The sequence below is a fragment of the Lactuca sativa genome, chromosome 2 (genome assembly GCF_002870075.4).
Source record: "Lactuca sativa cultivar Salinas chromosome 2, Lsat_Salinas_v11, whole genome shotgun sequence".
NCBI lineage: Eukaryota > Viridiplantae > Streptophyta > Magnoliopsida > Asterales > Asteraceae > Lactuca > Lactuca sativa.
This window is the reverse complement of record NC_056624.2, coordinates 21,529,628-21,673,806: the sequence shown is the minus strand read 5'-3', so window position 1 is coordinate 21,673,806 and position 144,179 is coordinate 21,529,628. Positions and strand designations below refer to the sequence as shown.

Sequence of the window (144,179 nt, the reverse complement as noted above, 5' to 3'; positions counted from 1 at the left end):
AGCAATAGGTCATTCAGTCATTCTCACTCACCCCCTTCAAATTCTTTCAAACCTGCACATCACAAATATGTTTGCCATTTTAAAAAGGCATAAAAGCTAATTTTTATAAAATACATTGCTTTAAATTATATAACTACAAAATTGTAAAATGGTCAAAAGCTATTAAATTATATAACATGTAATCAGATTTCTCAAAAGTATATATAAAATCAATGAAATCAAGCAGAAATTAGTCTGTCTTACTGCAACTGTTATTGGAAATCACTATTAAAAAAGATAATAAAAAGAAATTTGTTACAGACTTCCTGCCTGCAAATCTAGAACAATTAAGAAAAACTGTTTATTAATCAAAAATCAAGAATGAAGATAACTTGTTCTTGTTTTCGTTTATTCATGGTGAAACAGAGTAAGGGTAAATTGGGAAATGAGAATCATAATCATACCCAGAAAGGAATCATTGCTGGGAAATTGAAGGGGCATATACCAGCACAAACACCAATAGCCTCTCTGATCCATTAAAGGCCAGCCAAATCCTTGTTCTGGTTCAGGTTTTCAATGTTGGTTGTACCAGGCATGGGACCCACATCGCCAACAGTCAAATATTATAGGAAAATATGGAGAAGTTTAATATCAATACTTTAATAAGAAATATTAAAAGATAGGAGAGTTGATAATAAAAGTATGAATACCTTTTTCAAAATTTGTAGGTGTTGAATATTGATAATAGAGTTGACCTTTTTGTAATTCGTGCAACATAGAGCAATAGTGATCATTTCAGTTGTTGCAGCTACTCCTGTCCTAATTCCAATCCATCTGGTCTCCTTTTTTACATAATGCTTTCCATTTAGGCTTTACTCATTTAAGAGTTGAGTTTTATCAACAAAAATTAGTGAAATAAAATCTAACATTAAAATTAGATTATTGGTCTCAAAAGCACAGATCCATGGAGATAGAACTAACATGATCCATTCAAAATTCATTAAGTCAAACAAAATTCAGGTCAAATTAAATTAAATGAGAAATAAAAGAAGACTTGATCATAAACTAAGATTGTGTAAGCTCTCTTCTGCCCTGTTCTGCAGCTACTTCAAGTAGAAATCAAGTTCTTTCTGTCCTAAGACATCATAAAACCAAACATTAAAACCACTTACAAAAGGGTAAAATAGTCAACTATCGTTCAAAATTTATATCCATCAGGACGACCGACAGTCCGTAGCTGGAATATAACATCTTTGGAAATCAAGAAATCCAGCTGAAAAGGTAAAAGCGAGAAGGCACATGTGGTTATGTTCATATGTTTGTGAAAGCTTACAAACACAACCATATGTACCTTCGAATATGAAATCAGTAAATCACCTTAAAGTCGTTTCTCTATTGAGGATATTTTATCTGAAATGACGTGGATAAACCCTAAAAGATCACAATTAGACATATGAATCAGCACCTTCCTACGTTTGTATTGTTGTCGATGCGGTGTGAGGGCAAAGAAAGAGCGGTGGTGCACTGGTCCTTCGATGGCGGTTGGGGAGAAGCATAAGTGAGAACAGTAGGGTCTGATCGTTTCCCTGAAATCACCATTCTCTCCAAACGTAGGGGAATTCGAGTATGAGAGGAGTTTAGAGGCAGAGGGGTTTGGTATGTGAGATGGAAGCGTCGATCGATTTTCTACAGTAGGGAGAGGGAAGAATAGAAACGATGGAACTTGGAAGTCCTTCTGATTAGGTTAGATACAGAAAAAAAAAATGGGCATATAATAGCGGGTTGGCCCAAAACAATTGGTTATTTAGCCATGCGGTGGAGCACATTGACGGATGATTTACAGAATTAAAACGAAAAGGATAAGAATCGCATTGAAGGGACGCAGAAGGAAAATGAAGCGGTGGAAGCTCTACGAAACAATGGCGGTGGGAAGAGATAGAATTGAGGGTGAGTAAGCAAGGATATGCAGAAGAGAAGAAGAGAAAAGAGAAGAAGCCACGTATCTGTTGTGTCAGAAGCTTGGCGGTGGTGGAATACACAGTTTCCAGAAACACGAATAAATGAATTAGAAGGAGCAAATTGTAATTCGAACAAAGAAATGGGTATGCGGTGGACCTACAAAACGGCAAAAAATGCCCCTAAAAGAAAGCAGACATAACTGCAATCCCATTCATAATCAGAGGATCAAAACTGTCAAATCTTTAGCAGTTTGCTTTAGCTAAGAATGGAAAACTTTAATATATTGTATAATAATAATTAATTATATAAATCTTTATCAATAGGCAAACATTAAAAATATTTTTTTAATTTTATATATAGTCACGAAAAACATCTTCAAAATAAACAAAATTTAAAAATTGTCGCTATAGTTCAATTTAAATCAACCTAAAATACATTATTACTAAATACATTAAATCCTAAATCATATCACATATCTTTAATCTTTAAAATATATATATATATATATATATATATATATATATATATATATATATATATATATATATATATATATATATATATATATATATATATATATATATATATATATATATAGTAAAATAACAACTCGGTTCGCCAATAATATCCGGGATAAAACGTAAACAAAACAAAACAAAATGAAAAAGTTTCACCCATTACGATATGACTTTACCAATACAAACAAACTTTATATTCAGCATACATTTGTTGACAGTGAATTTCTATAAATCCCCCCAATGTTTTACTCTTTGACCAAATGATCACCCTAACTTTTAAATTTTATTGTCGGAACATGAAAAATCGAAAAACTTTTTTTAACAGAATAAGTGAAGGCTAAATTTTACCCATGGGCTTTTTTTACCGCTAATTCCACAACGAACATGTAAAAGGTAAATTATAACATCACAAAAATCTTATAGACTCTGTTTATATTTGAATTTAACCTTATTTCTGGATTCTCATATATTTCACAATCGATAAAAATATGATGAACATATAAGAAGCAAACAAAGAAAAAAAAGCCGAAGTTTCATTTATTTACACACCCTTTATTTAGCTAGTTTTTTGGAATCAATTGAAAAAAAAAAAAAAAACTAATACATGAAAATAAGCGATTTTGATTGTATCATAGCTAAAAAGATATTAAATAACTTATGGGTGGTTGCTTAAAATTATTATCGAGCTCCAATGATGATGATTATGTGGATGGATATTTGGATTGATGCTCATGATTTACCGGTTCAAATGTGTGTGGAAATAGTTTAGGTAAAATGTAAATTAAGAAAATGGTGAAAAGGGGTTAATGGGTATTATGTGTTTTTGTGTAAATAAAATTAAGTTTGAGATTTTTTATAAACCGAATCAAAATATTCGTATTTTATTGAAGATTTTTTAATTTTTTTAATAAACGGGGATTTTATTAAAAACTAACAAAAAACTAGAAAAAACACATTACAACAATTTAGAAGCTAAAGCAGGATTATTGAGTCAAACCAATCAAGTTTAGGTTTACAACACATATTAGAAATTCAAAAGAAAACCATCACCACAACCTCATCAAAGATAAGGGATTTTCTAGGAAGAACCATTCCAAAAATAGTGGAGTTTCGAAAATTCCAAATACACCAAAAAGTCGATAAGACCAACGCGTCAAAAGCCTTTCGTTGACCACCTCTTAAGGGCACCAAATGAGACCACGTGATTAATTTAGAAATGGTAAACTGATCAGGTAGGCGAACGTCCCACCAAATAACAATTCTTCTCCAAATGTCAATCAACTCCCTGCATCTTACGAAAAGATGGTCAATAGTCTCCACTTCACTAAGACAAACCAGACACATAATCGTATGCAACTTTATTCCTCAGTAAGAAAGTCTCTCCTTAGTAGGGATACTCTCAAGCCGAATCCTCCAAATGAGAATATTGATTTTGATAGGAACCCAATTATTCCACCTGGTCTTCATACCACTAATAGCTAGCATACTAGAATCGATGATAGAACGAGCTGAAGAGACAGAGATGAAATCAGACACATCACTAAGCCAAGCCAATTTATTAGGTTTATCCTACAACCAAAAATTATGCACCAATTCCATGGAATCATTCCATTGGCTTTACTCAATTCCATCCTAGGAAGCCGACGAAAGTTACCTAGGTCCCAAGCTACATTAAGGCGGTCTCTGAAAGAATCCAGTATGTGCTTATCTAACACGTAGATCTTGTGAAAAGAAACTACAAGAGATACATTAGTCAACCATTTGTCATGCCAAAAATTAGTAGAAGCTCCATCTCCGACCCTAATCATACATAAAGTAAGAAGGTCAATCCTACGATCTTAAAGATTGGCAAGCAAGCAAATAAAACTCCTTTAAGGCCCTAACAATAAACCACAAGACAATAAAGAAGAAAGACCACCATCAGACTCATACATAACTTTGACTACCCTCACCCATAATAACTCAGGATCATGATAAAATCTCCATCTCCACCGAAACATCATCACTCTGTTGAAAGCAAAAAAAACTCCCCACTCTTAAACCTACAACATGTTTGGAGGCCATATGTAACGCTCGCAAATCCGGGCTAGTCAAATTAGAGGCAATAAGGGTCGAAAACGCCTTTTCAACAATAGATTATTTAGAATAAATAATCTTAACCAAGTTGTAGAGTACGTTCCCGCCTTCGCGTGGATATAAAGAACGTCGAAAACGGAGCTCGTATGCGAAAGTTACGAATTTTTAAAGTTTGTAGTCAAATTTGCGAAGCCTGTTGCTCTATTGATGACGTGGCAAAATCCTGACCGTTGCTTGCTGATCACGCCTCACATCCGATGATCGCCACGAAGTCTCGCTTACGCCCCGCGTCCGAAGCTGGGTACGCCCAGCATACTTGATCTTGTCCGGGTCCGAGAAGGGGTGCGAGCCAGCTGGTGTGAAGCTGGCATTCTTATCCGAGGACTACGCCCAGCGTAATGACCGAAGCCTGGCACTATAAATAGAGGTGCGAAGTGCTCCGGATTTCACACACATTTCTCATATCTTTCTCTCACTAGTTTCTCTCTCTAGCTCATCTAAACCCCCCTAAGCCCTAGTTAAACCCCTTAGCTCCCGAGGGAAGCCCCGAGGCTCCCGGAGTCCCGAGAAAAAGAGCCTTTCGGTTTCGAAACGTTGCTCCAATTAAGTTCCGGTTTTCGATAAAATTCGTTGTAAGTGTGCTACGCTTACGCAATTTTTAATATAGCTTTCAAATAATTATAGGAATGTTATTAGGTCCTTAAAATAATTAATTGGGCTATTATTATGAGTTATATTGAGTGTTATTAACGCTTATATAATAATAATAATAATAATAATAATAATAATAATAATAATAATAATAATAATAATAATAGTCAGACTAATTAATTTGTCGCGGTTATCGTTAGACTAAACCCTAGTGGTATTGGTACTAGGTTTTATCGAAGGAAATCGTTTTGAGAGTATCGAAGCGCTGTCCGAGTGCTGAGTCATCACCTTTCAGGTGAGTGCATAGTCCCTTTCATCTTACACATAGATATGAAGTATTTTATATAAACTACGTGCTATGTGTGCATATTATCTGAATACTTGCTGTCTATGTTGGATGAACGTTTTATACATGTTTTAAAGGATTTAAATTGTATACGTATTTTATATATACAAATATGTTGGGTATGAGATGGGTAGATGAATGATGAGATATAGAAGATGATGTGAGTATACATTGGCAGCTATAGACTTAGTGCCTATGGGACGAACACCGGTAGCTATGGACTTAGTACCTATTAGACGTTGGTAGCTATGGATTTAGTACCTGTTAGGAATTGGTAGCTATGGACTTAGTACCTATTAGCTAGACGATGGTAGCTATGGATTTAGTACCTATTAGGAATTGGTAGCTATGGATTTAGTACCTATTAAACACTGGTAGCTATGGATTTAGTACCCGATGAGTAGGATATAGCAGCTATAGATTTAGTGCTTTACGAACGAACATCGACAGCTATGGATTTAGTGCCAGTCCTATAACCCTGGAAGTAAGGGACTTCGGAATAAACGAATGCAGGATAGATGACTCTTAGGTTAAATCCTTAAGAGTAAAGAAGATAATGGGGATGAGTAATTGGGTTAATTGTTTGATGATTGAACATAATAATTATATTATTGTGGGTTGAAAACCCTATGTACTCACCAGGTTTCCCAACCTGACCCACTCCAGTTTATTTATATCACAGGTGTTGATATGAAGTCACATTACACTGAGAGATTAAAGATATGTAGATCACTAGTGTAAATAAATGTAAGTTCTGTTTATGCTTATGTTTCTGTATTGACAATGACATCCCAAATGTTTTAAAATGAATAAAATATGTTTCTTCGAAAATGTTTTAATAACGTATTTATCATGTTTTTTCTGGGAACAAATTCCGCAACATTTTTATGAAAAGAAGTACTCTGATTTTTATAAAGCATAAACAAAATCAGTCTTTTCTGGCCGTGAAAATGGGGATGTCACACCATAATTTTGTTCCAGTGTAACCAATGCATCTGCCTCTCATTCAAATCAGTTCCCAAGAAAAATCTAGCCCTCAACGTGTAACATCCCTACTCCCAGGTGTTATATTTAATTGATTTTCTTGCTTATTGACTGAGCAACTCGATGAGTTGGAGGCACAACTCGTCGAGTAGAGATGGATTTCGGTCGCATGGGTTTAGTGATCAACTCGGCGAGTTGAAGGACCAACTCGTCGAGTTGAGTCTGTGTTGAGAAAACCCTAATTTTAGGGCTTGCATCCTATTTAAAGGAACTTAAGCCCTCATTTCTGCCTCCCTGATCATTTAGACACTATGAGAGAAACCCTAGACGTGATGAAGTCGTTGTGAGAAAGAGAAAGGCTAAAGATCTTGTGTTCTAGTGCATTCTTGGAAGGAGATAGAAGAGCAAAAGGTTTTGAGCGATAAAGAAGCCTTGGATCCAGTGTTCCTTCAGTGCTAGCTGCTAATTGGAGGTAAAAAGCTATCATTGTGATCATTATTCGGATAGATCCCTTTTTAGGGAAGTTTAGGGCCTTTTCCCATTTTCTTTGAATACTTGAGTTGTTGAGCTTGCTATGGAGTTGAGACTCCAGATCTGGATCGTATGAGGTCCCTTGAGCCCAAAGGTCCAAGCTTTATCAAGCTAGAGGAAATCTTTTATGCATTAAACCCGATATAGAACTTGTTTTGGCATTTCAAGCCCTTGGTGCCATGCATGGACGTAAAGCTTGCAGCTTTACATGGTATTTTAGCCTTGGGAGGTTAGATCTAGACGTTGGGGTGTTAGTTCTGCCTTAAATCGTCTGAATAAGAAAATGGACTTAAGGGACTCGGTGAGTTGGTGAGGCAACTTGACAAGTTGAGAGGGTTTTACCCGTCTTTGGATTTAGAGTGAACTCGGTGAGTTGATGGAACAACTCGACGAGTTGTTAGGGTTTTCCTAGTCTTATGGACGCTGCATGGACTCAGCAAGTTGGCTAGCAACTCAGCGAGTTGACTCGGGTTTTTACGATGTACTGAGTTCTGAGAGACACGACGAGTTCATGAGTTGTACTCGACAAGTTGAGTCAACATGGACTGTTGACTTGAGTATTGACTTCCATTGGCTTTTGGAGTTGGGTCAGCTTTGACTATTGACTTCCGTTGACTTTAGGGTTTTGATCAATTATGGATTTTGGAGGCCATGGAGGGGCGGAGGTTAGACCATCATCTTGAGTGTGTGATACATTGGTTACTCTGCGAGGTGAGTCTTCTCACTATAGTTACATGAGTGGTAATTTTTGTGTGACCGGAGGGTCTTTACTAAGACACATGACCAGAGGGTCTAACCTGAGTTGTGGACCGGAGGGTCATCACTATTGACCAGAAGGTCTTATTACTGTAACACCCAAAAATTTACGTCCAATTTAAACTTTTAATACTAACAAAAGAGTCAAATAGTAATTGTTTTTACAAAATATTTCCAATCCGTTTATCATCAGAGTGTCCCAAAAATAGATCATGAGGATGAGTAGCGGTACAGTCACGCCTTCGCCTTCCATCGCTCTCCTAAAGTACCTGAAACAATAAACTGAAACTGTAAGCCCGAGGGCTTAGTGAGCTACCCCCGAAATACCATTACCATACTGACTAAAGCCACAACCAAAACGATCAATCAAACAACGTACATATTGGGCCATTGGCCGAACTGGTCCGCCCTACTGGGCCTACAGTCTATCTGAATCTATCCCGAGCCTTCGGTATGACTGGTCCGCCGCGTGGCCTACAGTCTCCCTGGTCCGCTCAGAGGGTGTGTTGGCCTTCAGCACAAAGCAGGACTGCCTCAACCCAACCAACAAGCAACTAACCATGTACGCATACAATCATATACTGGCATTTATACATAGCAACATATCTATCTCATCGACCATCAATCATAGAGTTTCATTCGTAACTAGAGTATCGACCTAACAGGTCACTAACATACCGATCCTTATGGATCATAAAGCATACCCTACTATCTATCCTGATTCCGGTCTAACAGATCTGAATCATATGTAGCATACCATAACAATCGATCTAACCGATCTCTAGTATAGCAACCATCCTAAACAGGATGAATTCTAACAAAGCAATAATATAACACCCATCCTAAACCAGGATGAAATCTAGCATGGCAATAACAAGCAACCATCCTACACCCGGATGTAATCATAAAGGGTCGGCCTTGGTATCGTAGACCCTATCAATATAGTGAGGATAACTCACCTCTCAGATGTCGATTGAAATGCGAACTCCAACTATCGGATCACTTGACACCGGCACCACCACCTATAACCATGGCACAATATACTCATAAGTTCTTATTCTTATGAGACATCCCAAAACCTCTTAGAAATCCCTGAACAATATCAGAGTCCTCAGTCAAGGTCAACAATCCATGTTGACCTCAACTCGCCGAGTGCACTCGGCCACTCGCCGAGTCTGTGGAGCACATTCTAACTCGCCGAGTCATCGAAGAGACTCGTCGAGTTCCTTCGAATCCCAATAAATCCTTAAGGTCCACCCGTCGAGTTTCCTCCTTGCAACTCGACGGGTACACACGCATGCCTATCCAAGGGAAAAGCCATCCGACTCGCCGATTTGTTCTTCAACTCGTCGAGTTTTATGGTGATCTTCATCGGACTCGCCGAGTTGTTCATCCAACTCGCCGAGTTCAATTACCATCTTCATGTGACTCGCCGAGTCATCCTTGAGACTCGCCGAGTCCATCCAGTCCTCTATCCATACAGACCTGTTTTGAGCCATGCAACGGCTCCAAATCACAGATCCAAGCTTCTAGAGCATACTTACCAAGTAAAGTCGCAAACTTTACGTGCATGCATGGTTATAAAGGCTCCAAATGTCTATTTTAAGTTCTTAATGGAGCTTCTAGTCCAAGAGGGACTCCAACCACAACCAATACAACAACTTTATGACTCTAGCATCCAAGGAGGGTCCATATCTGAAGTTACAACTTAAGATCTAGCCCATAGCTCAACATCCCAACTTGAAAGTCCATAAAAATCCCTAGAATCAACCAAAGGGAAGAAAAGAGAAGTAGGAATGGTACTTTGATACCTTTAAACGTTGCTAGCTGAGGCAAAACCCGCTTACCACTCCTTTCTCGCTTCAATTTCCTTTGCACTCTTAGCTTCCTTCCTCCAAGATCCCCTTTTCCAAGCTTCAAACCCACACCAAGGCACACACACACACACACACGAATTAGGGTTTCAAGGGCTCTCAAAGACTGTAAGGAGGCTAAGGCTCCTTTAAATAGGGGTGCAAACCCCGGGATTTAGGGTTTCCACTGCCAACTCCTACTCGCCGAGTCCCAATAGTGGACTCACCGAGTAGGTCACTAACCACGCGTTCTCACCCCGCTGCTACTCGACGAGTAGGTCGACCAACTCGTCGAGTAGAGCTTTATCCATAAATTCTTAATTAATTAATACCTAAGGATCAGGGTGTTACAATTAAATTATCGACGGAGGGTCCTATTTGTTTATACTGTGATATGTGCTATCATGCATACTGTCTTTGTGACTTATGCTGCTATATTATCATGTGTATGCGTATTCTTATGAGCTTATACTGAGATATGTGCTATTATGCATTCCGTCTTTATGACTTATTCTATCATCTTATTTTGTGTATATATTGGGTTATGACCAGAGGGTCCTATGTGCTTTTATTGAATTATGTAATATTGTCCAGGTTGGCTGTAACTGATGGGTTTTGAGCATTCTAACACTTCCTAAGTGTACATGCAACCCTAATAAACCTTGGATCTATGTTTGTCTAAGATACATGCAAATAATTATTTTTCCAAGGCTTATATCCTAACTAGCATGGCATGGGGAACTTGAATCAAATAAAGCTAGTAGAAACACTTACCTTGTAGTTGAAGTTGATTGCTTGGAGTTTTAGAGCCTAGCACCAATAGTGTGGATGCCTCAAGTGGAAATCACAAATCACCACAAACTTGGAACTTTGAGAGAATAGTTGCTACTATCTTGAAATCGCCATCACCTCAACAAGTGTCAACTAGTATGATTTCAAGAACCAAATCCTCCTTTATATAGTGTGGTGGATTAGGGTTACATCCATGTAAACCCTAATACCCATGTCTCTTCATTTCCATGAGATCCATGGGTCAAAGCTCCATGGAGTATCCATGGACTTCTCCATGCAAGTCTAGCCCATTCCAAATAAGCATAAGCCCACACTATATAAATATAGAAGCCCATATTTAATTAGTAATATCTTTGATCACTAAATTAATCCTAGATTAATTATAGATCACTACTAATTAAATAATATGATCTTATATTAATATATTAGCACTTATAATATATTAATAAATCATAACCTGTACTATTCTCAAATATTATCCAATAATTGTTCGGGTGAAGTGCAACCCAAATGGACCATGCCGGGTCGGGTCAAGTACATACCAAATATAGTTATGAACTTAGACACTATATCCAACAGTCTCCCACTTGGATAAGTCTAATAACTATAGTTGCAAGTATGACTTCAGGAACCGATCAGCAATCGTAGCTCTTTAAACTCTGTTGAACTAGAACGTGCCATTTAGATAAGTGATCATATAATCCTCTGTTCTAGATATCAGCCGGACAAATACATGGAACATGGTCTTGCTTATTGTCCAACATTTGTTTCCCGATTTCCGATTTGTTTGACATAGAACTCAACTGAACACATCAATTTAGTTATGACCGGGCCCGGTACATAGGTCAAAACAAAATCATCGAGGGGCCCAGATATCAGCTTCTAATCCAAGAAGGAACAGATAAACTTCGACTCATATGTTTGTTCTACCACTCATTGAATTACACACAAAAGCACGTTTTATAACATCGAGTTACCAATGCGTTTTCGTACAATCAATGCATAACCAACTCGTAAGTAACAAATCATATCTCTAGGTTTGAAGACTTATATGATATTACCGTCTCACGATCACTCGAGATAAAATTCCATGAAGTGATTCCAGTGAGCGTGGGTTGAGTCCAATGCTCATAACTTATGAGCACTCATGATTGTTGTAGCCATGTCCAACACCTTAGACCTCTGCAACCAATCATGACAGTCTTGATTCATACCTACTTCCGACATATGACCGACTGTGGAGGTTTGAATAATATGATATACCAAACATAAATATTCTGGAAGTCAAAACATGCAAAAGAAATATAGTAAACGATTGACAAGAGATAGCAACACTTTACTCATAAATAAAACACCTTTTATTCATCATCAAATGTCAATTACACTTTACAAATTTCATAATTTATCTAACTACTAAAACTTATATCATCCTTTAGCCCTATGCTCTGAGCATGCTGGAGATGTTTAACCCTACTCAGTCCCTTCGTGAGGGGATCTGCTGGGTTCTCATCTGATGATACCCTCTTCGCCACGAGGATCCCTTCTTCTATTCGATGTCTGATGAAGTGATATTTTCTGTCAATGTGTCTGGATCTCCCATGATATCTTGGTTCCTTGGCTAAGGCAACCGCACTATTGCTATCACAGAAAATCTCCATTGGCTCTTTTATAGTTGGTACAACTCCAAGGTCTCCGATGAAGTTCTTTAGCCATATAGCCTCCTTTGCTGCCTCGCTTGCCGCTATATACTCTGATTCACAAGTAGAATCAGCCACTGTCTCCTGCTTGGAACTCTTCCAAGTGATTGCTCCTCCGTTTAAGGTAAAGACCCAGCCCGACTGAGAGTGGAAATTATCCCTATCAGTCTGGAAGCTAGCATCACTATACCCTACAGCTCTCAAGTCATCACTCCCACCGAAGGTAAGGACCCAGTCCTTAGTCCTTCACAGGTACTTGAGGATATTCTTTACCGCAGTCCAGTGTTCCTTGCCAGGGTTTGCCTGATACCTGCTAACCATGCTCAAAGCAAAGGCTACATCAGGTCGAGTACACGTCATAGCATACATGATCGATCCTACAGCTGAAGCATAAGGAAGTCGACTCATTTCTGCTATCTCAGCCTCAGTACTAGGGCTTTGTGTCTTACTCAATCTGGCGTTACACCGAATGGGTAACTCACCTTTCTTGGAGTTATGCATGTTGAATCTTTTCAACACTTTGTCCAAGTAGGTACTTTGACTAAGTCCAATTAGTCTGTTACTCCTGTTTCTAAAAATCTTTATCCCTAGGATATAGGCAGCTTCACCAAGGTCTTTCATAGTGAAACACTTCCCAAGCCAGGACTTTACTTCCTGCAGAGCTGGGATGTCATTACCTATGAGTAGTATGTCATCCACATACAATACCAAAAAACTGACTATGCTCCCACTAGCCTTGATATAGACGCAAGATTCCACCTGCGAGGTGCTTGCTTCAATCCATAAATGGATTTCTCAAGCTTACACACTCTATTAGGGTACTCGTTGCTGACAAAACCCTCTGGCTGACTCATGTAAACATCTTCAGCCAACTTTCCATTAAGGAAAGTGGTTTTGACATCCATTTTCCATATTTCATAGTCATGAAATGCAGCTATGGCCAACAGAATCCGAATAGACTTAATCTTGGCTACTGGAGAAAAGGTCTCATCATAGTCCACTCCAGGAATTTTAGAGAAGCCCTTTGCAACCAGTCTAGCCTTATAAGTGTGTACATTACCATCCATGTCGGTCTTCTTCTTGAAGACCCATTTGCACCCTACAGTCTTACGACCAGGTACATTCTCAACCAAGTTCCAAACTTGATTGTCATACATGGATTGTATCTCGCTGTCCATAGCCTCTTTCCATTTAGCAGCCTCAGGGCTGGCCATGGCTTCCGTGTAGCTGTTAGGTTCATCCAGACCTACTAGTGTCTCATCACTAATAAGTGTCTCACCTTCCGCAGTAATATGGAAACCATAATAATGCTCAGGTGCATTCCTAACTCTCGTGGAACGCCTCAAAGGTACAGGCACATCAACTGGCTCAACAGGAGTTTCCTCTTCAAGTTGAAGGCTAGGGTTTGAAGTTCCTTCACCACTTGACTCTTGAATTTCTTCAAGATCAATTTGCCTCCCACTGTTTCCTTGGCTTATAAATTCTCTCTCTCGAAAAACTCCTCTTCTTGCTACAAAGACCACATTATCACTAGGTCTGTAGAAGAGGTAACCAAAGGATTGTTGTGGGTAGCCGATGAAAATACACCTCTCGCTTCGAGGTTCGAGCTTATCATGAGTCTCGCGTCTCACGAAAGCCTCGCAACCCCAAATCTTGATGTGGTCTAGTTTAGGTACTTTACCAGTCCACATCTCGTGAGGAGTTTTGGCAACTTTCTTTGTAGGGACCAGATTAAGAATATGGGCGACAGTCTCCAAGGCATACCCCCAGAATGAGATTGGTAGCGTAGCTCGACTCATCATGGAACGAACCATATCTAACAAGGTTCGATTACGCCTCTCAGCCACACCATTCAACTGTGGTGTCCTGGGAGGTGTCAATTGTGAGACAATCCCATATTCCCTAAGATAGTCGAGGAACTCTGAACTAAGATACTCACCTCCTCGATCGGATCGAAGCATCTTAATATTCCTGCCCAATTGATTCTCGACTTCCTGTTTAAATTTCTTACACCTCTCGAAAGTCTCTGACTTATGCTTGATTAAGTAGACATATCCATATCTATTGTAATCATCAGTAAAAGTCAAATAATAACGATTAGCATCCCTTGTGGCATGTTTGAATGGTCCACACACATCCGTGTGTACAAGGTCCAACAGACCTTCACCCCTTTCACACGAGCCTGTGAAGGGTGACTTTGTCATTTTTCCAAGTAAGCATGATTCACAACTATCATCTGACTTTAGGTCAAATGACTCCAAGACTCCATCCTTTTGGAGTTGGCCTATGCGTTTCTTGCTTATATGTCCAAGACGACAATGCCATAATGATGCTTTATCCAAGTTATTATTATGAATAGAATCAATACACAAAACATTATTTCCTAATTTATCTACAACATATACAGCTTCATACACACCATCACAAGGTAATGCTTTAAAATAAACAACATTATTAAAGAAAGCATCAATAGAACCAACTTCATTATTAAACGAAAAGGTAAACCCTTGTCTGTACAAAGCATGAAAGGAAATAATATTTCTTGCCATTCATGGCGAATAACAACATTTATTCAAATATAAATTAAACCCACTACTTAGCGATAAAGTATAAACTCCAATCTTGGTGACAGGTGAAGCTTTCCTATTCCCCATGATCAAGTTTATTCTTCCTTGCTCCACATTCTCACTTCTTCTTAGTCCCTGCAAGTCACAACAAATATGAATACCACAACCGGTATCAAGGACCCGAGATTTAGAATGGGGTGAGTTATTAGATAAGATAGTGTAAATACCTGCATGGTTGGGTTTGACTTTCCCATCCTTCACATCCTGCTGGTACTTTGGGCAGTTCTGCTTCCAATGAGCCTTTTCATGGCAATAGAAGCATTCAGCCTCTTTTGGGTCAGAAGAAGGAGTGACGAAACCTTTCTTGGTTCCACTTGAAGAAGAGCCATCAAGGGTCCGAGCCTTGGTACCCTTCGAGGATCTCTTTCTTTTCCTCCCTCGACTTTTCCCAATTGCCAAAACCGGAGTTGAGTTTGGAGTAGGAGTGATAGCAACCGACTTCCCCTTAAGACCTGATTCTGCGGTCTTGAGAAGTCCCTGAAGTTTGCTGAGGGTGACTTCTTCCTTATTCATGTGATATGTCATGCGGAATTGATCATAGCACGATGGTAAGGAGTGCAAAATGATATCTATTGCAAGATCCTCAGGGAAGTTCACATTAAGCTTCAGCAAACGATCCACATACCTTTGCATTTTCTGCATGTGGATCGTGACGGATTCTCCGTCCTTCATCATGGTTGTTATCATAGAGCAGATGATTTCATACCTCTCTTGCCTTGCACTTTGATGGTATCTTTCCATCAAATCTTGGTGAATTTCATAAGGGTAGAAATCCTCATAATACTTTTGGAGTTCCGCTGTCATCGTGGCCATCATGATGCAAGCCACTTTCGTAGCATCCCTTTCATGTGCCCGAAAGTCAGCGATCTCCTGAGGAGTTGCAGTGGTCTCATCAATCTCCTTAAGCTCCTTGTCAAGGACATATTCTTTGTCCTCGTAGCAGGTAATCATCCTGATGTTTCTGATCCACTCATTGAAGTTGGATCCATCAAAAGTGACTTTCCCACACAAGTTCATAAGGGTAAAGAAGCCATTAGGATTAGAGCCAGAAGCAGCATTGTTTGAAGACATCTGAAAAAAAGAGAACAAGATTAGTTTAGATATAAGAGTATCCTTAATAAAACACCCAAATGTAATATTAAGGCTAGGATCCAATCACAATATAATATAACTTAGAAGAGGTATGTCGTAATCTAAGCTATTCCATATTTGAAAGGTAGGTGAATGACGATTCACCAATTTCCACCACGAAAACCGAAACATTAAAATATTAGATTTTTGATTGGTTCTTAGAAATTCCTAGATTCTTTGAGATTCAATGAACTTTTCAAAGGCATGTTTCAATCTCGAGTGTGCCCTCCAAGTTTTGTGACTGGGATGCCAAGGATCACAAAACGAGGTGTGAAGTAACCATGCAAACCACTTGGTACCCTTAAGGTTTATCACTCAATCGATGTGCCGGTAAACCACACACGCTCCATCGATACTATAATAAACCCTAAGTCACCCTTTACCTACCTTGTTAAGTCCAAGTTAGTGTGCCGGTCAACCACACACGCTCCACCAACGACTTAAACAAAGTGTAAAGTGTGATTTCATGGATTAGCACCTTATTCACATTTTTCCTAAAGTAACTAAGATTGGGAATTTAATAAAACATTTAGTTACTTTATAATATTCATCATACTTTTAATGAGAATTTATAAGTCCTTGTCTTACCCGTTCGGCTAACGACCCTCCACCAGTCAAGCAAGCGGTGGGTGAGAGTGGACACCCATTAAGTTGCCATTTTATAGGCAACAACCTTATACCTACCTTATAGACCGGCTTCGTGAATGAGGCGTACTAGCGGTAAGACGACTTTGTTCTTATACATATATATATATATATATATATATATATATATATATATATATATATATATATAATTATTAAATCATAATAATATAAGTATAAGGGTTGAATTTTAACTTTTAAAATTCTAAGGGTTGGAACTAAAGTTTTAACTTGACTTTACTTGTTCCAAAACTTGAGGGCAAGTTTTGTAAACTTCCAAAACTTTTAATTTCTTGTAACTTATGAGTTTAATAGAGTAATAAAATGAAGACTCTTCATTTTTCTAACTCTTGTGTTCTTTTAATGGTTTTTAAGTCAAGTGACTTTTGGTTTTCCATAACTTGAGGACAAGTTATGGACTCCATTAAATCACATTATGATCAAGAATTAATCTACCACATAGGTTAAAAATTAATTCCTATGATCATCTAAACATCATAAGAACAAGAACATCAATATGAACACTTTCATGAATCAAAATCACATTTAAAACTTTGTAATTTTGATAACTAGTTGTTGTAAATGAATTAGCAAGACATTACACCAACTAAAACAAGTTTTCAAGTACCAAAACAGTTTAGGGTAATGTTTCTAATCCATTTCCAGCAACTTAAGTCGAAAATCTGGACTCTGTAGCCCCTACTCGCCGAGTGCATGAACCTACTCGGCGAGTAGGTTGAAGATACAAGTGAACTTGGCGAGTCCCCCCATGGACTCGGCGAGTTCAGCAGTCAGACAGCAGGTTTTCGACTTTTTCAAGCATATTGCAACAAGTATCAAACAAACAAGCCTAGGCTCTGATACCACTGATGGGTTTTGAGCATTCTAACACTTCCTAAGTGTACATGCAACCCTAATAAACCTTGGATCTATGTTTGTCTAAGATACATGCAAATAATTATTTTTCCAAGGCTTATATCCTAACTAGCATGGCATGGGGAACTTGAATCAAATAAAGCTAGTAGAAACACTTACCTTGAAGTTGAAGTTGATTGCTTGGAGTTTTAGAGCCTAGCACCAATAGTGTGGATGCCTCAAGTGGAAATAACAAATCACCACAAACTTGGAACTTTGAGAGAATAGTTGCTACTATCTTGAAATCGCCCTCACCTCAACAAGTGTCAACTAGTATGATTTCAAGAACCAAAGCCTCCTTTATATAGTGTGGTGGATTAGGGTTACATCCATGTAAACCCTAATACCCATGTCTCTTCATTTCTATGAGATCCATGGGTCAAAGCTCCATGGAGTATCCATGGACTTCTCCATGCAAGTCTAGCCCATTCCAAATAAGCATAAGCCCACACTATATAAATATAGAAGCCCATATTTAATTAGTAATATCTTTGATCACTAAATTAATCCTAGATTAATTATAGATCACTACTAATTAAATAATATGATCTTATATTAATATATTAGAACTTATAATATATTAATAAATCATAACATGTACTATTCTCAAATATTATCCAATAATTGTTCGGGTGAAGTGCAACCCAAATGGACCATGCCGGGTCGGGTCAAGTACATACCAAATATAGTTATGAACTTAGACACTATATCCAACGGTAACATCCCAAAATCCAAGGCCAATTTTTTTTTATTGTTTTCAGGTAAAGATTTTTACGAGTTACGTTCATCACGAATACAAACTCGAAATACACATGGAACTGGTTGCACCTTGGCATCATGTATAGTTGCTGATCTGGCAAAGGGTTCTTCAATGTTATCAGTTGTTAAGGTAATTTTATTTATTACTCTTTTTGCATTACTTTCAAGATTTTTTTTAATATTAAAAAAATGAAAGTATGTTGGTATTTAATTATGAAGGTGGCAAAAAGATATGTTGAGAGTGTATTTGAGTATAGCAAAAGCATTAATATTGGGAATGGAGCTCAAGGTCCTTTTGATCATGGGTTAAAGCTAAAGAGAAGTGTGTGTAATTCAAGTAGGATGCAAGTGTTTGAGCCAAGTGGCCTCTTTTTATACGTTGTCACGGATTCTGGGATGAATAAAAAATGGGGTCGTTCCATTACTGTCACACCTCCGAACCAGACGGCGGAAACGTCCGAGGGATCGTGTGACTTAAATTGAATATCATCACAATGAATATACATGAATCATAACATAAACATCACCATGCATCAATATATTACAATTGACATTGTTCACATAAAGTGCATTGTTTTAACATTACAATCATACATAAATTGTTTGATAGTTTTCAAAATCAAAACACACTAACATACTTGGTACTTATTCCTCAGCTTACCTGTTACCTGAGAATACAAGTTATTTTGAAAAATGGTCAACATATGGAATGTTGGTGAGTTCATAAGCAGGTTTGATATGAAAATGTTTTGTGTACTTTGAACGAAAACAACCCAGAAAATATGATATTTTTTGAAAATACCATTATTTATAAAAAGGTGTGAAGATCCGTAAATATATGCATGATGATTTCAAAACATGTATAATTGAAAAACTTTGTATTACACGTACAAGTGAAAATGCTGAACTTCCCCGGAAAACCCGATGTTTTCCAAAATAAAATTATCATAGTCACACCCCCGAACCAGACGGCGGGAACGTCGGGGGCTTGTGCGTGACTTCATCTTGAAATATCATTACAGTGAATATAATTGAAACATAACATCATCATCATCACACATGTAATATAACAACATTCATTGTTTACATTGGGTATTGTATTTGAATATTACATGCCAAAATAGTAAGAGTATGATGAAACAAAATATAACACAATATCCATTAGTTTGTTTCGTTCATCCTGCTTCAACGGTTTCATGAGAATACAAGTTATTTTGAAAACGGTCAACATAAAAATGTTGGTGAATTCATAAGCATGATTGTGAAAATGATTTGTATAACTTTGAAAACCACCAGAAAATCCGATATTTTCTGAAAACTGTTTAGTGTGTTTGTGTTAGATCTTGTATTAATGCATGTATGTTATTGTTTATTTGACTAAAAGGTAAAAAGAATGTAGAGAGAATGTAAGAGCATGTAAAGAGAATGTTCCCAGACAACCCGACGTTGCCTGTAAAAAATTGGTCTTTTGTAAGCTTCACAATGTTAATTCCTTTAAGCGAGCCGTCATAACCATACTAAATAATGACAATTTTACCTGTCTTGGCGTCGTTGGACGCCGGTTTTGACTTTGATTATAAGGTTTTCGTCACCCTAGACTGAGACAGTCTAACTGTAGCAAACAACTTAGGTGTGGGGTGTCATCCCCGTATAGATCTATACATAAATCCCCGTTCTCCATCCAAGAGACTCTGGTTATAACTACAGGCTACGATCGTACACTTAATAGATGCCAACCGACAAAAACGCACTAGATCCTTAACCGAATTTACGCGAAGAAAAATGTATAAACTCCTTATAGGCCCAATGATCCATGTAAGTGAACCACTAAGGCATCGCTAAACATGTAAATCATTCAAGACCCAATTGGAATGAGATTATATAACATGGGCCCGAAATATATATGAAAGGACAACTAAGGCCCATTTCACATGTAAAGTATTTACAAGCCCAAATAGCACACAAATAGTATCCAAGGTCCGTCGCACATGTTAATGGGTCAATGAGGCCCAATAAAACATATACAGGACCTCTCACACATAAAAATGGCCACTAAGGCCCAATAACTGAGAAAATGATCAAATTAAATCCATTTGTTGGTTTATCATTGGTTTTGGATCAAGTATTCACTAAAATAGCATAAAAAGAAGAACGCATATAAAACTCATTCCTAGGCCCAATAAGCATGTAAGTGGACCACTAAGGCCCACTATACATGTCTATTATTTCCAGGCTCAAAAGGAATGTGAATGTCTATCCTAAGCCCAATATACATGTAAAAGGACACTAAGGCCCACTAAACATGTATATTATTTCCAGGCCCAATAAGGATATGAATATCGTTTTTAACCTGTTTGTTATTGTTTTGTTTATTTTAGCTTGATTATTTACATAATTTTTCTCATAATTTTTAATGGCTTCTAACAAGTGTGAAATTGCCCACCTTCACAGGTTGGTCCGAAATTACTTCAAATTTGATAGGCACTTTTGTAAAATTTACCAAAAATTGTAGAAAAATCGTATGAAAACGTGAGAGTAGTCATTTTAAAGGTATAAATCTGAACTTTATCCATGTAAAACAGTTTTGAAAAATACTTCCATTAAGAGGGTCAAATCAGTCCGAGATTGGACCAAAACTTTTATGTCGAGGGCTGTTTTATGAGTTTAATTTATAGATCTTAGAACACAACACTCATTTTTGCTATTCAAAGTGTATAAATCCCAGATATACTAGTTTATATGTAATATATGTGATAAAATATACTTTTCTCAAAGTTCTTGTGAAGATCCAAGTGACAAACTTCAAGTTCTTAACATATTTTTAGATTAATGAAGTAACCAACAAATAATCACCAAATAATTCATGGAAAACACACATAGTCATGCATATACACATAGATCTACACAAAGCAACTTGTATTCTCCCCCAAAAACAAGTAAAAATCAAAAAAAAGGGAGCATGAACTCACCTTGGGGTGATGGATCGGTTTTGATGAAGAAGTGGAAGAAGATTTTTGATCCTAGCAACTCTCTTGAATAGATCTTGAACTTAGATGGTTCTAAGAACATGATACACAAAATATAGGTGTAAGAGGAGATTTTTGAAGAGATCAAGAAGTTAATCCATGGATCTAAGAAAGACTTACCCAAGATTAATGGTCTTTAGTGAAGATCTTCTTGAAACACCTAGAGATCTTGAAAATCTGGATGGAAGGAAGGAGGATCTTCTTGAGTGTTTTGAGAGAGTTTTCTTGAAAGATTTTTGACAGAATGAGGGTGGTGTGAGGTGTTTTAGCCGTGAATAAGAAGAAGGGAGGAGAGAGAGGGAGTATGGTGATGTGCATGGAGATCCACCATGCAATAAAGAGGTGGCAAGTGCACAATTTATCTTGTTTTCCTTTTTTTGTCTAATAAGCATAATGGGCCTAAAATTTGAGCTTAAGAGAAAGGAATTGAGGGAATTTGGGCCTTCTCTTAACTTGATCAAATTTATGAAGCCTAATAATAGATTTTCGGCCCATTGGGCCTTTAAGAAGGTTCACAACCCAAAATGGTAAGAAAAGGAATGGATTTATGGCCCATTAAGGTTAATTAAATCATTTGTGACACATCATGGTCCATTGGAGGTAGAATGAATCATTCTAGGCCCAAATGGCCCAAAATGTTATAGATTGATGAATTGATGATTTATTGGTCCCTTAGGCCCAATAAGAGAATCCTAGTCCATAATGAACTTGAGCCGAGATTTCTAGGGTTTCCAACCCTTATTTGAACATATGTGATGTATTTGAATGAGAATAGAGTATGGTATTCACTTAGAGTACAAGTTATTACACTAGGCGAATGATTGCATGAGAGTAGAATTTCCTAGCAAAATGCCAGTTGTGACAATCATATAACGGTTTGAATGGTTATCCCATCATGTGAATGATTTTGAATTACCTTGATTACTTGATTTATATTGGATTTATTTATGTGAGTCGTTATAACCATGCATGATAATGACTAGTTCGTCTGTCTTGGCACTCTGGTGAACGCCGTAATTGATTTTAAGATTTTGTCACCCTAGACTGGCCGAGTCTAACTGTAGCAAACAGCTGAGGTGTGGGGGAGTCACCCCCGTATAGATCTATACACAAACTCTCGCTCTCCATCCAGGAGACTTTGATTATAACTACAGACTACGGCCGACACACGTTGGTGTCACCCGTTATTACTCACTAAATCCCATTTGACTTGATTACTATTGATTATCGACCTGTATTTGTTTACTTGGACCTTACTAGTAGTACTAATGGGCCACTAAGGCCCAATAGCACTTAAAAGTCATTGAGGGTCCCTTAAATATGAAATCGGGTCGTAGGAGGCCCAATAACATTTATTATTATTCCTTAGGCCCAAAATCATGTTAATGGGTCACAGAGGACCAACAAGCATGATTGGATTTTCAAGCCCAAAGTTTGGATTGTTTACTTGTTTTTAGGAATTGTATAATTGTTGGAAGGTTTGATTGGACGATTGTTATTTTGGATTGGCACGAGGCCGCTTGGTTGTTGTTAACGATTTTTTGAATTATACATATATTCATCTTCAAGATTTGTAGTTTTGTATTTTTGACTCAAACATCTTGATAGTAAAAGAATTGATTCAAAATATTGGTTTGACCCATTTCAGCCCTTCTTTAATAAAGATGACAATTTTAGTCCCTTTTATAAAAAAAAGACATTTTAAGCCCTTAAATCATTTTCTTGACACATTTGACCTATAGACATACTCAATTAATATTTTTAGCCCCAAATTTATTCTTTGGCAGTTTCAGCCCTTCCAGAAAAGTGATTTTCGGTTAAATCCTAAACTTTTGCAACTTTTACAATTTTGGCCCAAAATCCAAAAACTTTACATTTTTTATCCTTTTTGGTAAAGAAAAGCATTTTAACCCCTGAAATAATTTTGTTTACCTTTTATCCCATGTTTTGAGGAATTTATCATTTTAGCCCTTTGAAAATCATGTTTTTCGCAACTTTGGGCTTAATGGGACGAAAAGCCCAAAAATTGGCCCATTAAGCTAATATTTACATTTCAAGTCCTTTGAAGAGCATAGTTTTCATAAAAACATTTATTTTAACTGTTTTGACTCTTTTGACCCTAACGAAAACCATGAATGGCAACTTTTCACCCAACTTTTGTTTGTTTTACAATTTAAGCCCCAAAAATTTGTTTTATGTTACAATATGTTTATTTTAATCTTAGAGGGTATTTTTCTTGACTTGTTTAGTGTAGTATACCTTAGATCATGTTTGTTTTCCTTCTTATGTCATAGATCTCGAGATTTCTTCTCTTTTTGTTGCATATTTACCACATAAACACTTACAATCACACATACATGCATAAAATCATACATAGCACACACATACACATAGATCTACACATTTTACTTGTATTCTCCCCCATAAAAATTGTAAAAACCGAAAAGAGAGGGGTATGAATTCACCTTGAGTTTGTGGGTTTGGTTTTGAAGAAGAATGGAAGAAGTTTGATGCTATTCTCGGCCTAGCAAGCTTCTTGGAGGATCTTTGGCTTAGATGTGATCTAGGATGCAAGATCACGAGTTTGAATAGATTAGGAGGAGATTTTTGATGAAATGAAGTAGTTAGATCATGGGTTTAAGCACCAACTCATCTTGAATGATTATTTTTGTGGAAGAAACTCCTTGAAAAGCTCTAAATCTAGAAAATTTGATGAGGAGGACTGAAGGTATTCTTGAGAGAGTTTGTTTTAAAAGTTGGATGTAATGTGTGTGTGGGTGTGTGTCTTCGGTCGAGGATAGAAAGGAGAGGGATAAAGAGATATAAGTAAAGTGATGGTGTGCATGGAAGTATGTGATGGTGCATGGAAGATCAAAGTATAATAAGGAGGTGGCTAACCCTCCTTATTTCATCAATTTTCATTTTTTTGTTTTCTTATTGGGCCGAGAAAGAGAAAATAGAGAAGAAGAATTGGGCCTTGTATGCTTAAGCCCATATTATGATCCAATTAGATGATTTTTGGCCCAATTGGTCTTTGGAGAGGGTTCACGACCAAAAATAAATCAAGTATAAGTTTTTATGGCCCATTAGGGCTAATTAGGTTAGTTATGGCCCAATAAGGTCCATTAAGGTATTTTATTTCATTCTAGGCCCAATATGGCCCAAAATATTAAAATAAATGGAAGTGGGTCCAATTAAAGCCCATTTAAGAGTTCTAAGCCCAAGATAGTCAAATTGGAAGCTTATTGGCCCATTAGGCCCTATAAGGAAGTCCTAGTCCAAAATGGACTTAAACCGGGATTTCTATGGTTTCCAATTCTTTGTTGAATATTTGCAGTGCTTGTATAAAGTGTTTGATGGAAGTTTTGTTGTTATTGAATAAGCATCATACATGCTTTCACATTTTTGGTTCACATTTGTTATCATTGTTGTTGTTACAAAGCATCAAAATTCCTAGTTATGACAATTACCGATGCTGTTAAAGCTGCCATTGAAGGCGGTGCCACCATTTTTCAGCTCAGGTTTACTGTTATCTGTTGTTATCATTTATCTGTTATCTGTTATCTGATATTTGTTATTTGTGTAGGGAAAAAGAAGGGGAAACGAGAGAGTTTCTGGAATCAACAATACAACCTAACCAAGACCTAACAGGCCTATGATCTACAAAGATAGGGAATTAGACCAAAGTTTTACATAACTAGGTTATATCCAAAAGAGAGAAGTTGATGAAAATCTATCGGCAACGAGAACTACCAGAGTGAGTTCTTGATCCCGACAGAAGACGTTCCATGTCCCTCATGCGCCTATCAGCTCTTGCTTGCTAAGCTCGAAGTTCTCTGACTTCAGCTCGGGTTTCAGTGAGTTCCCTCTGAAGAGTTGCATTATGAACCAGGGCCCTTTCATGAGCAGACTCTAGTTGGCAAATGCGGACAGTGTTGACACCAGAGTTGGCATCAATTTCCATGATTCGATCGATGGCTGATCGACCCTGCTCAACATTACGAGCTATTATGCGAATCATGACGGGCAGAGCTCGACCAGCAGAGCCACCTTCGTTGAGGTTGTAAAAGCTTCGGTCCCCAAAGTAATGTAAGGGTTGTCCCTGTTCGTCGCTCCAACGGTTCAGGTTGGTTGCCCATAAGGGTGTGGGTCTTGGAAATGTTGGGCGAGGGTTGTTGTTAGGGGCTTGACCTACTGGTGGTAGGTTGTTGACTTCTGGCTCTGAGTCAGAACCATCAAAAAAGCCTTCAGCTTCATGATCATCCAAAGGAATTGGGTGATCATCTTCTGGTTCATTTTCTAGCCATCCTGCATTGCCGTGGTTGGGATAGTACGGGTCTCCAGGAATGTGGAATCCAGCCATTAAATCTACGCGAGAAGGGAGGTATAAGAATCTATCACATAAGTAATTTATAGTAATGCAAAATACTCCTATAGTATTTTAAGTTTAGGTTCTATTGTTCTTATTGTGGTATTGTAGGTAAGTTTTTAGACTTTTGCAACCTCACAACCACACTTAGGCACATGCTAGTCAACCCTCGGATAATATAGTTGATCAGGCTATATCTTCCCAGTTTTGACTATATGTCTCTAAGTCTACTTGTGTTGCCCAACAATCGTAATACTTTTGTACTGTCTTAGTGACATTGATTTTAGTATGAATGCAAGCACGTATACTTAATTAAATATTTTAATATTTAAAGTATAAACTCTTGGTCAGAGTATTTTAATCCCGATGTATTTATAGTTAGTATATCTTTTATGGGTTGATATACTTCACTATAAACAATGCTCTGATACCAATCTGTCACACCCCAAAACCATGAATGGCGGAAACATTCTGGGGTGGAGGACGTCATGTACAGTATCACAAACAATGAATAGTAGTAAACAAGCAACAACATCATCCATTGCATTAATAATATAATTTCATACATGTGTGTTCTGTCAAGTTATGTAGACACCAAAATATACATATCAAAATAAAAGATGAGTCTTGAACGAACTCCATCTTCTCAAAAGCCTGGCACATGTACCTGTCTAGTGGTGACCTGAGAATACAAGTTATTTTGAAAGTGAGTATCAGCTTAATGCTGGTGAGATCATAAGTATATTAATGTCTGTCTTTGTATGAAAGCATTTGTAAGATGTTTTGTACAATGTTTTGTAAAATGTTTGAACTCTCCTAGAAAACCCTATGTTTCCTACTAAGTGTAGCCTTCTACCAAGGCATCTAGTGTCTGTGCGTATGTCTCTTGTTAGAGTGTGTGTTTTCCCAATTCTGACTATCATTAACCAAAATATAGTTACTACATTACCGTGTATCGTGTGAATATTCACGAAGTGAATGAAATGGGAAAATATCAAAGTATCGTAGTATTTGTAATAAGTGACTACCGTTGTACTAACTACCTTAAAACAAAAGGTGTTCAATGTAACATGTGATCGACCTGTATCCTGCTACCGACTTTAGTAAAACGATGATGTAAGACGCCGTAAGAAATGACATTTGGCACACGTAGACTTGCAAGTCCCACTGTAGCAAGCAGCAAGGTGTAGGATAGTCAATCCAGTATAGATCTATAGCAAACTCATACGCTCCCCAATTAAGGAGATTCGGGATACAAAAACGGTCATGGCAGGAAGTGCCATGCCCCGCTTAATGGTTCACATAACTGCATAAATGTACATGTAATGAATGTGCTAACTGAAAGGTGTACTCTTTCTCTGTCTAGCCTGTATGTACTGAAATGTTCTGTGTGTGCTAGTTGTAATGTATGTTCTCTCTATCTAGCATGTATAGTAATGTACTGAAATGTTCTGTGTGTGCTAGCTGTAATGTATGTTCTCTCTATCTAGCATGTATAGTAATGTACTGTGCGTACTAGCTGTAATGTATTGTATGTATTACTCGTACTGACTCATGAATGAACTAACTCATTGTATGTTTCATTGTTCTAGTAATAGTAATAGTATCCTCATGTGCTACCCCTATGGTAACTTACTAGTGATGTAATTGGTACGTATGAACATGGAAGTATACCCTTGCTACCCAAAGGTATTGAATGAACTGGAAGAACCTTTATGACTATATATGTACACATGATATATAACTAATATTTAAACGACCTTCGGACGGATACCCGATACCCCACCAGACCACATCTCAACGACGAAAAGGAAATAAGGCGGGCAGGCCTTCCTAAGCTTTTTAAACATTGCTTATATAACTATACATACATATACATGCACTTGATAATAAGTATAACAGAGCTTAGGTAAATGTATTTGATAAGTATAAGAATTTGTAAAACAGTTTGAAGCAAAACAGTTTGATTAACAGTTTGAACAGTAAGAAAATCACTGGTTTTGTAGTTAATCACATGTGATTGATGTAATAACTATAAGTATTTGACTTGTATTCCCCCGCCCCCATAAAAGCATTTAAAAACATTTAAACCATTGATTAAGGGGTATGAACTCACCTGTAATGAGTGGTACGGATGTACTGAAGATGTAGGATTGCTAGGTGTCAAGTGAAGTCTTGAACACACTCTATGATCCTAGTTAACATATAATCACACATATATGTACCCAATTAGCTTTAAACTACTAATTGAAAATGTTTAGACCTCCTAGAACATGTTAAACACCTATAATAAGTGTTATTAGCCCTAAGGTGTAACAACTCAAATTTTTCAAACAAATTTTCATTTTAAAAACATAATTGTTTCCATTTTAAACAAGGCATAAATAGTTTAATTATTCTGTCAAATACAATTATTCAAAATCCCAAGATCATAAAGACAATCTTCAGTGTGTATCGATCATACCGGCGCCTTCCCACGGTCCTCGCTAGTACCTGAAATACATGCACAACAACTGTAAGCATAAATGCTTAGTGAGTTCCCCAATATACACTTACGCACATACGCCTTTCCAGGCCCTGACCTTCCGGTACTCATTACAACGCCTTCCGGCCCATAACATAATCGCCTTCCGGCCCACATAACATACATAGCACATATAACAAATAACTTACCACACATAGCATACATATCACATAACATATCCGACCTTCCGGTCACACAGTCAAACCCTTCCGGGTACAGTATAGTGAGAAGACTCACCTCGTAAATGCTGAAAGCTAGCAGCTCCTGAAATCACTCGTGCACAATCCGACGAGCTACAACCCTCCTATAACATCACATATCTCATTAACACTTATATCTTCTAAGGGTGACTATCCCTAAGAAGTCAGACTTAGGTCAACTCTAGTCAACGGTCAACGGTCAGCTCGACCGGACTCGGCGAGTACCATGGCGACTCGGCGAGTCTAGACGTCCTCCAACTTTCTGAGATTCCTTAACTACTCGTCGAGTACCCTCCTCGACCCGACGAGTTACCCTTGAAAGAATCGCGGGGCCACCCCGACTCCACTCGCCGAGTCTGAAGAACAACTCGGCGAGTCCCAGTAAATCTTCAAGCTACTCGCCGAGTCTGAAGAACAACTCGGCGAGTCCATGCCATGCAGACGAGCAACTGCTTCCTGAATTACGTATGGTCTCGAGATATACAACCATGGGACTTTCTGGACTTCTAAACATCTCATTACTGGGGTATAAACGTTTGGGTAATAACATAATAACCCCTCTAATCACTAAATGGGTTTCATAAACCCTAACTTCATAAACACATCAAATAACAGAAGGGAATCCGAAATATTACCTGGAATATGCCCTCTCTGTGTATCCAAACCGCAGAACTCGAATCCTTTGCTGTTCCTTTAGCCAAAACCCTTCTACTCTTTGCCCCACAACCTCTTCAAGCCCTAATGTCCTCCAATCTTGCTCTAGATGCCCACAGCCGTTTAGGGTTCCTCTCAATCGACTAAGACGGACAATGACGGCATATAAGAGCGTTATATACGATCCAAAACCGAATGGTTAGGGTTTCTGCTGAACAGCGTCGACTCGCCGAGTCCATATCTGGACTCGTCGAGTCCAGTCGCGGACCCGCGACCAGGTCTGCGATCCTACTCGGCGAGTCTAGGCTCCAACTCGCCGAGTCCCCTCTCAACTCACCCCAAAACATAATTAAACAATACCTGAGATTTCGGGCTGTTACAACTCTCCCCCACTTGGATTAGACTTCGCCCTCGAAGTCTCACTCCGCAAATAGTTCCGGATGCTGCTCCCGCATCTCGCGTTCCGGTTCCCAAGTCATTTCCGATCCCTTACGGTGTTGCCATTGAACCAACACCAGGGGTACCTCCTTGTTCCTCAGAACCTTGATCTTCCGATCTCTGATAGCCACTGGTCTCTCCGCGTAATTCAGGCTCGCATCCACCTGAATATCCTCCAATGGAACCACTGCTGACTCATCGGCTATGCACTTCCTCAACTGCGACACATGAAAAGTGTCATGGATCTGACTCAACTCCGCTGGTAACTCCAACCGATAGGCTACCCGGCCTATCCTCGCAATTACACGAAATGGTCCAATATACCGGGGCCCCAACTTGCCCCCCTTCCTGAATCGAATCACTCCCTTCCAAGGAGAGACCTTCAGGAGAACGAAGTCGCCGACCTGAAATTCAAGCTCGGATCGGCGCCTGTCCGCATAACTCTTCTGTCGGCTCTGGGCAGTCAATAACCTTTGTCTCACTTGCTGAATCTGCTCTGTCGTCTGGAGCACGATCTCCGTGCTGCCCATCACTCTCTGTCCCACCTCTCCCCAGCAAATGGGGGTCCGACACCTCCTACCATACAACAGCTCGAAAGGTGGCATACCAATGCTCGAATGGTGACTGTTGTTGTAGGAAAACTCTGCCAATGGCAAATACGCATCCCAACTACCCCCGAAGTCTAACACACACGCCCGGAGCATGTCCTCCAGCGTCTGAATTGTCCGCTCGCTCTGACCGTCTGTCTGGGGATGGTATGCGGTACTAAGATGCAATTTAGTACCCAGCTCCTCATGGAATTTCTTCCAGAACCTGGAAGTGAAGCGCACATCGCGGTCTGACACAATCGAGATCGGCACCCCGTGCCGAGACACCACCTCTTTCACGTATATCTCCGCCAACTTTTCCGCTGAAGAACTCTCACTGATAGCAAGGAAGTGTGCACTCTTCGTCAACCTATCCACAATCACCCAAATTGCGTCAACTCCCCTAGCAGTCCTCGGCAATTTGGTGATAAAATCCATAGTGATTTGTTCCCACTTCCACTCGGGGATCTCCAACGGCTGCAACTTGCCATGTGGTCTCTGGTGTTCGGCCTTAACCCTACGGCAGGTCAAGCACCTCTCAACGAACCATGCTACGTCCCTCTTCATACAGGGCCACCAATATTCCTTCCTTAAATCCAAATACATCTTTGTAGCACCGGGATGGATCGAGAATTTCGATCTATGGGCCTCTTCCATCAACGTAATACGCGTACCGCCCACGAACGGTACCCAAATCCGACCCTGAAACGTCATAAGGCCTCGACTATCCTTGACAAACTCTGAGATTAACCCCACAACCCGCTCTTTCTTCTGCATTTCTGGTCGCACAGCCTCTGCCTGGGCCCCACGAATAGCGTCCAATACTGGAGTCATCACCGTCAGTCTCAAACATACATCTCGCAATGGAGTGCTCTCCGCCCTGCGGCTCAATGCATCGGCTACCACATTAGCCTTGCCTGGATGGTACAGGATCTCACAATCATAATCCTTGACCACATCCAACCATCTCCTCTGACGCATATTTAGGTTGGGTTGATCCATCAAATACTTCAAACTCTTATGGTCCGTGTATATCGTACATCGAACCCCATACAAGTAGTGACGCCAAATTTTGAGAGCGAACACTACTGCCCCCAACTCCAAATCATGCGTGGGATATCTCGCCTCATGAGGCTTCAGCTGCCTCGACGCATAAGCTATCACATGACCCCTCTGCATCAACACTACACCCAGTCCCGAAATCGACGCGTCGCAATATACCACAAAGTCTTCCATCCCTTCTGGGAGGGCTAATATCGGGGCTTCGCACAATCTCTGGCGAAGTGTCTCAAAGGAGGTCTGCTGCTCGGGCCCCCATGAGAATGCAACACCCTTCCGGGTCAATCTGGTGAGTGGCACTGCGATCTTGGAGAAATCCCTGATAAATCTCCGATAATACCCTGCCAACCCAAGGAAACTCCTGATCTCAGAGGGTGACTTCGGCACCTCCCAACTCATCACCGCCTCAACCTTGGCCGGATCGACTAATATCCCTTTCTGATTAACCACATGTCCTAGAAACTGGACCTCCCGCAACCAGAAGTCACATTTGGAGAATTTTGCATAAAGCTTCTCCGACCTCAATACCTCAAGGACCTCCCTCAAATGCTCCTCATGCTGCTCTCTAGTTCTCGAATACACCAGAATGTCGTCGATGAATACAATCACTGACCGATCCAACATCGGCCTGCATACCCTGTTCATGAGATCCATGAACACAGCCGGGGCATTCGTGAGTCCAAAAGGCATCACCACAAACTCATAATGCCCATATCGCGTCCTAAACGCTGTCTTCTGGACGTCCTCTTCCCGTACCCTCACCTGATGGTATCCTGATCTCATATCGATCTTGGAAAACCAAGATGCTCCTTGCAACTGATCGAATAAATCATCGATCCTCGGCAACGGGTAACGGTTCTTGACCGTTAGCTTGTTCAACTCCCGGTAATCAATGCACATCCGGTGTGAACCATCCTTCTTCTTGACGAACAGAATAGGTGCTCCCCATGGCGAGCTGCTCGGCCGAATGAATCCCTTTCTCAGCAACTCCTGGAGTTGCGAGGACAACTCTTGCATCTCTGGAGGTGCAAGACGATAGGGCACTTTAGCAATAGGCGCGGCCCCCGGAACCAGATCGATACCAAACTCTACTTGCCTCACAGGAGGTACTCCCGGCAGTTCCTCGGGAAAAACATCTGAAAACTCACGCACCACAGGGACCTCCTTAACTGACTTCGGTCTCTCGGGAACCTCCCGCGTATCCATCACATACGCCACAAAACCCTCACAGCCTTGCTGTAGACACTGCCTCGCCCTAGCGGCCGAACAAAAAGCTGATTCTGAACGGGTACCCTCACCGTACACCGAAAGAACTCCCCCACTATGATCTCGTATGGTCACCAACTGACGCTCGCAGTCGATGACAGCGCCGAATCGGCTCAACCAGTCCATGCCCACGATAACACAGACATCCCCCATCGCAATAGGAATCAGGTCAATCGGGAATTCAACCCCGAAAATCTCTAGTACACATCCTCGAAGAACCTCCGTAGCACGAATCACTTTCTCGTCAGCTATAGAAACTCTCAAAGGTCGACTCAACGACTCACGACTAACGCCGATCTGCTGACTAAAGGCTAAGGACACAAAGGACCTACTCGCACCCGAGTCAAATAACACTAAGGCAGGCACAGAGTTCACAAGGAAAGTACCTACGCGCATAATAACATAAGCATAACATATCGACATTAAAATAATTACACGAATTACAACATACCTGCCACAACATCGGGCGCAGCGCGGACCTCCTCCGCAGTCAGCTGAAAGGCTCTCCCACGAGCCCTCGGGGCCTCGACCTTCACCGGTCGAGTCTCGGTAGTCCTGGCAACAGGTGCAGATCCCTGACGAAGCTGCGGACACTCGGCCTTCCGATGGCCGGTCTGGTTGCAATGAAAGCAAACCATAAACCCCTTGGGGCACTCCCTAGCAATGTGCCCCTCCTTGCCGCACTTGTAGCAGGCACCGGCTCGACACGCCCCATCGTGACCCTTGCCGCACTTTACGCAAGTGCGGTTCTTCGAACCTCCCGTCCTCGAATCGGCGGACTTGATCCGCTTGGCTGCCGGCTGAGACTGAGCCGGCCGCCGGTCTGCCTGCTGAGACTCGGCCTCCTCCCTGGCCTGAGTCTCTAACTCGATCTCACGCTTCCTGGCATTCGCCTGAAGCTCAGTAAAAGTATGGTAAGTGGAGTTTGACACAAACTCCCGGATCTCCCTCCTCAGAACACCCAAGTACCGGCTCATCCGAGCCTGCTCTGTGGCCACCAGCTCGGGGCAAAACATCGCCCTCTCATGGAACTTCCGCGTGATCGCCGCCACCGAATCAGTACCCTGCTTGAGGGTTAAGAACTCCTGAACCAATCGTTCCCGTTCCACCAGGGGAACGTACTCATCCCTGAACATGGTAGTGAACCGCTCCCATGTCACTGCCGCAGTCTCTGCCAAAGTGAAGTTCGCCGTCACGAACTTCCACCAGTCCTTTGCTCCCAGACGGAGCTGGTTCAAAGCGAACCGTACCCTCAGGTGCTCCGGGCATGAACAAGTGTAGAAGCACCCCTCTATATCTGCGATCCACCTCATCGCAGCAATCGGATCCTGCGTCCCATCGAACTCTGGTGGCTTCGTGTTGCTGAACTCTCGGAACAGCAATGAATCACCCCCCTGTGGCCTAGCAGCGGCCACAGCTGCGGTAGCTGCAGCGGTTGCAGCCTCAGTCAATGCGGCGTACCGCTCGTCGAACGTCTCCATCAGGGTGGTCTTGATAGACCCAAACATCTCCGGGATCTCAGCCCGGATCGCCGCCGCCACCTCCTCGTGGATCATCTGACGAATATCCTCGTCACTCACACCGCTCGTACTTGCTCCGTGACGCGGTCTAACCATGATATCTCTGAAATACAACATAAAACTATCAGAGATTCTACCGAGTATAATCGTACTCGATACGCAACCCTACTCAGTCCCAGATATCCAGGGATTCTTACTTGGGCCTCCCACTGACCCGGTGTCCTCGGTAGTACGGGCCCAATACTACCGACCACACCGCATCAATGTTCATCCCAAGTCCTCCTCCCCAAACTCCGGATAGTGAGTACTCTACTTCTGATACGCTCTATCTACCCGCATACTAGCAAGGCATCTCATATAGGCAACTTCCCTAGACTAAGGCATCACAAATCAGGCCACTCCAGTCCTATCATGAATACCTAGTCTTCTAGCATGCATAACAATTCATATCATATAATATTGTAAGGTATTTTGGGGATCTTTACCGTTCGGGCGCTGACTGATCGTACACACTGCTTCTTTCTTGCTTACCACAAAACCATTTACAAAAGTTTATGCCTTAATTTGAAAAGCTTCCTCCAATCCTCGGTTTGAGTTCAGTTACCCCTTAAGGTGCACCCGAATCCCTCAAACCAAGGCTCTGATACCAATTGTAACAACTCAAATTTTTCAAACAAATTTTCATTTTAAAAACATAATTGTTTCCATTTTAAACAAGGCATAAATAGTTTAATTATTCTGTCAAATACAATTATTCAAAATCCCAAGATCATAAAGACAATCTTCAGTGTGTATCGATCATGCCGGCGCCTTCCCACGGTCCTCGCTAGTACCTGAAATACATGCACAACAACTGTAAGCATAAATGCTTAGTGAGTTCCCCAATATACACTTACGCACATACGCCTTTCCAGGCCCTGACCTTCCGGTCCTCATTACAACGCCTTCCGGCCCATAACATAATCGCCTTCCGGCCCACATAACATACATAGCACATATAACAAATAACTTACCACACATAGCATACATATCACATAACATATCCGACCTTCCGTTCACACAGTCAAACCCTTCCGGGTACAGTATAGTGAGAAGACTCACCTCGTAAATGCTGAAAGCTAGCAGCTCCTGAAATCACTCGTGCACAATCCGACGAGCTACAACCCTCCTATAACATCACATATCTCATTAACACTTATATCTTCTAAGGGTGACTATCCCTAAGAAGTCAGACTTAGGTCAACTCTAGTCAACGGTCAACGGTCAGCTCGACCGGACTCGGCGAGTACCATGGCGACTCGGCGAGTCTAGACGTCCTCCAACTTTCTGAGATTCCTTAACTACTCGTCGAGTACCCTCCTCGACCCGACGAGTTACCCTTGAAAGAATCGCGGGGCCACCCCGACTCCACTCGCCGAGTCTGAAGAACAACTCGGCGAGTCCCAGTAAATCTTCAAGCTACTCGCCGAGTCTGAAGAACAACTCGGCGAGTCCATGCCATGCAGACGAGCAACTGCTTCCTGAATTACGTATGGTCCCGAGATATACAACCATGGGACTTTCTGGACTTCTAAACATCTCATTACTGGGGTATAAACGTTTGGGTAATAACATAATAACCCCTCTAATCACTAAATGGGTTTCATAAACCCTAACTTCATAAACACATCAAATAACAGAAGGGAATCCGAAATATTACCTGGAATATGCCCTCTCTGTGTATCCAAACCGCAGAACTCGAATCCTTTGCTGTTCCTTTAGCCAAAACCCTTCTCCTCTTTACCCCACAACCTCTTCAAGCCCTAATGTCCTCCAATTTTGCTCTAGATGCCCACAGCCGTTTAGGGTTCCTCTCAATCGACTAAGACGGACAATGACGGCATATAAGAGCGTTATATACGATCCAAAACCGAACGGTTAGGGTTTCTGCTGAACAGCGTCGACTCGCCGAGTCCATATCTGGACTCGTCGAGTCCAGTCGCGGACCCGCGACCAGGTCTGCGATCCTACTCGGCGAGTCTAGGCTCCAACTCGCCGAGTCCCCTCTCAACTCACCCCAAAACATAATTAAACAATACCTGAGATTTCGGGCTGTTACATAAGGATTGCATCTAAGTTGCTATAGGACACGGCTAACGAGTTTAGGGTTCCAAAGGACCCATTCTTGAGTTTACTCTCCAAGAATCATCACATAGGGAGTTTACGGTCGTAAACCATTGATTTTACTGCCGTAAGCTCCTAAGCCTTAGGTTATTTGGTGTTTTGAAGTTCTAAATGTTCCCTAGAAGCATTCCGACTTGGTGGTTTAGTCCGTGGAAGAGATTAGGGCACCTTTCAACTCCTTTGAGGAGTTCACGACCCTGGGACCAATTCCCTTAGAGATTACGGATGTAATCTCTCATGGGGATGGGTTTTTGGTGATTCCAAGACCCTAAATTTGATGGGTTTTAGCCAAAATACATCCTATGTGCTCATGCAAACCCTAATGCTTGGATCTAGGTTTCTCTATTGTACATGCTTTTAATCCAAGACTTAAAACCCTAGATCTAATCAATATAACATATGAATTAGGGTTTAGATCATACCTTGATTGTTATGTAGCAATAACAATCTCAAATCCTTCTTGTATAGACTTTAGAAAGCTTAGAGTCACAAATGTCACTCCTCTAATGGCTCACAAACACCAAGAGCAAGAGGATGAAGAGGAGAAGAGAAGGAGGCTGCCCAAAACGTGTGGAAACCCTAGAGAACAAGTTCACCACGTTTTTGGGGCTTCAGGGTTCCTTAAATAATGAGGCTATTAGGGTTATCTAACAAGGAAACCCTAATTTGGATGCTTAGGCCCTAAGCAACCCATAAACCCCTTTCTTAAAGGCCTTTGGACGATTTCTAATGGGTTTTCCCATAGAATTCGTCCATCCCTTTAATAAGGAGTCCATTAGCTCAATATTCAACTATCACACAATTGACAGTTCTAGTCCCTTAAGTTTAATTAATGTCTTTTAGTCACAAACTTAATTCTTATTAATTCTTGACTAACATTAATTAAACAATATGATTTCTCCTTTAATATATTATTCTCATAATATATTAATAAATCATAATTAATCCTTTCTCTCCATAATTCATCCTATCAAGTTGCTTTGGTGAAGGCAACCCAAAAGGACCATGCACCATCGGGTCAAGTACATACCAAAATAGTTGTGGACTTAGACACTAATCCAACATTCTCCCACTTGGATAAGTCTAATAACTATTCTGCATATGACTTCAGATCCTGATCTGCAATCGTAGCTTTCCAAAGCCACTGTCAACTCTGATCTTATCAGATACGCGTGTCCTTTAGATAAGTGATCATATATTCTTCCATTCTAGATATCGTATAGACTGAGACATGGATCTAAATCATTCTCTCTGTCTATGTGTTGTTTCCCGAATTCAGATTTATGACGACTAACAACAGACTACAATTGAACACATCAATTTAGTCCCGGCTTGGCCAAGCGCTTAGGTGCCATCACTAAATCATCGAGGGGCCCACAAATATTGCTTTTATCCTACTTTGGATAAAAGGAACGGATAAACTTTAACTCAATGCTCGCTTGCACTCACTCACCAAATCACACATAACAATATGTTTTATAACACCAAGTTACTGGTGCGTTTACATATTATCAATGTGCAACCGACTCGCAAGATACAACTCACACATCTCGGTTTCAAGAATATAAGATGTTATCGTCTCACCAATCACTCGTGATAAAATCCATGAAGTGATCCAAGTGAGCGTGGGTTTGATCCAATGCTCAAATCATATTCATAAGCACTCATGAACGTTACAACAAACATTTGATTATATCTAATACTCTTTAGACAATCCACACACCAATTCACGACAGTCTTCTTTCATATCTACTTCCAACATATGAACGACTATGGCCGGTTCGAATAATTTGACTGTTCTCAACCAATTAAATTATTTAGGAAGTCAAAACATGCAAAGTGAAACACAAGAACAATACTAATCCCATATGGCCTCAAACCTTTGAGTATAAATAAAACACCTTTTATTTATCACCATATCGATTACTCATTATTTGTTGTTTCGGGTAATCAACTTCTTACTTGAATTATTACCACACTTGTCCTATGCTCTTAGCATGCACACAATGTTTACTTATGGTGAAGGCAACCCAAAATGACCATGCACCATCGGGTCAAGTACATACCAAAATAGTTGTGGACTTAGACACTAATCCAACAAAATTAACTAAGAGTGAATCTAGGCTAGTGTCCAAGGCTTTTGGAGGGTTTAAAGCACCTTTTGGCCCTTGAGTTTGGAGTTCACGGTCCAAGAACTTCTTGGGCCGTGAACACCTTACTCTTGGTGTTCTTGGTTGTTTTCTAGTCCTACACACACTAAGATACAAGCCTAGCATAGTTTCATTGCACAAGGAAAGGACTAGGCACTCATTTGCCCCTTAAAGAAGGGTTTACGGTCCAAGAACTTCTTGGGCCGTAAACTCTTAAATCTTGATGTTTTGATATGATTTCTAGGTTATTAAGCACATAACAAGCTATATAATACAACTAGATAGAAGTACTCACATTTTGGGACGAAAGTCTGAAGATCTGTGAGAGAGAATTTGGCTTTTCTCTAGTTGGAAATGTAACAAATGAATAATTATGGCTCAGAATCATATAAATACTCTTGGGGTTTTTGGCAGAAAATATTTTATTCAGGCATTGAACTTTAATATCATGAAGCTATGGAATAACAAAGTTTGCATGAATCCCTAATGCATCCTCTCTCCTGATATCTCTTTAAGTGTAAATCCTGAAATACTCAAACTTATTCTAAAAAGTCTGAAAATTTACTGCAACTGTTCTGACTTCTATTGACTTGATAATGTTTGTACAAAATAGAAATTTCAGGTTTTCACACAGTCAGACATGCCGGTCACCATGGTGCGGGCCCTTGTGGGCCCGATAAAATAATTGGGGTCTCATGTTTTACTGGGAACAAATTCCGTAACATTTTTATTAAAAGGGGTACTTTGATTTTTATAAAGCATAAACAAAATCGGTATTTTGTGGCCGTGAAAATGGGGATGTCGCATCAAATACCAAAAAACTTAAATCAAATAATTCCTAGACACCAAAGAATTATAAGCATTCAAGAGTCTTGTATCATAAAGTTTAGGACTAGGATGCCTAGAATCATTGTTAGGATCCATCACACTCACGGTACGTTCTGTATGAGCTACATTTATTCTAAAAGCTTTATGAGTTAGGATCATTTCTTAAGCTGCATGGGCTATGTTTGTCACAATACTAAAACCGTACATCTTAGTGGAAAGTGTATCGACCAAAATTTCCAAATAAAATTTTCATTTTTAATTAATCAAAACATTCCCATAAAATATGAAATCTCAATGACAATTGTTTTAAAAATCCATTACATCAACATTTTATTTCAAATATCAGAGTGTCCCCATATAAAATGCCAGAGAGTGCATGTCGTGTCATCAAACCTTGACCTTGCCCTTAGGCTCTGAAGTACCTGAAACAATCAACAAACTGTAAGTTAATGCTTAGTGAGTTCCCCAGAGCATACCCCACACAATCCACATAATCATATAATCCATATTAGCTATATTAGCTACACAAACCACATAAGCCATGAATACAAACATATAAGGATGCCATGGAAACCCTACAAGGTCGTACACTAGGTGCCACTAGAACCCCCACATGGTCTTAACCCACTGCCATGGGAACCCCCACATGGTCTTAACTACTTGCCATCCCCCCACATGGTCTCAAATACTTGCCATGGGAACCCCCACATGGTCTTCGCTAACCAAAGAATTATCATACGAACCAACCATATGGTCATGCTAGGATGCCATGGAAACCCTCCAAGGTTTTACACCAATTGTCATGGGAACCCCCACATGGTCTTAATCTACTGCCACGGGAACCCCTCAGGGTCTTCCATACAAATGTCAGACCAACATAACACATAATCATCTAACAATCCACATATCCTATAATGGGCTGACCCTGGTGCCTTAGACCCATTGGTATGGTGAGGAGACTCACCTCTGTCTGCTGAATCCGAAAGCTGCTCTCCTAACAGTCCGAAACCACCCATGCTGAACAACAATATCATTATCCCAAAATTAGGGTTGAATATAATCTAATTAAAGAATCCAAGTACCCAAGCCCAAGTCCTTTCATAATGGCCCAAGAGTCTTCCATTTCTAATGAGCCCAAAGTCCATGTCCAAAACTATTAATGGGCCTCATGGACCAATAAGGCCCAACCATAACAACCATGACCCAAAACGGATAAATTGGACCACTAACTCAAATCATGACCAAGCCCGATAATTGCTTAAGGCCCAAAGGGCTTACAAGCCCAAACCCATCTGAGTGTGTACGCCTTGCGTACCACTCCTGTATGCTCAGTGTACGGAGTCCTTGAGCTGTACGTGCTGCGTACGCTATATTACGCCCAACGTACAAGAATATTAAGCATCTACTTACATTAAGTGCTTAATACTTGATGTTATCACGTCCAAAATCATGTATGAGTTCATTAAGATGTTCTAGGGCATAAAGTTGGCAACTTTATGCCCTTGCATGCGATATGGGACTTCAAAACTTCATTATTCACATTAGGACTTCATATAAAGCTTCAAACTCATGCATGTAGTCTAGATAACCCTCAAGCTAGCACCTTTATGCATCTAACATGCTCACAAAGCTCAGTTTTAACCATTTCAGTCTCTGGAGTTGCTCAGCTCTCAAGAGAAGGTCCAAGAACCAACAAAAGGGACAATATGGAAAACCCTAACTAGATCTAATGAATAAAGATGGCAATATCAGGACTTTGTACCTCCAGAAGCTCTTCAAGGTAAACTAGATGCAGATTCTTGAATCACAATGCCACTTCAAGCTTGCTCACTAACTTCTTCTTCTTAAATAAGCTCCAAAATGGCCACCAACACACTTATATGCTCCAAAATCACACTCTCAAAGGAAAACTAAGGTAAACGGATGAAATGAGGCTCTAGAGGCGGATTAGGGTTTAGTCCCAATGACTTAAGGATGCTTAAATAGGTGTTAAGTCCGAAAATTAGGGTTTTGGTCCTCTGTCGCGTACGCAATACACCTTCGCGATCCTTCCTCCATAGTACGCTAAGCGTACCCTTAGGTAAGCCCAACGTACAAAAAGGGACCATTTTTGCAAACTAAATCATTAAAAAGGGTTAGAATGGTTTACCTGATTTGGAGTGTTACAGAAAGTCCTCTGTGTCATAACCATTAATCAGTATGGAATGAGGAACGCTAGGTATAAGTTCAGTATTGGAGACTTATATGGGTTGACATCCCGCCATCGGTTACCAGCTACAACCATTGGTTGACGAGTCGAAACGAACGTTGGCGTTTCCTAAACGATAAAGTCCACGACAATAAATAATCATGGGTGTGGACTTTCAGCACTAAAACTTACAAGTGCTGGTACAGAGGCGTTCGTTACATTTTGATTATGACCTCATTATAGATCCCAGGTTAATACCAAAAATTAAGCCATATAATAGTTAATACCAGAAATTAAGTCATAGAATAGTTAATTAATATCAAGACACGACTGAACGATGTTTATTAACTTACATAAAATAAGTTATTTATATAAACTCTTTTGTTTTTGTGCGAAAGCACAATATTTATGTGGGGAGGAGTTTGCCCTACTGGTTAAGTGTCAGTTTCTAAATTAAGTAAGATGATACTTAATTAATACTACGACGAATTTACAAAGTTTATAAACTCGAAACTTATGAGTTTTATATATGAATTATACGAATGCTTGTACAAGGTTTCAAGGGTAAACATGGCTATTTTATGTTTTCACAAATAGTGACATGACTTTCTTTTATATAAATTGGTATTCAAATCCTTATATAAAATATTTTGGTCATGAGAACCGTAAAAATTTGTTATAAGTTTGATTTACTTATATATTTAGTAAATGGTGTATTCATGGATTTGAGCAAACGATATTTTTAAATGAGTACAAATACACTTTCAAAACTCATTTATTTTTATACTTTTGATAGAAAGATACAAATTTATAAAAGTCGGTTAACCAGATAAATTTTACAAAACAATTTGATTATAAAAATACTTTATGTCAAAACCTGTAGAACTTACCAACAATTTTGTTGACGTATTTTAAATGCATGTATTCTTAGGTTATTTAGTAGGTCGTAAGTGTTCGCTCAGAAGACTCTCTGTTATCTTTATTATACATTTGTAAACGCCGGATTGTTAAGCGTGTGTCTCGATTTAGCAATGGTCTTGTCAATGTAATTTCTATTTCATTAATAATAGAAGATTATATTTGTACCGTTCAATGTATGTTCGATAACCGTGATCACTGATTTATGTTGCACACCTTGACGTTTTCGTCGTCGGCCGGGGGTGTGACATGCGCCAACAAACCTTGACGGTTGGGTTGAGGCCACATGCCAACAAAACCTAAGCGGTTGGGTTGAAGTGATACTACTCTGTGCTGTAAACCAACAAAACCAATATGGCTGGTTTGAGGTCAAAGACCAACAAACCCTGTATGCATGCTTGTATTGTATTTATATTTGTTTATGATGTGATGTATTTTGAGAAACTCACTAAACTTGGCTTATAATTTTGGATTTCACTGTTTCAAGTACTTCTGATGAGCGGAGAAAAATAAAAGCGTGATTATACACCTCATCCCGTTGTTATGTTGATGGATAATTTGATTTGATATTTGACTTATTATGATTTGGAAACAATGTTTTGGTACTTTGTATTTATGAAATTATGTCTTTAAAATGAAGATGTTTATTCTCATTTTTTGGATGTTACATTGGCTTCATAATCCAATTTTAAATTTTGTGATGTAATTTTTTTCATTTTTGCTCTAGCTCTCTGTTAGAGCTGAGTGTGATGCAATTTAACCATTCTAAAAAAAAGTTGAATAAGCCGGTGTCTATGATTCAATGAGTATTTAATGAAATGTGTATGATAACAATGAAATAGAAGAGCCGAATGATTATTTAATTATATAAAAAAAGTGATGATTATGATTAAATATATGTTTTTTTGTTAACAAGTATTTAGTGAATGATGTGAAAATAATATTTGTTGAACTGTTAACTGGATTATAAGTGCTTTAATTTTTAATATGATAACATGAGTGGCCATCAAATAAAATAATATAATTACAAAAATATAGCTATGTAAATTATAATCAATAACTTTACATAAAATACGAAAAAGAACAATAAAAGTGTAGCAATCATTACATGTTATTGTCACAAATGACAACGAATCAATTCGGAACAAAATGGCAAATCTCAAAAGAAAGTAGTATAAAATGTAAACAAATAAAAGAACAGGGGCCTGCTATGCCTTTTCCCAATTCTTTTATCACTCCCGCTTCTCTCTCTTCTGAAAACACCGAAATTCCCTCTCGTCTAACAAACCCTAAATTCAGACAACAGAGAGACGTGTGAGGTTTCAGTTAGCGTCTCAGATAGCTCAAACCTAAATTTCCAAATAAATTCAGCTCTGCTGGCGATTAATTATCAGCTTCACTCTGTAAGTGTTCATGACTCCTTTTTTTTATTCTTTAAAATTGTTTTAAGTGCTCTTCAATTTCCAGTTTGGTGTGTGTGTAATGGCGACGTGAAGAGATTGAGCTCAGTTATTTCTAGATTTAGTCGAGGATTTTGTACCCTTAAAGATGAAATTCTTCAAATTTTAACGCAATATCGCTGTAATTTCAAGCTCGATTTCTTTGATTTGTTCGCGTTTTTGGTTATTTCGTACTTATTAATGATGTTCGATTTCAAATAATCCGAATGTTGTAGGCTAGTTGTTTTTTATTAGTCAGCAAAATCGTACGTGTTGACTTTTAGATTATTTGTTGTTTGAGTCGTGGGTTGGTGTAATTACGAACTAATATATTCTATCAGGTATAATCTATTTAAATGGAGAGTCAAGAGATGGCTTTTCATAGTACTGATGGAGTTAATGATATGAATGGGCATACTTCATTTGCTAATGGATTCGAACCCAAACAAGCTGGGATTGGTGTTGAACACAGTGACAGTTTCAATGTTGAGTTTTTGGAAGATCTGGATTCAATGATGGAAGACATTGATAATCGACTAAGAGTTGCACGAGTGGTGAGTGATTCTGTGATAAAGGGAATGGTTAGTGCTGTTGAACAAGAGGCAGAAGAAAAGCTAAAGGCAAAAGACTTAGAGCTTGCAATCTTAAAGAGGTCTCTGCAATTTCATAATATGAATGGAGAAGAAGATCAAAACGAGTCTTGGTTGTTACAAGGAACCAATGAACAAGAAACTATTCAGGTTAGTTCTGAAGATGCTTATGTGAAGGATGATGAATTAAAAGAATCATTGGTTTTCTTAAGAAATTCTGCTAAAGATGAGTTTAAGAAGCTTAGGAAGCAGATTGAGGGTGTGAAGGGTTGTAAACTTAAGAGAAATGGATCTTGTCATGAAATAGTGGGGCTGGGTGGGATTTTGAAAGAGGAGAAGTATGAAAATGGTGTGGGTTTGGAAAAAACAATGGATAATCTTGAAATGGTGATGAACAATGCATGTGGATTGGTGGATAAATTTTCTAAAACTTTACTTAGTAAATCTCAACAAGAGCATGAATTGAAAAGAAAACTTGAAGATATGGTAATGCAGACTTCTATAAGATCAATTTGGGATCAAAATATGGATTTGGCTGAGAAATTTAGTAACATTTCACTTTTAAGAAATGAGTTAGATGCATTGACAAAGTTGCTCCCACATCATGAATCAGCGAATTTGCTCTCTCATGGTTCTTTTGATTTTGATAATACTCATGGAAACTCTTTAAGGAGTCAACTTTCTTCAAGATGGGAGGAAAGTGGAAAGTCAACTGAAGGTTTAGATGTTCCTGATAGTTTTGATGCAGCTCAATTAAGCCACATGAACAAGGAGCAATTAGTGAAGTTTTTCAACAACACAATTTCAAAGATGAAAAGGGAACATGAATCCGAAATTCAGAAGAAGACTGAAGCCTATATTAGTTTAAAGGGGAAATACCTGAGTGAAAGGCGCTCTTTTGTCCTCCCTAAAGAGTTTGAAACATTAAAAAGGAAGATTCCGGAAGTTGTTTCCAAATTGGATGGAATTCTTTCTGAAAGTGATGAGTTTCCTGGAAAGGGTGATAGTGTTGTTAGTATTGACATTCTAAATAAAACACTTAACACCCTTTTAAGAGAAAACAATCATCTTAAAGATGCACTTATTGTTAAAAATGATGAAGTAAAGCATCTCGAATCCCAACTTTCTTCATCTGATACACATTTCCAAAAAATGGTGAAGACCCATGAATCTTTAATAACAGATGCATGTATAGAAGCTTCCATTGTTGAAGATGTATACAAATGTGTTGTTGGAGGGCTAAATTGTCAATTCCAAGACATGAAAGAAGAATCAGAGGTGGAAATTATTGCAATGCATGATATATATGAGGCTCTTTTAGGATCTGGTGCTGAAGATTCTAGTGTTTCTGCAGTTGAAGACACATTTATGGAATCTTTATTTATGGAAGAACTGTTGCAGACTGTATTCAAAGAATCTTTAACTGATGCTGAGAAAAAGATTGAGACTTTACATGAAGAATATATAAGGATCAACAAAAAGAAGGAAAAGGAAAGGGAGGCTGAAATGATATTGGTAGGTGAAGAGAGAGCAAAATTAGTGGAAGAAAAGGAAAGGGTAGCAAGGGAATTGACAAAAGAAAAAGAGCAATTTGAACTAGCTTTAAACGAGTGTAATAATTTAAGAAAACAAGCAAATTGGCATGAAACATTGATGTTGAAGAAAAACAAAGAGGTGAATGAAATCAATGACAAATTTTCAAAAGCACAAGAGAAAGTTTTATCTCAGAGAATGGAAATAAACTCCCTTAAAGAAAAAGTTGATTTGTCAATGAAAGAGATAAAAGCATTGAATGATTACAAAATCATGGTTCTTGATGTTTCTAATGAGAAACAGAGTTTAATGTCATTGATTGAAATGAAAGAGAAAGAACATAGGAAGCAAATGGAAGCCATAGTTGTTCTTGTTGATGAATTATCATCAAAGATTGGTGATTTTGAAAGAAGGGTAACATGGGATATTTCAGATAATAATAAAAGGTATTTAACTTTATCTTTATTGTTCTTTCATACATACACAATCTTTGATATAATCAATTTCCTTTTTTTTAATGTTTAGGTTGGAAAAATCAAGATCTGAATTGAGTTCTTTCATCAAGGAAGTTAGTGTACTTAAAAAAACTGGGATTTTATACAAACAGAAGTTTGAAACAAAATGTAATGATCTTCAAATGGCTGAAGATGAGGTAAGTTTTTTTATTTTTTTTTTTATTTTATTTTTTATTTTTTTAAATGTTCTTGAAGCAAATAGCAGTTTCTTTTTCTTGCTATTAAATATTACCTTCACAAGATATCTAAGATTTTATTACCTTTATACATTAGTTTGATATTATAGGGTTATTTTTGGTAAGAATAGTGGTATTGGCAAATAAATTTATTTTATATGGAAATAAACTGATTATTTTCCTATTAAGATTGATGGAATAAACTCACAAAGGAATGGAATGGAATGAGTGATTGCATTCCATTATCAAATTGATAAATAAAGACAAAAAATATTATTTTATAAAAAGTAAACTTCAAATCAAATTACAATACAGTTACACCATTAAACAAGTTACATATAAACATATCTCATGTTTGTTTGAAATGTATTATATATATATATTTAATATATAGCCAAACAAATTTTCTTTATCACTTCATTTTTTTTTTGCTAAAAAGACTTGCATTAAATAAAACTTTATTAAATTTCAAAATGTAATAAGTTTAATTTTCTTTTGGATTCAGGTTGATCTTTTGGGAGATGAAGTTGAAACACTTTTAGGGCTTCTTGAGAAGATATATATAGCTCTTGATCATTACTCTCCAGTCTTGCAACATTACTCAGGGGTAAAACTGTAATTTTTATTTAAGGATAATATCATTATCATCCGTATAAAAATGTGTTACTGATAAATAGAAGTTTAAAAGGTTAAATACATGTTTATGCATCAAAATTTTACATTCTCCCCAATTTATACAATAAAGTGGCTTTTAAAAAAAAAATAAATATGCAATGTTTCATCATTTTACCAATTTATGCAATAATGTGTTTGCTTCTTTTACCAATTTACCCCAAAATGTTTCACAATTTTACCAATATATGCAACTGACAACAATTAAATTATTGCATTTTTTTGTCTTAATATGAAACTTGTGTTGATATTTTGTATAAAAACAACTTTGCTGCATAAATGCGCATTTAACCCAAATTCAAAGCAATACAACAAAAAAAAGAACAAAATTACAATATTACCCCTCCATTCTAATTCAGGTTATTGAAATCTTGGAGCTGGTTAGAAGAGAATTAAGTGGAGAATCTTTGAAAGCACATTGAGTAAGGTAGATTCTCTTATACATTGCTACCCTATTTTTATTATTTATTAATTTTTTTTAAATATGCAAAAAAAAATGTTATTTCTTGCATTTAGCCCTTAAATAAAAATTGAAAATATTCATATTTGCTGATACAGGTGCACTTGTTGGGATCATCAGTTTTGAAAAGGACACATGGTCTATTACTATTAGTACTGTGAAAAGTAGTTAAAAGTATGTGAATTTACCTTTTTGCCCATGTTTTTCGTGTCTACACATACAAACACACACGAATACAACACAAACAAACCACCTTTCCGTTTGGGTTTCTTTTTTGGCCTTTATATATATTTAGTTCTTTACCCAAAATGGTATGTGAATTTACCTTTTTGCCCATGTTTTTTTTACTTTATTCTTTTGGGTTTATGTCTTCTTGTATATATATAGTACAGTAGCTTTTTAATGCTCGAATTTGGCATTGTTCAAATCCGTTTAAGTTTTAATCATTTCATATAATTAATTCCAATATTTGGTATTTTATTATGAGATTTAGAGTATGTTTGGTTATTAACATGAAGTTTGTATATTATATGTAAATATATTCTGTAGTTTTAACTTTGCATATTTGAGTATTATGTTGTGATTTTTCTTTTAATTTCATTAAATAAGCAATTAAACTTGATAAAAGCTCATAATAATCCAAATAAAGTTATAATAAAAAGTATATTTTTAATTATTCTAAAGGTGTAATTTAATTAAATTTGTAAGATTTGATAAAAGATAAAATGGGTTATGAAGGTTGCCTTTGCCTTTTGGTAAGAGACAACATTGAATTTTAATGGATAAACCTTTTTATCTATTTTTCTAATTGGTTTCTTTTTAAGAAATTAAATATCTTCTTATTTTTTATTCCTATATATATCCATATCCAATGAAATGTTGATATATATAACATTTAATGTTCATTTAATGAGATTTAATCATATTTTATGATATTAATAGGACACATGTTATCATTTAAATGGATAGCAGGATTGGTAGGATAAAAGGTGAAGTATATTTAATTTCTTTTTCTTTTTACACAAAAAAAAAAAAAGAAAAAAAAAAGTAAAAGCGTTGGACTTATTGGGTCTAATCCAATATTCGGATGGGTATCAAAAGTGAATAGTTCACACTACATATCAAATACGTAAAAGCCTTGGGCTTATTAGGTTTAATAAATAAATATTACTAACTATTGGTTGGCATAATATTATTTATGTTTTATTCAACCATACGTCAACATATCTTCGTATCTTTCTACTACTGGCTTCCCTTTGACTTGACAATCATGATACATGATTCCACTTTGATGTAAGATGTATAAATGAGTTGTTTGGAAGTACCATGCATTTTGGCTTATATTTTGGTGAATGAAAACGATTTTCATCCAAAAATGCATCTACACCCTTCATATATTTATGAAAATGACATTTTTAACGAGATTTTATGTGTAAATATTGAACTTAAATTGAGATTTCGATGGATCTTTTTTTCTTGATCTACCTTACCCACCACATTTCCAAGTATGACATGATTCTTTATACAAAAATAATTCAGATAACATTTTATCAAAATAACAAACTTTTTTTATTGAAATAACACTTAATGGGAAAAAAAGAAAAACAATTGGTCTCTCACCTCCCAACTCCTAAATGGATAAAAAAAAAAACAACAGACCGTGAAAATTCCATTATAATGGGATATGAGGAGGTATAAGTAGATAGTCAGGTCTTTTAGGATGGAAGATCGATTGTGGCACTAAGATGACTTTCGACATGTGCATAACAAAAACATGTAGAAAGGGAAAGCAAAGGAAAACTAATAAGACATAAACATGAGTATTTTTTAAAAAGACATATGGACATATGGATTTGAGAACCTGCAAAAAGGGAAACTGCAGCGATAAAGAGCAATGCAACAATACATGAACAATCAGATAAGTAACATAAGTGTAGGAAACCAGATAAGTACCATAAGTGTAGGAAATCACCATCAACAAATAAAGATAAAAAACAAAGACATGTAAGGTGGAGAGACTATCAATCAACACTAATGCTTTACCTCCAAGCTACTCTATCTGAGGTCATGTCCTTAGTAAGAGCAAGCTTATCCATGTCAAGCCACAGTTTATCCTCCTGTTTCCTTCTAGGACGTCATCTCTTCCTCTTACACTCAATTCTATTTAACTGTGTCCTATTTGACTCGGACCTGTTCTAAAATGATCTTGAAAACATAAATATATAATAAATAATTATTCTGTATTACAATATGAAACTATAATTTTCTGTAGACACCCGATGCAAGGTATTAAATGTAAATCATGACAATATATTTTAAGTTATTTAAAGTACATATTTTTACATGTAAAACCACAATACTAGTATCAATATTTTTATATTTGCTAACATACATGCATTAAAAAGTTGATTCGATCATTAATACAATATAAAAGCTAAAACTAGTTAAAATATAATTATTATATAAAAAAATCAAACACACATTGTTATTTAACATAAAATTTTTATAAGTTTACCTTTTGTAGCATAGATCTTGTTGTCTGTCGTTGGATATAGTTTACGATTTGACAACGATAGTTTCTAACGGTTGCGTCAAAACCCTAATTAGGGTTTATCTACGTCAAAGTCTAACGAAGAGTAGAGTGTCATCGATTTGAATAACTCGGAATCGAGGTCTGTACCAATAAATTTGGAATTTTTTTCATTTAATAGAGATGTCAGCAGTTGAACAAGAAGACAACTCAAATCAAAACCGAAGAATAACTTGGGAAGGTTGCAGCGTTTTGCTTGATATCAACGATGGTGATCGCCTCGTTTTTTCTCGTCTCACTGCTGGCTCGTAAGTCATTAATCCATTGGTTCCAAACAACCCTACATTTTGATTTTTGATTTCGAACCTGTTATCATAGTTTAGGAATTCGATATGGATCTTGCTGCCAAATTAACATCAACATTTACATATCTAATACTTGTAGTATATAAATTGGATTACTAAATTTTCTTTATAAGTTGGGAAATTTTCGTAAATTCGCTCTTCTTTCTGAATGATGACATCGTTTCAGTTTTGTATAATATGCGCTTTGATGATGATTGCTTTGATTGAAGAGTAGCATTTTATATTTGCTATTTTGCTTAAGATAGTGAAGATTGGGGATGAGATTTGACCACTCTCTGTGAATGTATAGATTGTTTCAGCTTTTTCTATGTGCTTTTTGATGATAGAATTGATGATTGTTGTAGGATTGTGAAAATTGGGAATAAGAATTACCCTCTTCGGCCATTGATTGGGTGTCCATTTGGTTCTTTATTTCAAGTAGAGAATGGAGCAAATGGTCCTTCATTGGCCCGTATTACTTCAACTGCAGAAGGTTCGTTTACTTTCTTTTGTTTATATTTATTCATTGTTTACTTTTTTCCATCACATAGATCCATAAGCATGAAACTTGATATATTCTACCAATTACATTGATTTTCCCTTTTTTTCTTTTCTTTTCTATCAGATAATAATGCTGAAGACAAGAAAGAATGTGACATAAAAGAAGAGTCAAGAGACAATCGTGCATTGATCGATAATAATACAGCCCAAACACTTACTGGTGAAGATATAGAAGGAATGCGAAGGTTAGAACCTGTTCTCTGACTTTCAAGTCCTTATAAAATGACTCTTTTGCCCTTGTCTCCTTCCATCTCCTTCAACATCTCAATCTGTTGGAAAAACCCAATCGATGAAAAGCTTCACCAAGTACCATTCATTTTAGGGACAAAAAAAGGAAAAAAAAATATGAAACTCTTGGATCATATCCATAAAAAGTGATAAACCAAAGGGATGAATTTTGTAAATTGCTTTCTTTTATTGATAAATATGACTTATATATAGCTTTAATCCAGACAGGGTGCAAGTGGGAATGCTATAGTTGAAGCTCTTATTGCCAACAGTGCAACATTTGAGAATAAAACGTCTTTTTCACAAGTGAGTATTGTTCTTCACAATTTACAACTATGCTTACATGTGTAGAGTGCATACTGAACTTTTACGATTTTACCCTCTGCAGGAAAAATACAGGCTTAAGAAACAAAAAAAGTATGCTCCTAAAGTACTCTTGAGACGCCCCTTTGCACGAAGGTAATTGAAAATAAAACTATAATACACAAAGTCAAAAATATATGAAAGTACTTTGCATATAACCCTAATTCCCTAAATCATATTATTTTCTTGAAAATTGTTTGAGGTTCTGATTTCTTTATCTTCCCATGTTGACTTTTTTCTTATCTTATTTCTTTCAGTATATGTGACACTTACTTCAAAAAGTATCCAGCTAGAATCGGGTAAATAATTATAATATCATCTTTCTTTCGTCAGTGACTTAATTAAATAATCATCAATCTCTTGTTAATATTATTTGGAATCGATTAATCAATTATTATGCATATCTGAATGAATCTCAGGTTCTTGAGAGTTGACACATTATCTCTTCTTCTCTCATTTGCTAATGTTTCTGCACACTCTGATGTTCTTGTTGTGGATATGATTGGTGGTTTAATTACTGGTGCTGTTGCAGAGCGTTTAGGAGGTATGATTTTATGTTATTTTATTAATTTATAAATTATAACTATTATTATTCTTTTTTATTTCAAACTTTTGTTATAATTTACTTTAAATAACATGTGCTTATTTAAAGGGAGAAAATTGTTGTAGAATTTTTGATTTAGTGGACTTAATATGGATATGACTTAATCCGGTAAGCTATAAGCTATATAAAGTATACAGGTGTTTTCTTTTTGATTTAATGCAGAAAGAAAATGACCCATTTACCCTTATTCCTTTTTTTTATGCTACTAAACTTTTTTGAAGATAAATAATGTTTGTTTTGGTTGTTTAAACTTTAAATAATGTTGTGGATTTAATAGGTACTGGTTATGTGTGCAATACTTATCGTGGAGATTCTCCATATTCCATTGAGATTGTCAGAATATTCAACTTCAATGATGAAATTAACAAAAGGTACATCACATCACCTTCCAATTCCAATTCCAATTCCAGTTCCATCAAATTAAATAATCTGTGAAGTATTCCATCCAATTCCAATTCCAGTTCCATCAAACATAGGCTTTGAAGTATTACAATGGAATTCAATTCTGTCCATTCGGCTACATAACAAACAATGGAATGGAATTCCGAATTCCAATTCTGACAATCCAACCTCACAAACGACAAACCAAACACACCCTTTTTGATTTTCGATGGAGAGGTTTATTATATTGAAAAGTATATAAAAAGTAATCAATCAATCTTTTCTTTTTTTGGTTATAGGATTGTGAGGTTGTCTCTTGATGAACTTTGTAATAATGGAGATATGAAAGAAGATGAAGTGATGCTTCAATCTGCAAATGATAGTAATGTTGATAATCCATCATCCAATGTATTGGAATCTTTAAGTTTGGAGGGGGGTAGCATGGAAGCCTCAAAAGTATATAAAGCTGCAAAACCTGGAGAAAAAGCTCCTCAAGATGCTATCAGATCATGGAAGGAAAATGGATTTTCAAGGTTCACATCAATTTGCTTATGTCATGTTTGTTACTTAAGATAGACCTCTCATCTCTCATCTCACTTGCCACCTGTCATTTGTCACTTCACTCTTCACTTGTCACTTGTCATTTGTCATTTGTCATTTGTCATTTGTCATTTGTCGTTTGTCATCTGTCACCTGTTATCTGTCATCTGTTATTTGTCATTTGTCGTCTGTTACCTGTCATTTGTCGTCTGTCACCTGTCATTTGTCATTTGCCACTTTAGACCTCTCATCTCTCATCTCTCACTTGCCACCTGTCATTTGTCACTTCACTCTTCACTTGTCACTTGTCATTTGTCATTTGTCATTTGTCATTTGTCATCTGTCACCTATCATCTGTCATATGTTACCTGTTATCTGTCATTTGTCACCTGTTATTTGTCATTTGTCGTCTGTTACCTGTCATTTGTCGTCTGTCACCTGTCATTTGTCATATGTTACCTGTCACCTGTCATTTGTCATTTGTCGTCTACCTGTCATTTGTCGTCTGTTACCTGTCATTTGTCGTCTGTTACTTTAGTTGTCATTTGTCACTTCACTTGTCATTTGTCACATGTCACCTGTCATTTGACATGTTTTTTTTGCCTACCTATAAAAGTGGGACATGGACTTGCTCCTAATCTTTTGTTTGTGCAAAAGACGTAAATGCCCTTTTCATACTAATTATTAAAAATAATTCTAGAAAGCTTGTCCCATGTCTTCTGTTGTAGTAGAACAAATGCATGAAAAAAAATGTTATGAAATAATAATAATTTGTTATTATTTGATATGTTGCAGCTTAATAATAGCTGCTCCAGATGTGGATGCTTGGAGTATTGTGAAGGAGGTGTTACCGTTTTTATCCTTTTCAGCTCCTTTTGTCATTTACCATCAGTATCTTCAGGTCATTTCTTATTCAAATCTTTTTTTATTAATTTTTTTTTAATGTGATATAATTTTCTAGCTTTCTTAAAATCAGACATTAATGGAAGTTGTGTTTAACTGCAGCCATTGGCAACATGCATGCATAATCTTCAGGTTGAGAAAATGGCAATTGGCTTACAGATTACAGAACCTTGGCTACGTGAATATCAGGTTTTTTGTTTTTTTCTACTTCTAATTGTTCAATAAGCACATATTTGTAAATTATTTAATTTTCCAACACTTTTTTATTATAAAAAAAACATATTATGATGTAGGTTCTTCCTTCAAGAACTCATCCACACATGCAAATGAGTGCTTGTGGTGGATACATATTAAGCGGCACTAAAATATGCAATGAAAAGTCAACAACAACAACCCAATAAGTCAACAACTTACTCTTCCATAAGTTGATTTTTGTTTTTGTAAAACTTTTTTTTTTTTTTTTTTTTTTTTGTGTCATGATGAAAGCCCCAATTTTGAATGTTATAATATAAAGTGGGCATTCATTCATTCTCTCATAAACTTGGATATTAGTAGATTGATTTGTAGGTTTTTATTATTTGTTTCTGTTAAAGATTTTGGTCACTTTTGAGGTGAGAAAGTTCAAATTTTGTCCATGTACTATGTAGATACTTTGTATTGATTTTTTTTTATGATATTTTGTTACAAGTAATCAGTTATTAATAATTGCTCTTTGATAACTATGTTAAATAAAAAATCGTGGTTTTGCTTTTTCTATTCATCGATCTTTTTTGAATAGTCGAATGTTGTTTGTAGTAATCTTGTTTGTTTGAATCCATGATGATTAGATTTTTTATTTGTAATATTCTCAAACTTCTTTTTTGATATTTTTTTAAGTCTATTATTTTTTAAGTAGATAAAATAGTTTTTTTTCAAAAAAAAAAAAAAATGTATTTGAAATAACTTCGTGATAACCTCATGTGTTTTTTTCCATAAGTTTTTTAAATATACCCTTACATGTTATTTTAATTATATACTTAAATGTCCCATTTAATAATTATCATTTATATTATCAATAATCTTTTACTAAATGTTATCATTTTGTTAGCTCTCAACTAGTTTCTCACACAAAAGTTAGTTTATCAGACAAACATCATTTGGTCAAAATAACCTCAGCAACCCAAAAAGAGATTTATTCTCAATTAAGTCTTTACAAAATGGTGATTTGTAGTGGAGAGAATGACTTACATAGTAATAAGCACTAGAATGAACTTTTGTAAATGAGTTATTAGAAAAAGATTTTGAAAATGTCAGAGTTTGCCAAGGGGTGTGCGTGTGTGTTATTTTGTTTAATAATTATATATATTTGGGTTGATGAAAATTATCTTTTTTTAAAGACGTTTCCATTGCAACCATTGTTGCTCTTAATTTTTGGTTTAGCAACAAGATTGTTCCAAATATATTTTAGTCTGAATGAGGGGAAAGAAAAAGTTCATCAAAGATATAAATATCGCCAGTCCTGTTATAATAATCTAATAACTGAAAGAAAATTACTTCAACAAATGTCTTAGTCGCTATCTCCTCTCCCTATTCTAATAAAAAAGTAGTTTTTAATCTCCTTTTGACATATGTCACCATATTAAGCCTCATAATTAATGCAAAATTTATTTTTCTTTTGCCATGTTTCACCTTATTATGTCTTATAGTTATAATATAATTAACTAGTTTATAACCCGTGGAAACCACAGTTATAAAATTAATTAAACATTTATAGTAAAAACTCAAAATTATTAATCAATTATTTTAGATAAATATTAATTAAAATATATTTTTATTAGTTATGTGAAATTATAATCGTTGATTCAAAGAAATATGTAAAATTAATTTTTAATATATATTAGATATTTTTTATTTGTGATTTAATGAAAACAATAATATAAAATTTAAATTTAAATTTAAAATTTAATATACATTGACAAATAGCATCACATTAATGAGGTTAATGAGGATGTTTAATAAATTTAAAATGGAATAACTAATAGATTGACAAGTGACACCACATTAATTAAAATGTCTAATATGGTGACACATGGTAAAAGAACTACTCATTTATTAGTATAGGAGATGCATATCATTTGTCAACATATTAATTTTTCATTTCAAATTTCAAATTTTAAATTTCTCATTCTAATTACATTAAATTAATAACATTAGAATAAAAATGAAAATAAAATTAATATAAATCATAAAGTGATATAATTCTACATATTTATTTAAATCAATGATTATAATTTTATATAATTAAAAAAAATCTTAATTAATAATTTATTTTAAAAAAATTATTAATAATTTTAAATTTTAACTATTAAAGTTTAATTAATTTTATAACCATAGTTCTCACGGGTTATAAGGATACAAATATGACCTACAAACATTCATTAATCTAAGGAAAAAAAATACTTCTAGCTTTTTGAGATGTAAAATCACTAATAATGTTATCAAGATCAATTGTGTATACCATATCTTTCTCTATATAAAAAATAGCCAAATTATTTAACCTTTCTTGTGACATCGACGACTCTAAGTAATTCTTGAGTAACTTCAATTTGAAAAACTTCTATCTAGAGATAATACAACTATTCGAAAATATTAATTGTATACTCTATATTATTAGGCAAAAATCATGTACAACACTTTTACTTAAAAAAAATCATTTGAATCTACGATCATATACAATGTCTTTAGGCAAACTAGTTGAAAATATTATACAATCAATTGACGTATCCACAACAACATTTTCATTATTAGTTCATCAATTGTTTAAGGTTCATGTACAACACTTTTACTTAAAAAAAAACACTTTTACTTAAAAGTAATGAACCTTAAAATACTCTTCGTGTGATTGTAATTCTTGTTCATTATTAGTTCATCAAATTGTTTTTTTTCTTCTTTTTCTAATAACACGATGTATTAATGTAAGTTTAGGCTCAACGTCCATATCAAATGCAATAACTTTGGTGATATTTATACCCGAAGCACACCCTTCATTTCTAAAATTCTTAGAAATAGTCATTATATTTTGTAATTGGTGGTTAGTAGCACATCATGACAAATAGCAAATAAAACTTCATGCAAAGATAATCATTCCAAGTAAAAACTCAAAATTCTTAGGGTGTGTTTGGTTGTAAGAAATTTTCCAGTTTTCTAGGAAATTTTTTCAAGAAAAACAGAAATTTTGAAAACGCGTTTGGTTCATTCATTTTTTCAAATTTTTTCAAGAAAATGAAAATTTTCAGTTTTCCAATTTGTATGTAAATTAGAAAAGTGATTTTTACAGTTTTTCTAAATTTTCTAAATTTCTAAGATGGAAAATGAAAACTCCATCGGTTTCAACCAAACGTATTTTCTAAAATTTTCATTGAAAATTGAAAATGAAAACTCAACTCTATTTTTTGAAAACATTTTCTTAGAAAATGAAAACAATTTCCACAACCAAACACCCTTAGGGTACGTTTGGTTGTGGAAATTTTCTAGTTTTCTAGGAAAATTTTCCAAGAAAAAATGAAAATTTTGAAAACACGTTCGGTCTTTCATTTTTCCAAAGTTTTTTAAGCAAAATGAAAATTTTCAGTTTTCCAATTTGTATGTAAACTAGAAAAGCGAGTTTTACAATTTTCTAAGGTTTTCCAAATTTCTAAGTTGTAAAATGAAAATTCCATCGTTTCCAACCAAACACATTTTCATTGAAAAACTAAAATGAAAACTTAACTCTAGTTTCTGAAAGCATTTTCTTAGAAAATAAAAACAGTTTTTCATAACCAAACACACAATTAGTAGCACTAACTAAACTTTTGGTTTCACTTTTTGATTTTGGGCCACCACTAGATCCGGTTAATTCTAGCATATCTAATCTGGAGCTTCAACATTAATAACTTTGACACTTTTAATCCTACTTTTCAACAACTATTGGATAATACAATTAAAATTGGAACATTATCTATAACATTTTCCATCCCTTAGTAGAACTAGAATATAATGTATATATATGTGTTGCACAGCACCGAAAAAAAAAACTTAAACCCAAGAAACTGGCATATAACTAAGAGTAAGGTTAATCCTGTGCCAAGCACATGACATATATAAACCTCTAGAATTGATTTGAAGTAACATACAACATGGTTGTATATGGATACACAACAAATATCAGTTTACCTTGTCATCATCATTTACGCATGCAACAATGCTAATCGTCATATATTTATATGATAACCTATGTTATCATTCAATACACATAATTTTCTGGCCATAAAATTAATCAACCCATAATAGGTTATACTATATTGAATTTTTGGTCTCAGACTTCGTTGCATCAATACCCCGATGCAAACTGAAAGTGAAATTATATTTAACATTTGCTGACATATACTCCAAAACGAAATTAACATTCGACCACACCCCTGTGCTACACAGAATTACTATAATAGTACCATTTTGTGGATTCATTATCTATTCAATTATATAGGAAAATAAAGATGATAAAATAGATGAAGAGAAGTAGTTGAAATGAAGTTATCTATTAATATGGGATGATATATGTAAAAATCAACCTAAAATGCAAATGATAGGAATTTTTTGAATTTAACAAACGATAATGTTTCTTAAAAGTACCAAACGTCCAAACCACGATATGTTTCTTAAAAGTACTAAATGATAAACTTATGAAGTACAACCCAAAATATTACAAAACACATTAATGAATTTAAAAAGAAGACATGGAAGAGTCTATTTTGTCGTCGGATATGTCTACACACTACAAGAAATTCGAGTATTAGCGGTGACGGGGTCGCCGCTGATAGGGCCGGTCCTGAAAAATTAAATATTTTTAAAAGCCCAGGACGAACAAGAAGAAAAAAAGCCATTATCTTTATTATAAAATTTAATTTTTAAATAAAAATATATAATGATAAAAATTGGGTCCTGTGCAGCTGCTCACTTTGCCCCTCCTCAAAGCCCCCCATGACCGCTAAAGGTCAAATATGTCGCCGCTAAAAGTATTAGCGGCGACCTGTCGCTGTTAAATGGTCGTTGTTGTTGGTCCGTCGCTAATGCTCCACTGGTCGCTGCTATTGTCTTTCGTCACCGCTAAAAGTGAGTCGCCGCTAAAGGCGTGTCGCTGCTAATACTATTTGTCGCCATTAAAGGTGTCGCCGCTATTTATATGTATTTTTATACATACAAATACACATACAAAATACATATATACATACAAAAACACATACACATACATAATTCACATACAAAATACACATATACATATAAATGATCATAGAAAAACACATATACATACATAAAATACACTCAAGATACACATATACATACAAATGCAAATACCAATACATATCCACATCTACAAACACAAAATACACATACAAATACACATCTAAAATATTAAAATTATCAAATTTTCGTCATGAACAGTGGTGATCAAGGTAAACTCCGACAAGAATTGGGGGGGGGGGGGGATCTCAAAATTCCAACAACCAAATTTAGTAGGGAGAAGAGAAAAGGAAAATAAAATGGGAAAAAATGGAGAGGAAGAGGGGTGAAATATCGAAGAATTCGGTGAAATTCCGATGAGATCGACAATGGTGAGCAGAGAGAAGAGAGAAGAAACAGAATATCAGAGAAGAAAGTGAAGACAAAGCAGATTTTATTGTCGACACTTTTTAGCGGCGATGGGCAACCTTTAGCGGTGATACATCGGAGGGAAAACAATCCAGGGTTTCCTATGTCGTTGGATCATCGCTTAAATCGACGAACGGGGTTAAAATGACGCGGATCGCAGAACTGGCAATAGCGGCGACGAATAGCTTTTAGCAGCGACAAACCGGAGGAAAAATAACACGAGGTTTTCTACGTCCTCCTAGTCGTTTGATCATCGCCTAAATCAACGGTTATGGTTGAAATGACACGGATCGCCAATATAAGCCTTTAGCGGTGACAAAAAACGCGTTTGCTTGATGTTGCTGCTAAAAGTGTCCGTCACTGCTAAAAATGTCGCCGCTATTGCCTATTATTCTTGTAGTGACATAATTGACATTAGAAACGAGTTGTCTAACAACACAAGCAATGTGATATTAAACATGTTGTCAGATATATAAGGATAAACCATACAATGACTTGCAAAACAATATGGACAAATTAATGAAATCAACATCTTATTTTTGCAACATCGGAAAATTTTCCAATACCTTCTCATAGTTAGTCCTCATAAGATTAGGGATGAAATAAGGAAAACAAAGATATTCATGGATGGTATATGACTCAACACCACATGCATGAAGTTGATTGAGTCCCATTGAAGTAGTTGAAACACTAGAAGAAGACGCAAGTATATTGAAATTAGATTTCCAAGCTTCCTCCCTAATAAATCAAAATCTTTTTGCCACATGTCTTCTTCTTTCTTATTTGGACACATGACATTTTCTATAATTTTTAAAATTTTTATTTTTCATTTGTCATTTTATTGTATTTTTCATTTTATTAAATTAAAATTCCAGATTTAATATGTAAGCTAATATATAAGTAATGTATTTATTAGAAAGACTTTATATATATAATGTATTAAAGTCTCATCAATTTTAACTGTTCAAAAATTTTCTCATTTTTCTTATAAATTCAAAATTTTCAAACCGTTAAATTTTCATATTTAATTTTTTTTAATTAAAGTTATGAAATATATGAACTACTTTTTAACAATTATTGATTGATAATTAGAGTATTGTGTGGCTATCTCGTAGAACCATAATGGCCCTTTAGTACATTTATGTCACCTCCCACCTTAATAACAACCATGGCTTGCAAAGAGATAACGAGTTTCCTATACCACATCATTCCTAACGATTGTATTGTAAAGAAGCAAATATACATAAATGATTTAAAAGCTTCCCTCACAAATGACTTAAATGTAGACAAAAACTATAATTCTATAAAATTGGTCCCGTATTTAAAAAACTTTGGATAGGATCAAAAAAGTATTTTATAGGTTGAAGTGCAGAAGGAGACAATAATGGCAGTGGAGAGAGAGAGAGGTTACGGGTGGGGGTATATATATATATATATATATATATATATATATATATATATATATATATATATATATATATATATATATATATATATATATATATATATGATGAGATTCAATAGATAATTATAATTAACCAATGAACCAATCTTTTTTTTAACTTTTAGAACTTATTTTTTATAAAAAAAAATAAAAATACAGAAATTCATAACTTTTTATACTTTTTCCAATGATATAAAATTCGATTTGTTTTTTACGTCAAATTCATAATGTGAATCTTTGAAAATTTACAACGTGAATCTGAAAAATATTTTTCACATTCACAATGTTAATATATAAATTTAGATATTTTTAGATTTTTTTTTGATAAAAAATAAGCTCTATAAATTGAAAAAAAGATTTGGTTCCTTGAAGAACCAATAATTATGGTATATATATATATATATATATATATATATATATATATATATATATATATATATATATATATATATATTAAATTGTAAATGTATTAATATAGATTTAAGAAATACAAAAAAGACAATAAAATGGACATAATCGTATTTTCAAGTGTTTTTGGGACCAAAATCACATAAATGTTTTGATTTTGAACATTCCATTTAAGAATCTTTTTGGACCCTATCCTATTTTTTTTGAATACTATAGAGACCAATGTTGTAGTTTTGTCTTAAATGTATTGCGAAGCATTATCTATTTTGCTTATGTCAAAAAAAAGTAAACCCACAAACCCGCGAGCATGCATTCGCGAGTTCTATGTTACTTTGTTAAAATCCAAAACAAATTGGTTTTATCAGTGACGGATCTAGGATGGAAATTAACCGAGGTTCATCATATTAAAAAAAACAAATAAAATTACAACACTTTGAAATTTTATGATATTTATAGTTTTTTTCAACAAAAAAAATTCAATAAGGGACTTTTCTTATAAGAGTAGGTGCCATTGATGGTGTTTTGTAGTAAAAGGAAAATTATTTAAGGGTATATATGGTAATATTATGGCTCTAATCCTCTTCCAAGTGGGGTGCTTGGACCTCACCTCTAACAAGCGGGCTCTGCTACTGGTTCTATGACGATATACCACCACTTATTATGATCTTTTTAGTGAATAACTCTTTTATAGATAAATAATAACTATTTGTTTATATCACAAAGTTGATCTTAACAATTTATTTAACACATTTTCATCGACTTTTTACTAATTTATGCAACAAAATAAATAATGTATAAATTTATGCAAACATAAATCGATAAATATAATAAATTAAAATATAACTATAAAGATTAATAGAAATCAAAGCTATTATATAACTTAACACTATATCATTTGAAAATTATACAAATTATCGAAAAAAGATAACAAAAAAATTACAAAACTATATATAATTTAATAAAAACATGTAAACTTATTCTTATCCTTATCCAATTTTTTTTAAAAAAAAAATCAAAACATGAATCATGATTATACAGCATCTAATTGGGCCAGGCCTAACTTTGGAAAAACATCAGAAGCAGAAGAGAAGAAGTGGAGCGTAGCGTTGGTGGGTTTTCTTCTTCTACGCATTCGAACTCCAAAGTCCCGCCTGCCTTAAACCTTCCCGCTGTTTCACCAACACATCACCACCACGTCCACCCTATTTGTTTCTACTCCTGTCCTTTTTCTATATTATATTTCAACGCCAACAGACAACAAGAATCAAACACCAGTCAGCTCCGGCGGTGGTGGTGGTGGTGGCGATGTCAATGTCGGTTGCTGCCGGTGCTGATGACGTCAACTTGTCAGTTCAAAACCCTCTATCCAGAATACAACAAATTTCTTTTTGCAATCCTCCTATTGCTACTCAAAATTTGCCCATGTTCTTGATTTCAGTAAGTTGATTCATTGTCCCTCACTTTCTCCCCTTTATTCGCTTACTAATTTGAAGTTTTTTAGTTGCTTTGTCTGATTTGATGGATTAAAAATTGCTGTTTATTTCGTAGAATCTAAGTTTTACACATCGAGCGTTTTTCGGATTGCTTATTTGACCAATGAGTTAACTTGTTTACAGTTTTTTTCGCTTTGATATTGGGTTTCATGTTTTTAACATAATGTTCGGATTAAAAGTACTTTTAGTTGCGTTCATTGTAGAAAGATGCCGCTTTGATATATGTTTGACTTTTAAGGTCAAAGCGTGAGTCCTCATACGAACATTCATTCCTCTTGAAGTGTCTATCTCTCATTGATGAACCTAATAAAGCTACAAAACTATTAATCTAAGAAGTAAACTTATTAGAATTAGGGTTTTATTTTGTTGTTGGGTTTAACCCCATTGGTCATTTAGGATGTGTTTGTTACACTATACATGACAAAATAGATAGTCTTGTAATAAGTTTTCTTGTGTTTTGGGTGGGACAAAATTGTAATTTTGTCTCACCCAAAAAGGTGGGATATGAACTTGCTCCTTGTTAGTTTTAGTAAATTATTTACACAATCATAATATTCAATATCATTAATGTTATCATCATCATCATAATCATCATGAAATATCAACTACATCAAGAAGTCAAATCCATGTTGTAATTTCAATTTTTTTTTCTATTTTATAAAACAGCCAAAACAAACCATCAAAAGTGAAGCAATTAATACAAATACAATTCCTGAAGAAGTAGATTGTCCTTCATTTGGATCATTGCCTTGTGGTGTTGTCAAGAGAAACAAGAAATTAAAAGCTTTTAAGCTTGGAAATCAAGAACCAAATGCTGGTAATACAAATACATCTTTTTTTTTTTCATTTGTAAATGTTGTTTTTTTTTGTAATTTTATTGTGAAAATCGATTAAACTCTCTTTTTATTACAGACTCTGGAGAAAATCTAGTTGCTGCTTGTCGTTATGATAGTTCTCTTGGTAAGCTTACTCGAATCAGTATTTTAATTGGAATTGGAATTCAAGATTCCATTCCATGATGTGTTTTGTTGTTAATTGGACAAAATTTAATTCCACCCGAATCCTTCTAATTCCATCATTCATGGAATTCACAATATAAAATTTGGAAGGACTTCAATTCCATTCCTTCTCTTATTTGCCAAAAGACCAAAATACTCCTACATATATGGATAAAAATATAATCTTTCAGAATTGGAATTCAAGATTCCATTATATGACATGTTTGGTTTCGAAATGGACAAAATTCAGTTACATCAGAATCACCATCCCTTACAGAGTTTTCATTCCTTCCCTTTTTGTTAAAAGACCAAAATACCCCTGTATATAAAGATTCTAGAAATTAACTATACACGAAATTGAATTTCATTCATATTCTGCAAACCAAACATCCTTAAATATGCATGCTATGATTTCCAATTTTTTTTTTTAATGAAAAAGTTTATTAAATTGTTAACAGGACTCCTCACAAAGAAGTTTGTTAATTTGATACATGCTGACAAGGATGGAATTCTTGATCTAAACAAAGCTGCAGTTATATTAGAAGTATGATCTGATATACATTGTCCTTCATAAATGTTTTCATCATTTTATTGATTTTCTGTTGTGATTAAACATTTAAGCCATTGTCCTTTTATTGATTTATTTAGCCACTGAACTATTATTATCATAATTATCATAGATAAGTAATAGTTTAGTGGCTCAATCAATAAAAAAGTGAAAGTACTTTGTGATTTTTTATTTATTTATTACCATTTCTCAAACCAGGAAAAATGTCTTTTTAAACAATCAGATAAAGTATAACGATTTAATCACACTACATATTTCAGTTAAATTGCTAAATCGATAAACTGACAAATGTACAAGTGTTTTTTGATATTTGCAAAAAAAAAAACATTTCAAAAAATTGCATCATTTGGTCCTAAAATGAAACTTTATAGCATATTTAATATAAAAACCACTTTGTTGCATAAAAATTGATAAAAAGGTGAAACATTATTGCATAAATGTTCACTTAATCATTGGTGTGTGTATATATATATATATATATATATATATATATATATATATATATATATATATATATATTACTTATTTGGTAGGTCCAAAAGAGGAGAATTTATGATATTACAAATGTTCTTGAAGGGATAGGATTAGTAGAAAAGGCTTCAAAGAATCACATACGTTGGAAGTAAGTTCATTCTTTTTATATATTATAAATTTTGTGCATATATTTTCATTTTCTAACACATGTACTTATTATTATTAGCAGGAAAAGTAAGACGTTGTCACCACAAAATTTGGATAAACATGTTAAAAGATTAAAGGTATGTATAAAATAATTCATCTTTTTGTAACAGGTGTGTGTATTTATTATTTTTATAAGGTTTGTGCACTATGAAAGAAAAAAAAAAGAAAAGAAATGAAAGGCTTTATGCAAAATTTAAAGATTTGTTTGATTGGATAGAATGGAATAACTCTACTCTATATATTGTTTAATTATAATTTATGATTTTTTTATTTATGAAAATAAATAAGGAAACATAATAATAGTTCATTAAAACCCATATATGATTATAATAGAAAAAATATATTTTCTAGTTTAACATTGGAAAATAAAATTGTAATTTAATTACAAAAGGTGGAAAAAAAAATCATATTTTACAAACTTGGAAATCTGCCAATATACTAAAGGTAACTGGGTGGAAAATGTTGTTGTCCAAATTTGAGGGGGGTGAAAGTGATATTTTACAAAGTAGAGGGGTAGAAAGTGCCATTGTACAAAGTAGGAGTGTAAAGTGCCAACATTTTGAAAGTCTAGGGACAAAACCTGCCAACATAGGAAAGTCTTGTGGCCAAAATTGGAAATAGAAAAGTCTTGTGGTCAAAATCTGAAATAAGAAACTCTTGTGGCAAAAGTGTGAAATACAAAAACTATACTATTCCTAAGCCAATCGGTTTTAATATGTATAATAATTGTGAAAATTTTATAAAAAGAATTTGTGTTGTTAAAAATTACATTAATAAAATGGGTTATATTGTAAATTGTAATCATTCATTCATTCCAATGTGTTTAAGGGATCAAAAGTAACAAATTCCTTTTAGAATTGTCCATTCCATTCCATGAGACAAAAGAAAAAGTTAATTTTGTGATTCCAATGGAATGAGTGATTCCATTCCTTTCTATGACAGGCTGAGCTTCAACATCTAAATGCTGAAGAATCAAGACTTGATGAGTGTATAAGGGAAACACAACAACGCCTCAACTCTATGGAATTTGATCATAATACTCGAAAGTATGTTGTTTTTTCACATATAATAACTCTTATCATACTATATATATATATATATATATATATATATATATATATATATATATATATATATATATATATAATTTGACTGATTTAACTATTTAATATCCTTGAAAGAATGAAAAAAATACAAAAGCACAATGTAATTTCACCATTTTATTGATTTAGCCACTTATACTTTATTGGGTTAATCTCATAAAAGATTTTATATTTTGTGTTTTTTTCCAGATTAAACCTCAGCTTTATTTTTTTTGCCTGAAAGAGACTTTGTATTTTTTCATTTTTTTCCAAAAAAGCCCTCAACTTTGTATTTTTTTTCCAAAAAACCCCTCAACCTTCTAAATGCTTCCAAATAAACCCTCAACTTTTTAAGTTTTTCTCGAAAAAAACCCTCACATTTTACATTACTTTTGGAAAAAAATGACTAAAAGGGCCAAATTGGAAAAATGAAAAAAATTCAAGGTCTTTTTCAGGCAAAAGATAATAGTTTAGTCACTATAGAAAATAGTTAAGTGGCTAAATAGATCTAATTGTGAAAGTACAAGTGCTTTTCTGTTTTTTCTTTTGTATTTACATTTTCATAATTTGTCCAATAAAATATTTAAAAAAAAGTTAATAACTCTGATATGATATCACTGACATTTTTCTCGATTCTTTTAGGCATCTTTACTTAAGAGGAGAAGATTTTAGGAATCTTCCATGTTTTGAGGTTTGACTGGTTTCAAAGATTTCATATTTTTTTTATTCCCATCATTTTTTTATATTAAATCCTGTTCTTTGATTATTTATTTATTTATATTTATATTTATTTTTGACAGAATGAGACTTTAATAGCAGTAAGAGCACCACATGGTAGTTCTATTGAAGTTCCTGATCCTGATCAGGTGAGTATTGCAAATGAAACATGAATTTTTTTTAATTTTTTTTTTAATATTTTTTTATTGTTAAATGCAAGAATTAGCAATGTACTTTAATTAATTAATTAATTTATTATCCTATCATACTTTCTTTTACAAAATTTTACTTTAAATCAGTAGATTTTTCAAAGTACAATGTCCTAATAAGAAAAATTAGAAATTACTACAATGCTATTACTTTCATTTATCTTTTTATTTTATTATAATGACTTTATTAAGATATAAAAAAAATGTTGAAAGTGCAGGATTATGGTTTCTCTCAAAAGCAATTTAAACTTATTATCAGAAGTCATACAGCTCCCATTGATCTGTATCTCATAAGGTACTTTCATTTGCTTCTCATAAATGATACTATTTAAAACACATTAATTCATTATGTCCAGATTAAGTAAAAAAGAAATTTTAATATATAAAGATGAGTTTTATTTCCTATTATTTCTCGTGTTCATTGCAACATATATGTTTTGTTTTAGTGAATCATTTAAAGAATCTACTCAAGAAGGTGGGAGCCACATCAACAAAAATAGTAGAGATTTACAAACGCATTTAGATTCAGTCAAAGTCAACTCGGTTGACTCCCCTTCATATGGAATTCAAAAGATAATCCCACCTCAAAATGATGTAAGTTTCTTATGATATGACATGACATGATAGAACAGAAAAGAATAAGTTAAACTGGGAATGAGATTGATGTCAGTGGGACAAAAGTTGTAAGTTTTTGTCTCACTTGAAAAAGGTGGGACAAGGACTTGCTATCATATCAATCTCTTGTCTGTATAAAAGACGTAAATGCCCTTCTCATCCTCATCAAAAATAGCCTTAGAAAGTTTGTCTAAGAGAAAACAAGTTGTACAAAATAGCCTTAGAAAAAGTTGGGACAAAAATTGTAATTTTTTGTCCTACCTAGAAAGGTTGACAATGCAAATGACGAAAATGCCCTCCTCCTAATAAAAAAGAATAGCCCTACAAAGTTTGTCTAGGACAAAACAGGTTGTACTGTCTTTGATGTCAAATAGACAAAAATATGAATTTGTCCCTTAAAAAAAAGGTGGGATAAGGACATGTTCTCGATCGTTTGTATGTGCAAAAGACATAAATGCCCTTGGAATCCTCTTATAAAAAAAGTTTTTTAAATATTTGTGATTCTGATACTATGTGGGTTGTTGGTTGCAGATTGAGGATGATTATTGGTTTGGGCCAAACCCGGAGGTGAGTGCTACCGATTTATGGGGTCCAAATCTACCATAACATATTAAAATCTTCATTATTATTTAACATTTTAGAACTAGTTTTATAGCAAGGTTTAATTGATTAAAAGAGAAAGGAAATATGGCAAGTAGATGATGATATTACATTAGTTGTTTTGGTAATAAGAGTTGTTTTTAAACATACTTAGAGCATTAAAAAAGGCTTTGGGTGTTTGGCAACCAAATGGTGTAACCTTGTATTATTGTTATGATGATATATGGTTAGATTAATAGTGAAAATTATTATTTAAAGTTTTCTAGAGTTGATGAATATTAATGTTTTCAAGTGACATTTTTTTTTTAATTATGACACATCAGCGTTTGCAATGAGAATTTTCTTATTATTTATGCGACAGAAAATGTGATACGAAAAAAAAAAATCCCCCCTCTTTATTTTATCTATTGATTTGTTTAATAATATAGAAGTTTGTTAAAATATTAATAAATATAACCTAAATAAATTATAATATATAACATACTTATATAGTAATAAACTTATTTAATTAATAAATGATATAATTAAAATGTAATAATAAGCAAGAAGATAAATTTATAGTTTATGTTGACGTGGTTTCATATGGCATTTTGCAAGGTTTTTATGTTTTGAAAGGTTGGTACTGATGGAGAAGCTATAATACTAAACTTTGTTTTATAAATACATATATTGTTACATATTTAACATAAAGTATAAAAGTTAATTTACACAAAATATATTGTTGTAAAAATGTAATCAAGAAGTTTCCAATAACTACTATATTGCATAGGATATTAGAAAAGATTAATAACTACAAGATGGCCCTTATTTTGCAACACTTTTTTTATAATTTGAAACTATTTTTTTTAGAATGGCTAACAAGCACTAATCCTACTCTTATATCTATTCATGTGTTCACAACTAGATTTGAACCTTTAATCTATTGGGGAGGGGGCTTTTTGTACCACACCTACAAACATTTTAGTAAAATTTGCAAAAAAAAAAAAAAAAAAAAGATTTGTGAAATTGTTTGGTAAAAGAACATTTTCTTTGTGATATAAAAAGCAAATTCTTAGCTAAAGTCATTTATTAAGGAATTTTTCAAAATTTTAAATTTAAAAACTTAATATTAAATAAATATTCCTTTTGATATGATATCTATTTAGCATGTGGTTTGAATGGAAAAAATCATGCTAAAAACTCACTGTGTGTTTTTAGAGTGAAGATAATATTATATGAGACAGATTTAGTTTTAAAGGGTCAAAATATATTCCAAAGTAAATAATATGTTATGTTACTCTCTAGTATTATATATATATATATATATATATATATATATATATATATATATATATATATATATATATATATATATATATATATATATATATATATATATATATATATATATTTGAGAATAGCATAATAGGTCTAGTTTTTGTTAGTTTCTTACTAGTTAGTGTGTTTTTTATTTAAAAAATAATTTGTTCAAAGAAGGACATGATTAACGGAAACAGTTAAGAAAACTTGGCTTTTTCTAATTAAGTACTATGTTTTTTTTTTTATTATTATTAGAAATTTGTCTTATTTATGTTTTTGTTACATTCCCCATCTGTTATTATTTTCTTAAATATTTTGTAAACATTATTCATCTTCGCAACGCCTTATTTAAACAACTAGACAGAAAACAAAGTGTAAAATGGTTTAAATTTCGTATATTTTTCTAGGAAAACAAAAACTAAAATGGGTGAAATTGTTGTAAATTGTTACTTCTAGCATCCATGGTCTCTATTGTATAATACATATATGTAATGAAATGCTTATTTAATCCTAAGATCAAAATATAAATAAATATTTCTAAGATACAAGAACGTCTTTTGGATTGAAAAGGAAAGAAATTAGAAAACATCCACATATACATTTCAAGAGAGAGCATGACTTTAGGCTAAATAAAAAGTTTACTAAAAAATTTAACAGGTATATACAAATCCAAAGTCCAAAATAGAAATTGAAATAAGAAGTTCAAAAGAAAGGACTCATCTCTACAATTGGTTGCTGCCTAGAGTACATCCACCAATAAAATTGATTTCGCATGTATGTACTATTCAACCATAAAGTTAACACGCCCTTTTTGTTACCGGACTACACACAACAATCTCTAGCTCTATAAAGTTTTATAAGAAAAAGAAGACACTCCAAAATAAACAGGGAAAAGAAGTTGATTAAAGCCTCTAATTTTCAAATCTTGCAAAACCCACCATTTATTTATCTTCATTTGCCCAGAGTACATCCCCATTTTCGATTTTTCATTTCAATTTCTTTAAAAAACCCAACCAGTGTGTAGCTTCATTTACCCAAATTGCTTCTATTTTTTCTAGCAAACTCGGACTGCGATATTGCTTCCATAATACACATGTTGTTGTTGACAACAAGTACCCATGAAGCTGTTTCTTTTCAGATCATTATATTCATACCCACATATTTTTGAAGTGTTTGGATAGGCTTGACACATATAAATTATGCCATGGAGTCGGGAGAACTCTTCAATTTGTGTAGATCTGTTTACTTTTCATATAGTAGACAAAACGAGATCTCCTGTCGAAGTGTCAATTATTGTTATCATTGGAATTGGAATAGGTGTTCACGGAATTATATTTGTGTCACAAAGTCTTTTTAGGAGTGAAGTCTTGACTAGATTTCTTTTCGAGTAAAATCCTTATACTTTTTAGTTACTTGCTTTTGTTTTCCACTGAACAAGTATATTAATGATTCATTACGTACATCACCATAAAACAACCCATTTTATCAATATTTGATGGAGCTTCTTTTGTATTTGCATATGGATACATGCATACCAATATATATATATATATATATATATATATATATATATATATATATATATATATATATATATATATATATATATATATATATCTACTATAATAAATGAAAGTTTTTTGCCACATGTCCTCTTCTCATTCATTTGGACACATGACATTTTCTAGAATTTTTCAAATTTTTATTTTCCACTTGTCATTTTATTGTATTTTTTATTTTATTAAATTAAAATTCCACATTTAATGTCTAAGGTAATATATATGTAAAATATTTATTAGAAAAAGTTTATATATGTAATGTATTCAATACATTAAAGTCTCACTAATTTTAATAATTCAAATTTTTCTCATTTTTCTTATAAATTCAAAGTTTTCAAATTATTAAAATTTTATATATATATTTTTAATTAAACCCATGTAATACATGGGTCTTACACCTACTATATATATATATATATATATATATATATATATATATATATATATATATATATATATATATATATATATATATATATATCTTTGAAAATGATGAAAACGAAAAAATGTGTCTCGTCGACAGCAGGTTCGAACCTGCGCGGGCGAAGCCCAACAGATACATATCTACTTCTGCATTTCGAGGGTTAGTGTTTAACATTGGATCACAAGCTGCTCCTGCAATCACATCACAAGTTTACAACAGAGAAAAAAACAAGAACAGATTCAGAGGGAGGGATTGAAGATGTTGTATATAATCGGTTGGGACTCGGCGATGAAAAAGACATCACATTAAGAGGATTAGAAGCTGTCAAGAAAGGCCAAAAGCTCTATATTGAATCCTACACATCTCTCCTTTCCTTTGGTATCTCCAAAGATGGCATCTCCACTCTGGTAATTTTACTTCTCTACTCGCATCTTTCCTTTGTTTGTAACTTAGATACTTCTATTGCACTACTTGCTACGGAATAATCGGTTCTTATTAGTATTTGAAGTTAATTAAGTAAACGTTTTACCTTCGAAAGTTGTATGAAAATTCTTTTGGGACGAATTGAGTAAATCAGATTTAGGGTTTCCTGGATTTGAGTTTTGAAAGCCGTCATTGCGATTTTAAGAATCCGAATGATAATGTTTTGATTGAAGTTATGATACGTAAGTATCTTTAGAGAGATTCGGATTTGGTGTGGGAGATTCTTCGCAGTTTCAGAAAGAAAACGAGTACAAGAACATGTTCTTACACATTTTACCCAAATAGAGCTTAAAGATCATGGTTTAGGTTGATTGTTACTAAAGCATCGATTCTTCAAGCTCTTGATGACTTGGATTTGTGACACTTGAATCACTAAGCTTTTCTTTCATTCATTGTATAAAATGTTTACAACTCATATATCCTTTGTAATTTTCTTGCTTTTGAGTTTGATCTTTTTCGTTTTTTAACAGGAAAAGTTGTATGGAAAGCCACTTAAAGTTGCAGATAGGGAAATGGTAGAGGAAAAGACTGATGATATGTTGTTAGAGGCTCGTGAATTTGATGTTGCTTTCCTTGTTGTTGGAGACCCTTTTGGGTAATGATACTTTTCCTCACTTATATTTGAATCATAAATAATTTTTTCAAAAAAAAATACACTTTCAATTGTTGACTATGTACATTTTATAAAAAATAGGGCAACAACACAACACATAGTGATCTGGTTGTAAGGGCAAAGAAATTGGAGGTGGAAGTGAAGGTGATATATAATGCATCTGTAATGAATGCAGTTGGAGTATGTGGCTTACAACTTTATCGTTATGGAGAAACTGTTTCATTACCTTTCTTTACAGAAACATGGAGACCTGATAGTTTTTATGAGAAAATTCAAAGAAATCGAGGACTAGGGTTACATACTCTGTGTTTATTAGGTAACAATATTGTGAGAAATGGTTGCATAAATGAGTATTTAACTATTTATCCTTTAGTTACTAATAAAGTAATAAAGTAATAATTCTATTCGCATTGCAGATATACGAGTTAAAGAACCTTCATTGGAATCACTATGCAGGTTAGAATGTGTAGTTTTCATTTTATTTTACATGAATGGTCCCTATGGTTTGGGGTAATTTGCACGTTTGGTCCTTAAGTTATTTTTTTTAACTTGGAAGATCCCTACTATTTGTTTTTGTTGCACGCTTGGTCCATGCCTTACCTTAAAAGACTATTTTGCCCTTGATTTTTTAAATTATTTAAATAAGGTGGGTAAGGTAATGTAAGGTAAGGGTAAGGTAAGGTAAGGTAAGGTAAGGTGAGTTAAGGTGGAAGTGGGGTTGGGGTGTGTTTATTTAAATAAATTAAAAAATCAAGGGCAAAATAGTCTTTTTAGGTAAGACATGGACTAAGCGCGCAACAAAAACAAACAGTAGGGACCTTCTGAGTTAAAAAAATAAGTTGGGGACCAAACGTGCAAGTTACCCAAATCATAGGGACCATTCGTGTAATTTACTAAATAATTTTCAAAATTTTAAATATTTTTTATTATGTTTTAGAGGAAAAAAGCAATACGAGCCTCCTAGTTTCATGACAATTGGAGTTGCTATTGATCAACTCTTAGAGGTTGAACAACTACGTGGAGAATCAGGTAATTTCCTTGATTTGTTTATTTTTTATTATTATTTTTTTAATATAGAAAAAAGGAGTTAATTAATTTTTTTTTATTTTTTTTGTTGATTTGGGTAGCTTACAATGAAGACACATTGTGTGTGGGATTTGCAAGGCTAGGAAGTGAAAACCAAAAGGTGGTGGCTGGGTCAATGAAGCAATTAAGGACAGTTGACTTTGGTCAACCTCTTCATTGCCTCACAATAGTAGGTAAAACTCATCCTGTGGAAGAAGAAATGCTTGATTTCTATAGAAGTTGAAACCATGTATGTACAACTACAACAAACAACAAACTTCATTTTTGCAGAAAATGTACCAAATATTGTTACTTTTTTTATTTTGGTTTCTTGAAATGTTAGTTTAAACATGTTTGATATCTTGTGGGGAAATAGAATATTACTAAGTTTTTGAAGAAGATGTACCAAATGTTATTACCTTTTGTGGTTGATGAAATATCATTTTACACATCCTTGATCTTATGATTTAAAATAGAATAATAATATAAGTATTTGTAGAATATGTACCAAATATTATAAACATGTTTGATATCATGCAACATAATGTAAGTGTTTGATATTACCAATCATAACAACTGAATGTGTATAAAAATAAGGATTAAATGTGTATAGACTGAAAATTATATTAACTTATTAAGTTATTTATTCTGCTTAATGTGTGAAAAAATGACAAGTTAAATAGTTAAATATAGACAAAAAATAATTCATGATCTTATTCGTTAGAGCTTAAAACAAAATTAAGAGAAAGACATGTATAGGGATATGTTTTGAAATTTATACAAGAGTAAATTACATGAATGATCCCTATGGTTTGGGGTGATTTGCATTTTTGGTCAATAACTTATTTTTATAACTCGAAAGATACAGTTTGTTTTTGTTGCGTATTTGGTCTTTGTTTTACCTAAAAAGATTATTTTGCCATTGATTTTTTAATTTATTTAAATAAGATGGGTAAGATAAGGTAAGGTAAGATGAGATGAAAGTGGGGTTGAGGGTGTGTTTGTTTAAATAAATTAAAAAAAATCAAGGGTAAAATAATCATTTTAGGTAAGACAAAGACCAAACGCGCAACAAAAATAAACAGTAGGGGACCTTCCGAGTTAAAAAAGTAAGTTCAAATTACCCAAAACCATAGGGACCATTCGTGTAATTTAGTCTTTATATAATTCGAGAAGGCCTAATAATACAAATAATAGATAGATTCAATATATGGCACACGTTTCAATCGGACGTTGGGACACTAATTGAGAACAAATGAAGTGTCAAGAGTATATGTCAGTTATTATCCATTCGTTTGTGTTAATATATAGCCATATAGGTCACACGTACGTTACTACAAATTAGTACACCATGTTCAATGTTTCTTCATCATGTCTCATCAATCTATAATTCCACAAACACCATTAGAATCCAAAGAACATGAAGATCACTACAACAAGATCTGCAAGGATTACAATCACTTAATGGAAACAATGCCCAAAAGTAATGGATGGAGGGTGGAACACCTCTACAACTACAATGGTTTATGGATAAACCCTATATACATCAAAGCCAATTTGCTTCTTCATGCTTACTTCAAACCACAACCCACTGATATCTTTTTAGCTTCCTTCATGAAGTCAGGAACCACGTGGCTTAAAGCACTCATCTTCTCCACCCTTACTCGCCACCTCTACAGCTTCTCCGACCACTATTTACACCACCATGGCCCACAAAGCACTTTTCCTTTTCTCGACAGTGAATGCGAAAGCTACCCCATATCCGACTTCACACATATGTGTTCTCCACGACTCTTTGCAACCCACTTCCCTCGGACCCTCTTACCGGAATCCATGGCTTCATGCAAGTTCGTTTACCTCTGTAGAGAACCGAAAGATGTTTTGGTTTCGAAATGGGTTTTCATGAGCAAACTTAGAGAGAAAGATTTGCCTCCATTTTCTTTGGATGAAGCGTTTGATCTTTTCTGTGAAGGGGTTTCAGACTACGGGCCTTTTTGGGAGCATGTTCTGTCGTACTGGAGACCGAGTTTGGAGTCATCGGAGAAGATTCTGTTCTTGAAGTATGAGGAAGTGAAGAGGCAGCCGGAGGTGGTGGTGAGGAGGTTGGCGACGTTCATGGGTGTGCCATTCACGACAGAGGAAGTTGAGAAAGGAGTGGTGGAGAACATTGTGAAGTTGTGTAGCTTTGAGAATTTGAGTAATCTAGAGGTGAATAAGAAGGGTGTTGAAAAGTTCGGTAAGGTGGAGGTGGAGAATCGTGAATTTTTCAGGAAAGGTGTGATTGGAGATTGGAGAAACTATCTTTCCGATGAGATGAAACAACGCATTGATGGAATTATCGATGAAAAGTTGAAAGGTTCTGCCTTGATCTTTGGCGCCTAATTTGGATTCTATAGTGGTTTATGAAAGCTCTTTCGGTGTATCATGTTGTGTAAATAGGCTAGTTCTAAAATATCAAATATATTGTATACACGAATTTTCATTATTTTTTTTTATTATTTTTTATTTATTATTATTATTATTATTATTATTTTTTGTTTTTTGTAAATGTTCTTTTATATAATATTGTAGAAATAGCTAAGTTTTAGAATATTTTGTAGAAATAGGTGGGAGCTTTGAAAGGCCAATTATTTTCATTTTTTTCTATGATTTATTGTGCCAATAAAGATGTATTTAAACACCTGCATGTTACATATATCACCTTTTGACTAAAATTTTTTTGTTTAAATCTTTGTGATTAATTCATTTTTTTACATTTATTATATATTACACATAGATAGTTTATTACAAAATATATGATTATAATTTATGTATTATTCTTAAGTAGTTATATCATTGAATAGATAATATAAATATCTTCAAATAGATACCGATATTGAATATATTATATCACGAAATTAAAATATAAATTAAAAACGATATTACAATACACATTATATACTAAATGAAAATATAAATTAAACACTAAATCATAATATTCGTAATGTCATTTTTATTATTGTTTATTCGTAAATATGAGAAAATCATTAGTCTACAATGCCTAAAATGTATAGTATGAATTGTCATTATTTGTGAAAACTCATTATAGTTATGTCATTATTCTTTACTCAATTGTAAAAGCAAAAGTGTTATGTAGACCAAAATGCCATTGTTGATGAAAACTCAATATAAGTAATTGAGTGAATTGTTAAATCAATTTACTTATTTGTATTATAAATTTCACTGTGGAACCAAGGTCGAAGGTGGCCCCTTAATTGTCACATAGTGGTATTCTTTGTCAAAAACATCCTACTTTGGCCACCACATCGTGGTGCCCATACACCGCACCACAGGGACAAAGTACATTGCCCTTCTTCTATATGACGAACTCCCGCCGTGCCGTGAGAATCTATCCACCACACCACGATAGCTGCTTGATAGCAGCTCATTGGCTGATTCCATTTCGGTTTTGAGACATTTTTTCCCAACTTCTAGTGGGCATAACTTCTTCGTTTCTTACCCGTTTTCGATGTTCTTTATATACAAACTATAACATCCACGAAATCATGAAAATTTAAACATTTAAAACCAACCCAAATCATAAATTGTTTACGGCACAATTTTCAAAACATGTTCCATATCAAAGTTTCCCAAAATCATAAGTCAAACACGAGGATGTGTATGGTCACGCCTTCACATTCCCTCAATTGTCTGAAGTACCTGAAACATAACCCAAAACTATAAGCCCAAAACTTAGTGAGTTTCCCTAAAGTACCAATACATAATACACATAACAACAAACAATATACATACAGAGCCTTCAACCTGACTAGACCGCCTCGCAGGCATACAAACTACCTGGACCGCTCATAGAACCTTCAGTATAATTGGACTGCCTCACTGGGTCATCAGCTTATTTGGATCGTTCTCCGGGCCTTCACCCTGACTGGTCCGCCTCACGGGCCTTCAATTTATCCGGACCGCCTTGGGTCTCTTGGCCTTCGGTCTCCACTGGTCCACCTCAACCCAACCACACATAACATGTCGACATATACATAACAGATAAACATATATAACCAGTCAACAGACAAACATACAGGTCTTACAAATTACTAAGCATAACATCATCCTATATACTAGGATACCGATCTAACGGATCACTACAACGCAATAACATACTATCACATAACATAATTTATAATCCAATGGGTCGGCCTTGGTGTCTTCGACCCACAAGTACAGTGAGGAAAACTCACCTTGCAAATCCGTACAGGTGGAATAAAAGAATATCGCTCCACTAGTCAACTCCACAGATCACCTGAACACAGGGAGAAACCCAAACCTTAGGATTCATAACAAAATACCCAAAATGCCCCAAGGTCAAAATAGGTCAAAAGTCAACGAAAAGTCAACAGTCAACAAAAAGTCAACCCAACTAAGTACGCCTAACATACTCAGCTCCTACGCCTCAGGTACTCAACCCTTGACCAACACACAGTGACATGGTTGTAAGGGAAAAGAAATTAGAGGTGGAAGTGAAGTTGATACATAATGCATCAATAATGAACGCAGTTGGAGTATGTGCCTTACAAATTTATCATTACGGAGAAATTGTTTCATTACCTTTCTCTACAGAGACATGGAGACCTGATAATTTTTATGAGAAAATTCAAAGAAATCGAGGACTAGAGCTACATACTCTATGCTTGTTAGGTAACAATATTGTGAGAAATTGTTGCATAAATGAGTATTTATCACTTAGGTACTAATAATCTCATTGGCATTGCATATATACGAGTTAAAGAACCTTCATTGGAATCACTATGCATGTTAGAATGTGTAGTTTTCATTTTATTTTTGGATACACTAACAAATATTTTTCAACTTTTTAAATATCTTTTATTATGTTTTAGAGGAAAAAAGCAATACAGGCCTCCTAGTTTCATGCCAATTGGAGTTGCTATTGATAAACTCTTAGAGGTTGAACAACTACCTGGAGAATCAGGTAATTTCCTTGATTTGTTTATTTTTTATTTTTTATATTTTGTTTAATATAGAAAAAATGAGTTTTTTTTTATTTATTTTTTATTTTTTAATCTGGGCAACTTACAATGAAGAAACACTGTGTGTAGGATTTTCAAGGCTAGGAAGTGAGAAACAAAAGGTGGTGGCTGGGTCAATGAAGCAATTAAGAGAAGTTGACTTTGGTCAACCTCTTCATTGCCTCACAATAGTAGGTAAAACTCATCTCGTGGAAGAAGAAATGCTCGATTTTTATAGAATTTGAAACCATTTATGTACAATGTAACTTCATTTTTACTAATAATTTACCAAATATTTTTTTTTCTTGGAATGTCAGTTTAAACATGTTTGATATCATGCGGTAAAATAGAATATTACTAAGCTTTTGAAGAAAATGTACCAGATATTATTACCTTTTGTGTTTCATGAAATATCATTTTACACATGTTTGATATTATGATTTAAAGGAGAATAATAATATAAGTATGTGTAGAAAATGTACCAAATGTTATAAACATGTTTCATATCATGCAACTAAATATAAGTGTTTGATATTACAGATCATAAGTACTGAATGGGCACAAAAATAAACACTACACAAACGAAAGACTAAATATGTACAAATTGAAAATTATATTAAAGTCATTTATTCTGTTTAACGTGAAGTAGCCGATTATTACTGTATGTGTACAAAAAGTAAGTTAAATAATCAAATATAGACATAAAATAATCTTATTTGTTTGCTTAAAACAAAATTAAAAGAAATACATGTATAGGGATATGTTTTCAAATTTATATAATTCAAGAGGCCTAGTAAGTACAAACAATAGACATATAATCAATATATGGCACAGGCTTCATGGTGTCCTTGAGACACTAAGAGCATCTCTAATGGTTAAGTCATATTAAGACTTAAAATTATTGTCACATCATCATTGTAATAAATTAACCTATAATTAAATAACCACTCCAATGGTTAACCTCATAAAATAGCTTTTTTTATTATAAACTTTTAACTTATTTATCCATATTTATCTAAAATGCTCTATAAAACCATCTTATTTAATTATTCTTTTTTAAACACACATATTTTGATTTTATTAAAATTATTATAATACATTGTTTCAAAATAAAATATATTACAACATATTGTTTGTAAAAATAAATACGAAACCATTACAGAATAGTGATAAAAATATTGAAAAAAAATATATAATCATTATAATTTTATATTTCATAAAAGAAATGTCATTAGATATTTAATATAAAAATAAAGGTCAATAATAGTAAGCTATACAAAAATTACCATTGGAGATGCTCTAATTCAGTGTCAAGAGTATATGTCAATTATTATTCATTCATTTGTGTTAATATATAGCCACATAGGTCACACCTATGTTACAACAAATTATTACACTTTCTTTTATGTTTCTTCATCATGTCCATCTCTGATCAATCTCTATTTCCACAAACACCAGTAGAATCCAAAGAACATGAAGATCACTACAACAAGATTTGCGAGGATTACAATCACTTAATGGAAACATTGCCCAAAGGTAATGGATGGAGAGCGAAACACCTCTACAACTACAATGGTTTCTGGATAAGCCCCAAATACATCAAAGCCAACTTGCTTCTTCACGCTTACTTCAAACCTCAACCTACTGACATCTTTTTGGCCTCTTTCATGAAATCAGGAACCACATGGCTTAAAGCTCTCATCTTCTCCACCCTTACCCGCCACCTCTACAGCTTCTCCGACCACTACTTACACCACCATGGCCCACAAAGCACTTTTCCTTTTCTCGAAAGTGAATGCGAAAACTTCCCCATAACTGACTTCACACACATGTCTTCTCCCCGACTTTTTGCAACCCACTTCCCCCGCACCCTCTTACCGGAATCCATGACTTCATGCAAGTTCGTTTACATCTGTCGAGAGCCAAAAGATGTTTTGGTTTCGAAATGGGTTTTCATGAACAAAATTAGAGAGAAAGATCTACCTCCGTTTTCTTTTGATGAAGCGTTTGATCTTTTTTGTGAAGGGGTTTCGAACTACGGGCCGTTTTGGGAACATGTTCTATCGTACTGGAGAGCGAGTTTGGAGTCACCGGAGAAGATTCTATTTTTGAAGTATGAGGAAGTGAAGAGGCAGCCGGAGGTGGTGGTGAGGAGATTGGCGGCATTTATGGGTATCCCATTCATGGCGGAGGAAGTTGAGAAAGGTGTGGTGGAGAACATTGTGAAGCTGTGTAGCTTTGAAAATTTGAGTAATCTGGAGGTGAATAAGAAAGGTGTTGAAAAATTTGGTACGGTGGAGGTGGAGAATCGTGAATTTTTCAGGAAAGGTGAGATTGGAGATTGGAGAAACTATCTTTCTGATGAGATGAAACAACGCATTGATGGAATTATAGATGAGAAATTTAAAGGTTCTGGCTTGATATTTGGCTCGTGATTCAGTAGTGGCTTATGAAAACTCCTTTCAGTGTATCCTTGTAAGTGTAAATAGGCTAGTTGTAAAATATGTTTCCTACACGAGTGTTTTTTTGTGCGTGTGTGTAAGACTAGCAAATAAAGGAGAAGGCTCTATTAGTATGAACTATACACCACGTTGTGTATGGCATATTTGTTCAATTAAGAAGAAAAATCATCACATGTGGAGGATTACCCGTTGGATGGATGTACACAAGTGTTTTGGATCATGTGTTGGCAATAATAACAAAAATCTAAACTCCACAACTATTGGCTTATACAACCTCCATTCAGTTGCAAGGATGTTGTTTATCTAGTGAAAACTATACAGTCACATATTAAAAAATAGTTTAAATGTTGATGTTTTTTATGATAAGCATGACATGATAGGCGAAAGCAGGCAAAAGGCATATATAGTATATATGGAACTTGGGAGAGTAACTTTGATGAGTTTCCCAAGTACATTGCAGCTTTGTAGCCTTCAAATTGTGATACAGTTGTGAAGTGGTTTCATTGTCTAAATAGCTCATCACATGTAACGACATTCAAATATGTTTTTTGGGCTTTTGGAGATGCTATTAATGTGTTTCATCTATGGCGACCAACTATTTTAGTTGATGGATTCCATTCAAGGGTTTTCTTAGAGGAAAAATGATTGTTTTTGTCACAAAATATGCTAGAAATAGTATATTGCTTGTTGTGTATGCTATTGCTAATGAAGAGATTTCACACTGTTTGTCACACCCCAACCGGTAGCGGAAACGTCGGGTTGTGCGGTGTTAGAATGTTGGATCACAGTTATTGAACATACATTGAACAATACAAAACAATATAAAACATAAATATTACTTCCATTATGGATAAAAATATTACAATAAGATGTATTTGTGATATACTAGAAAGTCTAATACAAAAGGTGCCTTAGCAGTTAGGCATAACTATAATGATAATAAGTCTTTGGTGGCTTCATCGATCAATTGCTACTTTCAAAAGTGCAATCTTTTATTTCTTTATTTCTTAAGAATACATGTGGTTTTGAAAGGTCAATATAACGTTGATGAGGTCATAGGTTTTGTATATTATATCTTGGAAATACTTTTTGTATATTACTTTATTGTAACACTCTAATTTTTCAAATAAAATTTTCATTTTTAAATTCACATAAAAACATATTTTAACATTTCTCGAACCCAAGTTTATAAGTTGTTCCAAACAAAAAACAATAAATTCTTTGACAATATCCCAGAATCCTCAAAAACACAATCTCTAGCTGGTGTGTACAATCATGCTGGCGCCTTCCCGCAATCCTGAGATGTATTTAAAACACATTTCACACAACACTGTAAGCACAAATCTTAGTGAGTTCCCCAAAATACAACATGCAAATAATTAGCATCTCATGGCTATGTTTCGATAAGGACCCTTCGCTCATGTAATATCCGGAATTCCAGGTATATTACTGTTATTTATTTATTTATTTATCCCTTGAGCTACTCGACGAGTCGGTGCTCCAACTCTTTGAGTAGAGTTGCGATGTGCCACATGGGTTTAATGATCTACTCGATGAGTCCGATGAGCCGACCCGCCGAGTAGGCGTTAGGATGAGAAACCCTAAATCCACGGGTTTGGGGCCTATTTAAAGGAACTTATAGCCTCATTTGCGGCTACACTTCCCTAAGAGCAAACCCTAAACGACCTTTGAGCTTTGAGAGAGAGATCTTTGATAATTATGAGTCTTTGGTGCATCTTGTGAAGAGGAGAGAAGAATTCCAAGCCAAGGGACAAGAAGGTGCTACTAGATCTGAGGTTGTTTCACTTCAGAGCTTCTGGGAAAGGTATAAAGCTTGCACCTTTCTCATTATTTTGTATAGATCTCATGATATTGTGAATCTAGGGGTTCTCCACCCAAATATGAGGACCTTGAGTGTTCTATGTTCAATGAGAGGGTTGAACTTCAGATCAGGACCATGTGAGGTCCATAGAGTCCAAAAGTCTCTGCTTTATCCAACCGTAATAGTAATATCGATTAAAAAACTGTTTTTGAGGTGTGTTTTGGCATTTTAAGCTCAAAATGCCATGCATGAACGTAAAGCTTGTGACTTTACGTGATAGACGAGCCTTAGGAGTGTAGATCTAGAGTTTGGGAAGCTTCTCTGCCTTGAAATCGGCTGAATGAGATATGAGTCTGAATGGACTCACTGAGTCAAGGAGCCGACTCGACGAGTCAGATGGGATTGTCCCGGTGGTTTTGATGGTGCACAACTCGGAGAGTTGACGGGTTAACTCGGCGAGTTGTGCTAGACTTTTGAGTGTTTTTGTGGATGGCGAGTAGACTCGTTGAGTCCCATAAGTGCGCTCCACGAGTAGGGTCAACATGGACTGTTGACTCGAGTTCGAATTTTGTTGACTTAGGGTTTGGTCAACCATGTCTTTGGGAAACCATGGAGGGGTAAAATGGTCTTTTTCCCACTTCAAGAGAGAGAGAGCGAGAGAGAGAAAAAAAACTTAGTAAAATGTGTAATTTAAAGAGTTATGCGATTAGAAGGAGGCTAGATTTGGTGATTCATGTGCGAGGAGTACTCATTCACTTAGCTTACTTACGAGGTGAGTTTTCTCACTATACTTACCAAGAGTGGTATCTTTATGTGTGTTTTATGTGTTTATCTGTGTATTTTAATATTCTGCATTTTGTCTTTGTGATTTATGCTGAATATTGTTGCTATGAGTTTACTGATTTGGAACCGGAGGGTTCCATTGAGACACATTGACCGGAGGGTCTTATTGAGTTATGGTCTACAGTGGCTAATGAGTTGTGTATGGTATTTTGGGAACTCACTAAGCTTTGTGCTTACCGTGTTATGTGTTATGTGTTTTAGGTACTTCTTAGTATCACAGGAAGGCGCCGACTTGATTGTACACACACTGGAGATTGTTTTATGATTTAGAGGATCCTGGAGTTTTTTATACTGTTTTCTTTTGAACATGAGTTTTGGTGAATTGACATTGTGGCATTTTATGGTTTATTTATTAAAATCAATGTGTTTTGAAATTTAAAAATTTGGTCGAAAATTTACGTTGTTACAAGTTGGTATCAGAGCCTTGGTTTGAGGGATTCAGATACACATTATGGTGTGTTTGGACTCAAACTGAGGATTTGAGAAGAATTTTCAAAAGAAAATAATTTTTCCAAAATGAGAATGAGTTTTAAGAGAAGACAAGTTGAAGCGGTGTGTACAATCGGCCAGAGCCCGAACGGTGATTTCCCAAAATACCTTTACTTTTGAGTTACGCAATATTTATGAGATATTTTAGTAAAATTGCATGCTAGAGGGTAAGCTAGGTATTTCATATTCTAGGGCTAGAGTTGCCTGATCTATGATGCCTTAGCCTAGGAGATGCTTTGATCAGTGTTATCTGTTATTTGCTTGAGTATGTGCTGAGTTCTGCTTTGTGAAATAATTTAGGAACACATACTTAGATGAGCTTAGAGGGGGTCCTCTGAGAAGGTAGTCTGTGATTCATGAGATATAGAGTATTTGTGAATTAGAATCCTAGGAGGAGGACTTGGGGTGACTACAGGTTAGGTGTGGAAGGTAGTATTAGGCCCGTACTACTGGAATCACCCGATCTGCGGGCAACCCAAGTAAGAATCCTTAGGATGCTAAGGATCAAGTAGGGATTAGTAGTCGAGTGTGAGTATGCTCGAGTGAGTCTCTGATCACTTTGTGTTGCGTTTCAAATACATCATGGTAGGTACGTGCCACACCCCAGGGAGCAATGGATTTAGCGATAATGAGATTCGCAGGATGATTCACGACGAGGTGGCCGCAACTATCCAAGAGGCTATTCCGGAGATGTTTGGGTCTATAAAGAACACTTTGATCGAGATGTTTGATGAGCGATATTTTGTTGTTTCTGAGGTGGCTGCTGCTGTAGCCACCGCAGCTGTCGTTGCTGCCAGACCGCACGGGGGTGCCTCGTTGCTGTATCAGGAGTTCAAAGAAATCGAGGACTAGGGTTACATACTCTGTGTTTATTAGGTAACAATATTGTGAGAAATGGTTGCATAAATGAGTATTTAACTATTTATCCTTTAGTTACTAATAAAGTAATAAAGTAATAATTCTATTCGCATTGCAGATATACGAGTTAAAGAACCTTCATTGGAATCACTATGCAGGTTAGAATGTGTAGTTTTCATTTTATTTTACATGAATGGTCCCTATGGTTTGGGGTAATTTGCACGTTTGGTCCTTAAGTTATTTTTTTAACTTGGAAGATCCCTACTATTTGTTTTTGTTGCACGCTTGGTCCATGCCTTACCTTAAAAGACTATTTTGCCCTTGATTTTTTAAATTATTTAAATAAGGTGGGTAAGGTAATGTAAGGTAAGGGTAAGGTAAGGTAAGTTAAGGTAAGGTGAGTTAAGGTGGAAGTGGGGTTGGGGTGTGTTTATTTAAATAAATTAAAAAATCAAGGGCAAAATAGTCTTTTTAGGTAAGACATGGACTAAGCGCGCAACAAAAACAAACAGTAGGGACCTTCTGAGTTAAAAAAATAAGTTGGGGACCAAACGTGCAAGTTACCCAAATCATAGGGACCATTCGTGTAATTTACTAAATAATTTTCAAAATTTTAAATATTTTTTATTATGTTTTAGAGGAAAAAAGCAATACGAGCCTCCTAGTTTCATGACAATTGGAGTTGCTATTGATCAACTCTTAGAGGTTGAACAACTACGTGGAGAATCAGGTAATTTCCTTGATTTGTTTATTTTTTATTTTTTGTTTAATATAGAAAAAAGGAGTTAATTAATTTTTTTATTTTTATTTTTTGATTTGGGAAGCTTACAATGAAGACACATTGTGTGTGGGATTTGCAAGGCTAGGAAGTGAAAACCAAAAGGTGGTGGCTGGGTCAATGAAGCAATTAAGGACAGTTGACTTTGGTCAACCTCTTCATTGCCTCACAATAGTAGGTAAAACTCATCCTGTGGAAGAAGAAATGCTTGATTTCTATAGAAGTTGAAACCATGTATGTACAACTACAACAAATCAACTTCATTTTTGCAGAAAATGTACCAAATATTGTTACTTTTTTTTATTTTGGTTTCTTGAAATGTTAGTTTAAACATGTTTGATATCTTGTGGGGAAATAGAATATTACTAAGTTTTTGAAGAAGATGTACCAAATGTTATTACCTTTTGTGTTTCATGAAATATCATTTTACACATGTTTGATCTTATGATTTGAAATGGAATAATAATATAAGTATTTGTAGAATATGTACCAAATATAATAAACATGTTTGATATCATGCAACATAATGTAAGTGCTTGATATTACCGATAATAACAACGGAATGTTTATAAAAATAAGGACTAAATTTGTATAACTGAAAATTATATTAATTTCTTAAGTCATTTGTTTTTGTATAGGGATATGTTTTGAAATTTGCACGTTTATAAAATTAAGAGCTTAAAACAAAATTAAGAGAAAGACATGTATAGGGATATGTTTTGAAATTTATATAAGAGTAAATTACACAAATGATCCCTATAGTTTGTGATAATTTGCATCTTTGGTCCATAACTTATTTTTATAATTCGAAAGGTCCCTATAACAGTTTGTTTTTGTTGCGCGCTTGGTCTTTCTTTTACTTAAAAAAACTATTTTGCCATTGATTTTTTAATTTATTTAAATAAGGGGGATAGATAAGGTAAGATAAGGTAAGGTGAGATAGAAGTGAGGTTGAGGGTGTTTATTTAAATAAATTAAAAATTAATGGCAAAATAGTATTTTTAGGTAAGATAGTAACCAAACACGCAACAAATGTGAATATATATATATATATATATATATATATATATATATATATATATATATATATATATTTATTTATAGGGCACGTCTCTATCTATCAACCACTTCGAATCAAACCCTAAACCCTCCTACCGCCATTGTCAACCTTTCTATATGTGTCATTATCTCCATAGAAATCAGAAACTTATGCCGCCATCATCGACATTGTCAACATCGTTTTAGGTAAGCTTTAATTCGGATTGAGATCGAGAAGGGAGATGGTGAAGCAATGACGTTTGAGGCATATTGCGGTGGTACTCAGGTGGCCCAACGACCAGACGACAACCCTAGTGGTCGGAAGTTGTGATTAACACTCTTGTTCGTGTTACTCTTCTTCTAGTTCATGTTTCGATTTTTTTAATGCTATTTTCTTAAAATTTGATATTATTTTCACAATTTACTGCTATTAAAATTATAAGTGATTCATAAATGATTATGGGGAAGATGCACTAAAACCCAATTGGGATTTAATGTTATTAAAATTATATGGTGGTGGTTTGGCGATCACAAGTGAGGATTTTGGGTTTGAATTGGGATTTTTGGGTGATGCACTAAAACCCAATTGGAAATTTCATTGGATTTAAATTGTTTACGTTTTATTGATTACAAACAGAATTGAATAATGATCTGACTGTTTGAATCTAAAACTGTTAGTCGATCAACATGATGTGAATTAGGTCGACGATAGTATGCTTGAAATGAGAGTAAAAGAAAATTTCATATTCCGTTTTGTTGTTTCTTCCCTTTTTATCAATCTGTTTACTGTTATCTGGAAAATCAACTTGCTCTTAGTTTGAAACGGATGAAATAATGATTCCTATTTAGCTAATACGATTCATCTGTTCAACTTCCAATTTCAAGTTTAGATTGCTGTTTCTTCTACATTATCCGTGTTCATAACTTTCTCTTCCACATGGAATGTCATCCTTTTCGGCCTGTTTATCTCTCCCTCGTAAGTTCCTTTATATTATGACTATACACCTAAATTAGTTGTTCTTTCTATATTGTGATCATATCATGAAATCAAAATTGGTAAATCACAGGCCTACGATATGGAGAATCTTCAAGAACAAATCAGTAGAGGAATTCTCACCAGATCCTTACATCGCGTGTATCATGAACTGTTTGCTATGGATCTTCAATGGCTTACCTATCAATCACCCAAAAAACACTCTTGTCAGACAACACTCTTGTCATCACCATTAACGCCATAAGTCTTGCATCAGAGCTCATTTATCTCAGTTCATTCCTCTTATATGGCAATAATAGTTATAGGGTACGTTTTCAGTACTTCTTCATCCATTTTTTGATCATATCTATCTAAACTTTCTTATATATATTCTTCTTCTATAGAAAAAGATATTCGGGTTTTTAGTTGCCGAGCTTGTTGGCCTTGGTGTTAATGCAATTTTGGTGTATTCATCTCTGATAGAATGTGAATTTAATTATAAATAGCAGTGTATTCATTTATGATCAGAGGTATTGTTAAGTTTTTACACTATTTTTATTTTGTATTTATTTATGAGTAACAGTGTGTTTATTTGTGAATAACAGTGTATTATTGTGTGAATGGTTGTATTTATTTCTAAATAACATTGTATTCATGTATGAATGAGTATATTTATTTATGATTAGAGGTATTCACTTCTTTAAGAAATGATAATTTTTATGCTATTTTTATTTTGATGAAAAAGGCATTGGATTATTTGTAAATTGATGTATATTCATTTGTGATTGGAGTCGTATTAGGTTTTTTGAAGAAATTTTTTGTTTTTGAATACAAGTATATTGATTTGGGATTGAATTTCTATTCATTTTTTGAAAAAAAATGTGAAATTCGAGAAAAGAATTGATTTTTTTTCAATTTTAAATTAAATTTTGGTAAAAATGTTTTTATATTCTATTAATAAGTAAAATTAAAAATAGAATATTTTTTTGTTTTTTGGTAACTCATCCTACATTTAAGGGAATTTCAATGAATTCTATTTTATTTTAATATAATTAAAATATACAATTACTAATATATCCTTGTATATTGATTGGTCTAGAATTGTTTTCGCGTTCTCAACCTTTTAGGTGTTCTCATTTGATCATTTCCATATATATATATATATATATATATATATATATATATATATATATATATATATATATATATATATATAAGAGTGTTCAATTGAGAAAAAAAGGTTGAGAATGGGAGAACCATTCACAGCTAATCATTTAATGAATTTAAAAAACATAAAAACGGAGTGGCAAATTTGTAAATAATCCAAAACATTAAACCATCCATGGCACTTCTGTATTTTAATCGCACATCTAATCTCGACAACAAGTCTATCATTTCCCTTTTCGAACACATCATCGTTTCCCCATAACACGAAAACCATTTCCAGAAGGATTCAATCACCGAAAACATTCTCAACCTCGCGAAGAACAAATCGAAGAAACATATCTTCCGACGAAAACCTAAATGAAACCATTTTGTCACTGTTGACTATGAAAGGTAATTATCGGCGTTTTTTCTTCGATTTTTAACGATTTGTAATCATTTCTAAACTTATCTCTTGTTTGTCTAAAAGACATAAATACCCTCCTCATCCTTATAAAAAATAACGCAAGAAAGCTTGTCTAAGAGAAAACAAGTTGTACAAAATATCCCTAGAAAAAGTTGGGACAAAAATTGTAATTTTTTGTCCTACCTAAAAAGGTGGACAATGCAAATGACGAAAAAGCCCTCCTTCTCATAGGAAGTTTGTCTACAACAGAACAACTGAACATGTTGTACTGTATTTGATTGGGATTGAGACTTATGTCAATGAGACAAATATATGATTTTTTCCCATCAAAAAAAGACGGGAGGACTCGTTCTCGATTTCTATCTCTTGTATGTGCAAAAGACATAAATGCCCTTGTCACCATCTTATAAAAAAGGTTGTCTAAATATCTGTGGGTTGTTGGTTGCAGATTGAGGATGATTATTGGTTTGGGCCAAACCTGGAGGTGAGTGCTATCGATTTATGGGGTCCAAATCCACCATAACATATTAAAACCTTCATTATTATTTAACATTTTAGAACTAGTTTTATAGCAAGGTTTAATTGATTAAACAAGAAAGGAAATATGGCAAGTAGATTATGATATTACATTAGTTGTTTTGGTAATAAGAGTTGTTTTTAAACATACTTAGAGCATTAAAAAAAGGCTTTGGGTGTTTGGTGAAAAGAATTATTTAAAGTTATATTAGAAATCATTTTTACCAAAGTTTGATGAAAGATTATACAAATAGGTTTGTATACAATTTCTCTCTCTAGTCTAACACTCCAAATGGGTCACTTCTTACATAATGGGAGTCACTCACTTCCTATTTATAGGAAAGACTCAACCCATTTACAGATACAAAGAGGAAAGCCTAAAACACTACATCCAAGCATGACTTTGCACCCTAACATTCTCCCCTTCAAAGTTAGGATTGGATGTCCGGCTTTAATCTCCAACGAGCTAGTGCGATCAAGACCAAACTGCCCCTCGAAGTAACACCGGTCTTCAAATCCGCAAATGAATATTCGACAAACCCGAGAAGCTTCGAATACCCATCATTGAGCTAGCGCGATCAAGATCAAACTCCCCCTCGAAGTAACACCGGTCTCCAAATCCGCAAATGAATATTCGACAAACCCGAGAAGCTTCGAATACCCATCATTCTCCCCCTTTTTATAATCAAAAAATGATTATAAAACCGACTAAGGATGAGAAGCGCCCGAGGAATAGTCTTCAAAATACTCCCCCTTGATGTGTACCAAAAATGAATCACCAAAAATCTTGCACGGAAAAACAATCACGAAAAAGCCACAAAAATTTCCAATTTATGAAATTTTTTGACTTTTTGGGTGAAAGTTGCAAGATTTTTCAAAAACTGGGTAGAAATTGTCATTTTCTGAAACTTGCAGGGACCCGTTGCGCCAAAAACAGTCAAATATGCAAAATTCTAGCCCATTTGCGAAACCGGGCATAAAGCGTAAATTCGCACAAACTGCAAGGACCAGAACTAAAAATTCTGCAATTTCTCAGCTTTTATTGCCCATTTGCGAAGTTGGGTATAAACTGTCATTTCGTGAAAAGATCAGGGGTGCAAACTGAAACTCTTTGTGTTCTTCCCCAAATCACCATATGAACGACACTTCTCGTTCCAGTTGCGAATGAGAACTTTCGCATATACAATCCATTGATGCGAACTAACTATTTTTATCTCATATGCGAACCCTTTTTAGACCTAGATGCGAATATTCATGGCCTTTAACCGAATGCGAACATTTTTGCTTTTATATGCGAACTGCTCTCAGATATGAACTCCATATCACATCTTTTCGCTTTTCATCGCATCGACATCAAATTCCATTAGCCAACATCGATTCCTCTCTTTCTTGACTTTGCATTTTGTTCCACAACCAACCAACAATTGATCTTGCGAACATTGACGCTCCGTTCTTTTATCAACTTGTTCCAGTCGACTAACAATTGAGTATATCACACCTCCAAACGATTCGACCATTAGCCCCAAATCAATATTCAATCAACTTTCAAACCGTGACCATCTGTAAACCGAGTTCGACCACTTGGCTAGTTGACAACCAAAATCAAAACTCCAAACATCAATTTCACAATCGGTTCTTCAACTCAAGCTTTCAAAAACTCCCAAAACGATTTCCCATAGCAAACCATAGTTCGATTTCTAAATCAGTTAATCAAAAGATAAGACCCTTCGACAGTCAAACCCATTTGATTCCAAGAACATAAACCACACATTGACTTCAACATCAAAAAAATCACAATTACAAACGCGAATGAAGAATCTCAGCAATATTCAATTCCGACTTCGCCTAAAAATCAAACCAAATCGATTTTGACTTCAATTCAAATTTCAAATTGATTCCAGGTGCACGTATAACCCGATTTTGACTTTCTACTCTGACTCTTCCAAGATTTCAACAACATTTAAATCAAAATCAATTAACATCTGATTTCGATTCATAATCAAGAAATTGATTATTCTTTTCAAACGATCTAACAACAATTAGAACACAACAAGAATTTGATTATAATCAGATGTTTGGATGAAGAAACGATGAAGAACTGATACAATTATACAACCATATAAAGCTGGTGTACAAGTCGCATGACGAACCACACATACGATTGATTGAAAATCAGATGCAATTATGTTTCGACTCATTATTTTAAGTCATTGAATCGAAAATTGGGCTTGAGGTAATCTGATTAGAAACATTATTGAATTGCAAGTTGGGCTAAAATAGAATATAGATGAACAATATCGAATTATTTGAGCTCAATGCTTTGGAACAAATGAAAAGATTAATTGGTTTAGTATGGGCTCGAATTTTTAATTGAATGAACAATGAATTTTATAAAAAAAATGATAGAATATGATTTTGATTTTTGTGAGATCTAAACAAAAATAATTGGATCAATCAAGGAGGTTGAAACGGATTAGATCCAATAAGGCAAATCGATCAAAAATGAAAAACGTAAAATACGAATCGAAATCATGGATGTTTTGGAATCCATTTGAGAATTTGTGATACCTTTTTCACGAATCGAGATCCATTTTCAACGTACGAATCAAATTTGGAAGATCTTGGCTCTTTTGTTGGAATGAGAAAATGTCCAAATCGAACATTGTACCACCCACCATGCGAGATGTACAACTCGTTCTTCGTGTTCTTCAACGATCCAAGAACATCTTCAAAAGAACCACCAACACATTTGGGTTTTGACTTCAAATTCAATGCAACACTTGGAGATTGTTGCTTTGGAATCCAAATTTGTTTCACGGATTTTGGCTTCACAACATTTGACGATTTTTGTGAGTAAACCCGCTTGTTTTTCCGATTAATCTTCTTCTTCTTTTTCTTTCTCATCTTTTTGCATCTTGAAGACTTAACTTCATGAACAAACCCACTTTCAACAACATGAACATTTTGAGTTTGAATCAAATCTTTTGGAGTTTGATACTTGTGATTTTCTTGGATCACCGACTTCCGATAAGGAATCATTCCTTCAAACGAATCACAAGAACACAAAACATCATCGGTTTGAACTCCAATTGAGCAAAAAACTTTTTCATCTTGAGAATCAACCTGAACCTTCTTATCATGAACTTCAAGAACATCAAGAACATCACATTGAACTCCATTGTCAACAACTTCAACAACCTTAAGAGCACGAAGATCATTTGGGTTTTCAACAAGAGAAACATATTTCTTATCGAACAAATATTTTTCTTCTTTAATCTTATCACTACTACGTGATATTATGGAACATGTAATATCACCCAACCATTTGATCTCATAAAGTGGTTGAAATATCAAGCTTCCATGATCATCCTTCAATCCTCCATAAGAAACCATAGTTCCCCAATATATCTTCTTGTTTAACACCAACCCATAATATTGATCTTTATTGACTTTGTATTTGATACCTTCAATGATCAAAATCCAAGAATTGTATGGCAAATTCACCATAATTACAAAAACTTGAAGATTTCTAGAGAGAGAAAGTGATTTCAAATGGGTTTTCTAGAAAGAGAAAGTGATACAAACAAGTATTCTAGAGAGATAAAGTCGAATTATGGATCAAATCAAAGAAAAATTTGATTTCTAGAGCACAAAATACTCTCAAAACACAAAGATCAATAAGAACATGAAGAATCACCAAATCAAAATAGCCATCAAGGATCAATTCTTGATGAAAATCAAGAACACCCGCTCTGATACCAATTGTAGTGATGTTGATTTTGATGACATGTGCGGAATTAGAAAGATCTAGTGAATCATCATGTAAAATCAAGAACACAAGGAGTAAATAAATCTTTTTAAGCTCTTATTAGATCTAGAAAGATTATACAAATGGGTTTGTATAAAATTTCTCTCTCTAGTCTAACACTCCAAATGGGTCACTTCTTACATAATGGGAGTCACTCACTTCCCATTTATAGGAAAGACTCAACCCATTTACACATACAAAGAGGAAAGCCTAAAACACTACATCCAAGCATGACTTTGCACCCTAACAGTTGTGGATTTAAAGTAAAAGAAATTAAAAAACATCCACATGTACATTTCAAGAGAGAACATTACTATAGGCTACATAAAAAGTTTTCTAAAAAATTTAGCAGGTATACGAATCCAAAGTCCAAAATATAAATTGAAATAAGAAGTTCAAAAGAAAGGACTCATCTCTGACAATTGGTTGCTGCCTAGAACACATCCTCCAATAAAATTGATTTCATAAAGAAAGGCATGTACGTACTATTCAACTATAAAGTTAACACGCCCTCTTTGTTACTGGACTACACACAACAATCTCCACCTCTATAAGAAAAAGAAGACACTCCAAAATCAACAAGGAAAAAAAGTAGATTAAAGCCTCTATTTTTCAAATCTTGCAAAACCCACCATTTGTTTATCTTCATTTACCCAGAGTACATCCCCATTTTCGATTTTTCATTTCAATCTCTTTTAAAAACCCAACCATTGTGTAGCTTCATTTACCCAAATTGCTTCTATTTTTTCCAGCAAACTCCGACTGTGATTTTGTTTCAACAATACACATGTTGTTGTTGACAACAAGTACCCATGAAGCTGTTTCTTTTCAGATCATTATATTTATACGCACATACTTTTGAAGTGTTTGGATAGGCTTAACACATATAAATTATGCCATGGAGTGGTGGAGAGCTCTTCTATTTGTGCAGATCTGTTTACTTTTCATAGAGTAGACAAAATGAGATCTCCTGTCGAAATGTCGATTATTGTCATCATTGGAAATGGAATAGGTGTTCTCAAAATTATTTTGGACTAAAGTCTTGACTTGATTTCTTTTCAGGTAAAATCTTATGTTTTTATTATACTTTTTAGTTACTTGCTTTCTTTTCAACGAAGTATATTAATGATTCATTACATACATCACTATAAAACAACATATTTTATCAATATTTTATGGAGCTTCTTTTGTATTTGCATATGGATACATGCATACAAAACATATATTTGTTCTTGATGAAATCAAGCCCTTAGATTCAAAATATATTAATGTTGATTTCAAAATTTTCAATTATATATATATATATATATATATATATATATATATATATATATATATATATATATATACACACACAAAGAGAGAGAGAGAGAGAGAGAGAGAGAGAGAGAGAGAAAGAGAGAGAGAAATGGTCGTTCAATCGAGAACAAATTTATTGCGAGGACAATTGAGAACAAAAATCACTTTTAAATTTACAAGGTGACATTTTTGTAATTAGTTTAAATATTCGATGCAAACATCCAACATTTAAAAAATGACGAAGGTAGAATCATAAATATCAAAACCAATCCTGCAAATGCTAAATCGTGTGCATACATCACGTCTCCTCGATAACCAAAATTAAAAATCCTCTTTCTCTCAACCCAAAACCCTCATTTCTCTCTCACATTTCAACAGACTTTCAACAAAAACACAAACATTTTCATCGATTTTCATTGAATCAATCACAAAAATGTCGTTGAAAACAGCAAAATCGTCGTCAAAACCTTCATCTAAAGGTATCAAAACTCACGCTGATGTGTTTTTCATCAATATCACTCGATTTTCATGATTATCGAGTTTTTCTACTATAATTTTGGTCAATAAACACTAAATTTGTATTATTATAAAGTTTTTTTTGAACGAAACCCCTAGTTTTTTATGTCGATCAAGTTATTGAAGGTTTTCTATTTTGATAACACTCGATTTTACAACTATATCGAGTTTTTCTACTGTTTGTTAGATCAATATACACGAATCTCCATTTATTCAAAAGTTTTTGTGTACTAAAACACTAGTTTTCGATCTCAAACAAGTTATTGAAAGTTTTCTGTTTAATAACACTCAATTTTACGACTATCAGCGATTATTTTTTCGATTTAGTATTTTGTTATTCATGTATTACGTAAATAAAGTATGTTTGAACTTGTAGAAGTTACTAAAACGTTTGAAATAAAATATTCGAGAAATAAGAAGATCGTAAAACTATGAATGAAGGTGATAAATCATTTGCGTTCTATGACTGTGTTCAATCATAAATGATTTGATGATGTTATAATCTGCAAAAGGATTTACAAAAACTAAATCATATATATTTACATATGTTATAATTACATGTGATTTGATGATAAATTATTATATATGATTTGTTGATGTTATAATCTCCAAAAGGATTTACAGAAACTGAATCATATATTATTTATATAGATTGTAATCACATGTGATTATGTAAATTATTTTTAATCACATTTGATTATATAAATATAAATAACATTTTTTATATATTCAATTCTATGTGACTAACTTTATATTTATATATATATATATATATATATATATATATATATATATATATATATATATATATAATTTACAGCAAATATACTTCTTGAGATATCTACATGAGATCAATCATCCAAGATGTCATGCCCTTCAAGACTCAAATATCAAACCACAAATACCACATCTGATATGTAAAACTAAAAATAACAAAAGATATTGTAGAGTATTTGTGATGAGATATATGGAAAAATATATGGGTCAAACAGAAAGCAAAGTTGGATTTCCAAAAGAAGGTGTTCAAGATGCATTGCTTAATTGGGTGAGAACCAGATATGCTTAAACATTGATAAATTCTGAAATTAATTTCTTGAAGGATTATATCATGGAGCTTGCTCATGATTACAACAAACAAGATAAAGAGAAGAGAGATAACGATAAAAGAAAAGCTTGTGTAGAAATCCAGAAAAGGTTGATGGACTGCCAATGAGGATGATTGAAGGCAAAGTGGTAAATGGGAGAAATGAAGATGGAAGTGCTGAATGTGAAGGTGAAGATGGAAGTGGAGAATGTTGAAGGCGAAGAATGAAATTGTGAAGTTTGAAGGACTCTTTGTCAATGGATAATTTGATTGTTGGTTTATTTAGACAGTGTTTACTTTTTAATTAGATGAATTCCTGCTACTTTATTAAGACAACGTTTAGGTTTTAATTAGATAAATGTTTGAACATATATATGATATCATGGATATGTGAAGCTTAATATGGATAAGTAGTTTATTACTTTACAAAACAATCTTTATTTTTTTGTTTAACTATAAATTAATGTTTAGGCAATGTTTTATTTTAAATCATATATGATTTTGATATTTTTGATAGTTATAAAATGCCTTGTTCTTTGTACAATACGATGTGATATCGACAATCACATGTCATTAGCACAATATAGATTAAATCACATATGATTATAAATATTTTTTATAATACATTTATGTTGAATAACTTAACCATGTCCTATATATCAATCACATATGTGATTAAACATATAAACTTGAATATAAACACATGTGATTAGAAAAATTATACAAATACATGATTAATTTGCATTAATTATGACCACTATATGATTTATACATCAATCACATGTGATTACAAACATAAACATAATTTGAATACCCAATCACATATGATTATACATATAAAAGCAAAAAATACAATAGTATAATATGTGATTAAACATATAAACATTAATATAAACACATGTGATTAGAAAAATTATACAAAGACATATAAACTCTTGTATAATCATTTATTTTCACAATGGCATGTGATTATGAATGTAATCACATATTATTTGGAAAATTATGTGTGATTATATTCATAATCATTTATGAAAGAATTAACATATGATTTCGAAAAACACATGTGATTAAAAGATTCTTGATCAGAAATATTAAATCAGAAAGAATCGCATATGATTAAATCGCATCTATTATGAACAATGTACGATTTATACATCAATCACATGTGATTACAAACATAAACATAGTTTGAATACTCAATCACATATTATTACCAAATGTAATGTAGACAAACAGATTAAATCAAAGACACTCACATATGATTATCACTTGTAATGAAAATTGAAAACAAACTCAAATATGATTATTATCAATTTTTTTGAACATATAATGCTTAAAAAAATAGAAAACTAATAATCAAAAAATAAATATCATAACAATCAAATATTTTTATGACTTAAAAAATCATATATGATTATCACTTGTTATGAACATTGTATGCTATACATCATTTCTGAGCAACAAATCTGCTTGGACAAGTACGGTTGTTATGCGGTTCTCTTTTACCACACACTGAGTATTTTCTGGTCTTCTTTTGAACTTTCATAATTGATTTTTCAACTTCACCAATAAGCATTTTCTTTCTACATCCTTTATTGTGCTGAACATCTAGAACAAAAATCTCAACCTCTTCTGGTGTAGTAACATTATAAAGTCTCAAAGGACATCAAAATTTGTAATAGGATCTTCATTTGGATAATTACTCTTCACATCATTCAAAAAAAGTTGTGTTTTTTCATCCAAAGACACTAACTTCTGCTTATCATCTCTCACAATATCTAAAGCAGATTCAATATTGAAAAATACTTCATTAACCAATTTAGTAACATCTGCATCCTCTTCATCAAAACGATCTCTTGGTAGTTGATAATTTAAAGATATTACATCCTTTCTACATCACCTAAGAATATATTTATCCAGGATTTCATCAAAATTTTTGCTCATCAATATTTTGAAAGCATGTCTACACAGTATACTGAAACGATTAAAATGTCCACAGCTACAGTTCATTTCTTTTTCAACATATTTTAGTTCCACCTATGACAATACAAAATCACATATGATTGTACATTAACCATCTGATTATACATGTACTTATAATCATATATGATTATACATGTACATATAATCACATGTACCTATAATCACATCTGGAGTGGCACATATGATCACATGTGATTTGAATCACATGTACCTATAATCAAATCTGATTATAATTACATGAGATTTAAAAAAAAAAAAATTTCTATAATCACATTTAAAACTCATGATTTTTATAATCATATGTACCTAAAAACAGATCATCAATCCGTGGAAGGGGATAACGGTTCTTCATCGTCAACTTGTTCAACTCCTAGTAATCAATGCACATCCGGTGTGAACCATCCTTCTTCTTGACGAATAGTATCAGTGCTCCCCACGGTGAGCTGCTCGGTCTGATGAACTATTTGCTTAACAGCTCCTGAAGCTGAGAGGACAACTCCTGCATCTTGGGTGGTGCCAAGCGGTACGACGCCTTGTCCATCGGAGCCACATCGGGCACTAAGTCAATCCTGAACTCAACCTGCCTCGTAGGAGGCACGTCGGGAAACTCTTTCAGAAACACATCAGCGAACTCTCTGACGACTAGCACATCTAAAACCAAGGTCTGCTCCCTTACCCGAGTATCAACCACATGCGCCCGATAACCCATACTATAACGCCCTGTTCCGAATCGTTTCCCAATTCGGGGTAGTGATCAAGGATTGGGTATTAGCAAACTTATGAACCTTGAAGAATTGAGATTTGGACTCAATTAGGGGTGGATGATGTAATTTGGATGATCCGGGTTTTCGGTTTGCATTTTGGAGCCAACGGGTATTTTGGTAATATGTCAGCTTGGGCTTTTATGGAAATTGGATGTATATTTGAGATATTTTAATTCAGGTATGATATTAATTAGGCGTAAAGCTTCTTGTTACCTTTTTATGGATATAAGGATCTTCGAAATCGGATTGATAATGAGGTAGTCATGGTCTTTGGAGTATATTAGGGTTAAGGGATTAAGGAATACGTTGGGCGTACATATGTGTATGCATGGCGTACTAGTTCTTAGTTCAGTACGCAAGGTGTATAATTGTGTATATGGGGCGTACTGATGTGAGATAGCATCGTGCCTTCAGGCAAGTATGTAGGGCGTACGCGCATCTTAATGAAAACCCTAATTTTGATGATGTACCCTATATAACCTTATTAAGTCTTTAGGGCTGGCCTCTTTACCAGTCTCCAAGTCCTCAAAACCCTAGAAATCATCCTGTAGCCTTCATGATGGTATTTTGAGCTCATTGTGTCCATTTTTGGTGTGTTTTGATCCATATCCAAGAAGTAGAAGATTGATGCAAGGTTGAGGATCAAGGAAGAGATTTTGGATCTTGATTATGTGCTTCATTTCCAGCTTGTTTGAGGTATAAACCTATGAACTTGGTCGTTTATGTATTAGATCTATCATTTATGAGTTTTGGTTCCTTTTTGACCTCGTGGATACGATCTAGTGGCTTGATGCCACTCCAGGAGTTTTGAGTTGCCCTTCTTGGTGTTTCTGAGGTTCAAGGTCCATAAAGTTGGCACCTTTAGGGTTTAAACCCATCCATACAGGAGTTTGGGTCCTTTTCATGATGGTAGAATACTATATTTTGAGGTTGGGTCTTCTTGGGGCATGTAAAGTTACCAAGTCATTGACATTATGATTGTAGACATTTATTGGACTCAGATTTGTGGTTTGGACTTATGGAATCATGCATTAAGAGCTTAATGGAAGGATTGGCCTTATTGGGTGAGTACGTTGGGCGTACAAGTCTGTACGTGCAGCGTACAAGCAAATCAGCAAGTACGCTTAACGTATAGATGGGTACGCCCTGCATACTTAACAAGGAAGGATTTTGCATGTTGGGCATCAGTTTGGGCCATCTTTGGGCTTAGTTGTCTTGGGACATAATGGGCCATCAGGTTTTGGGCTGATAATTATCTTGAGAAGACCTATAATGGGTTTGGTCCCAATTTGGAAAATCGGTCCATGGTTTGGGCCTTGGGTGGTTTTTGGTATTTAGGCCTTTTTGGATTGTTAAGTTTGGGCCTAAAGTCTTGGTCCAAGCTAGGTTAGGGGTAAAATGGTCTTTTCGCCCCGAGTATGGATTTATGGTTAAGGATTGGAACCCAAGTGTTGAATGGGTGTTGTTATGATTTTGACAATTCGAGGATCTATCAGCCAACAGCCAGGGATCGATTGTGTGATTCGGCAGTGTGAGGTGAGTCTCCTCGCTGGGTTTGGCGGGCCGAAGGCACCAATGTCGGTCCATGGTTTATATGTTAGGATGTTCGATGTTTGTTCGACTCTTTCATGTGTTATATGATGGTATGCTTACTGGGCAAGGCCCGATACCAGGCATATTGTATGCTAGTTATCAATTTGTGTTTTTATGTTATCGGGCGAGGCCCGATGCCGGGCAGGGCTCGATGACCATATGGTATGCTATAGTCTTTGTGATTATTGCATGGGCTAGTAAGGTTATGTGTTTATATGTTTATATGATTATATGGTTATATGATTATGTGTGTATCGGGCGGGGCCTGGTGATTGACAGATCTATACTCCAAGCGGGACTTGATGATGAGCGAGGCCCGAGGCCGAGTGGGACTCGAGATCGGGTGGGGACCTAGTATGTGCTTTATGTGTGTGTAGTATGTGGTTTCTTGGGGAACTTACTAAGATTTTTGTTTACGGTTTTCAATTTATGTTTCATGTGTTTCTATTTTCAAATGGAAGAGCTCGGGATGATTGCAGAGCACACACCACATGTTTCCGTATTTCTTAATTTACTCTGATTTGAAGATGTTTTGATAAATCTTAATTACCTGGGTTTTATGGAAATGTTATGTATTAAAAATTTATTAATCTAAAAATAAAAATTTTATGTCATCATATTTCGGGAGGCTACACATACACCCATGTTGAATATACTGCCGAGCCCTGGTTGTCGAACAAAACCATGATCCAACCTTGGTACCTTCTCCGTAGATAACCAGTTCTCCCGCAATTGGGGTTCGAACTATCACTCGCTGACCCTCGTAAACGATCATGGCACCAAACCTACTCAACCAATTCATGCCTACTATCACGCATACATCCCCCATGGGGACAGGGATCAAATCAATCAGATAAGGCACCCCAAAGATCTCCAATACACAGTACTGATACACTCTGGATGTAGAAACCTCGTGTTCATTAGCGATAGAAACCCGCAACGGAAACTCCAACTCGCTAAGGGTCATACCAAAATCCCTACTAAAAGATCAAGACATGAGGGACCGACTCGCGCCCGAGTCAAATAATACAAGAGCAGGCAATGAATTCACTAAAAAGATACCTATCAGAAACATAAATATAAGCATACCATAAAAAATAGCAGGATAACAAATGGAAACATACCAGTAACGACGTCTAGTGCTGCCCTGTCTTCCTTCGCCGTAAGCTGGACCCACGACCACGAGCCCTCGGGGGCTCCGCCCGAGCCTGTCGCTTATCGGTGATCCTCAAAGTAGTTGACGCTGGATCCTGTGCTGATCCTGCCGTGATCAAAGGACATTAGGCCCTCAAATGGCCCACCTGGTCACATTGATAGCAAATCCTAATGTTGGGTACTTGAGCCTGTTGGCGGCAGTCCTTGGCATAATGCCCCTCCTTGCCGTATTTGTGGCAACCAGATGAAGATCAGAAAGTACCCTCATGAACCATGATACACTTGCCACAAGTGCGACCCCTCTGACTCCCTGATCTCGAATCAATGGTCTTGAACCACTTAGATGCAAGCTACGAATGCACAAGTGTCCCATGTCTGCCTCCGCTCCCTTGACTAAAGCTCGAACTCAATCTCTAGCCGCCTAGCGGCCTCCTGCAACTCCACCAATAAGCCATAGCGTTGTGTACACACAAACTGAAGGATTTCCGTCTTGAGCATGCTCAAGTACCGGGTCATCTGAGCTTGCTCAGAAGCAGCAAACCCAGGGCAAAACATATCTCTCTTTGTAAACATCTTGGCGATCTCCATCACTGACTCGTTTCCCTGCCTCAAATCCAAGTACTCCTGAGCCAGCCTCTCCTACTCCACCAATGGAACATATCTCGAGTGGAACATCTCATAGAACTGCTCCCATGATACTACAACCCGCTACTCTGAGGTGTATGAACTAGTAACCAACCTGCACCAATCCTTCGCTCCAGACCAAAGAAGGTTCAGAGCGCACTTGACCTTTTGTTCAGTTGGACAAGAGCAACTAAAGAATCATCCCTCAATATCTGATGCCAATGATCAGATCCTAAACCCCGTCAAACACCGGGGGCTTTGTATTGTCGAAGTACTGGTACTGGAAAGCCCTCCCAACGCCAATCCCCACAGAAGCAACGACTGTGGTGGTTGCAACAGTTGTATTCTCTGAAAGTGCGGCATATTGATCATCGAAGAACTCCATCATAACAGTATTGATATACCCAACCAACTATGGTATCTGCCCCCGAACAATAAAAAACAACCTCCTCATGGATAATCTCCTAAATCCGGTCCTCATTCAATCCTGGCCACCTGCTCCGGCTCCTGATCTGGATCTTGTCTCAAATCCCCTCGTAACCGCCATACTAAAAATAAACCCGAGGTATATCAGATAAAACACATATCATACCATGGGGACCATTAACAACAAACCCTAGGGGCTGTGACTTCCCTGCTATGCATACGGGTCCTGTGCTTCCAGTAGTACGGGCCCATATTACCTTCTACACCTACCTATATTTGTCTCATAAGATCATCACAACAACCCTAGCAACAGTCAATAACATACGCATACATCCTATTCTCACTTCCGAGAGGAAGGCTAGATATCCCTCGACTGGTCGGCTGACCCCACATATCTCATGCATGAAACTTTCACCAACCCTGCAGCACTCGTGTATGCTAATCATACATAACACTGGATCCTATAGACAATCGAATACCTAATTATGCCCTAAGCCCTTCATCAGACAAGAACAAGATATAAGGATAAACCAAACATTCTCAGGCTATAAAATTTAAGTTATGTACAACTATGATGCATACACTAAGCAACTACAGTAAGGATGTCAATTTCATATAAGAAAGAATCATTGGCTATCAGGCATCATATAATTAGGCAATTCTATCATGTAATTCCTGAAGTTCCCTGGCCTATCGCTAGCATGTTGTTCTAACATAAGTACATAACATAATATCAAATAACAATGTGGTAACTTAGGGTCTACTTACTGGCTCCGACTGATCATATACATTACATCCTTTCTTGATTATTTTGAATTTTTTTTTTTGAAAATCATTCTTAAAACTTTTGCAATTCCTTAGTTTGAGACCGGAATCCCACAGATGTTCCTCCAATTCACTCAAACCAAGGCTCTGATACCAACTTGTAACGACACCAAAAATCACAAAATTTAAAACTTTCAAAAACAACCCATAGCTATAAAAATGTTTACAAAACCAATGTTTCCAAATGTTTATCAAATATCAAAGTATACCAAAATCATAACGTCATCAGATCGGAGGATGTGTATGGTCACGCCTTCTCTTTCCCGCGATCATCAAAAGTACCTGAAGCCATAAACTAAAACCGTAAACCAAAGCTTAGTGATTTCCCCCAAAGTACCACCACACAAATAGATAACATATACAAACAAGCATGTCGGGTCCAATCAACCATCCAATTGGAATACCCCCGGACCAGTCAACCTCCGGGTCCAGTCATCCTCGGGGTGGAATACCCCATGCTGGAATGCCAATATACAATGGATCCAGTCACCTTCGGGCCCAATCAACCATCGGGTTGGAATGCCCCCGGTCTATTGGCTCATGCAAATAGTAGTAAAGCCTCAACCATAACTTAAAATATGTGCACATATAATAAATAAACATATAACCGACCAACAAACTAGCAGACAGATCTAACATAACACTACAACATAACGAAATAATATCACATAATAGGATATCTAATCCATTGGGCCGACCTTGGTGCCTTTGACCCATAAGTATAATGAGGAAAACTCACCTCAAAGTCTGGACAATAGCTGATGAGGTCCCCACTCCGAATCTCAGCTCTAACCATCACCTATCCAACCAAATGACCAAATTCTCAAACACAATCCAAAATAACCAGAATATCCTTAAGTCAAACTTGGTCAACCTTTGTCAAAGTCAAAGCCAAACTGGTCAAAATTAACAAGTCAACTGAGTCACTCCAACCAAGTCAACTTACGGCGCGTACGTGGGGTGTACTCCAGAAGTACGTGGGGCGTACTCGAGCATTGACCACCGTCGATGAGGTTGACCACGTACACGTTGCATACTCAGGTTACACAGGGTGTATGCCCAGACTTCCCAAAAACACATTAAGAGTTTAATGTATTAAGCTCTCATGTCCAACTTCCAGATCTAAGGCTAAAATACCATTGAGAGTCATAAAGTTCCAACTTTATGACCTTGCATGTCCATTAAGTGCCCAATACCCTGAAGTACAACATCTTAATGCATTAAGACCTTCTAAAGAATGCATGGAGCAAAACTAACCATCCAAACCACATTTTTTTGACTTACGGCCCTTCCTAAGGTCTGAAAGGACGACTTAATGGGTCAAGAACATGTCATGCTCAAGAATCACCATTTTGGGTCAAAAGTAACTTAATGGAATGAAATGTCTAGATCTACCAGATGGAGTGATAAAGTTGCAAGCTTTATACCTCCCGGGGGTTGCAAACAATGACGGAATCTCAGATCCAAAATGCTTCCAAGCTCCAAGCTCTTCTCACCACCTTCTTCTTATCTAACCACACCTCCAACACACTCCTATGGCTCAAAAATGTACTTTTCTCACTTAGAGTTGCTTGAAGACGTTTTTCACAGAGGGAGGCTACTGAGGATATGAGGCATGAAGTTATAATGGTGATTATAACATCATGTGCGTATGCCCAACGTATGAGATGTACGCCCAACATACTAGGGTTTGCCCTAGTACTCTCAGCGTACACATCATATGCCCAGCGTACTAACCTCAAGTCCAAAATTACCACAATGCCACTATAGGCCATTTACGCTCTTTGCTGTACTCAGGGACTAAAACACAATATTCATTCATACTAAGCGTTAAAATTGAAAATACCTCAACATCGGGATGTTACAATATGAAAATATTGTTTGCATGAGTAATATTAATAATCTAATCTTCAATTTTGATTCTTCCGAAAGTGTATTGGATAAGTCATGCTTTTGGCATTATTGTCTTGGCCATTAAACAAGAAACTCAAGCTCAATTTGATGGGATCTTGGAAGAATTTAACTTGAAGTTAGACGATATGTGCAAATCTTGCTTGCTTGGAAAAATGACAAAGGAGCCACTCATATGTAGTTGTGAAAGAGGTGGGGAGTTGTTGGACCTTATCCATACATATATTTGTGGACCGTTCAGATCCTCCATAAGGCTTGGTGAACAATATTTCATGAACTTTACTAATAATTTCAGTAGATATGGGTATATTTATATGATCAAACATAAGTCAGGAACTTTTTAAGTGTTCAAAGAGTTTCAAAACGAAGTAGAGAGTATACAGGCAAAGAAGATAAAGATGCTCTGATCTGATAGGGGTGGAGAATATCTAAGTCTTGAATTCTACGACCATCTTAAGAATTATGGATTAGTTTTAGAATTATATCCTCCCAAAACGCCACAGCTTAAGGTGGTTTCTAAGAGAAGAGATCGAACACTATTAGATATGGTTTGATCTATGATGAGTTGAGATGCACTTCCAATAAGTTTATGGGGTTATTCCTTAGAGACAGAGGCCCATATCCTATACCTCATACCAACTATTAAGGTTGCTAAGACACCCTTTGGGATGTGGAGTGGGAAATATACCTCGCTAGCACATATAAAAGTATGGGGTTGTGAGGCATTCGTTCGTTGTGAGACCCAATACAAAGTAGATACATATCAGAGAAGTGGTACTTCTATGGTTATCCCCAAAAGTCTTTTAGATACTTTTTTACTAGCCTTCTGCGAACAATGTGTTTATAGCTTGAAGGGGCTTCTTCCTTAAGTGGGAGCTCATATCCAAAGAAACCAATGGGATTCCACTGATGAACACGCTCCAAGACTGAGATTAGACAATTCATGTTTAAGAGCCGCATCACGTGAACCTTTGTTGTTGAGAAAATTAGCATTCAGTTTGTTCCACGCAACTTGAGTAGTGGTGTCATTCTCCAAAATTCGAACCATTAATTCGACAGGGTGCTATAGATCCATTGTAATACTAGGGTGTCGATCTCCACCCACCGGTGATAAGCAAGATCAGTCTATGTCGGCGGAGGAGTGTCATTAATGTGATTGATTACCTTGTAGGCTTTGGCATGGAGACATGACAACTTAGTCCACGAGGAATAGGTAACTTTGGTGCCTCCAAGGTTCGAATCTTTTTCTGAACATTCATTACAATACAAGGTCGTTGCCTTTACCTCACCTGATCCATAATCGTCTTTGGTCATGGAGAATAGAGATGATGATATGAGATTAGCAAAGTTGTAGCTTTGATTGATAGAGGCAGGCGATGTAGGATTTTAGAGTTCGTTTACCGCTTTGATACCATAATAGAGGTTCTGGTATAAAGATTTGATGCCTTCAACAGATTAACAACCCCCTATATATATAGGGAGAAATACAAATAATACAACCGTAGAATATGTAGATAAAATAGGAATGAATATTCAACAATTCGAATTATATATATATATATATATATATATATATATATATATATATATATATATATATATATAATCAGCTAATAGAAAGTATCAATCTGGTTTTACTCACTAGACATTTCCAACCCCTAACAAATATTATGACATGTATTCAAATGAAAGAGGTGAATGACGTTAGAGGATCTTGGATATTTAAGAAAGACACAATTATTTAGTGGTTACTTTTATTATGTGATGATATTATGATTGTGTATCATCTCTTAAACACTTTTAAAACCTATGAATTTTTTGAGAATGTGACTGTTTTTTTGCAACGATGTCTCTAATTAATCAATTATAGACTTAAAAATGGTTTTAAACTATTAAACCAAGAATGGAGTGTTTTAGTTTAGGAGCTAAAAAAAAGAAGGGGGTAGAGTTCAAAATAGCTTGAAACTAAGCATTGATAATATGCTACTGACCAATGCATTGCATATTGTTCCATCTTTTAGAAGGACAACTTCATGAAAAGGAAAATACTTATCCAACTTTGGAGGGCTTAAGGGTTGGTCAAGTTTATGGGAAAAGAAACACGGAGATGGAGATTGTGGGATAGTGGGAAATGATAACATCCAGAATTCGGTATTTAAGTTTATGTTCATAATATGTTAAAAGGGATGAGTATGGTTGCATCAATGGTTGTGGTCATATTCATCACTTGTTTTATTTCTTTCCAAACATGAAAGCTTATGTATGGTGCATGATCTTGCGTAATTTCTTCTCACACACACGAATATGTTTGAATCGGCACCACAAATAGTGATACAAATAAACCAAGCCGAACTCAAAGCTAGGCTAGGTTTGAAATTAATGTGTAGGCTTAAAAAGAGATTGGGGTTGAGAACTATCTTCAAGATTCAATTTTGAACCAAAAATAAGTATAGATGTTGCATCAAACTACTTAAAAGTTTGATAAGAATTCAACTTAAATTTTTTTAGCTTATTTTTATTTTCAAACTCAATAAATCAATTTGTTTGCTATTCGAATGTCATAGTTGTTAGACTAGAACACAAAACTTGTATTGTGCTTTGTATGGATTAGACTAGGATCGATTGATATTTATAGTACAAAAATCATAACTTTTGTTCCTCCCAAAAATGTGAAACAAGGTTGGACTCCTACGTCCTCTTGGTTTGTTATCGATGCAAAAGACATAAATGCCCTCAACATTGGAAATACTCTACGAAATATGTCTAATCTTATGTTTGAATTGTATAACAAACACATCCTACACCCATAATATAGCTAAGTTGGTTTCAAGATGACATTTTGAGGCTTCGGCAAGAGGAGGATGCTACCAAACAACTAAACAAGGTGTATTGCGTTTGGGACATACACTAGTTCTTATTTCTCAAAGACGTAAATATCCTCATCAGTTTGGGACATACACTAGTTCTTATTTCTCAAAGACGTAAATATCCTCATCAGTTTGGGACATACACTAGTTCTTATTTCTCAAAGACGTAAATACCCTCATCATCAAACGCATCCCTAAAAAGTCAATAACACATCCCATTCAAGTCTTGCAATAAAAATGTCGGGTGTCTCCAAATTAAAGTATTTGCTAACTAATTAGTTCCCTTATTCGTAAAAAGGGTGCTAGCAATTAGTCTTTTGGTGTTTAAGTGAACAAAACATGGCCTATTATTATGTATAGAAATCGAAAAAAGTCGGATCAATGTGTGTGTTTTTTTGTTCTTTTTTTTTTTTTTACAAAAAAAACTCCAACCTCCTACTAACAAATAATAAGTAAAAATAAAATAAAATAAACAGTTTTATTGCAAGAAAATACACAAACATGTTACACCCATGATTCCAACATTTCCATAATCTACTCCCTAATCATTCAACATTAACAACACTATTATTTTTCCTCGACCTCGCACGTGTGTAAACCCTTGTAGGTTCTTCCATCACAATCTCTTTCACACTAGTATTCGGATTAGGGTTTGACTCGGTTTCCACCACCTCCATGTCATCGGCGGCATCAGGCGGTGCCACCACCGCCACGCTTTGCGACGAGCTTGCTTTTTGTGCTTTTGAGATGACGGCGGCAGGCGGCGGTTGTGGGCGGTGGTTGGTGGTTGGATTGTCTTGTTGAGGAGATGAATCAAATGATGAGGAGGAGGAGGTGGAAGAAGGTGATGGCGGCTCTTTTGGTTCTTGTTGAGATGGTGGTGGTGGTCGGCGGTTTTGTGGCGGTTGTCGAGGTCTAGCGGGTTGAGGCGGCTGTGGTTTTGGTGTTGACTGTGAAGCAACGTATTGAAGAACGTCAAAGATTCTTGTTTGACCATAAGTTGCAGCTCTTTGCCAATACAAAACGACAATATCTCCAGCTCTTGTTCTTAATTCCATTAAATTACGATCAATGTCTGTTTCATGCTTTGAAATATATGGCCTGAAGAACGAATCATATACATAGATTGTTCCCTGAAATTATTTAATAAAAAAAAAAAAAAAAAACAGGTTAATATTAATATCATAAAAATAAAACACTTGTATTTTGGGTTTTTTCGGGATTAAACATCAATTTTGTTTCTTTTTCCCTTTAAAGGACTTTTCCATTTATTGCAATTAGCCTCTTTTTTGGAGGATTTACTGTAATCTTCCTGTTTTAGACTATTTACCCAAAAAAAACACCCTCAAATTTTTACTTTGTTCTGAAAAAAACCCACAACTTTTTTTTTTTTCTTCCAAAAAAAGGGTTCATCTCATAAAAGACCTTATATTTTGTGTTTATTCTGGATTAGACCTTAACTTTATTTTTTTCCTGAAAAAGACCTTGTATTTTTTCATTGTTTCAGATCTAGCTCTTTTAGTCATTTTTTTCTAAAAAAGTTTGTAAAATGTGAGGGTTTTTTTAAGAAATGATAATAAAAAGTTGAGGGTTTATTTTGGGAGCATTTAGAAGGTTGGGTTTTTTTTTCGGAAAAAAAAATACAAAGTTGAGGGCTTTTTCAGAACAAATGAAAAAATACAAGGTGTTTTTCTGGCAAAAAATAAATTTGAGGTTTAATCTGGAAAAAACACAAAATATAAGGTCTTTTTTTAAAAAAAAAAAAAAAAAACTCGTATTTTTTCATTTTTTCCAAAAAAAAAAACCCTTGACTTTTTTAGTTTTTTCTGAAAAATCCCTCACATTTTACCAGTTTTTTCAGAAAAAAAAAAATGATTAAAAGGGTCAGATCGAAAAATTGAAAAAATGCAAGGTGTTTTTAAGGAAAAAAAATAAAGTTGAGGTTTAACTCGATAAAAACATAAAATATAAGGTCATCTATGAGAGTAACCTCAACAAAAAAATTGTTAAATGTGAGGGTTTTTTCGGAAAAGAAAAAAAGTTTTGAGGGTATTTCCGGAAAATATTATCTAAAACCGAAAGGTTACCGATAAACCTGCTAAAAGGGCCAAATCGGAATAACTAAAAAAAAATACAAGGTCTTTTTTAGGGAAAAAAAAAACCTTAAAATATAGGGTCTTTTATGATATTAACCCCCAAAAAAATAAGATAAACATTATATAAGAAGATGAAAATTTGAAATATAAATATTTAGACATTTAAATGTAAACATTACCTTTGTTTTTGGGTACCACAAGTATATGTAAAATGCTAACTTTGCTTCACTGTACATTGGAACCCTTCACAAGTAGAACAACCAAAAACAAATAATTTATTACATTTTATTATTATTGGCTTGTAAAAATGAATATATGATTTTTTTTTATTATATGTAGATACAATGTATAACTTAGACTCTACTCTACGTTATTTTATTATAAATAATGAATTTTTTATCTACATATGTAAAACATTAAACATAATAAAAGCTCATTGAAACCCAAATAATATTATTATTATAATAAAATATACTTTCCTTTAGCCTTGTAAATCTTCTGATTCTAATAAAGTTTGCCAGAAGGTATCACTTTATCCCAAAAAAAATAAAATTCTTTCTAGTTATTTATAGGAAATATAACTTTGATATAATTAAAACCATAGAATACTAAAAAAAAAAAAAACTTTTCATTTGAAAATACATAAATAAAAATTGGGTTATATTACAATTTTTCATTCCACTCCATGATGGAATGGAAAAGAGCCTCTCATAGGAAATGGAGAAACTAACAAAATGAAAGGAATCAAACATTCCATTCCATTCCTTCTTTGATTCCATTCCATCATACCAAAAAATTACAGGCTTACCATGAAACAAACGTGTCACCAATCCTCTCACAAACAGTCAATACAGCAACTAAGATCCTGAAAACATCATCAAACAATTTAGAAAACTCTTAAGTTTATCAATCAATCATTCAAATTCAATTGCCTTTGTTATAATTCAAATCTAACATGTATAGATGCATAATACCAGTATTGGCACCAAAAACGAAGTTGTTCAATATCAGGTTTATTTCTCTCAACTGCTTTGAAGCATTCATAGGCTGGATATGCATATCCAAACACCATTCTACATGTAAATAAGTAGTCAAATAGTTAAAAGAAATCTTCTCCATAAACAAAAGTAAAAAAAAAAAAAAAAAAAACAAGTTTTATATCACATACACAAGCCCTCTTGTAAGAAAGGATCCAATCATCTTGTAAACCTGTCAAACACACTAAACACAATCATTACATGACAAAAATGAAAAATCATAATCCCAATAGGAGAAATTCAAAAGGAGAGAATTATGAAGCAAGATTCAACTTAATCACATACATAGGCTAAAGCCATAGGTGTTGTGACAAATTGTTAAAACTGAAATGTTGGGTAGTTGGTAATTTATTACAGCAATTGACCAAAACAGAAAATTGATGGATGATTCTTCATCTAATCATCTTTACTTCAAAACCTATTAGTTCAACTAACAGAATCACACGACTTTAAGGCAGAAAATAGTACATTTACTTTTAAAAGTAGCACATGTCATGTGTACTATGGCCACTGATTAGCATCATAGACTGAATGTTGCAGGTTTTTTTTGTCGATATGAACAACTAGACAAAGAAACTAACAAGATTGATGCCAGTTCTGTCGCAACTGAAATCACATTTGCAGATGTTTAGCGATATATTTGTTTCTGATTGCATGTACTATATAAAGTGGAAAATCCCTATAAGCATAATTTATAAGAAGAAATCTTATCCACTGAAGGAATCACATTTCAACAAGTTTCCGAACTACGAATCAAGCTAAGAATCTTAAACGAAAAGTCACGAAGACGATAAACAAATTCAAAGTTACTGACAACAACAGTAACTCCATATAATCCATTTGCCGATCAAAAGTTCATCAGGTGAAAGAGCAAAAATAAAATAAAAAATCAAACCTAGAAATTGGCAAAACAACACAAAATGAAAAATCAATATAAATTTAAAAAAATATGGCAAATTGCATCACGAACTGCATAAAACTTGTATAATACCTCGAACAGATACAGAGAAAAGTAGAAGTTACCTAAGGTTTTACTGGTTGTTGGTGGCGAAAATAGTTGAGCTGAAGAAAAGTTGCAGAAATCGGAGTACTGTCGATAAATGATAAGCAAATTTGCATAAATATTGGTGCAGAATCCGATTATATCGGGGGAGCGTCGCCGCCGTAATGCGACGGGAAACAACAGCTACGTTGGACGGAGGGAAGAGGGAGAAATGGGGGAGAGGATTTTTAGACGTTTGAGGAGTTTCTGACTTCTGTTTCCTTCTCTTTTCTAACCCATCTATATCTTTACGTTTTCCAAATTCTAGTCATTAAGTACTTCCCTCTTGAACCCACATCCTAGTAGATTAATTAGTTAATAATATGGGGATTATATAACTTATTAAGGTAATTAAATTTTTGGTTTATTTATTTTTAGGTAATTATATTTTTTTTTTTACATATCTAACTAACGAACTTTTTGGAAGTGTTCATATATGACCTATTGCAGTATGTTACATCCGGTAATGATCATATGTGAACACTTTCAACGAATTCGTTACCTAGATATGTACGAAAAAAAGATAGTTATCCCGATGTGAACAAATCAAAAAGTTAATTACCTTAACAAGTGTCATTTTAGCCCTACAAATTTTTTAGGTTTAACGTCTTTAATGAATTTTTATTTATTTATTTATTTATTGTAATTTATAGGCTTAAAATCTGTTTTTACTTGTTAATAAGGTCACTTGACTCAATATTACAAGTTTCATCTCCTCCAACCTCCTCCTTTATATAAGAGTTTGTCTACTGGTCATAAAAAAAAATCATAGCTAGGTAACAAAACCATCAATTTTTCCTTTAATTGAACATATCTCACAAAAATCGAACAGGGGCTCATCACTCCTAATCAAACACTATGCCCTAATTTCATTGGAGGGATGTGATAGTAGTCATTAAATTCTTTCCAAGTATACGAAGTTCATCGGGAATTTTGCTAGCATTGTTGCAAAGTATAATATCTGTTTGGCATAGTCAAATTAAGGCTTATAAATAGAGCAAAGACAAAACGACATTTGGAATTTGGGTTTGATTTGTTCTTTAAAGGGAGAAAAAGACACATATGAAGCTTGTATAAAATGCATTGTGTACGGTTTAACTTTCAACAAAGAGAACATCAACTTGAAAGCATCGTAAATCATCAGAGAAAATGAGATCACCACACCTTCAACTACCTTGTTCCAGATGGATTTATGGAGTCTGGTGGCTTTCTTGTAGGAGTCAAGGATGAGTTGACTAAGAAATATGGAGGTGGGAAAGATGTTATAGACAAAGTCATGTAATTTACTAAGAAGACTATTTATACATTTAAATCATACATTCAAAGTTTCTTCATCTTCACAATCTTGAGTAAAAATCGAAGGAAATTTGACTTTTCCCAAGTCATTTGTCATCCATTTCTCCTCACAAGCAACATCTAGTTCGTCTAAGCTTTGAACTGAACTATTTTCTGTTATCTCATTCATTATCATCTCTGGTTTCCCCTTTAATTTCTTCAACTCCATTGTTGGATTTATCTCTGATTTTGTTTCCTTTTCTTGAAAATGGTTTCACTTTCTCAACTTCATTATTTAAATTACTACTCGTACTCCCTTTTCTTGATAAAGATCGATTTGATATGGTTCTCTAAACTGGGCATCTCACAATTCCATCCATGGAAACACTTTGTTCCTTACAATTAGATTTCCATGTTTACCTTTTTCCACCGACACCATTAGAACTATGTTTAGATCTCAAAACCACCTGCATTTTAATAGGGTGTTTGAGATTTCATTACAAAACAATCTCCCTAGTAGTCTTAGTTCTATGAAAGAGAAATAAATTGTTATGGACAATCTTTGTCAAAAGTCAAACTTGAATTTTTATTAAATATATAATAAGAATATATATATATATATATATATATATATATATATATATATATATATATATATAGGGTCGGGATCAAATGTGAATATAAATATTGTGTGAATGTATGATCAAATAGTGGTCACTAGTTTAAAAAAAATTAGTGGATGTGATCTTAAGATACATAGTATTAACATGTGATAGAAATAAATATATAACTATATTTAATTAATTATAAATATATTAAATGATAAATATGACATTTTATTAAAAGAGATAAAAGGAAAGTAACTAAATTTGAGGAAATTGAATCAACTCTATTAATAAAATCCAAATTTATACTATTAAAAATAAAATCATTTATCATAATCACGTATTGAAGAATTTGTAATATTAAACATGAAATATATTTCATTCTTTAAGAATCATTCTAATTCATTAATCATATTTTGTTCTTTGAGAATCAGTTTCCTTCATGATTTATATAATACTAACAATATATTTTTATACAATACTCATAAAGCATGAAATTAGAGAAAATATGATTTGATTCTTTAAAAATAAAAATTTACTTGTAACCGATTTCATTCTTTCAGAATCAAATTTTATTTTTTAAGAATGTGTTGATTAATAATGTTTTTGAACTCCTATCATAAAACAAGTGATGTGTAACACCCATTCCGAGAAGGTTTAGTTCTAACCCTAAAATGTTTTAATTCTTGTCATTTTGTTTTATACGCCGAGTGTACTCGGGGTGTACGCATGATGTACTCATGCATGAGGATCGTAGGATTCGCACGCGTACGTCAGGCATACTCAGCAGGTACATCGTGCGTACGCTATTCAGACCAAAACCCTGAGTTTGAGGGTTTGCACCTTATATAATCTCCTTATGGCCCCAATAACCCTAAGTGTGAAGAATGCATCTTGAGCTCATTTGTGTGTTTTGGTGGTAATCTTGAAGAAGAAGAATGTGGTACAAGGACATAGGAGCTTGGAAGAAGCTTGGATCTGGGATTCTCTCCTTGCTAGCAACCTTCATGGGGTAAAAAGCTCCTAGCTTGATCATATTTTCTTATAGATCTAGATATTCCTTCATTTAGGGCATTTTGGCCCCAATCTTTGTGATTCTTGAGCATGGTATGCTCTTAACTAAATAAATCGTCCTTTGAGGTCCAATGAGGGGTCTTGAGTCATAAAAATGAGATCTTGATGCTTAGTTCTTACTCATGCATGCTCTAGAAGGTCTTTAGGTGTTAAGAAGTTAGGAATGTTGGTATTAAGCACTTAATGGGAATGCAAAGTCATAAAGTTGGAAAATCTATGACTCTGAGTTGTATTTTGGCCTTCGATCTACAATTGGAACGTAAGAGCTTAATGGAGTAAGCTCTTATGGAATAAAGGACTTCCGTGCGTACGTCGTGCGTAACACTATGTACGTCGTGCATACGAGGTCAATCGACCAATCCCAGTCAAGGTCCATGTACGCCCAACATACAAGCTGAGTACGCCCCATGTACTCAGCAGAGTTGATCAAGTTGACTCGTTAACCTCTACCTTTGACCAGAGTTTTGATCAAGTTGGACCTAGGGGTATTTTGGGTATTTTGATCTGTTAATTAAGATTAGGTCCTGATTTTGGGTTAGGTGATTGTTGAGCTGAATTTTGGAGCAGAGATTTATTCAGTTTGCATTCAACTGAGAGGTGAGTTTTCCTCATTGTATCCATGGGTCGAAGGCACCAGTGCCGACCCACTAGATTATGTATCCTGGTTAGGATAGTGTTATGCTAGTTTGTAGCTGTTAAGTAGATATGTATGTTTATATGTATTTGTTGGCTCTATGTTTATGTTTATCTATTGCATATGTCGACATATCGTGTTGGGTTAAGGCAGTCCTACTTTGGGTTGTAGGCCAAGACACTCGGGGATGACCGAATAGGCTGTAGGACCTACGGGGCGGCCCAGTCTGGTCGGCGGCCCATAGAGTGGTTCGGATAGGCTGTAGGCCCTATGAGGTGGTTCATGTAACATCTCAACAAGAGGGAACTTAAATAGAAGTTGTGATGCATTGGGTTGTGTAACTGCCCGCTCCTGGTACGTATTTAAATTATTAAAGTATTCATTTTGTAAAATCTACTTGACGAGTTGGTAGCCCTAACTCATCGAGTAGATGCCAGATTGGACGCAGGATTTAAGTGTTTTACTCGACGAGTCAAAATCCTTGACTCGATGAGTAGGTCCGTCAGGAGGAAACCCTAATCTTTAGGGTTTGTACCTTGTTTAAGCATCATATCCAGCCTCCACTCCAATCTTTATCACCTCCCAACCCACTCTCGAAACCCTAATCGATCTTGTGCATTCTTGAGCCATTTCCTTACATCTTGTGTGGTTTGAAACTAGGAGAAGGAAGGAAAAGAGTGAAGACACAAGAAGAGGGCAGAAGATCTAGAGTTTTTGTGACATCTCAGACTTGTTAAAGGTATAAAGCTTATACCTTGGCTTCTATCCACTTAGATCTTCATGTAGACTTGTTATTGTCACTTTTGGTTCATTTCCAAGGTCTTTCCGAGATTTGAACCTTGGGGGATGAAAGGACGTTAGATCTAGGCATTACTGAGCTTTAGAAGCTCAAAGTTGTCACCTTTATTCAACCATAGCCCCATGCCATGACTTAGACCTTCATTCTAGCTTGTAATGAGTGTTTTGGCCTTATATCATCATGCATGAACGTAAAGTTAGCAACTTTACGTGTTATGCTAGCCTAAGGAGTCCAGATCTATGAGTTAGAAGCATTGGAATCAATTAGAATTGACTGTATGGTTTTGGCATGCAAGGGACTCGACGAGTTGTTCATGGGACTCAGCGAGTCAGGTCGTAGTCCCCAAGCCTTTTCTGTTTCCTAAGTGAAGTTCGTTGAGTTGGGAAGAAGCTCAACCAGATGTAGTTAGACCAAGAAGTTGAAGAACTCGGCGAGTCTGTGAAGGGACTCGACGAATTGTTTTGTTTTGTCCCGATTTTGTATAGATGGAACTCGTTGAGTCTGCGAAGGGACTCGACGAGTTGATTCAGTTTACCATCGGGTTTGATAGCATAGAACTCGATGAGTTAGCAGATAACTCGGCGAGTTGGGTTGACTGGGAGTTGACCTTGACTTTGACTTTGACAAGAGCATTGTCTTTGACCAAGGGTAAAATGGCCATTTTACCCTGAGAAGGAGTTACAAATAGTGACTAAGTATTATTGTGATTTTGATAGATGGGAAGTCGTTGGATCAGCTACCAAATATTCCTCACCATGAGATTTCACAGACAGCTTTGTGGGGTGAGTTTTCTCCTGTAGGAACAGGTCTAAGGCACCAAGGTCGGCCCGTTTAGTTAGTAGTAGTTTCGGACAACGGTCCGATGCCAGGAGAGGCCCGATGTAGTGTTATATGCTTTTTGGATCTCGATCTGATGTCGGGCCAGTCCCGAGGAATGCTTATATGTCTTTATGCTTGATGTCTTTGTGATTCTTGCATGTATTTGCTATATGTTAGGAATTCTGGATTTCAGTCCGATGTCGGGGCAAGCCCGAAGAATGTCTGGTTAGTATGATGTGATAGTATGCTTCTGGATCTTGGTCCGATGTCGGGCGGGGCCCGAGGAATGTTTACTTGATAGTATATGTGTTATGTTATATGTTATTTGATATGTTCATATGTATGTCGAGACTTGCTCGATGTCGTGCGGGGCCCGATGCTGAAAGGGCTCGATGTCAGGCAGGGCCCGATGCCGGGCCAGCCGATGCCGAGCTAGTCTCGATGTAGCAGGGGCGGGGCCGGGCCCAAGATATGTTATATGTTATGTGTATGGTTTGTGGTAGTTGTGGGGAGCTCACTAAGTTCCGTGCTTACGGTTTTTAATTTTGGTTTCAGATACTTCCACTAGCAAGGGGAAGGGCTCGGGATGATCACTTGACCCACACTAGGGATGATATTTAGAACCGGAAAACCGGACCGGAACCGGAACCGGAACCGTTAGAACCGGAATATATAGAACCGGTTCCGATTCTGGGTTTAAAATTTTGCTTTATCCGGGTTCCGGGTAATCCGGATTTGGGTCCATCGGGTCTGGGTAAATCGGGTCTAAAAACTGGAATCGTTGTTTGGAACCGGAACCATTTTTAGGGCAAGAACCGATTTTTGTGAAACGTTTAAAAGATGCATATTTCATTCGTTTCAACTCCGATTGACATGCGGTTTTTTCCAACATGTATTTTAGAGTTTGTACATGATTTAAGACTATAAATTTGCTATTTTTAGTTTTATATTCATTGACTTATAGTCCCTGAAATTCGAGATATCAAAACTGGAAGTTTTTAGTTTTTTCGTTTTTTTGTATTCTGTGAAAGTTTTAAAACATGCATATCTAATTCGTTTAAATCCGAATTTACATGTGGTTTTTTCCAACCTGTAGTTTAGAGTTTGTACATAAGTTTAGACAATAATTTTTCTCATTTTTGGTTTAATATTCAATGATTTATAGTCCCTCGAAGTCGGGATATCAAAACTGAAAATTTTTAACTTTTCAGCTATTTGTTTTTGTAGTTTGTATTTTGTGAAAATGTTAACACATGCATATCTCATTATATTAAAGTCGGATTGACATGCGGTTTTCTCTAGAGTGTAGTTTAGAGTTTGTACGTCATTTTAGACTATAATTTTGTCAATTTTGGTTTCATATTCAATGAGTTACAGTCCCCCAAAGTCGGGATATCAATATGAAAAATTTCAAAGTTCAAATCACTAAGTAGTAAGTAATTAACAAAAATTTCCGATTTTCCGGGTTTTTCGGTTCTAAACCCACTTTATCCGGTTCCAACCTACCCACTTTGATGTTTTCAGGTTTTCCGGTTCTAGTCCCACTTTACCCGGTACTGTACCCGAAACCGGTTCCTATATACCGGTCCAGTTTTTAGCTCTACAAAATCCCGTTAACCGGTTCCGGGTTATCCAGGTCTAGGTTCATCCGGTCCGGGTTTGGACCCGCTTTCATCCCTAGCGCACACCACAATTTCAGCCTGGGATTGTTTTAGACTCTGATATTTTCTCATTTGATTTTGATACAATATTTGATATGATGTTTTGAGACATATGGTTCTTGATTTTCTTTATGATGATGGATGATTTATGGTTTTATTAAGGATCTAAAAACGAAAATTTTGGACTATATTTTTGGGATGTTTCAGGTTGTGGTGGTGGAAAATTTGATGAAGAGACAATAGGTTGTGGTGTTGGTTCGCCGGAGTTGAAGGACCGAAAAAAGAAGGGATGGTGAAGATGTCAATGTCACTAAAGATGTAAAAGAAATAGAAGTTGGGAAGGATGAGAGATGAGATGATGAGCGGTGGGACCCAGATTAAATTTTTCAAATGTGGTTTCATATTTAGGATGAGGATATACAAATATGTTGGGTCTATTAATTTTTTTTAAATATATATTAATAAATACATAAATAAGAAAATTAATTAAAAAGTAAATTAATAAGGGCACAATAGTCTTTTTTAGGTTTGATAGGAACCAAGCGCACAACAGAAATAATCAGTAGGGACCGTCCGAGTTAAAAAAAAGTTAGGGACTAAACGCATAAATTCCCCCAAATCACAGGGACCATTAGTGTAATTTAATCTTACTTTTTGTTTTCTTTATATTTGGGTAACTATTTTTTTACACATCTTTGTAACGAACTTGTTGCAAGTGTTCACATATGACCATTATAACCAGATGTAACCTACTACAGTAAGTCATAGTGGTCATATGTGAACACTTCCAAAAAGTTCATTACCTAGATGTATACAAAAAATTAGTTACCCAGATGTGAACAAACCGAAAAGTTAATTACCTTAATAACTCATATTTCCTATTTAATACTAAAAGTGTTTTTATGCAAAATATGAGTTTTTAAAAAGGAAGGATTTTATCTATATATTTTTTGAGAAATCTTAAGAAAAATCTTAATATTTTGAGAAAATTTTTATAAAGTCTTAAATTTATTTTTTAATAAAAAAGTCTCGACTGTTTAACTTTTTGAACAGAAAAGCCCAAGAAATCGGCTAATTTATTCATTTTAGTCATTTTTAACTTGTTCAGCAGGTTATAAGACTAAATAATTATTTTTTCCAAAATAATGACACACGATTCCTGATCGTGTCTTCTTATTTGAAAAAACTTGTAACATTATAACTAACTAGTGACTACAAGGCCGGTCCGTTAATTTTGAGGGCGTGTGCTAAAAATAATAATGGCCCCTAATATAAGAAAAATGATTGGTTACAAAAATCATCTCATAAGGGCATTAGGCAAGTGGTTTGAACCCTAGTCTAGGAAGCTAACAATGTGTATGCCTTGAAGCCAGCTAAGCTACAGAACATTTTGTTAAAATTTTATATATATATATATATATGACTAGATGGGAATCGAACCCTGGGCATTTGGGCAGGAAACAACAAAAGGTAAGCCAATCAAACTAGAAATCGTTTATTATTTTTATTGTGTAACATAATATATAATATATAACTATATAAATTGACTAAAAATCAGACCTCATTTTTTCCGAGGCCCTATACGGTTGCACACTTTGCACACCCTTAGGGTCAGACCTGAGTGACTAGATGACCCATTTGGCACTAGAAAGTATAAAATCACCTTAAACATCATAAGTGTAAAAGAAACTTTGAGACAATAAGCAGGGGCGGACGCAGGATTTTACAGTAGGGGTTGCACAGGAGAGTTAGGGGTTGCACGACAGTAGAAAAAATAAAAATTTCAAAGATTTTCGAAAAATTTTCCGCTGCGGCCAGAAAAGTTAGTGGTTGCCGTTGCCACCGTGGACCACCCCTAGGTCCGCCACTGACAATGACAATAAGGGATGAAACACCTACGTCATAGGTTTGGCAAACACGTTCTATTATCACATTCTATAATGAATAAAACCATATTTTATAATGTTTTTATTGAATTCCTAAAAGAGGTTTTAAAATGTTTTGAAGAAGAAAATAAAAAATATCATGAAAACTTTTGTTTCCAGCTAGTTGAATGTTTAATATGCATTTTTTTGTTTGAATACAATAAATAAAATTTGGTTAATTTCACAGCGGCACTTTAATCAATTTTCACTACGGCTAAATTAATTAAAATCATGAGCACAATGCGTGAAAGGATCTCGTTAAATGTCTATTTGAGTTTTTTTGATTATATACACCAAATATATCATTATGAAACAAAATCTCTTTTTGGTATTATAAGAAGCATATCATTGGACAATAATAATAAATGTATGTATGAAGTAAGAACATAGATAATAATAATAATAACTAGATGGGAACCCCCGCGTTGCGGGGGTCGGATGCGACAATTTTTTCCGTTGTTTGTTCTTTAAAAATGTTATTCGATCAAACAGGACACAAATTGTTGGATTTTTTTTTTTTATCAAAACGAACAATATTTTCGAATGCAAATATTCCCTCTTTATCTTCATTTTTAATCATTGTATAACCGTCCATCATTGTCTGGTAAATATCCATTGTAGCATCAATGCCCTCTTCTTCCATCTCCCTCACCAAGGCTTCAACAGCCTCCATGTTGAACGTTTGGTTGTGTGTGTGTTCTAGAGTGTTACAAAATATATTTTTTTCAAATTTAAAATATATAATTAGAAAGGAATACTCACCAATGTGCATAAATTATGTTTCCATATATAATTGCATTCAAAGTTGTAAACCTGTCTTTGGCTTCCTTGAACCACTTATCTGCAGCACTTCCAAATTAATAAATTTTTTTTTGAATATTTAAGCACATATGTCATTTAATAGATACATAATTACACATATGTCATTTATGTAGATGCATTATGTATATGTATATGTATGTGTATGTGTGTGTGTGACTTTTACTTACTTTATATCACCAACTCCAGCAAATCCTCCAATAAGAACACTTTAAGTCATTAAAGTCAATTCAACCATATGGTATAAATTTGCACCTTCAATCCACCTACCCCTGTCTGCAGAAAATTACAACATGTGGCATCCTGTGTAAATGATTATCGTTTGTAATATGGAATCGAATACAGTAAGTTGTGAAAAATATATTAGTATGGGTAAAAAAGTAAAGTACATTGTTATTTCGTGCAATGTAGACTATATTTAACAATGTCCTTGGGGATTTATGTGGACAACCGTAGCAAAAAATAGTCCTTCAATGATGAACCTATAGAGGCGGAATGATTTAGAAGTTTTTCCCAGTTTTGAACATCACATGGCATATAGAAAATGGCTACCCAAAATGCAACACCTCATACAATTAGGGAAAAAACCTTTTGTGTGTTCTTATTTAATTGAATTTTTTTGATACTTATTTTGTAGCTATCTAAAGTCTCAGTTCAGGGAAAATATATGTGCAAATAAGCTTTTGATGGTCTCACATCACGACTCTTCTATCAATAGCAAGCACCTGCGACAAACCAACATATAATCCATCAACTCATTCATATGGTTACTCATAAGATATAGTATAAAACTGTACATTAAAGAAATAAAAGTATGTTGCTGTTATGGGTTAAAAATAAAGTATAGTGCCCATTTTATTAGCAATCGGATGAAATTTTTTAAGAAAATATAGAATAAATAAACTAACTTTATCATGCTTTTCTAACAACCTAACAGGAGAAATAGGGAACTGTTGAGTAATGTCATGTCTTGAAGGGAAGTAGTTGATCTGGAAGAGTAAAAGATCATAAAATCAATAAATTTATTAACAAAATTTTTATTATTTTTAGGGTTTTATTGTTCTGATATGTTTTCATGCTTATTTAATTTCTACTTGTCAAGTGTTTTCCGACGGTTCAAAATAGTTGGTCCTATCACCCCTTATGATCATTCAATGCATAATAAACGCTTTTTTTTTTTTTGTTTCTCCTGAAGAAAACAACCACAAAAAAAAAACGAATTGAGAATGAAAGGGGAATAAAATTATGTTACAAATTTTGTTACCTGGAATTTAAATGAGATTCAATAATAAAATTAAATAATTCCCTAATTTTAGTTTTATTTAAATATATTGTTATCTATTGTAAATATATATAATTGAATTTTAAATTTCCATTTTTTTAGTATATGGATATATATTTTTATAAATAAATCCATATTGTATATTTACACTTCATACCCTTTTAAAAAAAAATTATTATTGGTAAAAAATAGATTGTTAATATTGATTAAAAGAGTAAAATACACAATTTCACCAAAATACTTATTATTTTTACCCCGACTTTGGATGGAGTGTAGCAGAAACATACCCGACAGACGCTGAGGGAGATGAAATCATCTTTAACTTGAATTTAAAATTAACCTATCTGATAGTAAAAGCGTACACATAATCATGTTATAACATAAATCTAAGATCATGAATATGATAAAGTTAATAATTGTGTTGATCTAATTGACTGAACTTAGCATTAGCGCCAAAAAGACAGAAACATCACATAAGCCAACTTTCCACATGAAAAGAAGTTTATAATGTTAAGTCAACACCAGATAAAAATTATAGCTTCATCTATAAAGAAAATTGAAAATTTACCACATATATCTTCTTTCAATAAAAAATAAACACAAAATTGAAGTCTTTATACCTTTCTTCAAGTCGGTAGTTATGACAGTTCCACAAACATCATCGGGAATTTTTTGTTCTTCTTCCAACTTACAAATCGGCCCTAAGTTAAACCTTAAATTAGGGTTAAAGAAAAAAAACAAAATCATTGTTAATACTTTAAAATCCAACCCCAAAAATTCCATCAAGGTTAATTAATAGAGAGCATTAAAAAATTATATACATTATGTGCTTTTGTGCTCTTTTATAAAACTAAACGAATTCATTTTATGGTTTTGAGGTCTTCAATAAACTAAACGACTATATATGTGTTTGAAAGTTGGTCGAACAAATAAATAAAAAAGAACACATAATTGAAGATTTCATGGGAATTTAAGTTTTTGAAACTCTTTTAGTTTAGGCATTCTATCAAATAGGTAATATGCATCCCAACTAAAGATACTCCTCTGTTTTCCTGCCTTCATGGTGGTCCATAACTGTAACCATATTCTGTTTTGCCACAATTTCCATTGTAGGCTGAGCTCCAATCACAATGTACCTTCCTTAACATATGATAAATCCGCTACTTTAACATGTATAAAACAAAATCAATAAAAAAAAATTAGAAGATCATTTTAGTAGGATTAAGAGAAAAGGTTGGCCGACATCTATGTCAGGGAGATAGTGGCGCGACACGGGGTGCCAGTGTCAGTGATTTCGGACAGGGATGTGCGTTTTACTTCCAGGTTTTGGAAGAAGTTTCATGACGAGTTGGGCACTCGTCTGCATTTCAGCACTGCTTTTCACCCACAGACGGATGGTCAGAGCGAGCGGACCATCCTAACGTTAGAGGATATGTTGCGGGCTTGTGTTCTGGATTTCGAAGGTAGTTGGGATACCTACCTTCCATTGGCGGAGTTCTCGTATAATAATAGCTATCATGTGAGCATAGACCGTCCTCCCTTCGAGATGTTGTATGGGAGGAGGTGCAGGACCCCGATATGTTGGGGAGAGGTTGGCCAGAGGGTCATGGGAATCACCGAAGTGGTGATCAGGACGACAGAGAAGATTCAGCGGGTCCGGAGCAGGCTTCAGATTGCTCAGAGTCGGCATAAAAGCTATGTCGATAAGCATCGATCAGACCTGGAGTTTCAGGTCGAAGATATGGTCCTCCTGAAAGTGTCGCCTTGGAAAGGAATCATTCGATTCAGGAAGCGGGGCAAGTTGGGCCCAGGGTATATTGGACCGTTCAGGGTTATAGCCCGGGTGGGCAAGGTAGCATATAGGCTGGATTTGCCAGCCGAACTCAGTCAGATACACAACACTTTCCATGTCTCTTAGTTGTGGAAGTGTCTGGTGGACGACTCAGCAGTAGTGCCCTTGGAGGACATTTAGGTTGATGGCAGCCTGAATTACATCGAGCGGCCTGTAGCGATCCTCGACCGAAAGTCGAAGGATTTGAGGAACAAGAGCGTGGAACCCGTGAAGGTGCAATGGCAGCATCAGAAAGGATCAGAGTGGACTTGGGAGCCAGTGGAAGAGATGATTGAGCACTACCCCGAGCTGTTTCAGGGACGAGCAGCAGACTGCGAGGACGAAGTCTAAAATAAGTGAGGGAGATTTGTAGCACATGGTTCGTGGTACGTATTCCTTGTAATTAACTCTTTAAATATTGCATCTTTGGCCTTGGACTCGGCGAGTTGAAGGACCAACTCGTCGAGTAGAAGCGGGATAAGTCGCAGGGTCTAAGCTGTGGACTCGGCGAGTAGACCCTGTCTGGGCAAAAATCCTAACCCGGGTGTTTGCACCCTATTTAAACGCTCTAACTTGGCCTCCTTTGTCCCTAACACTTCTAGATAGCTGTAGAACGAAACCCTAGCCCCCATATTGTTCTTGTGAGTGATCTTGGCCTTGTAAAGGAAATTTGGAGCTTAGTAGAAGAAGGAGGAGGTTGAAGAGTGCAAGAAGGGGGAGTAGATCTGAAATCTACACTGTGAGAAGCTTCCATTCAGGTAGAAAAGTTCCTATTTTGATCACTAGTTCATTAAATCCCCTTTTTGTCCCTAATTAGTGGTTTTCAAGCCCTAATACCTCAAGCTCCATGTGTTTATGCTCTATGTGCTAAAAGGACTTCAAATCTGGACCTTACGGACGTCTTAGAAGTATAAAGTATCTGTGGTTGAAGTGATTAAGGTCCCTATTGAGTGTATGACCACATAAAGAGCTTGGAATTGCCTTTTGGAGCTCATAGGGCCATGCATGCACGTAAAGTTTGCAACTTTACGTGATAAGCATGCCCTAGGAGCCTAGATCTATGGTTTGGAACCGTTGCATGTCTCAGATTTGGTCTGTATGGGAGGAGAGCTGAAGGGACTCGGCGAGTTCCAAAGCGAACTCGTCGAGTTATATGAAGATGGTCTTAGACTCGACGAGTTGGATGAACGACTTGGCGAGTCCTATGAAGATTTCTTGGAACTCGGCGAGTTGTTCTTCAAACTCGGCGAGTCATATGAACTGTTACTGAGTTAAGTCAGGTTTAAGTGTAGAAGGTCCAACCCTTCGTAGCTGCACGTGGAATTAGCAATTTAACGTGTAGCAATTGTCCCAGAAACCCAAATCATCAAGATAGATGCTCTGGTGAGGATTTGGAATCGAGTAGGCGATCTGCTCATGGGACTCGACGAGTTCTTCTCGGACTCGGCGAGTCGGATCGCGAGTCGGTCCAATCGTCCTAAGTAGTGAGTTATGGGTGACTCAATGAGTGGAAGAGGGACTTGATGAGTTAGTACTGGGTTAATAGGGGAGGGACTCGGCGAGTCCAGTCAACTGGAAGTTGACTTTGACCAAGGAGTTGACCTTGGACCAGGGGTAGGTTATTCATTTGACCTAAAGGTATTTATGAGTGACTAATCTATGTTATGGATTTATAGCCGGAGGATTACCGGTGCAGCAGTTAGACGTCTAGCAAGCAGACTTTCAACAACTACTGTTCGAGGTGAGTTTCCTTCCAGTAGGAACGGGTCTAGGGCACCAAGGTCGGCCCGTATAGACGATATGATAGTATCGGAGTGTGGGCAGAGCCCGTATCTACTGTTCTTATTGTGGTAGTGTTGGTAAGTTTTTAGACTTGTTACAACCTCACAACCATCCTTAGGCACATGCTAGTCACTCCTCGGATAATGTAGTTGATCAGGCTACATCTTCCCAGGGTTGACCATATGTCTCAAAGTCTACTTGTGTTGCCCAACAATCGTAATACTTTTGTACTGTCTTAGTGAGATTGATTTTAGTATGAATGCAGGTACGTATACTTAATTAAATATTTTAAATATTTAAAGTATAAACTCTTAGTCAGAGTATTTTAATCCCAATGTATTTATAGTTAGTATATCTTTTATGGGTTGATATACTCAATTCACTATAAACAATGCTCTGATACCAATCTTTCACACCCCAAAACCTGAACGGCTGAATCATTCGGAGGTGGAGGACGTCATGTATAATATCACAACAATGCAAAGTAGTAAACAAGCAACAATCATCCATTGCATTAATAATATAATTTCATAGAAGTGTGTTTTGTTAAGTTAAATAGACACCAAAAAGTACATCAAAATAAAAGAGGAGTCTTGAACAAGCTCCATCTTCTCAAAGACCTGGCTCCGGTACCTGTCTACTGGTGACCTGAGAATACAAGTTATTTTGAAAGAGAGTATCAGCTTTAAAGCTGGTGAGATCATAAGTATATTAGTGTCTGAGTTTGTATGAAAGCATTTGTAATATGTTTGTAAGATGTAATGTATAAGTTTTGTAAAGTTTGTATTTGTTTGAACTATCCTAGAAAACCCTATGTTTCCTACTAAGAGTAGCCTTCTACCAAGGCATCTAGTAACTGTGTGTGTCTCTTGTAAGAGTGTGTATTTTCCCGAATCCGACTATCATTAACCAAAAATATAGTTTTTACATTACCGTGCATCGTATGAATGTTCACGAAGTGAATGTAATGGGATAAATATTATAGTACTGTAGTGTTGTATTAAGTAACTATTGTTGTACTAACTACCTTAAACCAATTGTTATTTAAAGTACCATGTGATCGACCTGTACCCTGCTACTGACTCAACAGTAAAATGACGATGTAAGACGCCGTAAGAAATGACATTTGGCACCCATAGACTTGCAAGTCCCACTGTAGCGAGCAACAAGGTGTAGTATAGTCAATCCAGTATAGATCTATACGCAAACTCATACGCTCCCCAATTAAGGAGATTTTGGATACAAAAACTGTCATGGCAGGTAGTGTCATGACCTGTTTAATGGCTCACATAACTAAATGTAATGTATGTGCTAGCTGTATTGTGTGTTCTCCCTCTGTCTAGCCTGTATGTTTGTTTCTCATCACTATGTATTATGTTTGTTTCTCATCACTATGTATTATGTTTGTTTCTCATCACTATGTATTATGTTTGATTCTCATCACTATGTATTATGACTCATGAATGAACTGACTCTTTGTATGATTCATTGTTCTTGTATTAGTATTAGTAAAACCCTAAACTACGCCTATTGTAGTTTACTAGTAATATAACTTGTACGTATGAACATGGAAGTATACCCTTGCTACCCAAGGGTATTGAATTGACTGGAACGACCTTTTATGACTATATATGTACACATGATATATAACTAATATTTAAACGACCTTCGGACGGACACCCGATATCCAAAAGACCACATCTCAAGCGCGAAAAGGAAATAGGGCGGGCATGCATTCCTAAGCCTTTTAAACATTGCTTATATAACTATACATACATGGACATGCAATTGATAATAAGTATAACAGAGTTTAAGTAAAAGTATTTGATAAGTAAAAGAGTTTGTAAAACAGTTTGAAGCAAAACAGTTTGATAAACAGTTTGAACAGTAAGAAAATCACTGGTTTTGTAGTTATTAATCACATGTGTGACAACCCGATATTTCAACTCTATGTAATGACCTAAAAAGTCAAGTATTGTAACCACTTTTGATATAATGAAATTAAATTCGAAAATAAAATGTCCAAAAAGTCTCTAAATAATTACCTACTATGTTTGATGTCATTAAACTGTGATCGTACGTAAAAAGAACGCCCAAATCCGACTTCGTGTATTGAAGTTATGATTTTTCTAAGTTCAGCTTAGCGACAGATAGCTAAAAATTCGAAACAGAAATCGAGCGACTTTTGGCCGGAATGACCTAAACGAGAATCGAAGGTCTCGACAATGGTATTTCAACGGTAAAAAGTCTGGCAAAAACAGACGTCAGATAAAGAAGCTATGAATTTCTAACGAAATTTTCTTACTGCGACCTTTTAAAAATAAATAATAAAAATAATTTCAAAATTTGCCGACAGAATCTAAACGAAAGTTGTAGAGCGTAGTCTCACCTACGTGTGGATATAAAGAACGTCGAAAATGGAGTTCGTATGAAGAAAATATGAATTTTTGAAGTTTATTAAATATTAAAAATATAAATTTTAATAGAAATTTCGGTATTATCCGAAGGCTGAGTCACACACGAGTACGCCCAGCGTACTCAAGGCCTAGGCCTCGGATCGTCCATGCCGCGCCCTATGCGAGCCTATGTCTAGTCCCATCCGGATTCCGAAGCAGTCGAGGATGCGCTCATGCGTGACGCACGAGTACGCCCGCGTACGGAGGCGGATCCGAGCCCCTATAAAAGGGATGCGAGGGTTCCGAAGAAAGGGATCAGTTCTCTCTCAACTTTCTTGCGTTTTGCCTCGTTTTCCGTATAAGTGATATCTTGAAGTCCCGATTACCTTGCTCAAGTCCCGAAGGTCGTTTGTGCTCCCGAGATTCCCAAGAATCCCGAGAAAATCCGCTTTCTCGAGTCGAAATTTTGCTCGGTTTTCATCTCGCCTTTTTCAATCTTTCAAGTGAGTTCATACCCTTATAATCCACACTTTTTAATGTTTTATAAATGCTTTTATATGCTTTTAAGGGGGGAAATACAAGTAAAACACACGATTATTATTGTGTGTTATATAAAGTTTCATTATACACTTTTTATCAACGAAATCATATGTGATCTATAACTATTATAGGGAAACACTCGCATGCAAAATATATCATGATAACATCATATCTTTTGTAATGAAAAATGTTGTTATATATGTATAAATCAAACACTCTGCTTATACTGTATGTATATGTGTCCATCTTAGACACTATAAAAATTATACTTTTCATAACAAGTGAGCATTTTACTAGGGATTACTATACAAACGAGACACATTTTTAGAAAACTATAGTAGGTATAGTTTTACGAGAACATTACGAACTTTTACATACTAGAAACACTATTTCAAGCAGTTTACTTTCACATACAAGAACAAACGAACATTTTCACATGTAAATCTGTTTTATACTAAGTTTTGTGAGACATTAACTTCACGTACGTTCGAGTACACATTTCAAGTCCTGTATTATATACCAAAATCTCTTGGAGGGGGAGCATGGTGTTTGTGTATAGATCTATACGGGCTTGACAACCCCGCGCCCTGACTGTTAGCTACAGTCCACCATTTGGGGTGACAAACGTCAGAACATTCCAACGCCTGAAGAACGTTGTGTATAGGCATTTCTAGTCAATAGCATGGTTATAAAACTCACATGGAGTATTAAAAACACATTGATTTACGGGGTTTTTCAGACGTATTGGAAATTTTATACGTACATACATTTTCTAGAAACAAACATTGGTCTTGATAGAAGGCTACATTTATGCTAGTAGAAAATATAGGATTTTCTAGGAACAAACAAACAAGAACAAAACATTTCATTTCATACAAACATTGTCATTTAATACTTATGAAACTCACCAGCTTAAATGCTGATCTACTCTTTCAAAACTACTTATATGTCCCAGGGATTCAGTATTTACAGGTAACAAACAGATTTTGAAGAAGGAACGTTGCGGCGCCAGTTTAAATTCATATTTTGGCATCATATTGTAATTGGTATTTGAACATGTACCTTTTAACAATGTAAACTTTCAATTATATATATATGATGGTTGTATTGCTTTCTTTACTATGTATTCATTTGTTACGTTACCACATGAAGTCATCCGCCCCCGAACGTTTCCGTCGTTCTAGTTTGGGGGTGTGACAGATTGGTATCAGAGCAATATTTATAGTGAACTAAGTATATCGAACCACATAAGATATACAAACTATAAATGCTTAAGGGACTAATACTCTCTGAGAAAACATTTTTGTTTTACCCCTAAGCCGCGTTTCGTTAAACTTAAAATGTTAGTTCATTTAAGTATAAATACATGCATACAACAACTTATTTTTATGATTATAGCTTTACAACAAGTATTTAGACAAGTTGGACACTACGACTAAGACTCGATATATGTAATCAGATTTGGGACAAATATAGCATGATCAAGTATATTTGCCCGAGATCAGACCAATGTATATTGAGGAATACTTGTAGTGAGCAACAAGTCAAAATTTACCAAAAACATCACAAGGATCAAACACAAGAGTTTAAATGCTATAGGAGTATTTGCTACATAAAATAGCTTAACTTACATGTTTAGCCTTACATGTTCCAAATTTATTCAATTCTTATAACCCTATTCTCGTACAGTCAAATGGCTGGATTTCATCACCTCGGCGACCCCTACTATCCCAACCAAGGCAACGGGGGATGGATCGAAGAGGATCCCGAGGAGGACGAAGAACCCATAGAATTGGATGAAGATGATGACTCCAGTACCGACTCAGAGTCGGAAGTGATCAACCCACCACCCGCACAACCTCCCGCCTTCGTAAGGAACTTTCAAGGACCGACTCCGGTTTGGGGAAGTCACCTCCACCATTGGAGCCAACAAGAAAATCTGTGCCCTCCCTACGGCATGTGCCGAGACTTCTACGATGTCTGCGGCGGAGGTTCATCCGATGGAGCACTCTCTGAAGAGAATTGTTATTGAGAATTAAGATGCGAAACAATAGATTTGAATCATGAATGATAAAGAACACACGAAGTAAATATTAATCAGATCTCGTTTTATTAAGACTGATTACAGAATAAGCTGAAGAGAGTTTATGTGTTTCGATATTGTTTCTCTACTTCAAGCCTAAGTCCCTATTTATAGGGAACTTACAAAAAGTATACTAAGTCTTATACTATGAAACTTCTCATGCTACACTTCGCATATAAAATAGACTTAGTAAAATAACATACAAAATGTGAATCATTACAAGACATACTATTTGACTTTTACAATTAACATCTACATTCTCCCCCTTTGTAAACAGTCGATACAATTCAACTTAAAAGCTTTTGAATTGCAGAGTGAATCGTTCTTCGCACTTCTCCATACTAGGAGATCACCTTCTTCAAGTCCTTCTTGTCACCTTCGTTATTTTTCTTGCAATTATTCATACGTACTATGAAGTGCGTATATTGCGAAAAATTGTATCTTTCAATCTCTGAAGATTTGAACAAGAACTTCTTCGGTTTGCCCTTAGTGTCTCTTCCCGAAAACACCATGCCAAATGGTTTAAGGCATATCTCTCCTACAACATACTTCGACAAAGCTGATTGTGTCAAAGTATCTTCCCAAGGAACTTTCACTTCTCTTCCAAGCACATTCGCTAACTCCTCATCAGTCAGTGCAAGACAATCGAAGTAGTTGTCGATATAAGTCTTCACATGTGCGAATCCAACTTTGAAAACATCTGTCTCTGATCCTTTGAGTTTGTTCTCTTCCATGTGCTTCAGAATAAGAGCTACTTGAATGAGATCGTTGCAGTTCATCAATGGAAAGTCAGCAACAGTGAAGTCGTATTGTTTGTTGTTTGCCCTGATGACAAAATATCGAAAGTTTTGAAGCATGTCTTCAAACAAAACATCCTTCTTTATCGTGAGCACCTTCTTGATCTTCATCAGTGACCAGACTTCATCAGGATTCTTCCCAAGAACAGCATGAAATCTGATTTTCATGTGAGTGTAGTCATCCGGATTATCGAATTTCTCACTGATCTTGTATTGAGCAGTAATAAACAACATTTCATTTATAGGGAAGTCCAGCTGACAGTGATCTGAGTTCGCAATGTCGTAACTTCTTTTGGGCTTCTTCTCGAACTCATACATCTCCCTTCCTACAACTTTAGACTCTATCGTTTCGTAAGAGTAAAGTTTCGCAGGATCACCTTTGTTCATTGAGGGAGGATCACTTGCTCGTTGTCTCATTATGCTTTGGACTTGTCTCATTCTTTCAAGTTCAGCCTCAGCATCAGCCTTTATCTCCTCTTTCGACTTCTCATACAGGATGCCCTTTCCTTTTCCTGTTACATCTTTCTGAGGTTGAGAACTCGAACCTCCTTCGTTTCCTCCAATAACAATTCCCTTGGAAATTGTTTTTGTGGTTATTGTTGTTGAAGAAATCGGTTTAGTAGGAATTGGAAGAGTTGCAACCAGTTGAGTCGAGATGACTTTTCCCACTGTTTTGGCATCAGCTTCTTTGCTTCGACTTTTCTCTCCCCCTTGCGCCCCTGTGAAAACAGGTGGAGCACCCTTCGGAAGTAAAGAACTGAAGTTTGAAATCGGAGCAAGAGCCTTCTGAATGGCTTGTTCTAAAGTGTTAATCTTTAGAGACAAGAATTCGGGAGTAATAATTTGCGAAGCGGAAGACTGCGAAACTGCTGATTTGAGCTCCGTAACCAATTTGATCAGGTGATCAAACTTCTCCATGGTAGCAGCTTTGTGATCATCAGCAACAGGAATGTTGTTGAGTTTGTGGATTTGAGACGAAATTTCCACAACCTGCTTGTGAAGATCTTCTTGTCTTGTATTTACTGCTTGAAGATCCTTCGCAAGATCAGACTTCAACTCCTGAATTTTAAAGTTGACGTCCTCACGAACTTTCTTAACGTCTTGTACAAAAAGAATGTGTCTTTCTTTTGTAGCAGCTTTAAGGTCTTGTACTGCAGACGTAAAATTGTGCCCTTGTGCTTGCACTCTGAGTTCGTTATTTTTGTCGGACTGATCTACTTTCTCCATGATTCTCTTCTCAGCCCCTTTAATCATTACATCCACCTCCATTGCTGATATTGAAGACATTCTCCCAGAGTCGGCTTGCGATTGGATAATGGCCTTCAACTTTTGATTCAAAATTTTAAATTGCTTTCCTGTCATCAGCATATGATCAGGAATTTCTTCTTCATCGGAATCAAAAGAAATGTCATCAAGAACACCACCAAAAGCACCTCCTTCGATTTCTGGATCAGACGTTTGTTGCGAAGGTGTAGGATTTTCAGGTGATTGGGATGGAAAAAGGGTGGTGAATGGGTTTTGTAGAGCATGATCGAAAATGGATGAAGTGGTGGATAATGTGGTGATAGGTAAGGATGTTTGAATTGTGGATGCAACACTCGGGATAGGTGCCCCCGTATCAGATACGTTGACAACCATATCCGAAATAGGTACCTCCTCAGTAACTGACTTGGTAAGAACTATTTCGAGTGGTTGGGTTTGAGAAATAGTAGTGGAAATATGCGAAGGTTGAGAAATAGGTAAAGAAACTGTTACCATGGTTGTGATAGGTGGAGTGTCAGGGACAACTTCTTCGTCTGATGATTCATTGTGAATCACCATCTTCCTCTTCTTGCCCAGTGTTCGTTGCATGTTTTTCGCAACGTCTTCTGCCCTTTGTCTTTTCTTTCCAGGAGATACTGGTGCAGGAATGTTGCGAATAGTAACTCCCTTACTACTCACCTCTGCTTTGCGAATCTTTTTTAACACTCCAGACTTGGAGGGTAAAACATCTTTTTTTACTTCTTCTTCTTGAACGATTGGTGAAGATGAACCCTTCGCAGGTTTCTTGCTCCCCTTCTTGTTCTTTGATGGAGTAGCAACTTCAGGTAAGACACCCGACTGATCAGATGTGTCAATGTTTCGCAAATATCTCACCAACACTTTGTGAGTGGGAGACACTTTGCGAAGCATCGCATCCGGAATGCGAGCTACCCGGGTGAATATGGATTCATCATCTTCTACCACTTTGGGAAATTGGTAAAGCGAAAACTCAGCAACTTCGACATCTGATACGATCGGAATTGCTTCTTTCTCGTATACTTTCTCCATGATCAGACTCCAGTACCTGGCACAGGATATCCCCTTCTCCGAATTCGTGTTTTCCAGACTTTTAACGAATTCCTTCCAAAGCTGAGTCGCATAGTCGACATTGATGTCGTAGTAGATACCCATTACCATGGCATACACTTCGACTCTTCCTCTGTCTAAGCCGACTGATCTTCCTGTAAGACACCTTAGGAAAATTCCAAACAGAAAATTCCAAATACAGGGCAATCCCGACTTCCGGAAATCACTAATCTTCTCCAACTCCGGTTGATGTCCCATCTCGTTGAACATGTGGATGATCTGGGAGTTTACAGGTTTAACAAATGGTGGGTTGTTGGGAATCTCCAAGAACTCCACGAACAAGTTCTTGGACAGTTTAACCCTCTTGTTGTTGACGAGGTTGAAGGTAATCACATCCGCCGTGTGATTGTATGAAGCCGTGGATGCAGCACGTGATAACCAGATCATCGGAACTGGGAAGGATCGGAACATGGCTTTTGATAACGATGATCGTTTTAAAGCCACGATGAGCATCTTCAAGTCTTCTGGATAGGCAGATACGTTGGGATCAACTTGATAGTTTGTGCTTTGAATCTTCATAAGGGATTGAGAAAGGACCTCATCAGTGTTTGAGTTTGTGACTGCCATTGTTAGGGTTTGAAAGAAATTGGAAGTTTAGGATCAAGATGAAAGCTTTGAAGGTTTGTGAGAATTCTTGTTTGCGTAACCGTACACAGTGTTCTTCATGCCCCTTTTATAGGTTACTCAAAATTTGATTTGAAATTAAAGCGGGATGCATTTAATGTTATCCGATGTGGCACCTTGAATCTCGGATCATTGCTGTTAAAGATCACTATGCAGTAAAAAGTAACTGTCACATCTCCTCGAAAACCGGATAGAATACCAACCATTTTTAGTATACAGCCTGTCAAGTATCCGTTATAGAATCTGAACCGGTAAAACCCTTTGCATGGAATCAAGGCTCTTTCACTTTTGGGATTTAAAGCGAAGTCATATGCCAGACTTGCGAAATCATCAGTCTAAGTTGGTTTTACTCAGAACCTCAAGGATTTCGTGTGTGCATTGTGCCAATGAAATAAGATAAGAATCAAGAAATTTTTGGAATGTGGTGATGTCAAAAAGTTAATTTGACATGAATGCAGTAAAACCCCAGGCAAAGGTTGCTTCGTTAATTATCAAGAGAGATAATCAACAGCTTGTGTAGTTTCCCGTGAATTACAATCGAATACTTGTAAAGAAGTTTCGAAGGGCTTCTTTTAAAAGTCATTTTGGATTGGTTTGAAATTTCATTACATATCAGCCTTAACATAAGGTGAGAAATTGTAAATGAAATTACTTGTTTGACCAGTGTAGTCAGTGACAAGTTGGCTTGTGAAATTATTTATCATGACAAGAATTTGCGAATGAAACTTACACTGAAATCATATTCAAGAGAAAATTTGTTTTGGATCTTGTTGGGTAACAAATATTCTTGGTTGTAAATATTTGATCAAGACCACGCATGCAAATTGAATATGATTTGAAGTTTCGAAATTTTTAATACTGAAACAAAGGTTTCGTAAAAATCTGGAACAAAGTTCCCCGTCAATTCCTTAAAGGTGTATGATTTTTGGGTTTCACTTTCATCACGGACTAATGATGTTAGATCTTAAACACAGAGTTGTGATTTGTCTAGGTTTTGATTGGTTTTACCAAAGACCTCAAGGACAAATCTTTTCAAAAAAATTTGGATTTGAAGAACATTTTGGTTTAAAAAGATTGGTTAAGAAGCAAAGTGTACCTCTGTTATTATGTGGACAAAACAGAAAACTCTTAACTCATTTGAGAAGAGTAAGGTAGCTCTTGTTGAATTATGCGAATACAAGCCTTGTTGGGTAGAAATGTTCATGAGATAATTTCATCAAGGTTTTCATTTTTCACACATAGAATCATTCGAGGCTTGAGGTCTACATACAACAACATGCTTCTAGGGACATTCTAACTAGTTTGTAAAAGAAATTTAATACCTTCCCATAGAAACACAAATGTATGACCTCTTCGCATTGTAGCCCTATAGTAAATTCTCAACACACAGTTTAAAGAACAAAGAAAACAAATATTTTTGTGATTTTGGAATTTTTCAAAAACGAAAGAACAAAACAAATAAAATCTTTTTGTATTTTTGATTTTTCAAATTTAAAGAACACAAAATAAAATCTTTTTGTATTTTTGATTTTTCAAATTTAAAAAAAAACACAAAATAAAATCTTTTTGTATTTTTGATTTTTCAAATTTAAAAAAACAAAAAAATAAAATCTTTTTGGATTTTTATTTTTTTCAAAAAAAATAAAATCTTTTTGGATTTTCGATTTTTCATAACTAAAACAGTATGCGTAAACCTTACCATAGTGATTATGAGGCAGATGCGAAAAACGGTGGTTGCGAAGCCATGCGAAGCGTTCTGAATGAACAGTAACCTCTGAATGATTTCGACTCTTAGCTGCTGAACAAAGCTTTTACTCTTGTGGTGACAAAATTGAATTCGCATTAATCATCCCCAAACCTGTTAAAATTCGAACAAATGATTTTTCATCAAGAGGTTTTGTAAAAATATCAGCAAGTTGTTCAGTTGTTTTGACAAAATGAATTTCAATATTCCCATCTTCCACATGATCTTTAATAAAATGATATCGAAGAGCAATGTGTTTTGTCTTTGAATGTTGTACTGGATTGTGACAAATGCGAATTGCACTTTGCGAATCACAATACAAAGGAATCTTTTTCATGTTTATTGCATAATCACGAAGTTGACTCTGAATCCAGATAATTTGCGAAGTACAAGCAGCTGCAGATATGTATTCTGCCTCAGCGGTTGATATAGCCACACAAGTCTGTTTCTTTGATTGCCAGCTTACTAACTTTCCATCCAAAAGTTGACATCCACCAGTCGTACTTTTTCTGTCCAAAGTACATCCTCCTAGATCTGAGTCGGAAAAAGCTTGAATGAAGAATCCTGTTTTCGCAGGATACCATAGTCCTAAAGAAACAGTTCCCTTGAGATATCGAAAAATATTTTTCACTGCAGTCAAATGAGGCTCTCTTGGATTAGCTTGAAATCTAGCACAACAACAAACCGAAAACATAATATCAGGTCTACTTGCAGTTAAGTACAATAAAGACCCTATCATGCTACGATACAGTGTTAGATCAACAGCAGGAGCATCTAACGAAGGAGTTAGTCTTGTTCCTACTGCCATAGGTACTCTGAGCTTTGTGCTATTTAGCATTCCAAACTTTTCAAGCAAGTTCTTCGTATATTTTTCTTGATTGATTAAGATTCCTTCTCTGTTCTGCCTTATATTTAAACCAAGAAAATTATTAATTTTTCCCATCATGCTCATTTCAAACTGACTTTTCATTAAATTTTCAAATTCAATTGACAATGCTGGATCAGTTGAACCAAAGATAATATCATCAACATAAATTTGAACAAGCATTAGATGACACCCAACTTTCTTGCGAAATAATGTGGGGTCAACTGTTCCTTGTTTAAATTTAGATTGTTTCAAGAAATTTGTAAGTGTTGCGTACCAGGCCCTTGGTGCTTGTTTTAACCCATATACAGCTTTGTCAAGGACATACACATGATCAGGATACTCACTGTTTACAAACCCTGGTGGTTGTTCAACATACACTGTTTCTTCGAGTTTTCCATTTAAGAATGCACATTTAACATCCATTTGATAAACATCAAAGTCTCTGTGAGCTGCATAGGCTAAAAATATGCGAACTGCTTCAAGTCTTGCAACAGGTGCAAATGTTTCTTCATAGTCAATGCCTTCTTGTTGCGAATAACCTTTTACTACTAGTCTTGCTTTATTTCGAATAATATTGCCATCTTTGTCAGTTTTGTTTTTAAAAATCCATTTTAATCCAACAATTGAAACATCAAAGGGTTTAGAAACTAATCTCCAAACCTTGTTTCGTTCAAATTCTGCCAATTCAGATTGCATAGCAACAACCCAATCTGAGTGTTCCATAGCATTCTTGACAGTTTTTGGCTCTATTTTCGAAATAAAAACATTAAACATGCAAAGTTCTTGGTTTGCATTCAGTACCTCATTTTTCGCACGAATTTGAGCTCTAGTCAACACACCTTCTTGTAGATTTCCAATTACCTGTTCTTTTGGATGATTTCGTGTCCATTTCTCGAGTGGTGGAAAATTTGGATCAAATTCTAATGGTGCATCTTCAAACATTTCTTCATTTTCAGATCCTGCAACAGAAAAACTATCATTAACTTCATGAAATTCTTCATTATTATCAAGATTAATTGTCTCTGTTTCATCATGCTCCCCCTCAACATGATCTGTATCTTGATATTCTTGTCGATTTTGCGAATGCTCCCCCTCAACTTGATGTTCTTGTTGATTTTGCGAAGGCTCCCCTCAACTTGATGTGCTTGTTGATTTTGCGAAGGCTCCCCCTCAACTTGATGTTCTTGTTCCTTGTGAATATCTGATGTACTTTCACAAGTTATCGTTGATTCATCAGTATGTTTTGAATATTCTGATGTTTGATTATCAGGAGCATTACTTTTTGCATCAATGGCCCTGTCAGGAATTCCAAAAATCAAGTCATAATCAAAATCATTGATTTAAGAATTATCAATTGGATTATGTGAATCTACAAGTATTGGTTTATTATCAAATTTACTATCAATCTGTTTAAGATAGTAATCATCAAATGTTAAATTGAATGTTTCTTCAATTTTTCTTGTTCGTTTGTTTAGCACTCTGTATGCAACTGAATTCTGTGAATATCCTAAAAAGATGCCTTCATCAGCTTTAGCTTGAAACTTGGACAAATTATCTTTTAGATTCATGATAAAGCACCTGCAACCAAAAACATGAAAGAATTTTACATTAGGTTTCCGATTATTGATTATTTCATATGGAGTAACATTAAATCTTCGATGAATGAATGATCGATTTTGAGTAAAGCATGCTGTGGACACAGCTTCTGCCCAAAGATATTGAGGTAGATTCGCATATGTCAACATTGTTCTGGCAGCTTCGCATAGAGATCGATTTCTTCTTTCAACTACACCATTCTGTTGTGGTGTATACGGTGATGAAAAGTTATGCGAAATGCCTTTGCTTATGAGAAAACTGTCAAGAGTTTGATTTTTAAACTTAGAACCATTATCACTTTTAATTTTTCGCACATTCTTCTTCAGACTAACTTCAATCTTTTTGATAAAATCAATCATCATCTGAGCAACTTCAAATTTCAACCTGAGAAAAAACACCCACGTAAATCTAGAGAAATCATCTACAATAACTAAAATATACCGCTTTTTGTTTATTGTTGCAACAGTTGATGGTCCACATAGATCAATGTGAAGAAGTTCCAATGGCTCTACTATTTTTGAATCTATCACAATCGGATGACCCTTTCGATGTTGTTTTCCTTGTTCGCAAGCTGCACACAAAGAATCATTGTCAAATTTCAGTACTGGTAATCCTCGAACTAAATCTTCAGTTACTAGTTTATTTATATTTCGAAAGTTCAAGTGTGACAATCTTCTATGCCAAAGCCAACTAAGATCATTTGATGCTTTTGATAGTAAACACACAGCTGGTTTTCCCACAATCGGTTTGATGTCCAGTGTAAACATATCACCATATCTTTTGGATTTGAGGAGTATTTCATTCGTCTTGACATTTGAAATGATACTACCTTCTTCATTGAATACAACTTGATTTCCAGTACCCACAACAAGTTGTGATACACTTATCAAATTATGTTGAAGTCCTTCAACATATGCCACTCTGTTGACTGTGAAGTTTCCATTTGTGACTTTCCCATATCCTTTCACTTGACACTTGTGATTATTTCCATATTTGACAACTCCAGCATTTTCCAAGCTTCTGTAATCTCGCAAATTTTCTTTCCTTCCAGTCATGTGACGAGAGCAACCACTATCAATGTACCATTTCATGTCATATTGCTCGTCACATATCACCTGCATTTATTGAAAAAATTTAGGAACCCAAGACTTTTTGGGTCCATCATTAGTAGAATGAAACAAATTTTTGGAATTTAAGAACCATGTTTTCACTTTGTTTGTAACCGAATCAATTATATCAACATCATCAGTTCTAGATTTTGAAATATAATCATTCAATAATTTTGGATTTCCATTAATCGTAATCTTATCCTTCACAACATTCGCATTTTTGATAACTGGTTTCCATTTTTGAACTGGAACTTGCGAATTATTAGATGATGTACTCTCAGTTGAAGAATTATTTGTGTACTTATCAAATGCACTTTTGATTTGTTCTTCTGAAAATTTTCCATTTTGATATTTCTTTCCTTTTCCTTCAAACCAATGATTGAACGTTCTAACATCAGATTTTCCTTTTGTATATGAAACTTTGTTTGGTTTTGATATTGAAGGATTTGGAAAATTTGGTTGTTTTGGTGAAAATTGCTTTTTGACTTGAGTTGAGTTCTTCAAATTTGAGGAAGTATTCGTGAATTTGCCAACATTTTGAAACTTTTGATTATTTGCAAAGTTTTGCGAATTCTCAAATTTTCGATTGTTGTCATATTTGCGAACATATGGAACCTTGTCAACAGAGTTTATTTGTTTATGTAAACTTGATGATGTTTTTGAAATTTGTTCTTTTTCATCTCTTGATTTTTCCTTAGACACTACTTGCCAGAATATTGCTTTTCTTGCTTTTCTTTTTGAAACATTATTTTCTGTTGAAAAATTTCCAACCATCAATTTGAATTCATGAGAATTTAGTTTCACTTCAACCTTTGGTTTTTCATTTTTAACCACCCATTTTTGTGTTGATTTTTGTTTTTGAAACACATAAGTATTTTTTGTTAAATTGTTTTCTTCTGTGTTTTGATTTGCGAAAAAACATTCAGTTGTGGATTTTTGATTATCTTTTTCAATCATTTTATTGAAATCAGGATGAACTTTCTCATCATTTCCAGTAGTGACAAAAACTTGATTTGGAAAAATTGTTTTATCAGTACATACAAAATTTGGATATACCACAGTGTTGGTTTCCAAATAATGTGCGCCTTTATCATTTAAAATTTTATCAAATTCTTTTGTATTTTCAAACACTTGATCAACTACAATCCTTTGAGGTGTTTCAGTTGAGACTTTCTTTTCTTCTTTATTTACATCTGTGTCATCAGATTTCCAGCTTTCAACTTCCACATTATCAAACATACAATGTTGCGAAGTTGAAGATTTATCAATTTCATCCTCTACTATTGAATCAACTATTATTTCTTTACCTTTGATCTTAGATGTGATATTAATTATTGACAATTGAGAACAATCAACCTCTTCTTCCTCTTCTATTTCACTGATTTCACTTACATTATCAGAATTTTCATCAATATCAGCATAATTCAACTGTAAGGCAAGAGTTGAATTTTCAGATTTCTTTATGATTTTCACTTGTTCACTCTTTGTCAAACTTTCATTGACAATGTTAACCAATTCATCAGCATTCAGAAATTCATCAATTTTGACAATACCATATGCATATCTATCATCAGGTATTTTGTCAAATTGAGCAATTGTGCTTTCGCAATCATAAGAAACAACATCAACTTTTTCACGTTCATACTCAAGAAAAGGTAAAAGTTTTCTATGTTGTTCTTTGCTAATATCAGAAGAGTGATGTAAAGCTGTTAATTTTGCATACAAATGTTTTGCAGAATTACAATATATGTTTCTCTGTGCTAGTAATAACCTAACATCATTAGTAAGATTATTCCTATCACAGTCTATATTTTTGACTTGCAATTCTAATTTTTCAACTCTGCTCTTCTTTATTTCTAAATCTCTTCGTGTCTCACTAAGTTGCACATTTAATTTCTTAGCTTCATTACTAGCAGACACAATAACAGAATCAAAATAAGCCACAGTATCATCAAATGAAACAATTTCAGCATCATAAGCAGATAAAGGAATATTAAAAGATTCAAGAAGTGTACGTACCTTGGTTGTCATGGGTGATTTGTGAGTGGATTTTGACACAAAACATCTCCCTGAAATGTTCTCTTCGCAATCTTCAAAGCTTGCGAACATTGCTCCATGTGTGGGATGCCTCATTTCTTCATCATCAGATCCTGAAGACCAGATCTGATAAGTTCCACTCTCTTCTTCAGTAGTTTCTCCCTTCGCAACCAATGACACTCCTTTGGTCTTAGCACGTAACTCTTCAATCTTCTCAGAAT

General features: G+C 35.2%; 7 protein-coding genes, 1 long non-coding RNA gene and 1 pseudogene across 16 annotated transcripts in view; 7 read left to right on the top strand and 2 right to left on the bottom strand.

Moving 5' to 3' along the window:
• Nucleotides 1-2,078, bottom strand: part of LOC111920743 (uncharacterized) — a 4,108-nt gene extending 2,030 nt beyond the window's left edge. For 2 of the 7 annotated variants that reach the window (XR_008230117.1, XR_006187840.2), the window contains exons 1-3: nucleotides 690-2,078; nucleotides 444-539; nucleotides 1-52 (exon numbers count right to left, since the gene is read on the bottom strand). The exon at nucleotides 1-52 is cut by the window's left edge and continues 46 nt beyond it. This is a non-coding gene — a long non-coding RNA (uncharacterized LOC111920743). The remainder of the gene's footprint in view (nucleotides 53-443; nucleotides 540-689) is intronic. The other 5 variants (XR_008230118.1, XR_002859974.3, XR_008230119.1 and 2 more) reach the window with 4 other exon arrangements.
• Nucleotides 2,079-43,323: 41,245 nt separating this feature from the next.
• LOC111920742 (WPP domain-associated protein) lies at nucleotides 43,324-47,977 on the top strand. The gene is made up of 6 exons (XM_023916304.2): nucleotides 43,324-43,512; nucleotides 43,890-46,117; nucleotides 46,197-46,323; nucleotides 46,868-46,969; nucleotides 47,394-47,461; nucleotides 47,593-47,977. Exons 2-5 carry the CDS (start codon nucleotides 43,905-43,907, stop codon nucleotides 47,454-47,456), a joined length of 2,505 nt encoding a protein of 834 aa, XP_023772072.1. The 5' UTR covers nucleotides 43,324-43,512; nucleotides 43,890-43,904; the 3' UTR covers nucleotides 47,457-47,461; nucleotides 47,593-47,977.
• A 2,053-nt stretch (nucleotides 47,978-50,030) lies between these two features.
• On the top strand, nucleotides 50,031-54,653 carry LOC111920741 (uncharacterized). The gene is made up of 12 exons (XM_023916303.3): nucleotides 50,031-50,332; nucleotides 50,734-50,861; nucleotides 50,994-51,114; nucleotides 51,382-51,463; nucleotides 51,546-51,616; nucleotides 51,778-51,819; nucleotides 51,940-52,064; nucleotides 52,402-52,495; nucleotides 52,805-53,038; nucleotides 53,841-53,946; nucleotides 54,051-54,137; nucleotides 54,242-54,653. Exons 1-12 carry the CDS (start codon nucleotides 50,208-50,210, stop codon nucleotides 54,347-54,349), a joined length of 1,323 nt encoding a protein of 440 aa, XP_023772071.1. The 5' UTR covers nucleotides 50,031-50,207; the 3' UTR covers nucleotides 54,350-54,653.
• A 7,854-nt stretch (nucleotides 54,654-62,507) lies between these two features.
• On the top strand, nucleotides 62,508-68,692 carry LOC111920740 (transcription factor E2FC). The gene is made up of 12 exons (XM_023916302.3): nucleotides 62,508-62,901; nucleotides 63,624-63,774; nucleotides 63,870-63,917; nucleotides 64,414-64,499; nucleotides 65,057-65,145; nucleotides 65,227-65,281; nucleotides 66,147-66,250; nucleotides 66,929-66,977; nucleotides 67,087-67,152; nucleotides 67,431-67,507; nucleotides 67,659-67,806; nucleotides 68,359-68,692. Exons 1-12 carry the CDS (start codon nucleotides 62,770-62,772, stop codon nucleotides 68,431-68,433), a joined length of 1,080 nt encoding a protein of 359 aa, XP_023772070.1. The 5' UTR covers nucleotides 62,508-62,769; the 3' UTR covers nucleotides 68,434-68,692.
• A 3,260-nt stretch (nucleotides 68,693-71,952) lies between these two features.
• LOC111920739 (probable diphthine methyl ester synthase) lies at nucleotides 71,953-74,319 on the top strand (annotated as a pseudogene).
• Nucleotides 74,320-74,711: 392 nt separating this feature from the next.
• Nucleotides 74,712-76,405, top strand: LOC111920738 (flavonol 3-sulfotransferase-like). Its single transcript, XM_023916300.3, has one exon. It carries the CDS (start codon nucleotides 75,242-75,244, stop codon nucleotides 76,250-76,252), a length of 1,011 nt encoding a protein of 336 aa, XP_023772068.1. The 5' UTR covers nucleotides 74,712-75,241; the 3' UTR covers nucleotides 76,253-76,405.
• A 1,937-nt stretch (nucleotides 76,406-78,342) lies between these two features.
• LOC111920726 (probable diphthine methyl ester synthase) lies at nucleotides 78,343-86,576 on the top strand (the record flags this gene model as incomplete). The annotated part of the gene is made up of 4 exons (XM_052768790.1): nucleotides 78,343-78,562; nucleotides 85,484-85,523; nucleotides 86,004-86,095; nucleotides 86,190-86,576. Coding segments are annotated over 4 exons (534 nt in total), but the record flags the coding sequence as incomplete, so codon positions are not given.
• On the top strand, nucleotides 80,267-81,610 carry LOC111920737 (flavonol 3-sulfotransferase). Its single transcript, XM_023916298.3, has one exon. The coding sequence runs from the start codon at nucleotides 80,310-80,312 to the stop codon at nucleotides 81,324-81,326; it is 1,017 nt and encodes a 338-aa protein (XP_023772066.1). The 5' UTR covers nucleotides 80,267-80,309; the 3' UTR covers nucleotides 81,327-81,610.
• Nucleotides 86,577-109,554: 22,978 nt separating the features above from the next.
• Nucleotides 109,555-113,518, bottom strand: LOC111920735 (putative HVA22-like protein g). 3 transcript variants are annotated; one of them, XM_023916296.2, is made up of 6 exons: nucleotides 113,252-113,518; nucleotides 112,360-112,412; nucleotides 112,166-112,264; nucleotides 112,000-112,056; nucleotides 111,371-111,434; nucleotides 109,555-110,228 (listed from the first exon to the last, which is right to left on the bottom strand). In XM_023916296.2, exons 2-6 carry the CDS (start codon nucleotides 112,389-112,391, stop codon nucleotides 109,641-109,643), a joined length of 840 nt encoding a protein of 279 aa, XP_023772064.1. In that variant the 5' UTR covers nucleotides 112,392-112,412; nucleotides 113,252-113,518; the 3' UTR covers nucleotides 109,555-109,640. The 3 variants fall into 3 exon arrangements, with proteins under 3 accessions (XP_023772064.1, XP_023772063.1, XP_023772065.1); XM_023916295.3 differs by having other exon boundaries at nucleotides 112,360-112,400; XM_023916297.3 differs by lacking the exon at nucleotides 113,252-113,518 and adding an exon at nucleotides 112,697-112,866 and having other exon boundaries at nucleotides 112,360-112,400.
• Between the last annotated feature and the right edge of the window lie 30,661 nt (nucleotides 113,519-144,179).

Coding starts and splice junctions, on each gene's coding strand:
- LOC111920742 (XM_023916304.2), top strand. CDS start 43,905: ATGGAGAGTCAAGAGATGGCTTTTCATAGTACTGATGGAGTTAATGAT. Junction 46,118..46,196: donor ATTTCAGATAATAATAAAAG/GTATTTAACTTT, acceptor TTTAATGTTTAG/GTTGGAAAAATCAAGATCTG. Junction 46,970..47,393: donor TCTTGCAACATTACTCAGGG/GTAAAACTGTAA, acceptor ATTCTAATTCAG/GTTATTGAAATCTTGGAGCT.
- LOC111920741 (XM_023916303.3), top strand. CDS start 50,208: ATGTCAGCAGTTGAACAAGAAGACAACTCAAATCAAAACCGAAGAATA. Junction 50,862..50,993: donor TATTACTTCAACTGCAGAAG/GTTCGTTTACTT, acceptor CTTTTCTATCAG/ATAATAATGCTGAAGACAAG. Junction 53,039..53,840: donor AAGGAAAATGGATTTTCAAG/GTTCACATCAAT, acceptor GATATGTTGCAG/CTTAATAATAGCTGCTCCAG.
- LOC111920740 (XM_023916302.3), top strand. CDS start 62,770: ATGTCAATGTCGGTTGCTGCCGGTGCTGATGACGTCAACTTGTCAGTT. Junction 63,775..63,869: donor AAATCAAGAACCAAATGCTG/GTAATACAAATA, acceptor TTTTTATTACAG/ACTCTGGAGAAAATCTAGTT. Junction 65,146..65,226: donor AAGAATCACATACGTTGGAA/GTAAGTTCATTC, acceptor TATTATTAGCAG/GAAAAGTAAGACGTTGTCAC.
- LOC111920738 (XM_023916300.3), top strand. CDS start 75,242: ATGTCTCATCAATCTATAATTCCACAAACACCATTAGAATCCAAAGAA.
- LOC111920737 (XM_023916298.3), top strand. CDS start 80,310: ATGTCCATCTCTGATCAATCTCTATTTCCACAAACACCAGTAGAATCC.
- LOC111920735 (XM_023916296.2), bottom strand. CDS start 112,391: ATGATTGGATCCTTTCTTACAAGAGGGCTTGT. Junction 112,265..112,359: donor TTTCTTACAAGAGGGCTTGT/GTATGTGATATA, acceptor ATTTACATGTAG/AATGGTGTTTGGATATGCAT. Junction 111,435..111,999: donor GGTGACACGTTTGTTTCATG/GTAAGCCTGTAA, acceptor CTACTTGTGAAG/GGTTCCAATGTACAGTGAAG.